Source organism: Panthera tigris, chromosome C1 (assembly GCF_018350195.1).
Source record: "Panthera tigris isolate Pti1 chromosome C1, P.tigris_Pti1_mat1.1, whole genome shotgun sequence".
NCBI lineage: Eukaryota > Metazoa > Chordata > Mammalia > Carnivora > Felidae > Panthera > Panthera tigris.
In genome coordinates, this window is record NC_056667.1 from 17,471,899 (window position 1) to 17,594,127 (window position 122,229).

The 122,229-nt window shown below is 48.5% G+C and overlaps 7 protein-coding genes, 2 long non-coding RNA genes and 1 other non-coding gene across 19 annotated transcripts; 6 read left to right on the top strand and 4 right to left on the bottom strand.

Annotated features, from left to right (window-relative positions):
- Nucleotides 1-3,807: 3,807 nt before the first annotated feature.
- LOC102966460 (elongation factor 1-alpha, somatic form-like) lies at nucleotides 3,808-18,002 on the top strand. The gene is made up of 9 exons (XM_007083696.3): nucleotides 3,808-3,916; nucleotides 4,690-4,769; nucleotides 6,467-6,618; nucleotides 9,623-9,802; nucleotides 9,898-10,194; nucleotides 13,621-13,771; nucleotides 13,858-14,114; nucleotides 15,631-15,865; nucleotides 17,412-18,002. Exons 3-9 carry the CDS (start codon nucleotides 6,475-6,477, stop codon nucleotides 17,531-17,533), a joined length of 1,386 nt encoding a protein of 461 aa, XP_007083758.1. The 5' UTR covers nucleotides 3,808-3,916; nucleotides 4,690-4,769; nucleotides 6,467-6,474; the 3' UTR covers nucleotides 17,534-18,002.
- Nucleotides 8,414-20,003, bottom strand: LOC102966743. 2 transcript variants are annotated; one of them, XR_006221098.1, is made up of 5 exons: nucleotides 19,914-20,003; nucleotides 17,336-17,465; nucleotides 15,677-15,759; nucleotides 15,384-15,440; nucleotides 8,414-8,627 (listed from the first exon to the last, which is right to left on the bottom strand). It is a non-coding gene; the product is annotated as an uncharacterized LOC102966743 (long non-coding RNA). The 2 variants fall into 2 exon arrangements; XR_006221099.1 differs by lacking the exon at nucleotides 8,414-8,627 and adding an exon at nucleotides 13,023-13,274.
- Nucleotides 20,004-20,143: 140 nt separating this feature from the next.
- RPL11 (ribosomal protein L11) lies at nucleotides 20,144-24,757 on the top strand. The gene is made up of 6 exons (XM_042996192.1): nucleotides 20,144-20,267; nucleotides 21,043-21,193; nucleotides 22,612-22,718; nucleotides 22,951-23,082; nucleotides 24,138-24,248; nucleotides 24,679-24,757. The coding sequence occupies exons 1-6, from the start codon at nucleotides 20,262-20,264 to the stop codon at nucleotides 24,706-24,708; spliced, it is 537 nt and encodes a 178-aa protein (XP_042852126.1). The 5' UTR covers nucleotides 20,144-20,261; the 3' UTR covers nucleotides 24,709-24,757.
- Nucleotides 24,758-54,745: 29,988 nt separating this feature from the next.
- Nucleotides 54,746-71,476, top strand: ELOA (elongin A). Its single transcript, XM_042996123.1, has 11 exons — nucleotides 54,746-54,923; nucleotides 59,712-59,768; nucleotides 60,609-60,715; nucleotides 62,143-63,328; nucleotides 63,712-63,826; nucleotides 64,576-64,731; nucleotides 64,825-64,922; nucleotides 66,085-66,265; nucleotides 66,601-66,712; nucleotides 67,425-67,600; nucleotides 68,864-71,476. Exons 1-11 carry the CDS (start codon nucleotides 54,771-54,773, stop codon nucleotides 68,923-68,925), a joined length of 2,403 nt encoding a protein of 800 aa, XP_042852057.1. The 5' UTR covers nucleotides 54,746-54,770; the 3' UTR covers nucleotides 68,926-71,476.
- Nucleotides 60,083-60,229, top strand: LOC122241601. The gene has a single exon (XR_006221843.1). It is a non-coding gene; the product is annotated as a U4 spliceosomal RNA (small nuclear RNA).
- A 9,593-nt stretch (nucleotides 71,477-81,069) lies between the features above and the next one.
- Nucleotides 81,070-87,629, top strand: PITHD1 (PITH domain containing 1). The gene is made up of 6 exons (XM_042994593.1): nucleotides 81,070-81,319; nucleotides 82,017-82,060; nucleotides 82,419-82,496; nucleotides 85,022-85,126; nucleotides 85,825-85,933; nucleotides 86,694-87,629. The coding sequence occupies exons 1-6, from the start codon at nucleotides 81,122-81,124 to the stop codon at nucleotides 86,793-86,795; spliced, it is 636 nt and encodes a 211-aa protein (XP_042850527.1). The 5' UTR covers nucleotides 81,070-81,121; the 3' UTR covers nucleotides 86,796-87,629.
- A 2,051-nt stretch (nucleotides 87,630-89,680) lies between these two features.
- On the top strand, nucleotides 89,681-94,290 carry LYPLA2 (lysophospholipase 2). Its single transcript, XM_042994592.1, has 10 exons — nucleotides 89,681-89,903; nucleotides 91,372-91,475; nucleotides 91,747-91,778; nucleotides 91,906-91,971; nucleotides 92,432-92,479; nucleotides 92,570-92,640; nucleotides 92,777-92,850; nucleotides 92,926-93,027; nucleotides 93,130-93,303; nucleotides 93,395-94,290. The coding sequence occupies exons 1-10, from the start codon at nucleotides 89,780-89,782 to the stop codon at nucleotides 93,443-93,445; spliced, it is 846 nt and encodes a 281-aa protein (XP_042850526.1). The 5' UTR covers nucleotides 89,681-89,779; the 3' UTR covers nucleotides 93,446-94,290.
- LOC122240940 lies at nucleotides 89,765-92,425 on the bottom strand. Its single transcript, XR_006220752.1, has 3 exons — nucleotides 92,198-92,425; nucleotides 90,645-90,861; nucleotides 89,765-89,845 (listed from the first exon to the last, which is right to left on the bottom strand). It is a non-coding gene; the product is annotated as an uncharacterized LOC122240940 (long non-coding RNA).
- Nucleotides 94,291-94,336: 46 nt separating the features above from the next.
- GALE (UDP-galactose-4-epimerase) lies at nucleotides 94,337-99,391 on the bottom strand. 4 transcript variants are annotated; one of them, XM_042994584.1, is made up of 11 exons: nucleotides 99,296-99,391; nucleotides 97,168-97,293; nucleotides 96,834-96,949; nucleotides 96,636-96,749; nucleotides 96,194-96,370; nucleotides 95,786-95,899; nucleotides 95,623-95,689; nucleotides 95,436-95,521; nucleotides 95,259-95,336; nucleotides 94,946-95,060; nucleotides 94,337-94,696 (listed from the first exon to the last, which is right to left on the bottom strand). In XM_042994584.1, the coding sequence occupies exons 2-11, from the start codon at nucleotides 97,286-97,288 to the stop codon at nucleotides 94,638-94,640; spliced, it is 1,047 nt and encodes a 348-aa protein (XP_042850518.1). In that variant the 5' UTR covers nucleotides 97,289-97,293; nucleotides 99,296-99,391; the 3' UTR covers nucleotides 94,337-94,637. The 4 variants fall into 4 exon arrangements, with proteins under 4 accessions (XP_042850518.1, XP_042850516.1, XP_007083754.1 ...); XM_042994582.1 differs by lacking the exon at nucleotides 99,296-99,391 and adding an exon at nucleotides 98,959-99,028; XM_007083692.3 differs by lacking the exon at nucleotides 99,296-99,391 and adding an exon at nucleotides 98,642-98,907.
- A 406-nt stretch (nucleotides 99,392-99,797) lies between these two features.
- HMGCL (3-hydroxy-3-methylglutaryl-CoA lyase) lies at nucleotides 99,798-114,645 on the bottom strand. Of its 6 annotated transcripts, none has more exons than XM_042994589.1 (10): nucleotides 114,546-114,634; nucleotides 112,602-112,805; nucleotides 110,913-110,996; nucleotides 108,431-108,538; nucleotides 107,667-107,762; nucleotides 106,028-106,176; nucleotides 105,005-105,068; nucleotides 103,372-103,560; nucleotides 101,909-102,034; nucleotides 99,798-100,643 (listed from the first exon to the last, which is right to left on the bottom strand). In XM_042994589.1, exons 4-10 carry the CDS (start codon nucleotides 108,497-108,499, stop codon nucleotides 100,542-100,544), a joined length of 795 nt encoding a protein of 264 aa, XP_042850523.1. In that variant the 5' UTR covers nucleotides 108,500-108,538; nucleotides 110,913-110,996; nucleotides 112,602-112,805; nucleotides 114,546-114,634; the 3' UTR covers nucleotides 99,798-100,541. The 6 variants fall into 6 exon arrangements, with proteins under 6 accessions (XP_042850523.1, XP_042850522.1, XP_042850524.1 ...); XM_042994588.1 differs by having other exon boundaries at nucleotides 112,602-112,883; nucleotides 114,546-114,629; XM_042994590.1 differs by having other exon boundaries at nucleotides 112,602-112,730; nucleotides 114,546-114,563.
- Between the last annotated feature and the right edge of the window lie 7,584 nt (nucleotides 114,646-122,229).

Genomic DNA, 122,229 nt, shown 5'->3' on the forward strand with positions numbered 1-122,229 from the left:
CTGCTGGAGGGGTTGTGGGAGGGGAGATGGGCTAAGTGGGTAAGGGGCTTAAGGAATCTACTCCTGAAATCATTGTTGCAGTATATGCTAACTAACTTGGATGGAAATTATAAAAAAATAATAAATTATTAGATTAAGAAAAACCACACAATATTTTAGGGGCACCCTGCTGGCTCAGTCTGTAGAACATGTGACTCTTGATCTTGGGGTCATGACCTCAAGCCTCATGGTGGGCACAGAGATTACTTGAATTTTTGTGCGTGTGTGTGCTTAAAACCAGCAGTACAGGGGTGCCTGGGTGGCTCAGTCGGTTAAGCGGCCGACTTCGGCTCAGGTCATGATCTCGCGGTCCGTGAGTTCAAGCCCCGCGTCGGGCTCTGTGCTGACCACTCAGAGCCTGGAGCCTGTTTCAGATTCTGTGTCTCCCTCTCTCTGACCCTCCCCTGTTCATGCTCTGTCTCTCTCTGTCTCAAAAAAATAAATAAATGTTAAAAAAAATTTTTTTTTTTAAAAACCCAGCAGTACAGATATGCAGAATGGTGATACCAGCTGCTAATCTGTGGAACTATTTCTCCTTCAGTTGAACAGCAGCAGCTGCCCTAAACCCTGTGAGGGTCCTCAGCACTGTGGCAGCCTCAGCCCACCCCAGAGGCCCTCACTGTCATAAATAATTCTAGAAAGAATGCTCCCAAAATTGTACCTCCTTTTGATAAATCCCCAGAATCAAATTGAGCGAAAAGGATACACATTTCAACGCTTTAGATTCAGATTTCCAAAATGCCCTGGAGAAAGTTTATATTGACTGAAATGCCCACCAACAAAGTATGAAAAGTGCCCATTTTGGGGCACCTGGCTGGCTTAGCTGGGGGAACACGTGACTCTTGATCTCAGGGCCATGAGTTCATGCCCCATGTTGGGGGTAGAGATTTTAAAAATTATTAAAATTAAAACATTTTTTTAAATTTAAAATTTATTAAAATTATTTAAAATATAAAACTTAAAAAAAAAAAAGAAAGTGCCCATGTTCCCACATCTCCCCAACGTTTTTTATAGTTTTTTCATGCTTGAAAACCTCGAAGGTAAAAAACAGTACGTTACTTCAATTTGATTTTCTTTGATTCCTCAAAATGTTTAATATTCTTTCTTGGTTTATTGGCAATTTGCCTATATGCGTGTTGGTAGGGCCTCTTCTTATGGATCTGTAACAAATCTTTGTATATGAATGTGATGGAATTCCAAAGTAAACTCTTAATTCCGGAACGGATTTGGGGATTGATTCTCCCTCTCCTACCCCCTCTAACGTTTTCCACAGAATCAAGAATAATTTTTACCCAATCTGGGAAGGCTTTTTATAAAAGAAATCTTAACAAGATGGAAAATAAGAGATACTGAGACTACAAGTGCTTTTTGTTTGGGAGGATTTTGCTCTCCGATCTACCCTTCCCTACTTCCAACTGTGGAAAGGTTGCTGTGTTCTTTGTAGCCAGAAAAACTGAGTCATACCTCGTGTGATCTTTCTGGCTTGCTTTACTCTCTGGGCCAAGTGGGTCCCCACCCAGGAAACGTCCTCACTCATAAGCTGTGCTTATGCAGGTAAGACACGACCTATTGTCATTTCGCCAAACCCTGATGCACCGTGTCTCTGCCATTGACCGGCTGTGTGTCCTTGCATGAGTCCCTTAACCTCGCTGTGTCTCAACTCCCTTTGAAATGGGGAAAGCGTTACCTCTCAAGGATTTTTGTGAAGATTAGATAAAGTATTTAAGGCGCTGGACACAGCATAGGCGCTTAAGAAACACCTGTCAAACTAACAACTGATGAGTGTTTTCCTTTCAGTTTGTTCTTGGCCTGTGTGGGGGTGTATTTTTGTTTAGCTTTCCCTTTTTTTCAGCTGAAAACTCTTTCAACTTTTCGGAACAATAATATACCAAACCCCTTTGCCTTCACCTCCAGGGGATAGGAACCTTTGGCGACAAGCAATAGAAATTAACTGGAGCTTAATTAGCAAAGAAGGAAGTGGGGGAAATTTATGACAAAGACTCAGGAGTGTCTCAAAGATTCTAAGAGCTTGAGGGCGCCTGGGTGGCTCAGTCGGTTGGACGTCCGGCTTCAGCTCAGGTCATGATCTCGCGGTCTGTGGGTTCGAGCCCCGTGTCAGGCTCTGTGCTGACAGCTAGGAGCCTGGAGCCTGTTTCCAATCCTGTGTCTCCCCCTCTCTCTGCCCCACCCCCACTCATGCTCTGTCTCTCTCTGTCTCAAAAATTAAAATAAACATTAAAAAAAAAAAGATTCTAAGAGCTTGAAATGGGGATTCTTCTCCCTGTTTCTCCCTGAAGGTGTGCTGTGTTTCTGTCTCTCTCTCATTCTGTCTCCCTGATTCCCTCTCTCTCTCTCTCTCTCTCTCTCTCTCTCTCTCTCTCTCTCTAGACTGGCTTTCTCCACCATTGTAGCCACCACCAACTGCCTCTCCCAGTTACAGTCTTTACCATGTGCAGAGACTCACTAACTGACCCTAAATCCCTAAGCCAGGATCCGGATAGAGAGATTTTGATTGGCCCAGATTTGGCCACATCCAAGCAGATGCTGTCCCTTCAGAAATACTCAGTAGGTAACTGCCAGAGGGCCAATGAGTTCATCAAAGTTCTTCTGTTGCAGGGAAAGACTGGGCCAACTGAGAAGTTTGAGTTCTCAAAGGGATTAGTGTAGAAATGACCAGAAATTGAATCCAGAGCTCCCAGAATTGAGCCCAGAAGGTCAGAGCTTAAAAGACATTCATGCAGGGATACCTGGGGGGCTCAGTCAGTTGAGCATCCAGCTCTTGATTTCGACTCAGGTCATGATCCCAGGGTCATGGGATTGAGTCCCAGGTCAGGCTCCATGCTGAGTGTGGAGCCTGCTTAGGATTCTCTCTCCTTCTCTCTCTTTCTCTCTCTCTCTCTCTCTCTCCCCCCCCCCGCCCCTATCCCCCACTAGTGTTTTCTCTCTCTCTCTCTCTCAAAAAAAAAAAAAAAAAGACATTCATATATTACTTAGTCTAACCTCTTCCCACATTTTATAGGGAAGGAATGGGGTCCAGAGGTATGTGTTTTTCTGAGAGGCACTCCAGCCAATCAGTGACTGCCCTGGAACCAGAGCTCCTGGCTTCATGGTTCAATCTCAAGGTTTCAGAAGGCCAGACTTGATTTCTCTGAGAGCAGTGCTCTCCGATAGAACTTTTTGTGATGATGGAAATGTTTCACATCCATGCTGTTCAATATGGAGGCTCTTAAGCACTTCACATATGGCCATTATAGTTGAGAAACTGAATTTTAAATTTTACTTAATTTTAATTAATCTAAATTTAAGTCACCACATATGGATAGTGACTACCATATTGAACAGGACAGTCCTACAGCTTGAAGCCTTCTGATCACTCAGGAAAGGAGTAGACAACAAATCCCCAGTAGATGAAGAATCAGAAGATAAAAATAGATAATCCATGCAAGCAAATATATAGAGAAAACCATTACTTTGTAAAAGTATTTGGTAATTATGGAAATGTAAAACAAAATTGCTTTAAGCTCTCTCCTTTTTGCCTATAAAATTGGTGAAAATAATTAACAAATGTAAATTATACCATTTAATCTCCCAATAACCTTGTGAAATAATAATTTCAAGTGTTCTCAGAATGCCTGTCTCCACCCTTTGTGACTTCATCCCCTGATCCGTTATTAATATTACTCCCTACCTCAGAGGGTGTTTTCTAGGGGCAAGTGGAAAAATGCATGTAAAGGGCTCAGCACAGACCTGGATGTGATAGGTGCTCAATATATGTGAGCTGGGATTATTATCTGCATTTCACACGAGGCTCAGAGAGGCAACCAACTTGGTCCACATTGCCCACCGAGTAAGGGCTGGAGCCAGGATTCCCACTCAGGTCTCTCTGGCTCCAAAGCCTTCTTCTGAGTTGTCTCTTTATATGGCTCAGGGTCCCTTAGAACCCTCCCTTCTCCCCCGACTCATCCCTTCCTTATACCTTTACCACTAGAACCCTGGTGACTCTGTGGGGTGTCTAGACCGGATGGTCCCTCAGACCTGGCTCCTGAGCGCCCCTCCACACATTGAGAGCTGCCCGGGCTATGCACTGGTGGGGGTGCTGAGGGACCTGCTGGTCTCCTGGCAAGTCCTGCTGCCGCCCATGGGGAGGAAGCTCCCCTCCATCCTGCAAGAAGAGAGGGAGAGTAAGGTCGCCCCGGTGAAAATGAAGAGGAGGTGGAGGAGGGGTGAGCAAACCACCAAGTGGCAGAGCTGAGACTTGCCTGGTCTTTGGATTCCAAAGCCAGTTTCCTTCCCAATGCTCCACAGATCCTCAGAAGCAGGAACTGAGAGTCCCGGAAGGGGTGATGCACAGAACCATCCCACGGGCTTCACTTTGCCTTTTACGAACTCATGGGACTTACGGCTAAGAAACTGCTAACACACCAAGATGCCACATAACTAGTGAAAAGCCAGGCTTAGATGGAGGCGAAATTAGCTACACGATCCAACCACTCGCAAATCATTTCTCTACCACCACCTGTATCCAAAGATGAGGGGCCAGTAAGAATACCCTCCAGCTGTCCCCAGGCTCCCAGCTGCCCTGGTTGTAAGACCAGGTTAATCTGTGGCGTGTGGTTAGAGCGTCCCCATGTGTTTTTACTTTGTCATAAGTTTTTTTAAAGGACCAGTCATCAGCATCATCAGGATTTATGAGTGTGGGAGCTGATCTTGAAAGACCACAACACTCAGAGGTAAGTGGACACCCAGGCTCAGAGGGACTAAGGGACCACTGGGGGAGAGGGGCAGAGCCAAGACTCTAATCCTATTAGGTTGGCCTTCTCGGGAGCCTGTTCTTTCTGCCACCTTTCCCTGCATCTAACTGGTCTCCAGGCACAGAGCCTACCCCTCAGGAACTGATGTACGGTACGGGTGGCTCCAGAAGTTCTGGAGGATGCCAGCACTGTCCCGGCCTCAGACTACAGTCTGGTAGCTTGATCTTCAATGCTGGGGCCAGCCCTTCTGTGTGGGAGACTGGCCCCTCTCGCTCATCTTCTTCCCATGTCCTACCCTAAATATTCATTCAACGACCCAGTGCTGGGACCACAGAAATGAGCAGGGAGTGATTCAGGCACGAGTTCACTGAGCGGCAGTGCTGGACTCTGGCTGAGATTCTGGGGTCAATTTGAGTTCTGCTACTTTCTCCCAAGGGATCCGGCTCCTGAGCCTCATTTTCCTCATGTCCCAGGTAGAAATAGCAGTAGCATAAGAGTGATGGTGCGTACAGGACTCAGGGCCTAAAGGTAGTGGCCATTCTGCGTTCGTTCACCACACTCAGGGTTTGCCACAAGTCAGGCTGTGTGCAGGCTGCCGGAGGCAGGGATAAATCCATGTGGTTTGTCCTAAGAGGGGCACCTGGCTGGCTCAGTTCGTCGGACATGTGACTCTTTTTAAAAGTGTTTTTAAGTTTACTTATTTGAGAGAGAGAGAGAGAGAGAGAATGTGAGAGTGGGGGGAACGGCAGAGAGAGACAGAGAGAGAGGGAGATGGGGAATCCCAAGCAGGCTCCACACCATCAGCGCAGAGCCTGACACGGGGCTCAAACTCACGAACCTCGAGATCATGACCTGAGCCAAAGTCGGATGCTTAACCCACTGAGCCACCCAGGTGCCCTGAACATATGACTCTTAATCTCAGGGTCATGAGTTCAAGCCCCACATTGGGTGCGGAGCCTACTTAAAATTAAAAAAAAAAAAATTTTTTTTTTTAATCCATGTGGTTCTTGAGGCCCAAGAAGATCCAGGAGGCAGATAGGTAAAACATTAGAGCTCCAGCCACTTGATCCTTCTCTTCCCCACCCTTTCCTATGCACGCTCCCCGCCCCCCAAACACACAGGCCTGATTACCCACGGACCACCTCCCACCCCAGGCCTGCCTTTGACCCTTGGCCCACTTTTAGGGTCCTAGAGGTGGTGGGAAGGGGGTATCAATCAGCATCTCAAAGCCCAGAGGAGCTTCCTTTGGGTGCGCAGCAGGCTCATCCTCCTCCCAACCTGGAGAGGGAGAGCCCACCCCCTGTGAGATGGGTGTGTGTTTTTCCCACACATCCCAGCCAGCCAATAGGGACACGGGATTTCAGGGGCGGGCCTGAGAAGTCCTCCCTAAAAGGAGGTGGGGACCAGTGCCCGTTGGTCTGTTCTAGGTGTGAGGAGGTACCAGGGGCTCCTCCGGGCTCTGGAGGTAGGCATGTCCTCCTTGGGGCTGGGGGAGAGACCAGAGCATCCTCAGGTGTGAGGTGTGGGGAAAGCCCCTTCTCTGCCCCCTCGGCGAACTGATTTCCTCTTCTACCTCACCCTTGGCCGGCTGAGCTGACCCGGTCCCAAGGAAGATGAGTTTGGGGCAGGAGGCAGTCAGTTCATGCACTGAGCACACCTCTCCTCTCTCTGAGCAGCTCCCAGCATGGGCAAAGAGAAGACCCACATCAACATTGTGGTCATCGGCCACGTGGATTCGGGCAAGTCCACCACAACGGGGCATCTCATCTACAAATGTGGGGGCATCGACAAGAGGACCATCGACAGGTTTGAGAAGGAGGCCGCGGAGGTGAGGCTGCTCTATCTGAGCCTCCCTGCCCTCCTTTCCAGCCTTGGTTTCCCTGGGAGGGATGCCTCTTGTGGGCTGGTAGGCGCTTTCCTGCTCAATCATGCCAGGCAGGTGGTGTGGCTGCCATTTTCCAGGTGACACAAATGAGGCTCCAAAGGGGGACAGCGCTTGCCTGAGGATGGCACCAAGGTTTAAATGTCAGTGTGACACAGACGCCATGCTGTCTCTCCGAAGGTAAAGCTGCCATTTAAGAGGGGAAAGGATTTATTTGCCATGCTTCTGCCATGGACCTTAGGGCCCTGGATACAATGCTGAACTTGGCAAGCACTGCCCCCTAGAAACTCCTGGTCACACACCCTCCCGTTACACGATAAGCTCAGCAACAGCGTGGGTGCTGTAGGAAGCCCAGTCAGGAACAATGAATGCGTCCTGAGAGGCCCTGAAGGCTTCCCCGAGGAAGAAACCTCCTCTGAGCCTTGAGGAAATGGGGCAGGTGTCCGTGAGCCACCAGGAGATTGGAACAGCAGGTGTAGTAGGCCTTGAGTGCCCTGTTAAAGAGCCTGGCCACTTTCCCTGCAGCCACTAAAGGGTTTCCAGCATGCGAGTGACAAGAATCAGACAGTATCTTTTCAGAAAAAGCACACTGGCTGCAACACGGGGACAACAGGCCCAAGGGCCCAACGGTGGGGGCTGGGAAGCCAGTTGGGAGGTTGTTGCTCCTGACCCACAGGAGCAAAGATGGTGGCCTGGGCTCAGGCGGCAGCAGTGGCCATGGCATGGAGAGTAATGGATGGAGTCCAGGGACTTGGAGTTGGGGAGTCCACAGAACTTAGGAGTTAGCTGTAGGGAAGGGGGTAAGGGAGGAAGAAGAGCTGAGGGTGAGCCCCAAGTTTCTCATTTTGGAAACTGGAAGATCGGTGAATATCAGGAGCAGAGCTGGTCTGGAGTCTGCTCTAGATGTGTGAAATTTGAGGTGTCCACAGGGCTTTCTGTGCTGATGTCCAGGAGGGCATCTGAGTATTGGAGTCCAGAGCTCAAGACAGAAACCAAGATTGGAGACCAAACCACGGGAGTGAGCTGGGTACACGCCGTGGGAAAGGATGTGGGACAGAGTCCCGGGATGGGTGGAGAAAGAGCCCATGCAGGGGAATGAGAAGGGAGACCCAGGGAGGTGGGTGGAAAACCTTAGAGTTGAAAAAGCATCAAACAAGATGGGAATAATCTGTAGAACCAGCTGCTGTAAAGGTATAAACAGATGGAAAAGAGAAAGCAATAGGTCATAAATCAGTGCCATCAGCTATTTTCCTAATCTTGGCTTCCTTGGGTACAGTTGGAATTGTGGGAGCGCTTATGTGCCAGGGGCTGCTAAGGAAAGTTTTAGAACTTTGAGAAAGAGACTGGTCCACAGTCAATATGACAGAAGCATAACCAAAGTTATAGAAAAAACCAAATGGTCTGATGCAGTGTTTCTCAAACTTTCTGGTCTCAAGAACTCTTTACATTCTTAAAGCCACCCAAAGGAGTTTATGTGAATTATATATTTATGATATTCAAATTTGAAAGTGAGGTTTTAAAAATGCTTAATTCATTGGGGTGCCCGGGGTGGCTCAGTCGGTTGAGTGTCTGACTCTTAATTTCCACTCAGGTCACGATCCCAGGGTTGTGGGATCGAGTCCTGTGTAGGGCTCCAAGCTGAGTGTGGAGCCTGCTTGGGATTCTCTCTCCCTCTGCTCCTCTCCCCCATTTGCGTGCATGTGCGCGCTCTCTCTCAAAAAATGCTTAATTCACTTAAAAATAATAGTAATAAACTCTTTATATGTTAACATATTTTTCATACAGAGAAAGTGTGATACTTAACTATTTTCCAAGACAAAAAATGTTGGGAGGGTGGCACTGTTTTACATTTTTGCTGATAGCTTTAACGCCTGGCTTAATAGAAGACAGCTGGATTCTCACCTTCTGCAATCAGTCTGTTGTGATTTCACATGTCATGTAACCCCTAGGAAAGACTACACAATGGTGAGAGAGTGAGGGCGGGGAGGCAAATAATGTCTTCATATTATAAATAACAGTTTTGACCTTGCAAACTCTAAAAGGTATCAGGGTCTCCGGACCGCTCTTTGATAGCTGCTTATCTGATAAATATTCTAAACTACGATGGATTTTATAGACGTTCCTACAGCGACAAAAGTTAGGACACCTGGGTTCTAATTCTATCTTTTAATAACCTAATTAGTTTGCTTGGGGGGTGCCACCTGGTCTCTGGTCTTTCTTGTTCTCCACTCTGCCCTCTAATTAGAGCTAAAATGAACAGATGCCCAGGTCCCGTGAGCCGGCAAGTGGCAGAGTGTTCCCTGAACAAGCATGCTAACTTGAATATGCTACCACCTTTAGGTAGTGTCATTTTTACCAGTGCTGAGAGAAGCTCAACTTTTCCAGGGTGTCACGAGTAATTATCAGCCATAGATACTGGTTTAACATTTAACATAAGGTAGTGGTTGAGAGTTTGAACTGGAGTCTGATGCTTTGGGTTCAAATCCTGACTCTGCTGTTTATTAATTATATGATCTTGAGCCAGTCAGTTAATTTCTCTGTTACTTTATCTGCAAGATGAAGATAATAAAACTTCACCGGGTTGTTGGGAGATTAAATGAGATAACCCATGTTAAATGCTTAAAACAGCACTGAGCCCATGGTCAGAATTACTTATGTGTTTGCTACTACTGGTTGAGGGCTTGCTGACCATGTGCCAGTGGTCCACATGCCTGCCTAGGTGCTCTGTCATTTGGCCCTGCGTCACTCTGACTTTAAAACATGCTCTGAAAGAAAAAATTATATAAGTAATAAATTCTATTGTTTGAAAGATTCAAAGGCATCTCCATACACTGACTGCCCTGTTACCATCCCTCTCACTCTCAACTCATTTGGGAACTTCTTTCTTGGTTCATGGGCAGCTTTGGATACCAAGGTGACCCTGGGGTCTTCCCTCCTAATCCTGGACCAGGTGGGCAAAGGTTCCTTCAAGTACGCCTGGGTACTGGACAAGCTGAAGGCAGAGCGGGAACGTGGCATCACCATTGACATCTCCCTGTGGAAGTTTGAGACCAAAAAATACTACATCACCATCATCGATGCCCCAGGTCACCGTGACTTCATCAAGAACATGATCACGGGCACCTCACAGGTACTAGAGTTGTCTTGGCTCTGCTTTGGGGGTGGGCAGTGGGTGTCCCAGGCCAAATTTGAGCTGGGCCTTCTTGCCCCTGTCACTTGGGCCAGGCAGACTGCGCTGTGCTGATTGTGGCAAGTGGTGTAGGTGAGTTTGAGTCTGGCATCTCTAAGAATGGGCAGACCCGTGAGCATGTACTGCTGGCCTATACGCTGGGTGTGAAGCAGCTCATCGTGGCAGTCAATAAGATGGACATCACGGAGCCTCCTTACAGTAGTGCACGCTTTGAGGAGATCAGCAAGGAGGTGAAGGCCTATATCAAGAAGATCGGTTACAACTCTGAGGCTGTTGCCTTTGTGCCCATCTCCGGCTGGCATGGAGACAACATGATAGAACCCAGCAACAAGGTGAGAGCTGACTGGGACAGGGCCAATTCAATGCAACATTCCCACTCAAACCTTTGAGCTTCTCCTGGAATTACCAGCATTTTTAGCACGCTTATGGGCCAATCACTGTGCAGGGTCTCCTTCCCCAAGGGTTACATAATTTGATCCCCATTTTACAGATAAACAGAGATTACTCAAGACTATGCAACTAGTAAGCACAGAGTTGCATTGTACAATGTAGTAGTTACATGTGGCTATTAAATTATTAAAGTTAAGCCAAATGAAATCATTTCAGTTCCTTAGTTGTATTGGCTACATTTCAAGTGCCCAACAAACATATGGGGCTACCATATTGGACAGGGAAGTTACAGAATATTTCCACCTTTGCAGAAAGTTCTGCTAAGCAGTGCCAGCAGAGTCTAGAATTCTAGTCCATGCCTATAGCATCTAAGCTACCTCTCAAGGCAGATTAGGAAGTGTGGGGGCAATATAAATGTGTCTAAGATATGGTCACTGTGTTCATGGATCCTGGAACCTAACAGAGTTTAAAATTCTTAAATGAGTGTCTCCCTACAAAGGAAGTCTAGCTCTGGCATCAGACCTGGGTTCAAGCCCCAGCTTTCTCCCTCACCCAGAGTAAAGGGGTAAGAGAGGAATTAATACTCTCTGCCTAAGGACCCCTTTGATGGGACTGTGAGAATTAAGTGAGAGACTCCACATGGGTTCATGCATACAGTTGGTGCTCAAATGCTAACTCAAATGCTAACTGCTATCTATCACTAACTACTGCCTAAAGCCTACCTTTTCTATAACTGACTTGAGGATTCTTAGCCGTTTCTTCCACATGTACATATCAGAACCTTTTTCTGATTATAAAAGTAATGTCTAACATTTTTACAATGAGCCTTTCATGTAGATATGAAGCATAAACTGCAATCCCATAGCTTATAGATAACCTGGTTTTCATGCAATTCTTTTTAGATATTCACAGCTGGACTTAAACTGTGTGTGATTTTTTAGAAACTCTTTGTTTAGAATCTTCTTTGCCATTTAAACCTGTTTAATACTTAATGGGTGTTTTATATTGCAGATCACAGAGGTACAGTGTAGCCATATCCTTATTAAATGAAAATGGTATTTGAGAAATTACCATGTGCCAGACACCAGACTAAACACTTTACATGGACACAACCCCATGAAGAACGCATTTTATTCCCATGTAAAATAAGAAAACTGGGACACAGTGTAGTTAAATAATAGCCCAAGGTCACCAGCTTCCAAGAATATGGTTTCTTGTTTTGTTAAAAACCACCATAATCATCTTGGTAAATAAATCTTTGCATGTGTCCTCGATAATTTAATTAGAATAAATTGCTACTGAAACAAAGGGTGGGCATTATTTTAGAGTCTTCTGACACATATTGCCCAACTGTCCTTAGGAAAGATTAGAACTACCATTGGCAGTGTGTTCACTTGGATGGTACTTCAACATTTGCATGCTGGGCACTGTCCTTGGTGCTGAGGGTGTGGTGGGGAATGAGACCCAGCCCCGCTCGTGGCACTGCGGTCTTGGGTCTCGGGTGGGAGAGACAGGGGGGTGGTAATATAGTGGATGATGACAAATGCTAAGAAAAACTTAAGGATGAGGGGGGCATGGTAATGAGAGAGTTCTTCTATATTGGGTGGTGAAGTCGGGCTCTTCTAAAATGACCATAGAACAGAAACCTAAAGCTTTGATGCCCATTCCCCAAGTATTAGCACATAGTTCAGCTAGTGAAATAAGGGGATTTTATCTTCTTGTCCCTTCGGGCATTTATTGGGCATCTAGTATGTTCTAGATGCTAAAAGAACAAAACATGCAGTCAGTGGACTAGACAGTAGATTTAGGATTTAGCCTCCACTCTCAAGAAATACCTGTGACATTGGAGACCTCGGTTTCCCCATTTTTAAGATGGGGGTGATGCTGACCTCCTAGGCTTATTATGCAGGCCTCTGAGTTGCCATAGAGCCAAGTTAGTGTCCAAGTTCATCAAACTAATAGAAGAGATTATCCTCACAATGAGGTTCTGTTTGAGTGGGGCGTTGGCCTCCTTATCAACTTCTTGTTTGGGCATTGGGCAACCTACTTTTGATCCTCAATTATTCCTCTGTAAAAACAGGAAATGTTCTTTTTTTTTTTTTACGTTTGAATTATTTATATAAAAATGCTTATTACAGTTCTTCAAAGCCTCCTGCTTCCCTTCCACCCCACGCCCCCTGCTTACTAGAGTTGAGTATTAACAGAAATTATAGCTTTATTCCTTGAGTCACCCATTTTTTAGTCCATTAGGCAAGACGTGTTCTGTGTGGCTTCTGTGCTGCATAGCTCTGCTTCTCCCTCACAGAAGAGGGCTTACTTGACTGGAGCCTTCTTCCCTACCCACCAAAGCCATCCCTGATCCCCCTTACCGACCCTTTCACCCATGGCAGTCCCTGCTCCTCTCTCTTCTGAGAGTCTCACTAAGGACTGAGAGATTGTTGTGTGTGATTCCAAGGCCAGGGCACCTCTCCCATGTCCTGCCTTTAATCAATAGGTAAGGGCTGCTATTGCTTTGACACTGATGGTAGACTAAGATTTCAAAGCCTAGGGATTTTCTCAAGGGTCTATGACTGGAAAGGAGAAATGTGACTGGGATTCCACCAGTTTGCCTTAGGCCTGAGCTAAGACCACATGCTGATCAGCTCTGCCGCTTGATGGCTGGCTGCTCACTTGGCCTTTCACATCAACCTCCTTGGCTCTTTCTGTACCTCCTCTGTCCTGGATTTCCAGTTAACTGATACATCTCTGAAGGCAAAGATGACGTTTCTGATGAGCTTTGGCGAGGGTTTTTAGAGAAGTAAATAAAGTGTCTGCTTAAAAGGCATGCATACGATGTACTGTCATACTTAGTTATCCTTTTAGAAGGCCTCACACTCAATAACGCTCTCCTGGCCTAAGATGCTGGGGAACATCTAGTGTTCAGAAGGTGTAAGTGTTAGAGTATTTGAGTCGTATCTTCATTCTCGCTCCTGATGCTTACTTAATTCTGCTGTATGTTTTTTCTGCTCCTTTGTTTCCCCATCTGCGGAATGACAAGATGGAATGAGACCCAAGAGCTAATCAGACTCTAGGAATCTCTGCTTCCTAAAAATATTGGCTCAAGTTGGGCAACAACTACAAGATTTAGAGGAATGGCCACCACTTAGTGGGTGTTTAGTGCATGTCAAACATTGTGCTTGGTGGATTGCATGTGGCCTTTTGTGTTTTACTTGAGCCTGCAAGGTAGGTGGGGATATGTTTCATAGATGAGGAAGCTGAGGCTCAAAATGCATTAAAAAATTGCTTGAAGTCTCATGTTAAAACCAGTTTGGCACCTGGGACAGGCTCCCTCAAGCCTAAGTGAGATGCACATTTGGTGGCTTTTCCAGATGTCCTGGTTCAGAGGCTGGAAGATCACCAGGAAGGAAGGAAACATGGTGGGCATGACCCTGCTAGAAGCGCTAGACTCCATCATGCCCCCTGCCCGCCCTGTGAACAAGCCCCTGCGGCTGCCTCTGCAGGACGTATATAAGATTGGGGGTGAGTGCATGCTGTGTTGGGGGTGCTTGGGGTTGGTGGCTCGTGGAGGTCCGGCTGCTGACAGCTGTGGTTGCTCTGTCCCCCAGGCATCGGCACTGTGCCCGTGGGCCGGGTAGAAACAGGCTTCCTCAGGCCCGGCATGGTGGTGACCTTTGCCCCCTGCAATATCACCACAGAGGTCAAGTCTGTAGAGATGCACCACGAGGCCCTGGCTGAGGCCCTGCCCGGCGACAATGTGGGCTTCAATGTGAAGAACGTGTCGGTGAAGGACATCAGGCGGGGCTATGTGGCAGGAGACAGCAAGAATGACCCGCCCTCAGAGGTGGGGAGCTTCGTCTCCCAGGTGAGGAGGACCATTTAAGGGGTGTCCTCCTGAGACAGCCACACTGTCCTAGGAGAAGAATGGCCCACTGGGTCATTCAGGAAGTGGGCTCTGAGCATATGCTCCATGCTAGGCTCTTGGCCTGCAGTGTAGGTACAGTCCAACTGTCCAGGTTAGGATCCTGATTGCAGCTTATTTGCTACTTTGCCCTTTAACTAAACAATGTACTCTGCTGATCTTAGCTTCCACAGTATGGTCTTGATGTCTTAAAGCAGTTTTCAAATCAGGTGGATTAGAATCACCTGGGGAGTGTTACAAAAATGCTGACTCCTGGGGCGCTTGGGTGGCTGGGACTTAGCGCCTGGTGCTTAGGACTTGAGCTCAAGTCATGATCTCCATCGGCTCGCTATCAGTGCCCGCTTCAGATCCTCTGTCCTCTCTCTCTGCTCTTCTCCTGCTTGCGTTTGCACGCGCGCTTGGCGCACACTCTCTCTCAAAAATAAACATTAAAAATGCAGATTCCAGGGGTGCCTGGGTGGCTCAGTCAGTTGAGGGTCCAACTTTGTTTCAGGTCATGATCTCATGGTTCATGAGTTTGAGCCCCGCCTCCGGCTCTGTGCTGACAGCTCAGAGCCTGGAGCCTGCCTCAGATTCTGTGTCTCCCTCTCTCTGCCCCTCCCCAACTCACTCTCGGTCTGTCTCTCAAAAATAAACATTAAAATTTTTTTTTTATTATTTATTTTTGAGAGACAGAGCACAAGTGAGGGAGGGGCAAACAGAATCTGAAGCAGGCTACAGGCCCCAAGCTACTAGCACCGAGCCCGACGCAGGGCTCAAACTCACGAACCCACGAACCGTGAGATCATGACCTGAGCCAAAGTCAGAAGCTTAACTAACTGAACCATCAGGCACCTCCCCCCACCCTCATAATTTTTTAATGCAGATTCCTAACACTCTTCTCAGTGGTTCTGGGAAGTGATGCAGTAGACATGGGTGGAACCTGGGAATCTGTACGTTAGAGCTCTCAGGTGTTTCCTTGGCCCACTTAGAATGTGAAGGCTGTTCTAGATGCAAAGTCTGGCACATTCTTACTTGTGCATGTGGAGGCTGGTGCTACCTTGTAGTGAGCTTGGGAACATTAAATGAGGCGGTGATATGTAAAACAGCTGACCTGGGGCCAACAGGTCACCTAACAAGTTAGCTAGCTGCTATTATAATCCATCTTCTGAATGGTGGGGGAAAAGTAGTACGTAAATAATGTACAAGTGTGTTGGTTTTAGTGTCACTCACCCCCAGCTCTGCCACTTGCCTGCTGTTCCATCATGGGTAAGTTACTCAGGCTCTCTGCTGTGAAAATTAAATCGGAATGCATGAGATCTACTTAGCACAGAACTTGGTACACTCAATAAACGTTCAAATGCTCACTATGACTTAAAATGTGTCCAAGGGGCCTGACCCCTTGGCTGGTCAGGGCTGCCTCCTTTGGAGGATGCTTGGCTAATCCCCTCCCCGGCTCCCATCCCACCCTGGGTTCCAGGTGATCATTCTCAACCACCCTGGCAGTATTGCAGCTGGCTACTCACCAGTTCTGGACTGCCACACGGCCCACATCGCCTGTAAGTTTGCAGAGCTCAGGGAGAAGATTGACCGGCGCTCAGGCAAGAAGCTGGAAGATAATCCCAAAGCCCTAAAGTCTGGGGACTCGGCCATTGTTCAGATGATCCCACGAAAGCCCATGTGTGTGGAAAGCTTCTCAGAGTACCCACCCCTTGGTAAGTCCTGACAGCACCTGGCTAGTGGGACTGCCCCATCCTCCTCCTGGCTCCAGGGAGCCAGTTAGCCAATGTGTCACATCCAAGCCAGGTTGCAGAACCTGGTTAGAAGGACCCGAGTTCCAGGTTAGGGGGTGCTCAACAACAAAAAAAAGGAAAATGGTTTTTGTCTAGTGTCATACAGCAAGGCAGGGGCCACTTTAGAGCCTTAGTTACTCAAAGTAGGGTCCGTGGACTAGCAGCATGGGCATCCCCTGGGAGGTGGTTAGACATGCAGAGCCTCAGGCCCCACCCAGACCTGCTGAACTCAAGTCTGCGGTTTAACAATATCCCCAGGTAATCGGGATGCATATCGATTTAAGACACTCTGATCCAGAGGAGGTGAATAAAGCAGAGATTATTAGGGATCTTCTTTTTCCATCTTCTTCTCTAGTGCAGTGGTTTTCAAACCTGGCGGATAATCAGAACCACTGATGGACCCTATTAAACTCAGCGGCTCAGACCCTGATAGATTCACCTGGTCAGGGCTGCAGCCTAGGAGTCTGTTTCTTAGATTCCCCAAGTATATTATACATGGCTAGGTTTGAACAATTAACCTAGAATGTTCTGAACTCTAATGTATAGGGGGTAGGCACTTTTGTACAGTGCCTATTCTGCGCTAGATGACAGAGATTTTTTAAAAAAATTTTTAACGTTTATTTTTGAGAGAGGGAGAGTGTAAGCAGGGGGTGGGGCAGAGAGAGAGAGGGAGACACAGAATCAGAAGCAGGCTCCAGGCTCTGAGCTGTCAGCACAGAGTCCGATGCGGGGCTCGAACTCACGAGCTGTGAGATCATGATCTGAGCCGAAGTCAGACGCTCAACTGTTCAACCGACTGAGCCACCCAGGCACCCCACAGATGATAGAGATTTATAAACAAACAAGTCCCAGCCTTCAGGGTCTCCCAGGGTGTGAATTTCAAAAGGCTAATTTTAGAGGTGGGCCACAGAGGCTGCCACATGAATCTTACAAAGCTGGTTTAGTACTTCCTATCCCTGCCAAAAATACTATGAGGTTGAAGCCAGATGCCATGAGCCTTTCCCTCTACCACTTGAAGTCAGAGAGCATTCAAGAACTCCCCTCCCCTAGGAGAAGCATCTGCCAGATTCACAGCTGAATGTAAATGAGATCCGTCCTGTGGGTTGTTGTGGTGGGCACAGAGAAAGAGCTAGTTGGTTGGCAGCTGGAGCATTGGTAGGGTAGGTTGGTGAGTTGCACCAAAAGCAAAGTTTTTCCCTGTGACCTTTACTTATGGAAATGGGATGACAGTCCAGGGGCTAAGAATGTAAGTGTTGGTTTGAGACTTTCTGGGTTTTCAACCATCACAGAGTGACCTTCTTTCCCCAGCTTTCCCAACTATAAAGTAGATAGGAGATCTATGAGACACGAAAATTAAATGCACTCATATGTATAATTTAGGGTATTACTTACTTGGCCTCCCGTACAAGTGTCCTAGCTCGTGCCTTGGTAGCATTCCCCATTTGTTTCTTCATGTCCTGTGTCCTAGGTCGCTTCGCTGTCCGTGACATGAGGCAGACGGTGGCGGTTGGGGTCATCAAGGCTGTGGAGAAAAAAGCAGCAACTGGTGGCAAAGTCACCAAATCTGCCATGAAAGCAGCCAGGAAGTGAGTGGTGACAGCTACTTCAGGCCTTTCCAGGCCAGGAGCAGCCCGGGAGGAGCCACAGCTGGAAAAGAATGGGCTCAAGGAGAAGCCTTGGACTTAACTCTTCTCTTGCCTTAACTGTCTTAAACCTGCCCCCTGCTAATGCAGTTTTCTTTTCCTGAGGAGCTTGAGGCATGGGAATAAAGCACACCAAGACTTTTTGCCCCTGCCTCTATTGGCCTTGATGTTGCAAGCAAGGAGGAAGCAGGTGGGGTGCTCAGTCTAATTCTACCCCTTGCTTTCCTTCTGGTGCCTGACTGGTGCAAGAACCAGAGAGCTGGGGTCACAGGGAGGAAAAGGTGTAAAGAGAAAAGTCCAGGGCAGCTTTTGGCCCCGGCCAAATTCATCAGTTCCTAGAACAGGACTCTAGTGTTAAACAGCCTGACTTTAGTGTCTATAAAAGTTACTAAACTTCTGTGTGCCTTGCTCATCTGTAAAATGGGAAAACAATGTCTGCCTCCACAGGGATGTTGAAGTTTGAGCAAGCTGGTACTTGCTGGGCATGGTAATTAGCTACTCTCATTAACATGGTACGGGCACTGGAGGCAAGTGAGCACTATCCTGGGATAGCACTATCCAGAACTGGAGAAGTTCTGTTGGAAAAAAGTTGGCAGGGGGAGAGTGAGCCCTGAGATTTGTAGGGCAAGCTCTGTTTTAGATCTGCAGGGTACATGTCTCCCTCAGGTTATTTTAACTTCAGCTTGACAATTTTAGAGTTACGAAGCTGCAAGAAACCCCAGGTTTCTTTCACCCAGAATCCCCAAATCCTATTTACCACATTTTTTCCCTGAATTATTCGAGAGTGATCTGCAGACATGATGGCCATTTACAGCAAATGCTGCAGGCGTATTTCTTAAATCCAAAAGAATATTCTGATATAACCAAGGTAAAGTGATCAGAATGAGGGTGTTTTATTTTTTTTATTTTTAATGTTTTATTTTTTGAGACAGAGAGAGACACAGCATGAATGGGGGAGGGGCAGAGAGAGAGGGAGACACAGAATCGGAAGCAGGCTCCAGGCTCTGAGCCATCAGCCCAGAGCCTGATGTGGGGCTCGAACTCACAAACCGTGAGATCGTGACCCGAGCTGAAGTCGGACGCTCAACCGACTGAGCCACCCAGGCGCCCCGAGGGTGTTTTAAACTAACATGGGTCCACTTCTGAAATCTGCAGGTCTAATTCAGATTTCACCAGTTACTCCAAAAACATGCTTCACGGCAAAAGAAAATCCAGGATCATGTGTTGCATTAAGCATCTTGTCTCTTTACTCCAAGTTTTGGAGCAGCCCCTCCCTTGGTTTGGTTTCTGCGAGAGGTTTGACTGAGGCCTCAGCTCTGAGCTAGCTAGTGGGTGCTTGGAGGAAGCTCAAGGGTGCAGGGGTGACTGATGGGGGGGGGAGGGGGATGAGGGGTCTTTTTTACTCTCCTCCCTCAACCCAGCTTCCCAGAAGTCCCCTTTGTCCCTACTGGATGAAACAAGGAGAGCCTGGGGGATTTTACCTCCCCTGTAGCGGTGGGAGAAGGGAATTATGGCAGCAGAAATAGGCTTGTCTCTTTTGCCACCAAAGCCTTCTGTCCATTTATTCCTGTTAAAGAAACTGACCGATTCGAGATTCTACCTCCGTTGTGGATCCTGGCAGCCCCTTGAGTCCCGATGTTGAGGGTTTAGTGTAAACCAGGAAGCTCTATTACTGTTTGCGATTGGAGCCTTCGTCAGAGACCGATCTTGCAAGCCCTTTTTGTGACTGCAGGTTGACTCTTGACTATACACCGTGTCTAACACATTTTGGGGTGGGGGGGCGGGGTGTGTAAGTTTGCTTGGCTACAGTGGGTTTATATTAAGAGCAACCTCCTATTGCAAGCTTACTGCGTGCCCTACGCAATTACCTTTGATTTTCACAACAACCGCATATGATCTAGGTACCCATTTTATCTTTTAATTTTTTTTAACGTTTGTTTTTGAAGGAGAAAGAGAGAGAGAGGAAGGGGGGTTGGAGTAGAGCAAGGGAGACACAGAACCGGAAGCAGGCTCCAGGCTCTGAGCTGTCAGCCCAGAGCCCGACGCGGGGCTCGAACCCACGAACCTCGAGATCATGACCTGAGCTGAAGTCGGACGCTCAACCGACTGAGCCACCCAGGCGCCCCTAGGTACCCATTTTAAAGCCGAGGGAAACTGAGGCTGAAAGAGGTCTAATTGGTAACCTGCCCTCGGTCGCAGAGCGATGAGCTAGCCGAGATAGGAGCACAGCTGCCTGTCTCCACAGCTCAGGACTCTTAAGCCACCACTGTTCTAATTGTATACATGCCATTTGTTTACATTTTTACCGAACAAAATAAATTTTTTACGTCACAGTTGGCATAATTGCTTTCATGTAGTTCTGGAAGTCTCAGCACGCAAGAACCACCAGGTCCGGAGACTGGGGGGAGGGAAGAGCGTCAACGGAGACCGGAAGCTCAATGAAAAGTCCGTTCGGGAGTTTTAAAGACCGCTTTTGGAAAACCCAGGTCCCGGGGGTCTGCCGGCGTCGCCCGCGGCTGCCGGCAGCGCCCACCAGGCCTCGCCGGACGCTGCGTCGCGTCGCTCGGGCCCCTCCCGCTCCTCCTCAGCTCTCCCTTTAGCCTGGGAAAAGAGCCCGCCTCCTGACCCATAAGGCCCTGGGCCGGAAGCTCCACTTTCTCTTCCTGTCCTCCACCATGGCGGTGAGTAGCTGAGCCCTCGGTTTGCTTCCCTTCATCCGCCTCCATCCACGGCCGGCCGAGCCCGCGGGAGCTGCCTCGTCCGCGGCCGGAGGAGAAGGGAGCCCGCAGTGCTGGCCGTGCCGAAACTGGCAGAGCCATGCGGGCGCAGGGCGCGGAGCTGAACCCTGTCGCCTCCCCTCCGCTCTCTCAGGAGCGGGCTCGGAGCAGGCGCCGGGAGGGCTCAGAAGCATAGCCCGTAGGCTGCAGGGAGGGCGAGCGGAGCGAACGGAGGGGCTGGCACGCGGTGTCAGGACCTGTTGCCCGTTCTGAGGACTTGAGACCTCCCCGGCGCTGGGGAACCTCAGCCTGTTTGTCCGCTTGGGGAAGGCGCTCGCCTTCTGCCGCAGCCGCTGGGCTGCTTCGGAAGGGAACGGGGACGTCGCACAACCACGTGTTTCCCGTTTCCCCAGCTTTTCGATTCAATTTTCTCCCGCATTAGCTTTATAATGGGGACGCGCTCCGACACCTTATGCGTTGAGTCCCTTGGGCTTCATCCACTGCCTGTAATTTTAACTCCCGATACCCGTCCTCTTAAGTTTCCATTCACCCGTTCCGTGCGTCGAGGAAGAGACCAGATCCCGCGCTGCCTGCCTTGGTGCCTCCCAGACTTTTTTGAACCCTTAGGGCCTTCGTTAGGAATGGGGATGAGCAGAGATCGGAAATGCTGCGTATCCAAATGCTGGACTCGCAGCTGTGGCGGGGTTGTGCGTTGACTGCTGCGCTTCCCGTGTTGCAGCAGGATCAAGGTGAAAAGGAGAACCCCATGCGGGAACTTCGCATCCGCAAGCTCTGCCTCAACATCTGTGTGGGTGAGAGTGGAGACAGACTGACCAGGGCAGCCAAGGTGCTGGAGCAGCTCACAGGCCAGACCCCTGTGTTCTCCAAAGGTGAGCAGTGGCAGTCAGGGGAGAGGGCCGGTGGCCGAGTAATGCCTGGGTGTTTCCTAATTTACCTGGTTTCCAGCCTGTTGAGGGCCCGTTTTGCAAGTGACAGTTGGTATCCCTCAAAAGCATTGGCTTCCTACAGTACCCCAGACATATCCTCGTTTCAAAATTGGTTTGGGTGTTGGGATACCAGGTTTTTAAGTTAGGAGGGATGAAGCTAGGACTGGTCCAGGGAGAGATTTTACAGACAGAGTGGAAATGTTGGGAATACGGTAAATGGTATTTGGCTTGATTCACATTTAGAATTTAGGGGCTGCATTAAGAACAGAGTTGTGTGGGGCACCTGGGTGGCTCAGTGAGTTAAGGGGTAGACTCTTGATTTCTGCCCAGGTCATGATCTCGTGAAATCGAGCCCTGCGTCGCGCTCCATGTGCTGCTTGGGATTCTCTCCCTCTCTCTGCCCCTCCCCTGCTATGCGCGTGCTCACTTGCACTGTCTCTCAAAATAATAAGCTTTGTTTGTTTTTAATGTTTATTTTTGAGAGAGAGAGAGTGCAAGCGGGATTGGGGCAGAGAGAGAGGGAGACACAGAATCCGAAGCAGGCTCCAGGCTCTGAGCTGTCGGCACAGCCCGACACTGGTCTAGAACCAACAGACCGTGAGATGACCTGAGCTGAAGTCAGACGCTTAACCGACTGAGCCACCCAGGCGCCCCTCAAAATAAATAAACTTTTAAAAAAATAATGTAAAACACAGGGTTGTGTACGTAGACTAATGGGGTTCAGCTCATAGCTCCATCACTTGCTGGTCTGACTTTGGCCTTTTTGGGTCTCAGTTTCCTCATTGGCCTGAAGGGGATGTTAATACGCTTGTGATGGATAGAGTGAATGAATTGTGTGAAATGCCTGCTGCCTGCCAAGCCCAGTGTAGATACTACCACTGTTGATTTTTTTGTTTTTGAAGTTTCATTGCCTTAGGATACTGGAATATGGCAAGTTCATGGGTTCAGAGCCTGCCCCTTATTTGGGGCACATTAACCTCCCAGAACTTCATCTATGATAGGAGGATATTACAATAAGACTTTAGAGAATGTTAGCTACTATCAATAATGTTTTGTTTAGAACACAATGGTCATACTCCTTTCTAGTGGCCTATTCTGGCCGTGTACTTGGCCCCTCCTGAGACTTCGACATTATGACTTGGAAGCTCTTAGTTGCTGAAGTTACGACTGAGTGACTTGGAATTGGAAGATCTATTTTCTGTGTTAAGGATGAAACAGATGTGGGTGACACCGGTTAGAATGCCACCACTTAGGATGTGGATGGATGCTTCATGTCTCTTAGACCTGGAGATGATGTTCTGGGGAAGAGGTGAGTGGGGTGGACGTGTGATACCTGACTCCCTGTTTCTCCCTACCTGCAGCTAGATACACCGTTAGATCCTTTGGTATCAGGAGAAATGAAAAGATTGCTGTCCACTGCACGGTCCGTGGGGCCAAGGCAGAAGAAATCCTGGAGAAAGGTCTAAAGGTGAGGCTGATGTCTGTGAATGATTTCTCTGGGTTTTCCTGTGCCCTTTACATGTTGGGAAAGTTCTACGAAATCTACAGTTGTGACGTGATTTGTGTTGTGGGAAAATAAGATTTTATCCATGGTCAAGTTAATCGAATCGTATCTCTGGGGTGCTGAGTGTTGTGGACTAAGCTAGTAATTTTGGGAGAATTTGAGTTGACACGGGGTGTAATTGCATTTTTCTCCTTAGGTGCGAGAGTATGAGTTAAGAAAAAATAACTTCTCCGATACTGGAAACTTTGGTTTTGGGATCCAGGAGCACATCGATCTGGGGATCAAATATGACCCAAGCATTGGTATCTATGGCCTGGACTTCTATGTGGTATGGATATTTAATCTTTTCCACTCCTGGTCTGTGAGGAGAGTAGACTCTGCCTACTCCTTTATTTCGTATGTGCTATCTTGATGTTACGATGTTGGATTGAAGCTTTGAGTGTTGTCTGCTTTGTGTTGTCCCCCTCGGGGAGATGTGCCTCATCTGTGGCAGGTGTAGGAATACAACACTGAACTAGATAGACAGGATGCTGCTATTGTGAAGATTATAGTCTAGGATCTAACAAGCACCATTACGACTTAAGAGGCTGGTGAAGGAACTGTTCCACCCACTGAATTGAAAATTTGAGTGAGTTCTGGTGCTGTATTTGGCGTGTGGGTTGGCTGTACTAACTAAGGCCGCTCTTTCCCAGCTCCTTCCCTTAGGGAAGGTAGGGTGGCTTCCATCCAGAGGATGTAGATACATGTTTGGTGGTGTGGCTGTTTGCTCAGTCAGGATAGGGATTTCAATGTACAAATGACCATTTGTGTGTTTGTCCAACCATGAAACTAAATAGCAAAAACCAGAAGTCCTGACTAGTGTGGAACCTGAGTAATGGCAGCACCCGCATTAGATTTGAATATCCAAATGCTAAGGAGAATCAGGTGATCACAGGAAGTTTGGGAGAAGCAAGACTTTAAGAAGCACTTTTGAACTGAAGCAGAAAAAACGAATAACTATTTCTTTGTGCTTCTCAGAATCTGAAATTTTCTATAATGTATATATTATAGTAAGATTTTTTTTTTTTTTAATTTAATGTTCTTTTAAAAATGTGCTTTGGAGACTAGGGAGCGATGGTGGAGAATCCTTAGCTACCATTGGAAGTCAGGCAGGGAGGGTGGGAGGTGCTTGCAAGTTCCAGCCTCCAAAGCAGATTTAAAGTGTGGTATGTTGTCCTGGATGCTGCTAACAGTTTTATCAGACCCTGAGATCGTGGGTCTCTTGCTCCAGAATTCGCTGGGGCCACCAAATGACTCTTGATGATCAGTCTCAAATGTGTGAGTCTTGTCCGTGTACTCTTGACTCTGAGCTGGCTAGGTGACTGTTGGTTATTCCTGGGACAGGTGCTGGGTAGGCCAGGTTTCAGCATCGCAGACAAGAAGCGCAGGACAGGCTGCATTGGGGCCAAACACAGAATCAGCAAAGAGGAGGCCATGCGCTGGTTCCAACAGAAGGTAAAGCTGATTTATCTCAGGTGAAGTGGTGGAATGTGGTGTTGGAGTTGGGATTTGGGGGTGCAAAATCTAGCACCATTTGGTGGGTAGTTTCTTTAAAGGTAGTATATTTGGGCAACTTGGCAAACGTGGGCTTCCAGGGTTGGTGGTTTGAACACCCAGAATCAGGCTTTCTCCCCACCCCCGTAAATGCAGGTCGTTGGAAGGGGAGGAATATGGCTTTAATAGGAGCCCCCTTTTCTCAGGGTCAAGCACGGTTTGAGCACAATGTAGTAGTTGTTAAAACTGGCCAGCTTCCTGTTCAGTCTAGAAGGGATGTGGGATTCAGAGCTGAATTCATGTGTCAGATTTGGAGTCTCAAACGTTAGCCATTGCTGCAATCTTTGCTGTTGCCTCCTGTTGTGAAAAAATAAAATCTCTTCTCTTTCAGTATGATGGGATCATCCTTCCTGGCAAATAAATTCCCGTTTCTATCCAAAAGGCCAATAAAAACTTTTCAGTGAAATGTATATATTACTGTTGTGTGTTCTGTGAAAGGAGCCTGGCCATATTCAAGTCCCTGGACCTCAAGCCACTTAAAGCTTCAATGGGAATAGCTGGTAACAACCCTGTCGTCCTCTGGATGCCAGTGTTTCCTGGCAGATCGAAGCCTGAGTTCCGCAGCATTGCCTGTGCTCACCATACCCTTGTTATTAGGCTGTGGTGGTGGTACGGTAGTCACGTGGAAACTGATGTTAGAGGGGAGGGTATGATTGGGGCTGGGGTTTGAACATAGAGCCTTGGTTAAAGGTGGGATGCAGGGCTCCCATGTTTCAGGAAGCTCCCTCTATTCAGTAATTCTGCTCTTCACTAGAGATTATACCAGCACTTGCATCTGTTGAAGGAAATCACAGGTTTTGGCGTGTGATGCTTGGGATTAAATTTTGGTTTAACTGTTCAGATTCAGTTTTCCTTTAAAATGAGGATGTATAGGGTTGCTAAGGCAATAAAAGCAGAGAAGAGAATGGTCTTTGAGCCAAATTGGATGTGATTCCCTGTCCTCCTTTTTATCCACTATGTTACCTTAAACTAGTTAATCTCTGCCTCAGTTTCTCAATTGTATCATGGTGGCAAGTGATAGCCCTCAGAGGTTAAAGATTAAAGTTTAATACGTCTAGAATACTTAGACTTGTACCAGGCACACAGTGCTCAAAAAGGGTTAATTTTGTGTTTTGGTATATGAGAAATGTTACCTTTTATCAAAGTTTGCTCTTCCTTTGGTGTGAAAATAGAATTTCCTTATCTTTTCCATGTCACTGAAGCAGTGGCATTCAAAAGCCACCATTTCTCTGACCATTAGACACAGTACTTGGTTGATGGTTCATAATTTTCAATTTAGGGTTTACATTTTGAGCATGTTAATTTAGTTCAATAACTTACTTGTGACTATTGAGTTCAGTTGTTCTCAGGCCACTTTTTCACTACCATTAAATGGTTCTAATTTGTTAGCTGTGTTTGTAGTTATTTTAAAACCCAGAGATTATTTGGTGTTTTTAAATTGTTATGAAAACATTATTTTTGTATTCCTGATAATAAAATCTTAGTGAGATCAGATACAGTTGCTTAAAGTGGAGAATCATGAAACGTGTTACCATATACTTTTTGTTTCACTTAAAATTTATCAGTATGCTTTCACTTTTCAGTCTGACTCTAGGGCTAGGGTCATCACCTTGTAAACAGTGAAACTTGTGTAGGAGTGATTCTTGTGGTTCAGCTTCATTTTTATAGGGGAGGACTTGATTTGTCCTAACTTCTATAGTTAGAATAACAACTACAACTGGAATACACATGTGAGAACAAACTGTTGGTGAATATGTAGCTAACTAGTGCTCGTGGGTGCTAGCTGCCATGGCAAGTCAGTAATATGGTACAGAGATGGAGAGCATAATGCTTGTTTCATTTAAATAAAACAATTCAGAGGGGCACCTGGCTGGCTCAGTCATAGAGCGACCACGCCTTGATCTCAGGGTCGTGAGTTCAAGCCCCATGTCGGGCATGGAGCCTACTTTAAAAAGATAGATGGTTCCAGAAATACAGAATGTAGAAAATGAAAGGCCCTCTAATGCCACCACCGTCCTTGTGCACTTTACTGTTAGCCGTTTGCCGTGTATCTGTATGTTTTTATGTTTATGTTCCTGTTTAGCAGTAAAACCTGCCTATCCTTGATTTGGTCCTGCCATGTTGTGTATTCAGTTGAGTTGAGTCCCCATTTTATTTTGTTGTTGTTATTATTATTATTATTATTTTTTTTTTTTTTTTACTTTTTGAAAGAGAGAATCCTGCGAGGGGCGGTCAGAGAGTGCAGAGCCTGAGCTCAAGAACTGTGAGATCATGACCTGAGCCAAAGTTAGATGCTTAACCAACTGAGCAACCCACGTGCCCCATGACTTCCCGTTTTAAAATGAAACTGCCTGGGCTCCTGGCCTAGTAGAAAAAGGACTCTTGGGAGTTTAGTGATCTGACCGGATTTTAGTCCCAGCTCTCAGTGGTATTCTGGGTGAGTCCTGGAACATGTGCCCTGGAGCAAGTAGGGAGATTTTTCTAACCAGTTTAGAGCTTCGGTGTTCAGAAAGCTTGCCCCCTGTCCTGGTTAGAAGCTTGGCTTCCAAACGGATGTCAGACTGTTGTCAGATTCACAACAGTTTGAGTTGGCATCTATTCACTTGTTGTTAAGTGGTACTGTTCCCTTGGGGTTTGTTAAAACTCTTGGGCCTCACCTCAGACCTACTGAATTAGAATCTGCTTTTTAACAAGATCTGTAGGTGATTTGTATGTGCACACTAAAGCCTAGGAACTACCCACATGCTAATGCCAAAACAGGGAGGGAGGACATAATACCTAAGGAAATTTCTTTAATAAATTTAGTTTTGTGAAGTTCTTGCTGTGTGGTTGTTTTTCTGATTTCTTCAGCTGCTGCTGTCCATGAAAACATGGACTGACATTAGGTTGCCCTCTGCCCCATGTTACATTGTGGTTGTCTTCAGAATAAGGTTGTGTTCTAGCAGGCATCTGTTTGTATCCCAGTACCAGGCCAAGAAATACTGGATGCTACTTTGCTGAGTGAATGTTCTCTTCCTGCAACTATTGTTTACGACAGAGTTCTCAATCCAGGACAGTAATCTGTCCCCATTCTGGGGTATTTGAAAATTTATGAGGGAGGCCTTTCAATTATCCCTGTAAATATGGCTGCTCTTGGTATTAGTGCCTATAGGTCAGGGGTGTCCAACATTCTACCATTCAAGATAATTGTACAGGTAGCTATGTGGATGGATACAGGGTGGTCACTGATACTTGAGCAGGTGATGGGGCCAGCCAGCTGTGCAAAGGCTTGAAGGTACGAGTGTGGTTGAGAAGCAACAAGGAGACTAATTAGAGAGCAAAAGTGGCAGTGAGTAGTAAGTAGATGAGATCAGGCTGGTGAAGGGCCAGATCGCAGCCTACCATTGAAGATTATAATTGCTGCAGCAAGACAGATTTTTAAAAGGAATCGGGGCAGAAACGGGGAAACTGCTTAAGTTGTACCAGAGTGCTTGGCATTTTCTTCCACATAGGATGACCAAAGGGGAGAGATCAAAATCCAGATAAGAGTAGTCTAGGGTTCTTTTTAAAGATGTGATCAACATTTTTCAGAATGGTGTATGTATATGGATATGTTACGGTTTTTGAGCTGGTTGGTAGAAAATACCAATCCCCACAGGACTGTGTTTATGCCAGATAACTTAAAAACACGTGATGATCAGAGGACTAAGGGCAGTAGGTTTTCTTCCCCCATCGGAAACTAGCAAACATAGCTAATGTTAACTTCCAACACAATTGAGAGGAAATGACGTACAATTTTAATTTGTGCTTTTTTTTCTCAAGTGTATTCTCATATGATTATGCTGGCTTTGTAATATGCTGTCTTTATTTTTTTATCAAAAAAAGTTTTCATGTTTATTTTTGAGTGTCCGATGGGCAGAGAGAGAGGGAGACCATCCGAAGCAGGCCTCAGTCTCCAGGCTGTCAGCACAGAGCCTGATGTGGGGCTCAAACCCACAAACCGCAAGATCAAGACCTGAGCCAAACACGAATGTTTAACCTACTGAGCTACCCAGGTGCCCCCCCTTTTAAATTTTATTTTAATGTAATATGCCATCTTTTAGAGGTCTAGGATATGTTGCCTTATCTGTACAGCCAATGCTAAATAATTGGAATGTTAGTTCCATAAGACTGCTCCATGCCCCAGTACAGGCTCTCTCTTGTTTTGGCTGACTGTGTGGTATCTGTAAGGTCCTTGCATATTATCTGATGCAAGTTATCTGATGGTGTGGTATAGTTGAGAAATGTGATCTGTTTTCTGCTCTGCTTCCCCTGCTAGCATCATGACCATAGGCAGGTGACACAAGGCAAATTGCAAGCTCTCTGGCCCTCTAGAACAGAATGGCCTGCTAGATTTTGTGTATGACCCCTTATCTTCTCATTTTGTGCTTTTGCCTTTTTGTGCAGTTTAACCACCTGCTAGTCCCAGTCTGTTCAACTTCACATGTAGGTTGTGCTCTGGACAACTGGTAGGTAAAGACCACAGTGAGTAGGCTGCTAGTGGCTGAGTCCGGGCTTTCTAGGGGAGTGGCAAGTTCAGGGCCTTGGAACCACCACAGGTAGTTTAAGCTGCCAGTCACCAGGGACCTCACTGGTGCCTGGGGGTACAGAACCACTTGCAGAGCAGCTTGTTATGGAAACGGCAGTGTGTGGTTGTCAGAGGGGAATCCAGCTTAAGGCACCCGGGGGGCACCAGGACAGAGCTTCACTCTGCTCAAGGTGCAGGAAGGCTAATGTTTTCACAAACCTGAACAAAAGTGATCAGTTGTGATTGTATCAGTTGAGGACCTTATATAACATGAGTTTCAGGTGTTATGTAATTACATTTATCATTACTGATTTAATTTGCTTTTGGATTAATATGTCAGTAGTTACTTAGAGTTTGAAGTAGCTTGGAAGGCAAAGGCATTCAACAACTTAAAGAAGAAATGCTGTTCTAGACTCCCCTCAGTTACCCTGCTGAATGTACTGCTCTGATAACAAGAATTCTAACCCTTTTTAATGCCATGGTAACTGCCCCTGAAAGTGTTTTCCTACAACAGATTTCTATTTTTTGCTTTTAAAGATTGGTTCTGTTCAAACATTACATGGTATATCATAGTGGATAAGAGCACAGAATTTGGGGGCGTGGGGAGATGCCTGAGTGGCTCAGTCAGTTAAGCATCTGACTTGATTTTGGCTCAGGTCATGATCTCACTGTTCATGAGGTCGACACATCAGGCTCTGTGCTCACAGCAAGGAGCCTACTTGGGATTCGTTCTCTCTTTCTCTCTGTCCTTCCTCCTGCTCTTTCTCAAACATTAAACACACACACACACAATTTAGAATTTAAGCATCTCCAGTATGTTGCAGGTCCCTGGCAGATAGCATAGGCTCAATTCCATGGAGAGTCCCACTCACTGCCAAAGCAGATAGTCATACGATGGTGGTTGCTCTGGGAGCGGTCATCCAAGCAAACTCCAGGGGAGAGGCATGCTTTCATGGAAGTTGGTCAGGCTTCTCTGACAAGCACCTATTAGTGCATTTCATTTTCATAATTCTGTGAGTTGTTACAATGATTAAGACAGAGAAGCACAGGGAAGTGAATCACAGTAGTGGTGATGGAGCCAGTCTTCAGACAAGAGGGTCCAGATTCTAGCTCCTCCAGACATACCTTTTTGTACAGTTTAGCTCTTAAGTAATAAGGCTAAACCACACATCTGCCCCTTGAAATATACTTCCATCAGTTTTTCCCTGAAATTCAGGTGACCGACTACAAAATGCTGTTCATCATTCTAGCTTGTGTCCCCCAAGTCCCCCAAGTCAGCACTCAGAATTGGAGTTGGTCTTTACTTGTCAGCAGTTGAGTCTGTAGGGACAAACACCCAGGTGCCCCCAAGTTACAATTAAAGGAAGGCAGTTCCTCAAAATGGGGAGTGTGGACATGTTGTGACTGATGTTCTGTAATCTCTCAGGAGACTGTGTCTCACTGTTTGTGGTGTCTAACCTTCCAGACCAGCTGGTTGCTCAGATTGGGCACAGATAGCAACACGGCCACTTACTACCTGGGTGAGACCTTAGGCCAGTCAGCCAGCCTTTCTGGGCCTTGGGTCTTGTGTAAAATAAGTCAATACCTGCCTCGTAGGGTTATTTTCAAGAGTTAAGGTAGTATGTATAAATCAGTTGGCATATAGCAGGAGCTGTTGTGAGTGTAAATGTCCTGCATAGAACCATTTGTGTGCTATGGTAGGCTTAAATGTAAGTTTTACTCTGGGGTTTGAGTGCTACTCTTTCCTGGTACAAAAAAAAAAAAAAAAAGAAGAGGATGGGGGTATTTCCTCCAAAGTTACTGAGTAAGCTTGGGTTCAGGGGATTGTTTGCTGGACTCCCCTTCTTTCAAGAAGTCCCTAAAATCTGAAGAACCGGGCTTTGAGGGGATGCCTGGCTGGCCCAGTCAGTGGAGCGGGCGACTCTTGATCTCAGTTTGAACCCCACGTTGGGTGCAGAGATTACTTTAAAAAGTAAAATCTTGAAAAAAAAAAAAAAAAAAAAAAAGAACTGGGCTTTGGAAGTGACAGCAACTTGGAGAGGGACCACTTACAGCTTCCTGTCTGTTCAGTTCAGGATTTTTCTCTCTCATCATTCATTCAACGTGCCTGAGTGCTTACCTAGGTAAAGCACAACCTTGAACCAAACAGATACTGTCTTTGCTGCTAAGTGAGCAAAAGGTACGTGTTCCTTCTCCTTCCCCCACTTTTCAGGTAGAAAAAAATCCAGTGCCCTCTCTAATGTTATAAATAGGAAAATAGATTTCTGTCCAATATGACAGTAGAGTGATATTAACTGTGCTTTTCCAAATCATCCCTTATGGCCACTACAAAAATGAGAGGCCGAGATTTGTTCCCCCTGACGGAATTCTACCCCCTGACCCCACTCCCCAGTACTGAAGAGCACTGGATAAGTTCACAGAGCACAGTGCTCTATGTGTGGGCTAGGGCCGTCTGCATTAGTTACCTGTTAAAAATGCAGATTCCTAAGCTCCACTCAGACTTGAACTTAGAGGAGCTCAGAAATTTGCATTCTTACACAGGGAAGGTTAAGGTTCATTGTTCTCAACAGCAGTGGCTTTCAAAGTTTTTTTAAACCACAGTCCACATAAAAACTAAATATGTTACCATTATGCATATACTCGCTATTGAAAAATGGTTCATGAAACAATATCCTTACCATAGGCCATGCATTTGCGTTTTATAGTCTTTTGTGTGTATATATATTTTTTCCTAATGCTGGTTCTAACCCGTTAAATATGCAGTTTAAAAAATGTTGCTCTACAGTGTAGTCAAACATGTCTCAATAATAAAAGCAGAACTTCTTAGCTAGAAGAGCCCTCAGTGATCATCTGAGTCAGCAGTCCCTGAGACCTAATCCTTGCCGAGTGCTGGACTGTTAACAGGAAAATCACGTGAAATATTTATTTAAAATACAGAGTCCGGGCCCCAACCCCAGAAACCTTAGAAAAGAACACAGGAATATATTTTCAGTCAGCTTCCTAGATGATTTGTACACACAGCCAGATTTTAAGATTGTAGGATACAACCCCTGCTCTGTGAAGTCCCTTTAGAGTGGCAAAGGATTTGAATTTGTGCTGTATAGAGGGCAGAGTTTCTCAATTTGTATATCACCTTCAGATTACTTATGAAATACTATTCACCAGATGTTTTCCTTAAAAGTCCTAAAAGAACCTGTCACTACTGAACTTACAGACTTGACATGTTTATTATATTAACATTTTTTAATGTGCTAAAATAAACCTGTGAACTGTCTAAAAACATGTGTCCTGCTAAAATCATTTATTCAGTAACTTTTTTGAGTGCCCACTAGATGCTTAGCATGTTAAGGTACTTAAGGTAGATCAGTGAACAAAGACCAAGACCGCTGCCCTCATGGAGCTTCCCTTCTAGTGGAGGGAGATGGACAATGAACAATCACGAGTCAATCATATGCCATAAGATGATGTGTGCTGTGGGAGAAAAGAAGGAGTAGGGTAAGGGGTAGGGAGGGCTTGTCGTGATAGGCCTCACTGAAAAAGTAAGGTTTGAGAAGACTTGAAGGAGCTAAGAGTTGGCCAAAGGGATCCTTGAGGAAGAGCTTCCCAGAGACGGATCAGCCGGAGGAGGTGGCAGCACAGCAACCAGTATGGCTATGGCAGAGCGAGAGAGGATGAGGTCAGAGAGCTAGGGGGGCCATGGCGGGCAGTTTGTGTAAGGCTTTGTAGGCCATTAGAAAGACCCTGGCCTTTACTGGGAATGAAAGGAATCACTCTTTCCCAGAGTTGTGAACAGAGGCATCACATGATCTGACTTCCACTTAAAACTAACTGTTGGGGGGCACCTGGGTGGCTCGTCAGTTAAGCATCGATTTCCGGCCCAGGTTGTGATCTCGCAGTTCATGAGTTTGAGCTCCACATCAGGCTCTGTGCCTGGAGCCTGCTTCAAATTCTGTCTCCTCCTCTCTGCCCCTCCCCTGCTCATCCTCTCCCCTCTCCCCTCTCCCCTCTCCCCTCTGCCCTCTCCCCTCTCCCCCCTCCCCCCCCCCCAAAATAAGCATTAACAGCAACAACAAAAAACAACTAACTGCTACATTGAGACTGGAATTTGGGGGGCCTGGGCAGAAGCAGGAAAATTTAGTAACTTAATCCAGGCAGTCAGGTTGGCTCTGACAGGGTGGGAGCATTAGAAGTGGTGAGAAATGGTCGGGTAATGGATACTTTTTAAAGGTAAACCATTAGGACTTCTTTGTTTTGTTTTTACATTAAGATTTCTTTGAATGTTTGAGGGATATGAGAGAAAGAAAAGAATGACTAAAATTTCTGGCCTAAGCATTAGGTAATACGAAGCCGCTGTTAATTCAGATGAGACAGTATGTAAAGTAGATTTGACAGAAAACTAGGAGTTCCATTTTGAACGTGTTTAATCAAGGTGGCTATTAATCATCTAAGGGAGATGTTGAGTAGGCAGCCTGGAGGCTGGAGTTCGGGCTGCAGATACGTGGGGTGTTCAGTGTAGAGATACCCGAATTTACAGTCTCAAGACCGGGTGAAATCATAAGAGAGTGAGTGTGAAGAGGCCCGGGACCCAACCTCAGGGTATTTCAGCATGAGGACGGCTGGGAAAAGAATTGATTGGCCAAGGAGACCAAAGAGGAGGGACCGGGCAAGTTGGAGAAAAGGCAAGTGTTTGGTATCCTGGGAGTCAGGTGAGAGTGTGGTGGAGGAGGGCCGGATGTGCTGCTGACGCATCAGGTAAAACAAGAAACTTGGGTTTCCCTAGTGACCGGGATTGGAGCGGTGCTGGAGGGGGATAGGAGAGTGGGCTGAGAGAGAGCAGGAGGACAGTGACTGGAGACAGCTTATAGAAACAACCCTGACGAGTTTTGCTGCCCAAGGGGACAAAGTTCGGAGAAACAATTTTTTTTCCAGTGATTGAGAAAATCCAGTAGAGAGAAAAATTGCTGTGGGTGAGGGGGACACTTGCTGTAGCAACAGCCTTGACTAAGTGAGAGAGTTTAGATTTGGACGGCAGTGTGGCTGGGGCACGGTAGTAAGTTGGGAGGCTGCATATGTGGGTGCAGATGTGTATGTGGGCGATGGAGATGTATGGAAGTTCTCTTCCGTGTGAAGGGGGGGAAAAAGAACAGGGGAAGAGGAGTGGGAGGGTTTCCGCACCAGGTATGGGGGGCACCGCTGAAGGACAGGAGCCCTCCAACAGCGCCCACAGGCAAAGAAGCAGGTTTGAGAGGTAAAGAGCTGTGTTTGAGATCACACAGCTGGTTAATGGCAGAGCCAAGCCTAACCCAAATTGCCTAGTCTCCTGGCCTGGTACTTGATAGATCCACGTGGAACTGATCTTTTCCAAGATAGGATTCTCTTGGCTCTCCTGGTAGCATGTCAACCTGCAGGACTATTCCGAAAATAGAGAGCTACCCTGTGAGCAGCTCGCTCGCTCTCTCTCTCTCTCTCTCTCTCTCTCATCTCTGCTCTTGGTGTCTCCATTCTGTCTTGGCGGTCTTCTAGCCCTGCTCTGTATTTTTGTCCTCTGGATCAGTGATCAAACTGAAGAGTGCATCAGAGTCTCCTATAAGATTTGTAAAACCTAGATTTCTGAGACCTCACCCTCAGAGTCTCTGATTCAGTAGATCTGGCCTAAGAATTTGCATTAAAAAAAATGTTTTTTTCATGTTTATTTCTGAGACAGAGACAGAGCATGAGTGGGGGTGGGGCAGAGAGAGAGAGGGAGACACAGAATCGGAAGCAGGCTCCAGTCTCTGAGCTGTCAGCACAGAGCCCGATGTGGGGCTCAAACTCACAAACAGATCATGACCTGAGCCAAAGTTGGTCGCTCAACCAACTGAGCCACCCAGGTGCCCCTAGAATTTGCTTTTTTAACACATTCCCTGGTGATGTTGAAGCTACTGATTGAAGAACTATGCTTTGAGAACCACAGAGCTAGACTACACATTTCTCCATTGAGTTGAAGTTTGTGAGCTTGGAAAGCATCTGTCCTCTGTTTGTGTCTTAGGAAAACCTCCCACTGACTGTGTTCTAAGAATGTTTGCTGAACTCGTTCATTCATCAAATTTATATTGAATACCCGGTGGCTATATGTTGGGATCTGGGAGATAACAGCAATGGAAGACTGTCTCTGTCCCCAAGGAACTAGTGTTTTAGTGAGGGAGACAAATGAATAAGTCCAACAATATGCTTCAATTATTCCCCCCAGCTTTCCTGATGTATAATTGACAAATAACTGTCTATAATTAAAGTATGCAGGGTGATGATCTGATCTGTGTACATATTCTGCAATGATTCTTACGGTCAAGTTAACAGCCGTTACATTAATCCAGTGAATTAACAGCCATTACCTCACATAGATATGTATTTATTTATTTTTGGTGAGAACACTTGAGTGTACTTCTCTCCTTTTATTCATTCCAGTACTGCTTTTAGTGTTTGTATTTTTGCCATATCTGGGTATGACCTGTATTATTACCTAATGTTTACTTTACATGGACCTTGTTAACTTTACATCTCTACATTCTACTGTAAATGGAACATGAGCATCACTAGCTGCTTGCTGAAGGCTCTGGGCCTGAGGCTTGCTCTGCTCAAGGGTAAGTGGCAGTGGCTAGAGAGCTGCTAAAGAGAACTGTGATGGCTTCCTGCCCCTGAGCATTTACACGCGCAGGCAAGCTGTTCGCAGCTCCCGTGATCCTTCGCATGACCCCATTTATACTATTTCTCTGTATAGTACAGGTGGAGAAGCTGAGGCACAGAGAAGTCAGTCGGCCACTATGTGGCAGAGCAGGGGTTGAACCTAGGCAGTGTAGCTCCAAAGGCCATGCTCTTAAGCACCACCTACCTAATCACCACCCCTCGCCTCCCCCCCCCCCATCTGAAACTTACTCCTTGCAGTCGGAGATTGAAAGAGAACTAGAATGACGCCCTTGCCTTGTGATTCAGTAGTAATTAGGATTGTGTCTGTGTGCCATCAGAGATCCTGTGTGCCACCGTAGTACCCACCCAACACTTTCAGATCCAGTGGGTTAGAAGACTGGTGTGTGGCGGGCCAGAGGTTTGCTTAGCCTGTTCTGTGAACACTGCATGTAGGACGGTGGGCGGGGAGGGGTGATGACAAAAAGCTCAGTGGAAGTAACTCTCAGTATCGTGAGTGAACCAGGCAAAGAAGAGGGTTGAGGAAGGTCTTTTCAGGCAAGACAATAGTGATCTCTAAGAATGCAAGACAAAGCTGAGAGAGGTGCTGGGGGCTTGACAGGAAAGCTTTGGGAAGACCGTTGGTTGGAATGGGGAGGACGAGGTCTCTGGGGCCACAGAGATCTGGGATGAAATCCCAGTCTTGGCTATTAATAATCTCATAATCTTGGTGAGTTTCTTCATTTCTCTGAATTCCGTATCATCTTTGTCTGGTAAACAGGGATAACTATTTCTATCTGATCTGGTTACTGTGAGGAACAGAAATAATGTAAGTATTATGACATGAGTGGTCATTATTATTCGTTACCTCTGTGTTTAGAGAGCTCATGCTCTCAGCGGTGTACAGGGGGCATCGAGACGGGGCAAAAGCAGAATATCTTGTCATACTCCTTCCTGATGGAAGATGAGGAAGCCTGAATTGAGGCAGTTGGAGAGGGGAAGACAGGTAGGGATAGCCGAGCGATATCTGATGTTGGCAAATTTTAGCCAAAATTACTGCTGTTTGCAAGTGACCCTGAAAGTCCGTAACAGATTTTACTTTATAATTTTGCTGAGACACCCTAAGAGGTATTTTTCATGAAAGTCGCTTGCTGGTGAGGGTGATGGAAGTGAAGAGAAAATAATGCAGCCTAAGGAAAATGGTTTCTGAGACAGAAACCCACCGAGGATGAAGAGAGAGGGTCAGACTGAGCAGACTTGGATCCGTGGTGTGGCCTCCGTGTAAGCAGAATGCGGTGCAGGGTCCCTGCAGCAAAGAGGAAAAGCCATTTGTTTTCATCCAATGTAAAAAATCCACACCTGAGGCGATGGGACAGGTCAGGTAAAAGTTAGAAAGAGTTTAATAGCTTTACAAAGCGCTGTAGTCCTGGGGATGCCTGCTTGGCTCAGTGGGTTGAGCGTGAGACTCTGGATTTCAGCTCAGGTCATGATCTTGTGTTTCATGAGTTCAGTGCTGACCGTGCAGAGCCTGCTTGGGATTCTTTCTCTCCCTCTCTCTGCTCCTACCCTGCTTTCTTTCTCTCTTTCTCTCTCTCTCTCTCTCAAAAATAAATAAACATTAAAAAAAAAAAGACACTATAGCCCTGGGTTTATATGACCAGGGTTATCTGAGGGTCCTTTTTCCCAGTTACACTTTATTTCATATTTTGGGGGCAATTATTTGGAAGTATAAATTTAGAGAATTCTCAGAAGTCACCTATATCTCCAGAATATCAAGTGTTCTATATAGAATTGATAGGCTTTGTCTATAATTTTTAAGGCTGTCCTTTTCTCATGTTTTCAAAGATACCAACAAGTGAAATCGAGCGTAGATCTGAAAAGCAATTACAGGCCAAGGAGCTTAGCCTGAGACACATCAATCTAGTGCCCTGGCCCAGTCTTTCAAAATATTTGCCACTGATTAGAGAATATCTAGAGGACTGGTCAGTTGGAAAGTGTTTGTTTGTTTATTTATTTATGAAAGAGAGCACACGAGCTGGAGAGGGAGGGAGGGAGAGAGAGAGAGAGAGAGAGAGAGAGAGAGAGAGAGAGAGAGAGAATCTTAAGCAGGATCCATGCCCCAGCACGGAGCCCAACATGGGCTGTATCTCAAAACTGTGAGATTATGACCTGAGCTGAAATCAAGAGTCAGACGCTTAACTGAGTGAGACACCCAGACGCCCTGAAGATTTATATTTTAAGAGAGAACTTGACATATTAAAGTAAGGTCAAAGGAAGGCCTCCAGGTATACAGTATAAAAGATGTCTGGACTGTCTGAAATATATTTTTTTTTAATATTTTATATTTATTTTTGAGACAGAGACAGAGCATGAGCAGAGGAGGGGCACAGAGAGAGGGAAACACAGAATCGGAAGCAGGCTCCAGGCTCTGAGCTGTCAGCACAGACCTCGACGCGTGGCTTGAACTCACGAACTGTGAGATCATGACCTGAGCCAAAGTCGGACGCTCAACTGACTGAGCCACTCAGGTGCCCCAGGACTGTGAAATCTTAAATACACCTCATCCATCTAAACTAGAAGCATATGATTATACAGACTGGTGGGTTCACCCTAGATTTCCCATTGAGAAAGGCTGCAAAAGAAGCAGGTGAAAGAAACCAAAAGTTTGATAGTCTGATTTTAGACACATTATATTTGAGATATCTAAATGATCTGGTCTTTCAAACATATTTTGAGTATCACTTCATGGCCTTTTGGCTAAGATCAAGCTCAAACATACTTTGAGTAGAACTTGATGCTGGCCTTTTCTCCCCTGTGTATTCAGTTTTTCCTTCCTGTCTCTCAAAAAAAAAAAAAAAAAAGTAAAGTACCATACTTTGGAGGACAAATGACTGAAAGTCCTATGTCTCAGTAATAATTACTTCTGACCTGAGTCTCGTTTACTTCATCTTGCCTGAAATCACAACATGAATCAATGGCAGAGTCAGAATTTGAACCCAGGTCTCTTGAATGCTTTGCGTTATACCCGACTGCCATATGCAGGCTGTGTATCCTTAGACAAATCCTCAAGCTCTCCATCTGTTTCCTGCCAGGCCCCAAAGAGATAGCATATGTGAAAGTGCTGTGTGAACCTCAGCGCCGTGTATCCTTGAGAGGTGTTCTCATCCTCGTCATTTAGATGTTTTCCGTGTTAATGTGCTTAAGGTTTCTGATCTGGGAATAGTAAGGTTTCTTTCCGTTCTAATTGTGGACTGAGCCTCCTTGGAGAGAAAGCGTGCTGTACAATGAATTCCTCTGTACTCCAGAACATGTTCCTTTGGTCTCTGTTTTAGAAATTGCCCCGTGGTGATCAAAACTATAAAGGCTTTCCAAGACGGCTTATCACGCCCATCAGGTGACCACACATGGTGTGTGTGGCAGCACTTAGAGACGGAGTTAAGGGAGAACCAACATTTCATTGACATCACCTCCTTTGTTCCAGGCCCTTTACATATTTGAGATAATCTTTACGGTTGCCCTAGGGATTATATAATATTCCCATTTTATAAATGAGGAAAGACAGGCTGAGTCACCACCAGGAAGTGAGGGAGCTTGAATCCTAACCCTGTTCCTTCCGACTCAGAGCAGCTTTCACATCGTGCCCTGTTGCCTCAAGAAGAAAAGAGAAGGAAGGATACTTGGGCTCCCTTTTATAGGATTCCTCCTAATAGCTTCAAGTATAAGACCAGAGGAAGGGTGAGCCCTACAAAAAGGCATGAAAACGTTAAAAAACTGGGGCAAACAAGATGCCCTTGTGGGCACCCTCCTTGGGCCTTCTGGGATGGAAAACCTGTCGGGGACTGCTGCCACTTTTTTTCTGTTTCCACCTGCTTCGGGCTTCCCCTTCACCCAAATCGTTGCCGTTTGTTCATTCACTTAACAAACATTGACTGAAGCACCAGCTCTTACTGAATGAAGACAGAATTGAGACAGACATGGTTCCTCCCCTGATGGGGCTAAAGGCTGTAGTGGAGGAAGGGCGCAGGGAGAGTGTAAAAGGATGGATAAAAAGCAATATATATTAATCATAGAATTGCCATTTGACTCAGCAGTTCCACTTCCAGGCATATACACAAAAGAAATGAAATGGGACAACAGATACTTGTACACACGCGTTCCCAGCAGCGCCATCCACAATAGGCAGAGGGTAGAAACTGACCCAAGTGTCCGTGGATGGATGCGTCTATACACAAAACGTCGTGCGTCCCTAATGATACGATGTTATTCAGCCTTAAAAAGGAGTGAAGTTCTGACACATGTTACAAGTTGGAGGAACCTTGAGGACATTACTCTAAGTGAAATAAACAGTCGCGAAAGGGCCAATTTTGTCCGCTTCCACTCACGCGAGGTTCCTAAAGTGGTCAGATTCATAGAGACAGAAAGTAGAACAGTGGTTCCCAGGAACTGAGGGGAGGGGAGGATGGGGAGTTACTCTTTAAGGGGTGCTGTCAGTTTGGGATGATGAAAAAGTTCTGGAGACTAGTGGTGCTGGTTGCATGACAATGAGTACACTTAATGCCACTGAAGGGGGCACTTGACGGTTACAATGAGGCCACCTGGGTGGCTCAGTCAGTTAATCATCTGACTCTTGGTTTTGGCTCAGGTCACAATTTCACAGTTGGGGAGTCTGAGCCCCACACCGGGCTCTGCTGTGCAGGCAGCACGGAGCCTACTTGGGATTCTCTCTCTCTCCCTCTCTCTCTACCCCTTCCCTGCTCACTCTCTGTTTCTCAAAATAAATAAACGTTTTTTTTTTTTTAAATGGTTGAAATGGTAAATTTTATGTTGTGTCTATTTTGCCACAATAAAAAAAGTAATATATTTGGGGCTCCGTCTTGGAAAAAGTGAAATGAAAAGTTAACAACATATTCATCTTATGGTTAACCAAAAAAAGGAACCTGTGTCGTCATATGATAGCCGTCATGGTAAGGGCCACAGAGAGTGCCCCCTGGAGCGGGAAGAGAAAATAGCTCTGGTTAGTGGTGGGAGGCGGGGGTGGGGAGACCGGAGGACTTCCTCAAGAGAATGGCATTTAAACTAAGTCCTGAAAGGGGTGCCTGGATGGTTCAGTTGGTTGAGTGTCCCAACTTCCGGCTCAGGTCCGTTCAAGCCCTGAGTCGGGCTTTGTGCTGACAGCTCTGAGCCTGGATCCTGTTTCAGATTCTGTGTCTCCCTCTCCCTCTCTCTGTCTCTTCCCCTCCCCTGCTTGCACTCCATCCCCCTCTCTCTCTCTCTCTCTCTCTCTCTCTCTCTCTCTCTCTCTCTCTGTCTCTCTCTCTCTCAAAAAATAAACATTAAAAAAAAAAAAAAGAAAATAACATCAGCCCTGAAAAGAGTTAGCTTGGTGAAAGTGGGGTGGGTAAGTGTGGAGGACACAACACTGCAGAAGGCCAGGAGCAGGAAAAGCCCTTGGGGCAGTTGAGGATCCACAGGGCCTGTGCAGAAGAGCACAGGAGGAGACAGAGTGGGGGCGGCTGGCAGGTTGGGTTTGCAGGGCCTTGCAAAGGATTTTAGGTTCCTCCCAGGAGCAAATGGAGTCCACCAAAAAGTCTGAGCAAGGGATTTTTATTTCTAATTGGCAAGCCCATCGACTCCATTGAGATTAAGTAGGAAGGAAGGAAATTAATGTTACTGAGGGATTACTCTGTATCAGCTAGCTGCTTTACCTACCGTTCAGCTTTCACTACGAGTAACACTTGGCCCAGTGGAGATGATCCAAGCGGTTGACTTTACAGATGAGGCTTGGGGAAGTAAAGTCATTTGACCCATGACAGTCAGTGCTGCGTGTGGGATCCTGGGCTCTGTGCATTAAAGGGTCCTTCCCTGGACCTCCTCTAGGAGCTGTGCACCTCCTCACAGGGTGAGAAGGCCATGGGGTCCAGAAATTGTGCCAACCCAGAGCCTGTACCTCTTCCAGACCATACAGTAAGTGCCCAAACGCCACATTTCCTTGCTCAGATAGCCCCTGCTCTCTTCCAGAGCCTCTTCCATGGGTCCCTCCTCCTAAGAACACTGGTATGTGTACCCTCAGGCCCAAGGGGTGGCAAAGGGACAGTTGTTTGTGGGAGCGTGACTTTGGATTTGTGGCTGATCTGGCCCCACAGGTGAACCAGAGGCCCTTGTGGTGCAGGGCAGAGCCTAGGGCAGTGCACTTGTTTCCTAATGCTATTATAAAAAATTATCACAAACGTATTCTCTTACATTTCTGGAGGTCAGAAGTCTGAAATGGGTCTCAGTGGGCTATAATCCAGGTGTTGGCCAGGCTGAGCTCCTTTCTGGAGGCTTTACAGGAGAATCCATTTACTTGCCTTTTCCAGGGTCTAGAGGCCACCTGTGTTTCTTGGCTTGTGGCCCCTTTCCTCAAAGCAGTAATCATATGACTCAAACCTCTGCCTGTGTGTCACATCTTTGATTCTTCTGCCTCCCTCTTTCACTTGTTAGGATCTTTGAGATTGTATTGGACCCACCCGGATAATCCAGGATAATCTCCCTATTTCAAGGTCAGGTGATTAGCAATCTTAATTCCCCTTTGCTGTGTGAAATAATATATTCACAGGCTGCAGGGATTTGGCTGTGGATGTCTTGGGCGAAGGGGGCATTATCCTGCCTACCACGGGTGGGAAGAGAAGTGGGTAGTTCAGGGGCTGATTTTCCTTGTGCTGCCATAATCCCAACAACTCCAGAATTCCAAATTCACACCTAGCCTTCCAGGTCATTATGAAGGTGTGTTTATTAAAGTAGGAGAATGGAATAGAAACTATAGGTAATGGTTTGTTAGTTTATAACTTTCAGCCCTTCAGACGTACCACGTATGGGCCTCCGTTTGCACTCCTGCCACCAGCCCATAGATTAGGGGGAGACCTGACCCAAAATCACGTCGCGAGTGTTCGAGTTAGAACACAGATCCTCAGTTATTTCCATCGCACAAAGAGTAGGAAGACAGCGGCTCCCCACCACCATTTCACTCAGTTTTGGTACTGTGTTTATCTCTCTGCCCACAGGGCTGCCTGGTTTTAATCTCCCATCCAGAATTTGGCTTCATGAAGCTTCCAAAGTTGCGGTTCTCCTCTAACGGGTGTCGTCTGCTCATACCTTGCTCATACCATTTATCACCCTATGTGAATATCTCTTATACAGACTCTCCTCTGGGTCATTCACATTCATTCATTTATGGATTCACCAAACAACTGGCACCTTCACTGGGGATACGGAGATGGTTTAGGCACCAACCCTGCCCTCCAGGGGCTCCCGGTCCAGTGAGGGCGCCAGACAATGAAATGGACAGTGACAATAGCTGCAGTGGCAGTTGTGATGACCATCAGGGCAGATCCAGGGCTGGGGTTAGGTCGAGCCTTTTCAGAGAAAGTGGTTCGCAAGCTGAGTCTTAACTAGGCCAGAAGGCTGAGGGCTGGAATTTGGGTTGAGAGAGTGGCATGTCCGTAAGCCACAGAGGGGCAAGTTTCGGGTGGTGCTAATAGAGTGGGAGGAGGAGGAGGAGGCAGAAATAAGGCTTAAAATACTAAGAGCTGGATTGACCCTGATAGGCCATAGGCTTCATGAAGGGCTTAAGCGCTATTCTTCGCTTAACCTCCGTGCCAGCAGGGTGTCTGGTATATAGCAGGTAGTTAATAAAGATTTACCCAAAGATCGAGTGACCTGGAGTTCCCCAACGCCATACAGAGGAACCTGCACCCTATATCCTGGAGCCCAGTGGTTCTCCACCCTGGCTGCATGTTAGAATCACCTGGGGGAGGTTTTGAAAACTAATCATCTGGGCCCACCCCAAACCAGGTTAGTCTGAATCTCAGCGTAATGGGGACTTGGTTTCTTGGGATCATCTTAAAAACTCCCTAGGTGATTCTAAAGTGCAGCCAGGGCTGAGAATCGGGGCTGCAGGCCACAGGAAGCCATGGAAGGGTTTTACCCAAAATCAGATTTGCATGTTAGAAATGCTCTGAAGTGACAGCGCTACAGGAAATGAATGGGGCTGGGTGCCGACGTGCTGTTGTTTAGAGGTTATTTTGATGACCCGGGTGTGAGAGGATGAGAGCCTCGACTCAAGGAAATGGAAAAGCAAGTGGATTTGGAGAGAGTTGAGGAAGATAGAGTCAGGAGGTTCTGGTGGCTGGGGGGTGGATGGATAAGAATCTAGGATGGGCCCCCTCACCTCAGGCTTGGGCAATTTAGTGAATGTTAAGTGTGACTTAACTTTAGTTGAGTGGCTGTTAAGCCCCGGGCTCTCCCTAATCTCCTTCACCTTGCCTCAGGCCCTGAGTATAGCTCCAGCTAAATTCTTTTCTTCTTCACCGGTCTTCACTACCCATTCTGTCCCATTGGGGCAGGGTGGGGGCGGGGCGGGGTGGGGAATGACACTTCTTCCACAGAATCTGACTCACTGGTAGCGGTCTGTAGCTCCACTCCTCCATGCTGTCCCCAAAACACACTCCGAGCCTGTTTTCTTTAAAAAAAAAAAAAAAAAAAAGTAATAAAAGGGGTACAGGAGTAAGGGGCGTCAAGGAGAAGTTTTCCCCTACCGTTATCTAAGCAACACTCACGTAAGAACATTTGGAAAATGCTGAAAAAGTTTAATCGATTCGTGCCCACATGCACCCAGTCGCCACCATCATTCTGGTGTGTTTCCTGCCCTCCTTCCCCATTTCACTAGAGATAGGTGATTCTGTTTTGTTCCTTTTATAGCTGTAATCATATTCGTGAAACTGCACTGATTATAAAAATGAGAAGGCGCCTTCGGGGAGGCAGCTTTGGAGGGTGGTGCGGAGAAAGCAGCAGGAAGCTGTACCCGGTGCAGACCAGGGTGTGCAGCGTGGGCTCTCATACAGCGTTGGTGGGAATGAACATACGTTGGTACATTCTGGGTACACTCTGAGCCTTTCTGGGGGGCAACGTGACAACATCTACCAAAAACTTATGTATACATGACCTTTACCCCATAATTCTACTTAGAATTATCCTACAGAAATAGGGGCGCCTGGGTGGCTCAGTCGGTTGAGCATCCGACTTTGGCTCAGGTCATGATCTCAGGGTTCGTGAGTTCCAGCCCCACGTCAGGCTCTGCGCTGGCCGCTCAGAGCCTGGAGCCTGCTTCGGATTCTGTCTTCCTCTGTCTCTCTGCCTCTCCCCCGCTTGTGCACGCTCTCTCTCTCTCTCTCTCTCTCTCTCAAAAATAAATAAATGTTAAAAAATTTGTTTAATAAAAGAATTATCCTACAGAAATAAATATTCAAGTGCACACATTTAGGTGAACAAGGTGCTTAGTACGTCCATTTTTAATAAAACAAGGAGAAACTGGAGACAACCAAAATGTTTGTAAGGAGCTAAGTTAAATAAATTATAGTTAAGTCCACAGAAGTGGACCACCACACTGATAAGGAAAGTGCTCCATGGTGAGTTGTTAGAAGGCAGACAGCGCTTTGCAGGATGGCACGTGTGTTCCCTTTTCGTATTAAAGGCAAACACAAAGTGTTTGTGTTTTGAGAGGGAGCCGCTAACCTGTGAACAGTGGTGGCCACAAAGAGTAAACTGGTGAGATTCGGGAGGTAGGGACTTGACCCCCGGAAGCTCCACAGGCCTGCCAGCATCGCCCCGAGGTTCAGGCTCTACCGCGAGGCCATGGGGTTCAGTCCCAGTGCTGCTTCTGTAACCAGCAGGGTGACCTTTGACCAGTCGTTGCCTTTCTGTGCCTTCCTTTTGTCACAAGTAAAGGGGGGCTCATGACTGTTCCTGTCTCACGGGGCTGAAGTGAAAATGATTGAATTCACGCACAGCGCTTCACAGGGCTTCAGACTGTGAATGTGCTTGCCCGACATGAGCTACATCAGATCCTGAGTTCGCGTTCCAGCTTTGCCATTCATTGAGCAGATTTCTTCACTCCTCTGAGCCTGGGTTCCCTGCAAGGGTGTCAGGATTTGGGATCATAATATGTCAATATCTCGCCGAAGACATTGTCCCTGGCTCTAGTTCCTGGCCCCATGGCAGAGTTGGTAAACCAGTCTCCGGAGTCTGTCCCTGAGAGTGGGTCCCATTAAATCTCCAACCGAGGGGGAGCATACCTCAGTGCTTTCAGAGCCAGAGGTAATTGAAGCGGGTAGAGCAGCCCCAGTGCCAGAGGGCGGGAGAGCGGATGTGGCCAGAGGCAGGGTTCCGCCGCTACTCAGCCCCAGCACCTGGTATCCAGTGGAGACCCGGCCAAGAGCTGCCGGATCCTACCATTTTTCAAGAGAAGTTGTGAAATCTCCTGATTTTTACTCTTGGCAAAGTTCAATTTTGTAAACACCGTGATTGCAATCAAAACATGGAAGCCAGTTATATGTAGCCCACCGGCTGCCAGTTTGCTATCTCCACTCTAGCTTTTCTGTGTTCGGCTTAGCAAATATTTACCGAGTGCCTGCTGTACCCGTGCTCCTTCAGTGCCTGGTCATGTTTACTGTCCCGTCACCTCGGGTCTGCTGGCCCGGTATTGCCAGCAGGTACTAATTCAGTCAGCTGGGCCTAAACTGGTATTTCATCGCGGCTGCAATTTGCATTTCCCGGATTACTACCAAGATTGATCATCTTTTTGTGTATCTGTAGACGTTTCCTCTTCCTCAACAGAGCTTTTGTTTCGAGCCTTTGGATCATCCTCTGGTTGTTGATAGATTTAAGGCTTCCCTAATGGAATTTTTCTTTTGAATAACCTCACACCCACTAGACTGACCTTCTTGTTCGGGCTTGGGAGTGTCTGCACATCTCAGGAGGCCCAGCACCAAACACGGTGCTGCAAAGCAGGGGCTCGGTGAGGAGTTGAATGAATCAAGTGTTACTGCAAAGGCATGATATTCCTTGATTTATTTTGCAGTTCTTGGCACAAGTACTATTGATTTAGTTATCCACTTATCCAACAAGCAGAGCTCCCCCACTTTGCTGAGAAAACAGACCGAGGGAGACTTTCTGTGCCTCGCCTGCTAAAACCAGAGAGTAGAAAGAGGAACTAGCTGGCCTTCAGGGACCTGTGATTCTTTTAGGTGATTAGGGAAGTGTCTTTTGAATGGAGCACTGAAGCTTGAGAGAGGGCAAGATTGGAACACTGATAATCATCGGCATAGAAATTATCCTAACATGAGGCTGAGGATAAAAAGCCTCGAGAGGTGCGTGCTCCCTTGGTAGTTGGTGCATCCCATTAATCCCTGTAATTAATTGAATGTGCCTTTTTCCCCATGACATAGAGGGTCCTCCCTCCTTCACTGCTGGATCCCAAAGTGCAGCCTCTTCCTTGGTGAAGTAGAGAGAACATTGTTTTCACAGCCAGAGACCTGGGTTCCACTGCCAGTGGTTTCTGTTAATCCACCAAGCCTCAGTTTCTTTTTCTGTAAAATGGGGACAGTAGTAACCCGACTCATAAGGCTGTTCTTTGAATGAGAAAACATGGAAAGCACCCACTTCTGTTAATAATACCAAGTCTCCTGTTCAAACTTTGCTCTTACTATTTCCGTAACTAGCATTCCTTCATGCCAGGTCAGAGGGGCGGGCCTCTTCTCTGGTGGGGAGGATGTGACACGCTATTTGACTTCGAATCGATCTGCCTGTCTCAGGCCACTCTGCTCCCATCAGTGGTCTTCAGTGGATTTGCTGACCAAGCCTGGTCTTGGTCTTTGTCTGTGGCGGCAGTTTCTCGGATTCTTGGTTTCACAGCAACTTCTCTAGAGAGTAAGTTCCTTGAGGGCTACAGGGAGGTCACAGTGGTTTGAACACGGTGGTTCTGTATGGCTGACTTTGCACCTGTGCTCAGATGACCAGCTTTTTGTTTTCAAGGTAGAGTAGGCCAGTCTCACGACCCTCGTGATCAGTACCCACTGGAAGCATTTGTGGATATGTTTATCAGTTTCAGGGTCTCTTGACCAAGATTGGGGGGAAGGGGGAACACACCGTGAGCACTGCCTTTTCCCTCGGCTCTCTTTCATTTACCCTCCGCTCAAGGCACGCTTCCGTTTCCTCCAATCCTGCAGATTGTCAGACCTCTAGTCCCTTTACACCTGCTGTTGTCTCACCCTGGAGTGTTCTGCCGCTCACTTACTTCATCCTGGGCAAATTCCTTCCTTCTCATCCTTCAAGAGCTGGATCAAATGATCCCTCTCTGAAGCCTCCTCGGGCCCTCCAGGAAGTTAGGCCTCTCTTCTTGGTACATATTCATTCACTCACTCACTTGGTCAGCTACAGCTTAATTCAAGGCCTGTTGTGTACCAGGCAGAGGCTATTGGGGTCGTGAAAAAAAAGAAAAAGGCCTAGGGGCTCCTGGGTGGCTCAGCCGGTTAGGCACCCGACTTTGGCTTTGTGACTTCAAGCCCCGCATGGGGCTCTGTGCTGACAGCTCAGAGCCTGGAGCCTGCTTCCGATTCTCCTTCAGTCTCTGCCCCTCCCCCACTTGCGCTCACTCTCTCTCTCTCTCTCTCTCTCTCTCTCGCTCTCTCTCTCTCTCTCTCTCAAAAATAAATAAACATTAAAAAAATTCTTTAATAAAAAAAATTTTTTTAAAGAAGTCCTTGCCGCAATGAAGTTCACAGGCAAACATGCAGACAGACAAGCTGACTGTGTTAGGGAAGCACTGAAGGGGGGAGCACCATACTAGCCTTGGGGGACAGATGATGGGGAAGTTTCCCGAAGGTGGTGACCCGAGTCTCAAGAGTGTGTGCATGTCCAAGTGGAGGGACAGGCTCAGGCAAAGGCACAGAGGAAAGAAATAATGTGGTGTGTGCAGGACAAAGGCAAGCAGTTGGTTTTGCTGGAACATAGTCAGGGGCCAGAAAATGTAGGACTTTCTAGAACCATGTGAAATTGTCATTTCTGTAGGTCAAAACAAAAATAGTCAGATATCATCAATTTCATATGGTTCAAATAAATATGTTACCCTAAGGGTCTTGAATCTTAGTGTTTCTCACTCTTCTTCTTCTTCTTCTTCTTCTTCTTCTTCTTCTTCTTCTTCTCCTTCTTCTTCTTCTTCTTCCTCCTCCTCCTCCTCCTCCTCCTCCTCCTCCTCTTCTTTTGAGAGAGAGAGGGCACAAGTGAATGAGGGGTAGAGAGAAGGAGAGAGAATCCCACAAGGGGCAGAGAGGGAAAGAGAGAGAGAAGTGGGGCTCACCCGGGGCCCGTGTTTTACCTGAAGTGGGGCTTTAGCTCACCTGAACCAGTACTCGAGCTCTCCCAAGGCGGGGCTTGTGCTCACCCGATGTGGAAGTCGAAGTCATGAACTGTGAGATCCTGACCTCAATCAAAGTCAGATGCTTAACAGTCTGAGCCACCCAGACACCCTCAAACTTCTGTCACTCTTGAACCATCTTCATGATTTTAACCTTCCAGGAGTTCCTACCTAAGTATCCTATTAATTTTTTTCTTTCTCTTTCTTTCTTTCTTTCTTTCTTTCTTTCTTTCTTTCTTTCTCTTCTTTCTTTCTCTTCTTTCTTTTTCTCTCTCTTCTTTCTCTCTCTCCCTACTCTTTATTCCTTCCTCTTTCTTTCTTTCTTTCTTTCTTTCTTTCTTTCTTTCTTTCTTTTCTTTCTTTCTTTCAAAAGAGCATGTATGCTTGCCACATGAGCAGGAAAGGGGCAGAAAGAGGGAAAGAGAGAATCCCAAGCAGGCTCTGAGCTATCAGCACAGAGCCCTACACGGGGCTCGATCTCACAAACCGTGAGATCATGACCTGAGCCAAAACCAAGAGTTGGATGCTTAGCCGACTGAGCCACCCAGACATCCTTCCTATTGATTTTTTTATGAAGAGAATCACTTTTTTACTTAAATTTATTTATGTGAAAATGGGGGGAAAATCATTTGACATAAAAAGAAGTTCTGAAAACGAAACTAGATCTTGTTGCCCATCATGTTCTGCCTAAAAACTGTCCACAAATAAAAGGGGTCTCATCAACTGTAAGAGAAGTTTGCAGCTGGAAAGTTTGACAGAGGGGACATCATTTAAGAGCCCAAGAATGTCCGTGGCAGTAGGGATTTCGAGAAGAAGGAATCAACAAATCTTGAGCTTTGGGGCCAGACAAACATGGCTTTGACTGTGCTGCTCACACATTCTGTTAGGTCCAAATCCTTAGTTTCCTCATCTGTGAAATGGAGATTACATGAGATCTATATTGCAGGATTAAGGATAAAGTTGATAGTTAATGCAAATTGCTTAGCATACTGCCTGGCATATTGGAAGTGCCCAGAATTGGGATTGTTATTATCACTATTATTTTGATCAGCCCTCCTCAGTTAACAGATGGGGAAACCGGGCTGGACAGAGTCAGGTAGTAAGTCAGGGATGGAGGAGAGGTGACCAGCGCTAGGCATTTAGACATGTGCGCAGGCCAGTGTGGGCTTTGGAGCTGAGCAGAGAGCACCTTTTGGGTTTGTCACATAACCCCATTCGGGCTAGTTGCCCAACCTCTTTGAGCCCTGGGTTCTCCGTCCTTACAAAGCCTCATGAGATTGTTGAGGGTGGAGAGGTGGGTCACCCACCTAGAAGGCAAGGAGCCTTTCTTCCAGCCCTGTGGGGTGCTGCCTTCTTAATCTCTACTTAACCCAGTGGGTTTTATTTATTTATAATTTAATCAATCTGGACTTAATCCAATCAGTGTGTCTCTTATCCTCCCTCCTTCCTCTTCTCTCTCGTTACTGTCTAGCACTGTCAGTTCCAGGCTCACTGCCCTTGGCTCACATGTTTTCAAACAACTTCCTTTGAAGGGCGTTTTCAGCGAAGACCACAACCACATTCTAAGTTTTGGGGGCATAGGGTATCAATGTCCCCATCTGGTGAAATATATAGCGAGGATTAATTAAGATGACATTACTGGTCGATAGCACTCTGCCAGGTGTGTCCACACAACGGTGTTGCCAGGCAGATCTTTCATTCAATTCTGTCGATATTTATTAAGTGCCTGCTACGTTCTAGATACTGTTTTATCCACAGTGGTGCCTCATGGAGCTTACATAATGGGAAGAGATTATAAAAACATGAACCACTAAGTAAGGTCATTTCAGATTGTGATAAAAGCTACAGCAAAAATAAAATAAAGGGCTAAGAGAAGGCATTTAGGTCACTACCTACATACAATGTATATAAATTCATATAATGTAAACATACCAAAGCATAAACTTGTTACTTAGAAATTTTTATGGTAGCTTCTTTTCCTGGTAAATACAGATTCTCAGTGGGCTGCTGTCCATGGGCATTAGAGAATGCTGCAGTCAGCTCTCGTTAGACAAAGGGCCTCCGATTTTCTAGGCCCGGTATTCTTAAATTGTTAGTGGAGAGTTTAATCCACCTTCACGGCAGTCTATGAGAGGTGTGGATTTCGAATCTCAGACCATTCCCTGGATCTAGGAGTCTCTGCTTTCATTGCTGTATTTGAGGAGGGTGAACCCAGCCTGCGAAACCAAGAAGATGCCATCCCTAAGTAAATAACCAACTGAGCATGTTTGAAGGATGTCAAACAAAGACGAATGTAGTCAATTCAGAAAAAATGAGCCCGTTGGGGAAGAGAACAGTGGCTACAGCTGTGCAGAACGAAACTGCCCAGATGGAGGGTTTTATATTCTCCTTTACAGCAGGACACGATATTCTCTTTACCAAGGCAATGAATTTTTCCTAATAATTGCTGCTAAAAAAAAAAAAAAAGAAAAGAAAAGAAAAAAGCCCTACCTTATGTCAGTTGCGTAACATAACATATTAATAAGCTTCGCAAGAAATCTGTAAAGTAGGAGCAAACAGTCTCAGCCAGTGTAAGTAACTGGGTCAGGAGCCTCCATTAGCTTTGGGACAGCTGGGGTGGGACTCAGGTGGTCACTGAGTCTCAACCCTGCGTCCTTTACACCCGCCATCCAACCAACCTCAGATGCCACCTACTTAGTGAGATAGAGAAGTGACAGAGCGCAGGCCAGGAGACGTCCAAGACGGAGGCCCTCCTTCCACCAGTATTCCTTCTCAGCACACTGTTCAGCCCGCGGAACCTCACCTGATCATTCCACGGAAGGCAAGGACTCCTTTCTGCTACTGAGGACAACATGGTTGGTCGTTTTTTATTCTTTGGCTTGTTTTCCAGTGTGTTAAGTGACTGGAGTGCCAATCAGCCTGAGATTGCCCTTTTCCAAAATTAAAATATCTTTAAGCTATTTTCGCGAGCGGGGCACCAGCCCGGCTCAGCCAGTAGAGTGTGCGACTCTTGATCGCGGGGTTGTAAGTTCAAGCCCCACGTTGGGTGTAGAGGTTACTTAAAAACAATAAAATCTTTAAAATCAGAAGTTATTTTCATTATAAAAATAGACCATACTTGTTGTAAAAACTCAAAAGTGTGCCTAGCAGAAGACTCCCATCTTTCTTTCCCAGCAGAGCCTTAAAATTACCTTCTGACCAGAAGAAGATGGATCTTTTAATTCCTCTCACAGGGGGCGCAGATAAGAGATAAGAAAGCTAGGGACTCCCCCTCAAGTTTTCAGATGATAATCTGGGCTGGCCTGAAGTTTATTAATAAGTGGTCCAGTTTTCAACAGACCCTTTATGGGATGTCACCTGTGTGCTAGGTGTCGCTGATCCAAGATGGACAAAATAGCCTCTGACCTTAGGGAACTCCTTCTGGTGTTAATTTTTTTTTTTTTTTAACGTTTATTTTTGAGACAGAGAGAGACACAGCATGAACGGGGGAGGGGCAGAGAGAGAGGGAGACACAGAATCGGAAGCAGGCTCCAGGCTCCGAGCCATCAGCCCAGAGCCCGATGCGGGGCTCGAACTCACGGACCGCGAGATCGTGACCTAAGCTGAAGTCGGACGCTTAACCGACTGCGCCACCCAGGCGCCCCTCCTTCTGGTGTTAAACACCCTGTTGTAAACCAAGGATTACAATGGTAATCCCTAGTGAACATACAGAGAATCCCATTTTTAGAGCCGGTTAAAAATTTTCTTTTAGATCCGAAGAACACAGAATTGACTGATCAGAGAAGTGTTCATTTAGCCAGGCGTGAGAGTTCTTTACTGTGCAGGTAAGCCTGACTCGGGCTGACATAGACACAGAGGGGGCAGAGAGTGGGATGCACCCTCTCCAGCAATCCTTAGCGGCGTGTCTTGTTTCTTTTCTGTCTGGTTGTTGAGATCTCCCTAGGTAACATGCGCAGTATGTTCCATGTACCCCGAGTATATGCCAGGTCGGTTAGTCAGCAATTCTGCTTCAAGAATCGGCCTGTTTTCCATTACACCATTACATTCAAAATGGAAGGAATTTAAAATGTAAAAGCATTTGCTGTGGTGAGGAGGGAGACTCTAGGGCCAGGACCAGAATCCAAGTCTCCTCACCAGTTTAATGCCTTCTCTGTTACACTCCACAGTTGAGTCTTAGGGCACCAAGTGGGTGGTCATTAATCTTGTATGGACTTTTTTTTTTTCTTTTTATGTTTATTTATTTTTGAGAGAGACAGAGACAGAGCCTGAGTGGGGGAGGGGCAGAGAGAGAGGGAGACACAGAGTACAAAGCAGGCTCCAGGCTCCAAGCTTGTCAGCACAGAGCCCCACGCGGGGCCCAAACTCACGAACTGTGAGATCATGACCTGAGCCGAAGTCAGACGCTCAACCGACTGAGCCGCCCAGGAGCCCCTTGTATGGGCTTTTTATACAGTGCTGATTATATCACCTGTATTGTGCTGGGCAGCAGAGATTTAAAGTTGGACAGGTCGGTTACTGTGCTTGATAAATATCCCAGTGGCAAGACAGAAGAATAAATTGACAATCTATCTACACCCTGAAATGGATCAGTTGTAGAGGGAGGGACACCAAGCTAAGTGGTGAGAACACAGTAGGGAGGGCTTCTCAGCATAGTGAGTGAATGAAAGCTCATTTTCAGAATTTAGAATGAAAAAAAAAATACACATATATATTTTTATATACATATTTTTATATCGTATTTTTATATGTATTTTATATGTATTTTTTATATACGTGTATATAATTTTACCCCTTTGTCCAGAGCTGAGAGATCTGGAAGAATCTCCAGGCTTTCCCACACTGGGTGAGAGGTCAGACTAAGTACATTGCCAAGTTACTATTGGAGATTGGATTAGCGACTAATCTGATCTAATTAAACAAGATGTAATCAATGCTGATATTTTTAGTTTTCAGCTGTTTCCTTGTTCTTTTTTAAAAAATTTTTTAATGTTTATTTTTGAGAGAGAGACAGAGCACGAGTGGGGGAAGGGGAGAGAGAGAGAGAGAGGGAGACAGAATCCGAGGCAGGCTCCAGGCTCTGAGCTGTCAGCACAGAGCCCAACGGGGGGCTCCAGCCCACAAGCCACGAGATCATGATCTAAGCTGAAGTCCGAAGCTTAACCGACGGAGCCACCCAGGCGCCCGTCTTTGTTCTTTTGTTAGTGATTATAATTTAGTGCTTATAGGATGGTGTCTTGGGCGGGTCTGATTCAGGCCCTACTGCTTCAGAGGAAACAGCCTTTCATCCATTCATTCAGGATAGGACCTCAAGTAGCTGAGTTGTTTGACTTCACACATCCCTTTCTCCCTGTGGCCCTCAGTTCCTCCATCTCCTCAGAGACGTGCCCTCACGGTTGACCCAGACCATTCAGGTTACATTCCAGCTTCATCTCTTTCCTGTTGTGTGACCACATGCGGGTTAATTTGGTTTCCCTGAGCCTGTTCCCTCATCTGTAAAATGGGGTTGCGCTGAGGGTGAAATTAAGGCAGCCCTCCGGAGCACGGGCGCCCAGCGCGCTCCACCCGGAGTGGCGGCCCTTCGGCTCCGCGCACTCCCTGTGGGCCGGCCCGGAACCGCTGACAGGTGTGAATCAGGGCGTGGCTCACGGCCCGGGGGCGTGGCGAGGGTGGCACTTAAAGGCAGGGTCGGCGCGGGGGCTGCGTTCCGCGGTGCCCGGACGGCGGAGAGGTGGGTCGGCCGTGGGCTCCGCGCGCCGAGGACCCGAGCGGCGTTACCGGGCCCACGCGGCCCAGCTGCCCGCACGCGGCCGCCGCGCCGGAGCTGGGGACCCGGCCCCCGGCCCTGGAGGCGGGGCCTGCAGCCGGCCGGCCCCCCGCGCCCCGCGGCACCCCCCTCCCACCCTCCCCCCCCCCCCCCGCCTCGCCACCGCCGCCGCCGCCGCCGCCGCCGAGGCCCGGAAGGGGCCAGTCGCTTCCGTCTCCGCCGGGGATGCACGGAGGGCGGAGCTGCGGCCCGAGGACGCGACGCGAGCCCAGTTCCGGCGAGGAGGCCGCGCCAGTGACAGCGATGGCGGCGGAGTCGGCGCTCCAAGTTGTGGAGAAGCTGCAGGCGCGCCTGGCCGCGAACCCGGACCCGAAGAAGGTGAGCGAGCGGGCAGCGCCGAGCGGGGCGGGCGCTGGGCGCGGCGCGGCCCGGTAACGGTCGCGGGCCCGGGCGCGGCCCCTTCCCGATCGGCCGGGGCCGCGGGGGCTCGGACCGGGGCCAGGCCCCGCCGGGGGCTGCGGCCTGGGTCGGGAAGTTCGCGGCCATTGGCCGCTGCCCACACGGAGGGCGGGGGGCGCACGGAGGGCGCGGGGCCTCGGCCGGCCCGGGCTCCCTCCCCACCCCACCCCCGCTCCCCCCCCCCCTCCCCCCCCCCCCCAGCTCCCGGCGTCCCCGCCTCCCGGGCCCGGGACGGGGGCGCCCGCGGGCTCCGGGCGGCAGGGGCGCGCTCCTTGCGGACGCGGCGAGCCAGCCGGGGCCCCCGGAGCCGCTCCGGAGGCGGCCCGGGCCGGCTTTCCCCGCGGGGCGGGCTCGCTGGAGCTGACCCTCTCGCTGCGAAATGTGTGCGATGGCTCAGTGTCTTCGGACGTTTGTCCGGAGGGAGAAGGAGCCGGTTCTGCCTGGGCTCCCGTGGAGTCTGGGCTCGGTGTGGGGTCCTGCGTCTCTCAGAGACGTTCGTACGGCTCTCCGGCTTGATGCGAGAACGCGGACCTTTTCGCTTTCTCAGTAAATCCTTTCAGAACAAAACAAAATAAACCTCGCGTCCCCTAGCTGCAGGTACCCCTAAGAACTTGGTTGCAATTGGAACAAACCAAAAAAAAAAAAAAAAAAAAAAAAAAGGTTAGGAGTTTGCAGCTCGTTTCCTTCTGGCCTTGATGGAAAGGTAAGAGCCACCTTTCCTCGTTGCTGTGCACGATGGGCAACCATTTTTAATTGCACTCAGCGAGTTTTGAGGGGTTGGTTTTGTTTTTTAGACGGTTTTCTTAAGTTAAATGCATTCCTCCCACTCTCTCGACTTTATCCCGCTTCTCAGTGTCTGGGACAGTGTCTGGATGTTAGAATTTTTTGAAAACTGAACTACACTGATGAAAACACTTAGGTGTCAGACGTTCCCCCTGAGCACTCTGGCTGGAGTGTGCAGGTCCTGAGTTGGATCTCTGAGCCCCAGAGTGCCTTTTGAAGACCGAGTAATGGAGGAAAGGAGTGGAGATGAAGTGGCCGAAACGTTTGGGTTCTAATCCATTTCCCAGCCATGGACACTGGGGACTTCTTTGCTGAGTCTGTTTGCTCACCTGCTTCCTAGGACTCCACTCGGGGGGAAGGCCAGTCTTATAGGAAGTGCTCGGTAGATCTTAATCACCACTCTACAGATTGATTGTTTTTGAAGGACTCCTTTCTCTTCGCCTTGTTTCGAGCCTGGCGCCTGGCCGAGGTGGCTTTTTTTTCTCCACTTCTGAAAGCTATACACTGTAGCTCACCATCAGGCCACTCTTTAACTTCTTATGCATGCCGGGCTCAAAGAGGTATGGCTCAGGAAGCCATCTTAGTTTTGAATCTGTGAAACGTAAATGCTTTCAGTTTATGTTATATATTCTGTAGCAGCTTCAGTTCCTAGTGGCCAGACGTTTCTTTTTACAATAACCCTTTGTGGACGTCTAATAAGTGGTCGTTATTTCCGAGCACTAGCTGGTTTTCCTGAACACTGTAGGTTTGTGACTGATTTTTAAAACCTTAAAGCAGTATTATGTTCTACCCCCTCCCTGCCAGTTTGGTCTTTATTACTCTAAGGTTTTTTAAAAAAAAAAAAAAAAAAAAAAAGGTGCCAGGTAGTATCCATAGTCCTTTTCCACTGGAATTTAAATTTTGAAGTAGCTCTTCTAGTAGTCGATGTGCGTGAAATTTCAAATTAGGAAAGGGTTTGTTGGTGTCTCATCCTACTCGAATTATTAGTGATTATTGTGAGTATTTGGGCTTTCACTTCCCAGATCGCAGATCATCCAGAACTCCTGGGTTTGCATTATGAAGATGAGAAAATGTTGGGAGATCCTTTTTGCAAAGGACACAATAGTTGGCATTCAGAAATGAGCTAACTGCAGAGGGGAAAACTGCAAGCTGGCACACTGGCCTTCTCAGCCTTCTGTTAACCCAACAAGCTCCCACAGGTTGTTCTTGAAATTGCAAGATGATTATATAGCAGTATTGACTTTGCAGCTAACTCGCATTTTCAAACCATTATTAGCCAAAGGGTTGATTCCAGACCTATGTTCATGGATTTACTCCTATTAAACATAGGTGTTTAACTGTAACTTTGTTTTCTGCTTTAAGTCTATCAGTGATGTGGGCTTACTTGAGGAAAAGGTATCAGGTCAGGGTCACTTGGCTCCTACCATTTAATTGGAAACAAGTTTTCAGGGGTGGTAAAGTTACCTGTCCTGTGTTACATTTTGAATGTGAAAACTACGGAGAACACAGATAGCAAGTGGAGAACAAGGGGTCAACATCACGAACATCTTTTTGCTCTTTGGGTTGAAGGGGTGTGCAAAGGACAGCTGAGATTCCTAAGCGTGTACTGTGCAAATGTTTGGCGTTTCTCAATGAGCTATTATCAGTTCTTGCACACTCTGCAGTTGGTCCCTTGGTTTGATAACAGCAAGTTTCCACCTACCTGAGGATGCCCAAAGTGCTTTTACCTTGGTACTGCTTTGTTCTTTCTTGAACCTCATTGAAAATAGAAGGGCTCTGGAGCCCTTTTTCTCTTATGGTGCACGCAGTCACTTTGAAAATCTCCAGGGTTTTAGTTTTGTCTGCTTTCAAGTCACCCCTGCTAACCCAAAGCAAAGCAGAAAGGCAGCATTTGCACTTCACAATTAGCGTTAGGCTTTGAGATGAACACTCCCTCAGTGACTTCTGGCTCCATCTGTGTATGTTGGCTTTGTAGAGGTCCTGGGACTCCCTGTGGTGACCTCCTTTACTCTGAACTTTAAACCGTCCGACAAGGTAATACTGAGGACGAGCTCTTCAGCTTTGTTTCCAGGCACATAAGCTCCTGTTCTATTTTCTTATTTTCTAAGGACAGTGTCATTGTGTTGGATGTTTCTCCTGTCTTTGTAGTTCGTGCTTTTGTAGACACACTTGACTTACTAGCTCATTAGGCAAGTGACCTAACCTTACTGGACTGTTTCAGTATCTAAAATGGGGAGAAAAGTATCCCCTTCATAGAGTTGGTTAATGAAGATGAAACGCAGTAACACATGTAAGAACTTACTAGCATAGTAGCGGGCACACAATAGATGATATATAAATATGTTCCAGGGAATGGCATTAGGGGACACAACCCATTTTTAACCTCTACGATGACCCTGAATTTCCCTTTAACAAATGGAATTAGCATTAATCTTTGCACCCATAGCTTGGGTGACCAGAAACACACATAGACTTTATCCTGAGTCGGATGGATGATGGTCGTAATCAAATTTGAAGTGGAGAATAATTTTCATTCAGCTATGAAGGTGAAACTCCCTAGATACATCCCTTGGCTTCCCATTTATTCCCAAACAAGATTATCACTTGTGATCCAGTTGCTCTGCCTAGAGACTGAGTTGAGTAATTATTGAAGTAGAATGACCGGAAGAACATACTTTGTCCTACACCTAATAGCAACATGGCATACCAATTACAGACTGGTTTACACATGGAAAAGGGGCAGATCTTACCTGATGCTGACATGTGAAGGTAGTCACAGTTACTATTTTTTGTACATTGTAGCACCCCTTGAAGGCTAAGTGTGTTTTATATCCATATACACGTGTCCTAGAAAGAGGTATAGCCGGTCATAACTTAGGGTACAAATGGAGTAAGTAGGAATTAGCTGGGGACTCTGGTTGACGATCAAGGGGAGACATTGAAAGAGCTGTCAGTGGATGAATGAAGTGATTAATGATAAGCATTAAAAAAAAAAAAAAAAACATTTATGGAGCTCTTTTGGTGGAAAGGGGGCAGATCTTGTTATCTGATGCTGAAATGTAAGGGTAGTCACTGTTACTACTCCAGGCACTGTGGCCCAGGACTGCACATGGTTTGTCTCTGAGAATCCTCACAGCTTGTAACGTTGTAAAGAGACAGGATCAGTTCCTTTTTTGCAGATGAAGTAACTGAGGTTCAAGAAGGTTAATGACTTGCACAAGATCGCCCAGCAGGGCGATGACAGGGCCAAACTGAAGCGTGTCCCCAACTCCGGAACTCTGTCTCAACAGCTCTGCTATCCTGATTTTGACCTACTTTTAGGACTACAGAAAGGAAATGTGGCCAAACCCAGATCACTTTTCTCATCTACCCAGACATTTTGTGTTCACCATTTGCACCAGCAAAGCTCTGATTCTGGCAACTTGACGCAGGTCTTGAAATTCCCACTTGTATCAAAAAAACAATTCTGTTGAACTGCGACTCTTCCTGGAAACATGATACCCTTTTCCTGGAGAAACCTCTTCTCCTCCTTACTTTCCTTTGTGCTGGGTTCATGGGTAATGTCCCCAAATTGGTACCTTTCTCAGAAATTCTCTCTCAAAACTGGGGCAGTGATAGTTGTTGATTTTTGTTAGAGTTGGCAGGTCTGGGTCTCTTTAAGTCTTCTCTCACCTTGGTGTTGCACAGTAATTGAAAGCAGGCAATCCAAAGCCACAGACCTGCGTGTATCTGGCCCCTGTTGCATCCTGGGGCAAGTAACTTCACTTTCCTGAGCCTGTTTTCACACTTGTAAAATAGAGATAATAACCATACTTATTACTGTACAACACTTAGAACTCAATAAGCACTTAACTGTCAGATATTATCTTCCAGTGAGTGATTCTGATTTTATAGAAATTAATGTTTATTTTATTCTCTCTACAGCTCTTGAAATATTTGAAGAAACTCTCCACTTTGCCTATTACAGTAGACATTCTTGCGGTAAGAACTGTTAGATATTATATAACTATATTCCATCCCCTTCCCACTGGGAGGGATTGTACAGTAAGGTTAAAAGCATGGGCTTTGAAAGTGAAAGAAGCCAGACACAAGGCCACATAATGTATGGTTCTATTTATGTGACATGTCCAGAACAGGCAGATCCATAGGCCGAAAGTAGGGAGGTGGAGGAAGTTGGGAGGAATGGGGTTTCTCTGTAGGTTTACAGAAATGTTCTGGAATCAGTGGTGATGGTCGTGCAGTATTGTGAGTGTTCTGGAAACCAACAGACCGTACACTTTAAAATGGTTAAAATGAGCTTTGCGCAGTGTGGCGTTATCATGGCCAATGAGGTTTACCCAAGGTACGATTATTGCTAATTGAAAAAAATAATAATAAAGTGGTGAATTTTCTCTTAGAATTAAAAAAAAAAATTAAAAGAACTTTGACTTTGGCATCAGTTAGTCTTGGATTCAGATCCACGTTCTAGGACTTCTGGCTAATAACTGGACAGATTCCTGCCTCACAGAGTTGTTCTAAGGACTCATTGAGACATTGTATGCGAAGCTCTTAGCTCAATGCCTGCCACCTGCCATAATCACTCTTGTTATTTATTGTTAAAGTTCTGGAAGTATTTTAATATATTGTTTTTTCTCTTTGGAGTCGTGTGCTTTGCTACTGTGTGTCATTAGAGGTTTGAGGCATAGACACAAAGTAATTTTGTGTTGAGACTTGCAACATATGTTTAAGGAAGGAGTTTCTCAAAGCAAGAGGCCTTATTTCTTCAGAAAGTTGTGAGCCTAGTTCCACAACCCTCTAACAATTCTTCTGTCAAATTTGTAGGAGACCGGGGTTGGGAAAACAGTAAATAGCTTACGAAAACACGAGCATGTTGGAAGCTTTGCCAGGGACCTAGTGGCCCAGTGGAAGAAGCTGGTTCCTGTGGAGCGGTAAGAACGTTGATTACTCTGTAGGTTTGCTCAACCTCATGCTTCAATATGGTACCTAGAATGTTTTACAGACAGGATACGTTTTATTATTCCTTCTCTGCCTTCTTATTTAAAACATTTATTTGGCCTTGATTATAAAAATAATTCATGATCATTATAGGATTTTAGAAAATATTAACAAATGGAAATAAGAATGAAAATTTTTTGTAATTCTACCGTCCGAACATAAGCATTATTAGTATTTTGATATGTTTCTTCCTACTCTTTTTTATTTTTAGAGAGAGAGTGTGTGATGCACACAGGGGAGAGGGGCAGAGTGAGAGGGAGGGAGAGAATCTCAAGCAGGCTTCACTTCACACTCATTGAAGAGCCCAACACAGGGCTTGATCTCACGACTGTGAGATCATGACCTGAGTTGAAGTTAAGAGCCAGACATTCCCCTCCCCTCTTTTTAAAATTTTTTTTTTCAACGTTTTTTATTTATTTTTGGGACAGAGAGAGACAGAGCATGAATGGGGGAGGGGCAGAGAGAGAGGGAGACACAGAATCGGAAACAGGCTCCAGGCTCCGAGCCATCAGCCCAGAGCCTGACGCGGGGCTCGAACTCACAGACCGCGAGATCGTGACCTGGCTGAAGTCGGACGCTTAACCGACTGCGCCACCCAGGCGCCCCCCCCCCCCTCTTTTTAAAAAATGTTTGTACACAGTTGGGAACAAACTATATAAATAATGGCCCGCTCCCCTCCATTTTTTTTAAGATTTCATTTTTAAGTAATCTCTACACCCGTCATGGGGCCTGAACTCACAAACCCTGAGATCAAGAGTGGCATCCTCCAACCAGTCAGGTGTCCCAATAGCACCTACCCCCATCTTTTTTTTTTTTTTTAAAGGTTGGTTTATTTATTTTGTGTACTTCTGCACAGGTGAGCAGGGGAGGGGCAGAGAGAGAGAGAGTCCCAAGCAGGCTCTGTACTGTCAGCCCAGAGCCCGATGCGGGGCTCAATTCCATGAACCACAAGATCATGATCTGAGCCAAAATCAAGAGTCAGACCCTTAACCTGTGGACCTACCCAGGCGCCCCAGCCCCCTTTTTAACATAACAAGTTAAATTGTCCCTGTTTTGAAAAACTTCAAAATTTCAAAAAGCTTCAAAATGAAAAGCATTTTTCATGTCCTCAAGATATTTGATCTTTGTATCCTGTACTTAGACGTATCGTTTTCCATCTGTTGAATATTTGAGTTTTCCCAGTCTCACAACAGTGGAGTATCATAGAGCAGAATCCATTCACCCTCTTCCCAAGGCCTTGTTTCTAACTCTGCATCTGTTTCCATCTATTTTTGTGGGTTCAGGTTCTATGACTTTGTCCTCTGAACAAGGATTACACTGAGATTTATATCTGCTTTATCTGCTTTTTCTTTTATTTTAGAAACTCCGAGGCTGATGAACAGGACTTTGACAAGAGCAATTCCCGGAAGCGCCCCAGGGATGCTGTTCAGAAGGAGGAGATAGAGGGGGACTACCAGGAAAACTGGAAAGCCTCCAGTAGCCAATCCTATAGTCCTGATCACAGGCAGAAAAAACACAGGAAACTCTCGGAACCTGAGAGAACTCACAAAGTGTCTCACGTTCAAGAGAGGAGAGACGAGAGAAAGAGGTGCCATAGAGTTTCCCCCGTTTACTCTTCAGACCACGAATCTTCTGATTACGGCCATGTTCAGTCCCCTCCGTCATCTGCCAGTCCCCATCAAATGTCCACAGACCATTACAGATCCCCGGAGGAAGATCATGAGCCCTTTGTCCCACATCAGAAGCCTGGGAAAGGCCACAGTAATGCCTTTCAGGACAGACTGGGGGTCAGTCAGGACCGACACCTGGGGGATCCCCAGGGGAAAGGGGTTGTGAGTCAGAACAAGGAGCACAGATCTTCCTACAAGGAAAAACGTCCAGTGGATGCCAGGGGAGACGGGAAGGCGTCTTTGAGCAGAGAGAAATCACACAAGTCTGTCTCCAAAGAGGAAAACCGAAGGCCGCTCTCAGGGGATAGCACGAAGGAGAAACCACCCTCTAGTGTCAAGAAAGAGAAGGAGAAAGAGGGCAGCACCAAGAAGAAGTTTTTACCCCCCTTGGAAGTTGCTTCAGACAACCACCTTAAAAACAAGCCAAAGCACAGAGACCCAGAGAAAACCAAATCGGACAAAAATAAGCAGAGTCTAGACAGCTTAGATGTAGGAAAGGGGGCGGGAGACCCGCTGCCCAAGGTGAAAGAGAGGGGTTCCAACAACCTAAAAACTTCAGAAGGGAAGGTAAAAACTTCTCATTCGGATAGAAAGTCAGTGGGCTCCCTCCCTAAGGTTGAGGAGGCAGATATGGATGATGAATTTGAGCAGCCCACTATGTCTTTTGAGTCCTACCTCAGCTACGACCAGCCCCGGAAGAAAAAGAAAAAGATTGTGAAAGCCTCAGCCACGACTCTCGGAGAAAAAGGACTTAAAAAAACTGATTCGAAAAGCACTAATAAAAACTTGGACTCCGTTCAGAAATTACCTAAGGTAAATGAAAACAAGTCCGAGAAGCTTCAGCCAGCTGGAGCCGATTCAGCCAAGCTGAAAAAGGTAAGCCCTTCAGCCCCTTGGTGGCTTCCCAGTCAGAGCATCTGGCCCCGCACAGCTCCCAGGACTTGTCTTGCCGCTGTCGTGCTTGGCTGGCTTTTTTGTGGCCTGCCGTTTCAGTTTGAAGTAATCGCCTTCAGGCCTTTGGAGGTGCTGCCAGGGTGTAGCTAGTACCCAAGACGAGTGTTTTCGGAGGTGTCCCGCTGTGCCGGGCCCATCCCGGTGTATCTCCTGCCCCCGGTGGTGTCAGACCTGACCGACGGCCCTCCTCCAGCCTGGGTCTGCTCGTGAAGTCGCCTGCCTGGTCACCGCGGCTGGCAGTCGGCCGAGGGCGGGGAGCTGTGCTTGCCCGGCGGGCTGTCCAGTTACTGGTGTTCTCGCCGCAGGTCCCCGCTGATGCATTGCCCGTGTTGCCAGACCTCCCGTTACCCGTGATCCAGGCCAATTACCGGCCGCTTCCTACCCTGGAATTGATGTCCTCCTTCCCACCAAAGCGAAAAGGTAATTTTCTGCATTCTTTTCTGAATGGAGCAAAGATTTGAAAAATTTGTTCGCGATGTCATAAGATTTGGGTGAGCTTTCTAGTGTCCTGGGCTCTGGAGTTTGACGGCTCGGGTGTGAATCCCAGCTCTGGCTTCAAGTTCTATGAACTTGGGTAATCATTTCCTTGGACTTCAGTCTCATGCTCCATAAGTGGACCTGATAATGGTGTCTGACTTACTAAGTGGATTAAAAATGGTAATGCTGGTAAAGCTCTTAACTCTGGGTTTTTCCACATGGTGAGTGTTCAGTAAATCTTTGCTGCGGTTACTAGCTACCCTTCATATGTTGTACGTGAGCTTTTTATCTTTAAAAAAAAAAAAAGGTCTAGTTTTAATAGAAGAATTAGAAGCCACATAAGGGTCCCTCAGCAAGAGACAAATCACATGAACCATGGACACGCACACAGTGGCCTCCTGTACAGCTGTAAAAAATGTGGGAAGGTCTGTGTCTGACATAGGATGATTTCTAAAATGTGGCAAATGAAAAAAGTTGATAGTAGGGGTTTTCTAATTGGTGAAAAAGGAATGAAATACATATTTACTTATTTTTGCATAGTCTCGCTAGAAGAATACACACAAAAAACCAATAGCCCTGGTGGCCTTTGGGAAAGGGCAGTGGGAGGCTGAGGAGGGGGGAGAGAAGGAGAGCTTTCCCTGCACAGCTTAGTGCCCTGTGTGACGCGCGGTCCTGTTGTCCTTGCCCTGCAGCACTGTCTTCACCCCAGGAAGAGGAAGAAGCTGGATTCACCGGACGGAGAATGAATTCCAAGATGCAGGTGTACTCTGGCTCCAAGTGTGCCTATCTCCCCAAAATGATGACCTTGCACCAGCAGTGCATCCGGGTACTTAAAAACAACATCGATTGTAAGTCCCACGCTTTTCTCTTGCTCTTAACCCCGTTGTGGCCTTGCAGGGGGCCGGCCAGTATTCGACACTTCCACCTTTGATTCTCTGCAGCGATCTTTGAAGTGGGAGGCGTCCCGTATTCTGTTCTCGAACCCGTTTTGGAGAGGTGTACGCCTGATCAACTGTACCGCATAGAGGAATGCAATCACGTGAGTGTCCTGTTTGGGTGCAGAGAGGGCCCTCGTCGGGCTCGCGTCTGCAGAAGTAGCTTTGTCTCTGAATCCGTAGTGGGTGAAGGGCAGTGGCACGGGTTGGTTCACTGTTGTGGGCCTGTAAACGTGCGTGTTTTTATAGCACCTGCTCTGGCTTCAAAGTGAGCTTCAAAAGGACCGGGAAAACGTTACCCACCCTTCTCCTTAGCTCGCCTGGTCACAGGTCAAGGGAGAATTCTGGCAGCTCGGCCTCTGGGATCCAGGGCAGGGACAGAGCTTTGTTTTCGACACTCGGGTGTCTGGTGAACATAGAAGAGCACAGGTCGGCTGGGTGTGTCCCAGAGGCGTCCAGGTCTGTCCAGATATCTTTCCTGTAACGCCGGGACATACGGGTCATTTGATCACATTAGCTGGCTGTCTCTAATTCTGAACCCTTGCGGGTGACAGTTGCAGGGAGTGCCGGGGAAGTGCCTGGATGTGACTTCATCCCAGGTCTACCTGTCACTGGTTTCCTTAAAGGAAAAGACTAATCTTTTTTTTCCTTTTTAAAGTTCATTTAGTTATTTTGAGAGAGAGAGAGAGCATGAGCATGAGCTTGAGCACGAGCTGGGGAGGGGCAGAGGGGGAAGGAGCGTTCCAGGCTGGCTCCACACTGTCAGCGCAGAGCCCAACATGGGGCTCAAACCCACAAACCATGAGCTTCTGACCTGAGCCAAAACCAAGAGTCAGATGCTTAAGCGACTGAGCCACCCAGGAGCCCCAGAGAAAGACTGACCTTAAGCTAGTTTCTGTGTTGTCTTCTCTCCTAGTCCCACAACCCCCCAAAAGCAGCTAGTACAGTGCCTTGCACTTAACATTTTTAAGTTTATTTGAGGTGGGGGGGGGGGGTTGGGCAGAGAGAAGGGGGGAGAGAATCCTAGGCAGGCTCTGTGCTGTCAGCACAGACGCTTAACCAACCTGGGTTAACCCAGATGCCCCTTAACGTGTTTTTAATATAGTGATTTTTTTTTTTTCTAGAATTGTGGTATTTTAATATACTACTACTACGAGGACCAAAAAAAATCATTAGGAGGAAAGTGGTCAGCCTGAGGTGATGAAGGATGGAAAAGAAATCTGTCAGAGTGCTTACATATAAACGATGCCCTGGTTCTGATTTTAGGTATTAATTGAGGAAACAGATCAATTATGGAAAGTTCATTGTCACCGAGACTTTAAGGAAGAAAGGCCGGAAGAGTATGAGACGTGGCGGGAGATGTACCTACGGCTTCAGGATGCCCGGGAGCAGCGGCTACGAGTACTGACAAAGAATATCCGATCTGCACATGCCAATAAGCCCAAAGGTAAAGGGGGGCGAGGGGGTGGCAGTGGGGAGCCGAGCAGGATGAGGTGATCTGGCGCAACAGTGAGCCCTGTGCTCTGATCGACAGCAGGGCCTTGGTGGGCTGGGCTCATGTAGCCTCTGGCTCCTGTATCTGGCCTGCTTTTGCAGAAGGGGCGCAGGGATGGAGCGTGTCTTCCGTCAGTACACTTACTGCCTACAGGGGTTTTCAGCGTTGATAATTCCTAGCTTTGGGAGCACCTGGGAAGGTTTTGTCTCTTAACAGTGTAGATTATTAAAAGAACAGCAGCGTCTCTGCTCAAAAAGGCAGGTATCGATCTCCGTATTTCTCTACAGGCCGGCAGGCAAAGATGGCCTTTGTCAACTCTGTGGCCAAGCCCCCTCGTGATGTTCGGCGGAGACAGGAGAAGTTTGGAACCGGAGGAGCAGCTGTGCCTGAGAAAATTAGGTGAGCTCTGCACCTCCAGGGTCTCCTTGCGCCCGCGGAAAAGAACCCCGGGAGCTTGTTACCCAACCCTCGAGGCAGCCCAGGGGCAGGAAGCAGTTCACTTTTGGGGTGAGAGCATGGCAGTGCAGGTCAAGGGTTCTGGAGGCCGACCTTGACCAGCTCCGCACGTGCCCTCCCCGAGCCACCACTTCCGTGACTGCAGCGTAGGTGGACAATTATTCCTGCCTCTCAGGAGGTCAAGAGTCAATGGAGAACAGGACCTGGCTGCTGGGAGATACTCCCTCGTGCTTTCCCCTTTCCCCATTTAAACCAACGGCGGCTGGGACGCCTCGCTGGGTCAGTCAGTGGGGCATGCAACTCTTGACCTTGGGGTTGTTTGAGCCCCACGTTGAGGGTAGAGATTACTTTTTTAAAAACTCAAAAAAAAATTAAATAAATAAACCATGCTGCTGTGATGACTATATAATCTAAGTCACATTAGCATTTGAAAAATACGGATTCACACCTGAAGGGTGAAAATTGAGTTGAGATGATCATTCATTCTGAAGGGCTAAACTCTGTCGTCTCTGTGTCATCACCAGGATCTCGGGTGCCCGCGTCCACTGGTCAGAGCCACAAAACTGGGTCTTCCTCAGAGAGGCCGGCTTCAGGCTGTCGGTGCTGAGGGCAGATCCGTCACACTCGGGACTAACTGGCTTGCTCTGTGTTGCAGGATTAAGCCGGCCCCATACCCCACAGGAAACAGCCACACTCCCTCCGGCAGTGGCAGCAACAGCTTCAGCGCCAGCCCCGAGGAGCCCGCCTATGATGGTCCGAGCACCAGCGGTGCCCACTTGGCTCCCGTGCTCAGCACTGTTTCCTATGATCCTAGGAAACCGACTGTGAAGAGTAAGTGACTTGGGGTTCACGCCCGGATATTTCAAAACAGTGTCTGAGCTCTGTAGCGTCTTTATCGCCGTATTATGCCGTGCGTGCCAGACGAGGCATACGTGCTCTGCGCATGGCTGGGCTCGATGTGGGTGCCTCCTTCCCCTGCTTTGGTTGCAGTGCACGAGTTCTCTTGCAAATAACGATTGCGGTGAATACTCATTTTGGCACGCCGCTCCGTTTACCTACGTGTAAACCTGTTTCTCCAGGGGTTCGTGACGGTTATTAACTGCTTGTAGTCCATCTTATTGAGGGTTTACGACCTATCATTCCAGCTTCTGAGTTTTGTGTTTTCATATCTAGTTGTGCGTATTTTATATTTTATTAAGTTTTACCGTAGACTGTCCCCAGTATTCTAAGGGGGTGTCTGCCTGTTAAAAGCATGCTTCTGTCAGGGGCACCTGGGTGGCTCAGTTGGTTGAGCATCTGACTTCAGCTCGGGTCACGATCTCATGGTTCGTGAGTTCAAGCCCCACATTGGGCTCGTCGCTGTCAGCTCGGAGCCCGCTTCAGATCCTCTGTCCCCCCCTCTCTCTACAACTGTCCTGCTCATGCTTTCTCTCTCTCAAAAATAAATTAAAAAAATAAACATTTAAAATGCACAGCCCACTTCACATCTTCTGTCTCCCTCTCTCTGTCCCTCTCCTATTCTCTTTCTCTGTCTCTCTCAAAAATAAACATTTAAAAAAGCATGCTTCTGGATTCGCTTCAAGACCCACGGGCAGGTAGAAGTGTTGGCAGAAGCTTCTGTGCTCAGGTTAAGCATCCAAGAGGGCAGGCCAGCCGTCCACAAGTGACGTCTGCACTGAGCACATCTTAGACCTGTTGCCGCACTGGACAGATGGGAGTGAGAGGGGCTGCTTTTTGCTAGTTTGGATACTGGCGGCGGGGGGTGGTGGAACAGAGTAAAATTATGGCCCAGGCTGGCCTTTAGGTATTAAATTCCAGTCCTTTCGCTTCCTGCACAACCAGGGGCAGGTCGGCCGGTCTCTTGGGAGGTTGGGGACGTGGTTGGAATTAGAGCCGGGGATCGGCAGGGGCCCGGCAGGTGCTCAGGAAGTGGAGCTGTTGGGGTGCTAGAAATCAGAAAGGGCTGCCGCTGTACCCATTCCGCTGGTAGTGCAGAGCCAAGAGCAGCGAGGCTTGGCCTTGATTGTGAACCACTCACAGTGTGTGTCTAAACTGCCACAATCTGAAACAACCGCCTTATTTCTCTTCCCACAGAAATTGCCCCAATGATGGCCAAGACGATTAAAGCTTTCAAGAACAGGTTTTCCCGACGATAAACTGAGGACTCGCCTTGGAGATGAAATCTGGGGGAGGAGTACAAGGACAATGGGGGTTGGGGAATGGAACTTCCAGAGGAGACCAGAATCCTCTGCTCCGAGGAACCTTTTGGTCTCCGAATCCTGCACGGTCTGCAGGTGTGGGCACCTGTGAACCTGTGTGCCGCAGCCACTGCCTCCCTGCCTGGAGAACACTTCAGAATTCTGGAGAAGATGTGAAGCCTCAGTCTTACTGAGGATTTTAAGGTCAATTATACTTTTGTTGTTAATTAGCTTCTTTGTAAACCATAAGACATAGTTTTAATTAATAAATATTGCCCCCAGATTGTATTTATATTACCCCCAGTATTTTTTTTTCTTTTTTTCTTTCCTTTTTTTTTTTTTTTTTTTTTTAGGTCCTCTACCAAACACTTAGCCTTTTATTTTCAGGGTTCTTTATTACAGTTAGATAAAAACCTAGTGAAAGCCATTCCCCTGTCCCAGTTCAGCTCTCCTGAGTGGACCCTGGTCCAGAGGGAGGGCTGGGCATCCTCAGAGCCTGTGTGCTGCCTGCTGCACGGAGGGTGAGGAACGGGTCCTGGGCTGCCCGCCCTAGAGGGCCGCCTCGACGTGGAGTGTTTGAGCTCCACCTCGGAGGCCCTTCTCAGTGTTGCTTGAGTTCCTATGCAGGTGCATCTCTTTCTTCCTCATTAAATAGTATTTATTAAAGGAGGTTATTTGTAAAGGTCTCGAGTCTTTTCCCCAGCCTTTTTGCCAGCTCCCACTTTTTTGAGGCTCACTAGAGGACACAGAAACTTGGGGGATCAATTTGCACAGAACCCCAACATTTTTACAATTTCTGATGCAAAACTTTAGGGCTTTTTTCCCTCCCCTATCTTCCCTCCTCCCCGCTTGCAGGGGGGAGACATGAACACACGGCAGGGCTTTTTGTGCCCCCCCCCCCCCCACCCGCCACAACTTCAGAGGTTGAAAAGCCAGCACTTTAATCTCGTGTTCCCTGTGAACTGCTAACAGAAGTGAGTGGTTTTAAAGGTTGTAATGCTGTGTTGGAAATGGGTTTTGTTTTTGCCTTTCTTTTAAAAGGTAAGATCATGTGATTGGGAGAGCACAGGAATTTGCTGTTTTGCAGAGAACTCTGCAGCTGAAGCACTCTCTACTTCTAGGGTGTTTAAGCCAGAATTTGGAGGGAACGGCCCACTTAGGCAAAGTGTCTGAGCTGTTAGTGTCAGGATGGGGGAGAACGCGGGGGACACCCATCAGGTCTGAGAAGGGAGGATCTCACTTGCGAGCTGACAGAGGAACAACATCACTCAGGAGGCCAGTGTCAGCGCTCTTCCTGGCTGCTGGAGAGCGCTGGTCTAGTAGGAACCCGCTTGGTTGTGACCCAGGGGAAGCAGATGCTGTAAGTTTGAGGTGCCTGCCCTCAAGACACCCAAAGGGTAGACTGAGGGCGTGGTTAGTAGGACAGCGTCGGGAGCTTGGCAGGCTCCCTCTTGACAAGCCCCCTCAGAGCCCAGAATATGGGGTCCGTTGCTTTTAACCATCCCGGAGACCTCAGGCTAACTTTGAAGATTCTGGAGCCGGCAGAGAATCTGTGCAGCAGAAGCTGCATTGTTCAGTGTGCGTTGCTGTGCAGGGTGTCTGTTGCAACAGGACACAAGGGTTGCCCTGTTTTAATTTGCTGTGTTTTTGAATTGGGGAAAACATGATTTCTCTTGATCGTTTGTATTGCATTCCACCCCCAGCCCGGGCCTGCTCCCCAAATCTGGTATTAGGAGGCCTCTTACCGAATGCCAAGTGAACATCTGGGTCAGGTGCCAGACATCTGTTGGCCTGGAGTAGCTTCCCGTAGGTGTCCACCAGCTTGAATTTGTCTCTTAGCCGCGTGTTCAAGTCTTTGTCATTGAAACCGGTATTTCACACTGCAGATTCGGTTGTGTGTGATTTAATTTCCTCTGTTAGGAGTCTTTAGGCAGGGAGGAAGGAAAGGACATCTGTTTGTTCACGCCGACATCACTACCCATTTTTAGCACATAAAGACTTTTGATCGGCCCTGTTTGCGTAGAGCCAGATCTTTCCCTCCTCCTCCTCCAAGAGTGTCTGCATCAGGGATGTGACTTGGTGAGAAGAGTAAGGAGGGAAGAGAAAAAGCCGAATTTCTGAACCACCTTCTCACCTGGGTTATTGAAATGGCTGCAGAGCAGACACAAAACAGGATGATGTCGAACGTTTGGTCTCATTTGTGAAAACGTGTGCAATTTTGTTTCTCCTGTGCTACACTACATACGAATCGAATCACCAAATTACAGATGAGCCCTTTGTGATCCTTGGTGTAATGAGCAGTTTCTTCGGGCTTTCTCTTTCCGGGAAGTGGGAGGGAACAGAGCAAGGTATCTGCCTGCTCTTCCTTTGTATTTTGGTCCCAAAATGTAAATACAATTTTCTATGTTACTTTTTTGTGGTAACTACCAAGATGAATATTTTAATTAGATAAGTTATATGAAAAGGAAGGACAATTCCATGTCTAAATAAAAAACAAAACAAAACTCCACGCGCTGTGGTCTTTTTTCCTTTCTCCCTTACCGTGTCCCGGAATGGCAGCTGGTCACAGAGTGTCTGGTTCCCAGGCTGTGAGGCAGAGAGCTTAATCCCTGGCCTGGGCTTCGTCAAGGATGTTGGGTTTTAGGTCTGTAGCAAAGCAGGACTGGGGGATGGGAATGCAGGGTAAAGAAGCCCTGAGCAGAGGGAGGAAACTCAGATGAAAACAAGCACCTTGCAGGTACCAGACACTGTCCCTTGTCATCCTGGGACTGAGACATTAACTGAGGCTCAAGGATGAAATAACACAGCCAACCTGCAGCAAAGGAAAGGATTTGAAACCCAGATTCTCTGACTGTAAGGTGTGTGCCACCCTACCTGTCGGTCGGTCACTGCGGGGTGGGAAGGACCGGGTGCGTCTCCTCCGTCTTCCGCTGACTTCCTAACAGGAGCATGATGACAACTTGTGCAGAAAGGTCATGTCAGCAAAGACCTGATAAGCACCCGCGCGTTGGCCCTGGCTGAGCTGCAGGAGCCTCAGCGTCCGGACATCACTACCCAGCACTACCCAGCACTACCCAGCGTCAGGAGCCAGGGCTCGGGTGCTTGCAGCTTGCGGCCCCTGCAGAGACCGGGCTGGATCTTGCATCAAACCTACAGTCCCCCAGCGGCACACTGTTGTTACCCTTTTCTCCTGAAGAGGGCGTTGTTGGTGTGTGGGCTTACCTCTTCCCAGCCTTTACTGGATCGAATTCTCACTGTAAGAAGTTCTGTACATTAAATGATGGAACATGGGATCTGATGGATGACGACCCGGAGTTTGTAAATTAGCCCCGTGTCCCTTACTCATTAATTCAGCATTTGCGGAGCCAGCACCCGGATTGGACCCTGGGACACACAGTGGCACACAAGTCTGGCACGCGCAGTCTGGTAAGAGTCACCGGGCCCACTGGGGATGCACCTGCCACGGGGGGCAGGCCCTGCTCTGACTCCTATACGCTCGCTCGGTTACCACAGTGATCTTTCATGGTAGGTGGTCAGGGCCCCATTTTTAAAATGAGAAGACTGAAGCACAGAGAAGGTGTGCAAGCTGACACAAGCATGAGCGGTAGTGAGCAGCACTGTGTGTCAGCCTTTGTCCCAAGCACGCGTTGTCAGTGACATTTACCCATCTCCTATATAATCACACGTCCCCAGGTTGGGCCCTTGGAGCAAGGCTGACCTCCGATGCAAAAAGATCCCCTAACTGTCGCTAAGAATGATTTCTTCTCTTGGCTGCATGCAATTAATGCCCAAAAGAACCCTCTCGCTGGCTTATCACCTTGACAGATGTCCCCTTCACAGCCTATCTCCACTAGGGTTCTACATCCACTGGAGTCTCTCTCAGATTATTTGGCTAAATGGTGAAACAGGCAGTTTGTCCTCACAGGCTCCTGGACTTCCCTTTCTGTGATGCCTACTATTTTTACCCCTTTCAAAAACTTGGGTGGAAAGTTCAGACATCAGAATTTAATATAGCTACACCTCTGTTTCTCAACTCTCAAATCTCTGGGGTTGGGGCCCCAGAGTGTGCATTAAAAGAAAAAAAAGTAATTCTTAAATTTTTAAAAAATGTTTATTTATTTATTTTTTTTTATTTTTTTTTATTTATTTTTTTTTTTAATTTTTTTTTTTCAATGTTTATTTATTTTTGGGACAGAGAGAGACAGAGCATGAACGGGGGAGGCTCAGAGAGAGAGGGAGACACAGAATCGGAAACAGGCTCCAGGCTCCGAGCCATCAGTCCAGAGCCTGACGCGGGGCTCGAACTCACGGACCGTGAGATCGTGACCTGGCTGAAGTCGGACGCTTAACCGACTGCGCCACCCAGGCGCCCCTGTTTATTTATTTTTGAGAGAGAGAGACAGAGCGTGAGCGGGGGAGGGACAGAGAGAGAGGGAGACAGAATCCAAAGCAGGCTCCAGGCTCCAAGCTGTCACCACAGAGCCTGACGCAGAGCTGAAACCCACGAACCATGGGATCATGACCTGAGCTGAAGTCGGATGCTTAACCGACTGAGCCACCCAGGCGCCCCGAACAATAAGAAATTCTTAACATGTACATTATTAAAAAGTTTGAGAACTGCCCTGGCTAATTTGCCACAAGCTCTTTGCAGCTGGCCCACCGGTCAGAGCTGGGAAGCTTACACATCTGGTCACACAGTACACTTTGCCCCCGCTCCATGTCCTTGAGTCAGACAGACACAGCCCTTACCTTCCTGGAGCTTCCATCTAGTAGAGGAAAACAGTAACCAGACAACTGTACAAATTGTCTGGTTTTGTACATTGTTTAAAATTTTGTACATTGTTTAAAATACAGATTTCTCAGGGCGCTGGGTGGCTCAGTCGGACTTCGGCTCAGGTCACCATCTCATGGCTGGTGGGTTCGAGCCCCGCATCAGGCTCTGTGCTGACAGCTCAGAGCCTGGAGCCTGCTTCAGACTCTGTGTCTCCCTCTCTCTCTCTGCCCCTTCCCCACTCACACTCTGTCTCTCCATCTCTTAAAAATAAATAAACTTAAAAAAAATTTTTTTTAAATACAGATTTCTGGGCCCCATGGCAGAAATCTGTTCAAATAGGTCAGAGGTAGGATCTGGAGATAAGTACTTTTCATAGGCCTTCCCCAGTGAGTTTGATGAACAGCCTGGTTTGGGAATGCGTAGCGTAATGGAAAAACAATGCATGAGCTTTAAAGGGAGTTAGGTCCAGGTTCAAATCCTGGCTCCACTATCCTTTAGCTTTGTGACCCCTCTTTGACACAGTTTCCTCACCTGTAAAATGGGAATGATCACACCCCATAGGAATTCTTGTAAACATCCAATGAGAGAAAGGGAGCTCAATACGTTTTAATGTCCTTCCTTCATTCCCTCTAAATTTAGAATGAAAGGAAAAGCTTTATTTCCTATTGATGGGAACTGAAGCTTTAGGGTCACGAGCTGAGAACCACTTAGAGGTCAGCAAGTCCTTCCTCATAACCCAAATCCTAGTCGATGCTGCCTCAGACAGGGTTTTTCAACTTTTCTGTTTTTGGACTCCCGTCTATTCTTTCAGGCCCTTATGCTATATAGCCCCTAACAGCCACGAAAAAGGCAGACTCTACCTAATTCCTTCTTGTCTCAGGAATCACAACTCACATGCCAGGAATTTGGCATAAGATGGTAGGAGGGGGGTGGGGAAACAGGAAATGAAAGCTATTTATAGCTCCACCTGCAGCTATATCTTTGGAAGTTTAAAGACAAGACAGAAATCTAGACTTCTTTGTAAAATTTCCCCGTTTTTAAAACCCTGAGCCACAACTGTATGAAACAGATCAGGAAACCTGTATGGGGTGGATAACTTCCCAGACAAAAGCAACTTACCAAGGCTGACTCCTCTAGAGTCTAAACAGCCTCCTTACCACAGAAGAAATAGACAAACCTAGAGTCTAAACAGCCTCCTTACCACAGAAGAAATAGACAAACCGGTTGTAGAGCCTCTTCTCTAGATGGTTTCATAGGGAAATTCTTTCAACCTTAAAGTCAGGTAATACCAACGCCACTTAAACTATTCCGAAGCAAAGAAAAGGAAGGAAAGTGCTATTGAAATTAGGATAACGCAGACATGGAAAATAGATAAAGACTGAACCAAAAAAAAGAAAAATTACAGACCAATCTTATTTATGAATATTGGCGTGATTACCCTAAATATTAGCAGAATCTAACAGCATATCGAAACAATGAAACAGGGGCTCTTGGGTGGCTCAGTCAGTCGGTTGAGCGTCTGACTCTTGATTTCGACTCAGGTTATGATGTCACTGTCACGGGATCAAGCCCCGTGTTGGGCTCTGTGCTGGGCGGGGAGCCTGCTCTCTCTCCCTCTCCCTCTGTCTCCCTCTCTCTTTCTCTTTCAAAGAGAAATAAATATAATTTAAAAATAAAACGGAAATCATACCTAAATGGGGTTTACTTAGGACTGGCAGGATATTCAGACTATTAGGATAGGCTGGGCAGTCATTCTTAACCGGAGGTGATTCTACCCCTACCAAGACACGTGGCAAAAATGTTACACATTCCACAACATGCAGGACAGCCCCCCCACCCCAAGCAAAATATTATCTGGCCCCAAATGTCAATAGTGCTGAGGATACAGAACCCTGGACTTGGGCATGCTGTAGTGACAATTCCTAAGTCTTGGTGGCTCAAAACAGCAAAGGTCTGTTTTTCATTGAAACTATATGTCCAATTTGGGTCTGTTGGGGCTTCGCTTTACATCATCCAAACTCAGGGACCCAGGCTAAGGGAGGCACCCACCCGTGCTGCTCAGGTTTCCAAGACGAATGAAGAATACTGCACTGGCCACTAAGCTAAGTCCAGAAGTGACAGCCATCATTTCCATCATGTTTCACTGACTGCACCTAAATTCAAGGGGGATAAGTGAAAGGGCGGGCCTCCGCCAGCCGACTCCATCTTGTTCTGTGTCCTTCACCTTGACCACACCTCCTTCCCTTGAGTAACCACCCCCTCACCTGCCTAACAGGACTCGGACCCTTCCCCAGGACCCTTCCCCAGCCAATCGGCTGAGGCCATAGCCATTACCTCACCAACTGCCCCTAGGCCCCAATAAAACCTTTGTCCTTTTGAAACTCGCTCTCTCTCCCCGGTATCTCACCGCTGAGTCGGTGCAGGTAGGGGATTGAGCTCGAGCTAGCTCGAATAAAGGCTCTTTTGCTTTTACATCGGACTCGGCTCCCTGGCGGTATCTGGGGATCACGAATTCTGGGCATAACATAAGGAAGTACAATCCCTCCGTGTGCGTGGACACAGAGAACTGGAAATATTTGCTAACGGCACCAAAGACTCCAAAAGCAATTACAACAGCCTGGATCCTCAGATAATCCACAAGGCCACCCAACTTCAAATCCCATACTTCCTAGCTGTGTGCCCTTGAGCAAGTCGCTTAATTTCTCTGTATCTCTGCTTCTTCCTCCAAAAAGGAGGAAAATATATCAACCTTGCAGAGCTATTAAGAAATGGTTTCATGAGTTAAAATGTGTAACGTGCTTAAAACAGTGCCTGAGACATGGAGTTCAGGACATGTTATGAGGAATACGGTGAAGTACCCCACACGGAAGGGGCATTTGGTAAAGGGTTGTTGTTATGACTGAAGCTCCGAGGAAAATGACTGTCCAAGGTAACCTAGCTGGTAAGTACAGCATGGTGGTTAAGGGCCTGAGCTCTGGGGTCTCCCCTTGGCAGTTAGTAAGTACTCAGTAATGTTAATTAATATTTGGAGAAGGTTCAATGTGGTTAAGAGCATAAACACTGCCTGGGTTTAAGTCCTAGTTACAATACTAAGCAGCTGTGTGACCTTGGGCAAGTTACTTAGCCTCTCTGTGCTCTAGTTTCATCATCCATAAAATGAGGATAATAATAGGACACTTGCAGTTATGAAGACTAGAAAATAATATAAGCAAGGCCCTCGGGACAGTGTTTGGCGCATTATTAGCACCGTGTGGTTGCTGGCTATATTTTTACCACACTCTTAGCCACACAGAGGCATCCAGAAATAAAGCAGTTCGTTTCTCCCAGCCTAATGAAGACAGCCGGTGCAAATTTAGCAGTTCTTGAACCGCAGAAAAGTTTACAAGGGACCTGGGAATGAGAGAAGGAAACAAATTGGAAACTTTTCCTACCTGCCCCAGGCAGTCCTAGAAGTCAGTGAGGATGTCCATTTGTTCTCAGACGTCCCTGCAAGGTAGGAGGGCAGGAGAAGGGACAGGCCGAGTAAGGCCAGTTAGCAGAGGCATTATTTCCAACTCAGAGCCAAGATACTCTGTAACTGCTGGTTCCCTCCAAATTCAGCCCGCTGAAGCAATTGCAGTTTCCCATCCAAGCAGACGGGGGCGCTGAGTCAAAAACCTTGCTCTTAGTAGAGACTAACAGTCACTGTCTAACCTTTTCCAATCTACTGACCAGGTGTTGTTCCAAACATTTTCCATGCATGATCTCTTATGACCCGCGTAATAGAACCCTACAAAGTAGGCATTCTTATTAGCCCCATTTTAGATATGACAAATCTGAGAAGAGAAACTAAGCAACTTGCCCAGCAGGCCATACCTAATATTTGTAGGATGGGGACAAAAGTACAACTCCAGTTGTACCAGGCATATTTATGTACCAGCCATATTTAATATGTACCAGGCATATTTAAAAAATTATAAATGGAGTTCATGCACTGTCATACAAAATACAGTCTGTTTTGCTACCTACAAAAATAAACCTTCACAATGACCTGGGAGGCCACGTTCAAATTTCTGGGCTTCTCAGAGCTCTGCACTAGAAGTTGGGGGAAGGGAGAGAAGCAGGACCCTCACCAACCCCCTCCTCTTCTCCTTATACCTCTAAGTATGTTTCCCTGCAAGGGGCCTTGGGCACATGTGTGCAGATGTCCTAACCTGTGTGCTCAGGTTCTGTTTTAAGGTTTCTTTCTTCCTTTCTTCTTTTTTTTTTTTTTTAATGTTTATTTATTTTGAGAGAGAGAGAGAGAGAGAGCAAGGGAAGGGCAGAGAGAGGGAGAGAGAGAATCCCAAGCAGGCTCCGTGCTTTCTATGCATTGTTCGACACGGGGTTGGATCCCACAACCATGAGATCATGACCTGAGCCAAAATCAAGAGTCAGACGCTTAACCGACTGAGCCGCCCAGGCGCCCTGTTCTAAGGTTTCTAAATTGAAAGGGTCCATCTGATATCCAGCACAGTGGATCACAAAAAGCCACAACAAAGCACAACATCATCACATTTTCTAATACTAGGGACTGAGAGAAGATCTTAAAGGCTTCCAGAAAGGGAGCGGTGGGGGGGGGGGGGGGGTCCATATAAAAAATCAGGAATCAGAATGGCACTGTACTTCTCAAAGCTAGAAGAAAACAGCAAAATCTTCAAAATTCTAAACGAATTTTATCTTCAAATTACCAATTAAGTGTAAGAGAAAAGTAAAGATATTGTCAACAGTCACTTAATATGTATGGTGGTGTAGTAGCCAGCCTTTAATGAGTTCTATCTCCTGGCATTCATAACCTTACATAATTCCCTCACACTTTGAATTTGGCTGACCGAATCTGTGGAACCCTGGAATATTCCAGAATGACAGTATGGGATTCCTAAGGCTAGCTTGTAAAATACGTTGTGGTTTCTACCTTGCTCTCTCTGCTTTGGTGACAGCTAGCTCTCCTGTCTTAAGGACACGCAAGCAGTCCCATGGAGAGGTGTGTATGACAAGGAACTGAGGCCTCCAGTCAACAGCCTGCAGCAACCTGACAGCCATGTAAGTGGCCATCTTGGAAGTGGATCCTCTAGCCGCAGTCAAGCCTTGAAAGACCCTAAGCTCGTGAGAGAGCTGAGCCAGAACCACCCAGCTAGGCCACTCCCAAATTCCTGGCTCAGAGAAACTTTGAGATACATGTTAACTGTTTTTCACGCAACAAAATATAATTAATACAGATATACTGGGGAGGAGGGGGAAAGGAGCCACAGCATTTTACAGTTCTTCCCACCAAAAGGTGACGTCAGTATCTCCACCCTTGACTTTGGATTTGGCCACGAAACTTGTTTTGGCCGATGGCACATTAGCAAAAATAACGGAAGCAAGGGTTAAAAAGTGCCTGTGCAATTGGGTCTTCCCTCTCTTGCTTCTATAGCTCCTACCTTGTGACTAAGCTCAGGTAGCCTACTGGAGGCATATGAGTATAGTTCTCGGCACATTAGTGCTCAATAAATCAGTAATGGAGGGGCGCCCGGGTGGCTCAGTCGGTTAGGCGTCCGACTTTGGCTCAGGTCATAATCTCGGGGTCTGGGAGTTCGAGCCCTGCGTTGGGCTCTGTGCTGACAGCTTAGAGCCTGGAGCCTGCTTCGGATTCTGTGTCTCCCCTCTGTTTATCCCTCCCATGCTCATGCTGTGTCTCTCTGTCTCTCTGTAATAAATAAAGGTTAAAAAAAATTAAAAAAAAATCAAATCAGTAAAGGATGACAAAGATGAAAATGACAGGATAGAAACCAGAAGTGAGTAGATATCCTGAGTAAGTAAGGCCTGTATCAGTCCCACGGTCTTTGCAAAGAAAGGCTACTGAGAGTATCATTCAATTAAACAAATATTTACTAAAGTGTTTACCATGTGCCAGGCCCCTGGCCTGAAACTGTGATAGGAAAGCAGGAATAATTCATGACATTGTGCGGTTCTGAACCAGAACCCAGCTCACCTATTTCACACAAAATTGAACTAGGACATCAAAATATGTTTGAATGGAACTTAAACAGATGGATCTTTTGATTTGTATTTCACCTGCCCCCATTCTTGTCTGGACACCCCAGAGCCAGACATGAAGGGCAAGGGATATCCAGAGTATCCCATAACTCTCTCTACATCCTCCCTCTTTCCCTCTCCCCACCAGCAGTCAGAATGCATTTGACCCTGAATCCAAAAATCATTTCAACTCTAAACAGTGGCTGACAATTCTTTTGACTTCAACCCACGACGTGAAAAACACTTCACATTGCACCTGGGTACTCAAACCCAAACTGAAATGAAAGTTCTATAAATTGAGACTTAAAATGTGTGATATATTCTGAATTTTTAATTATATTCTATTTTTATGCTGGTCACAATCCTCTAAACGGATTTTAACACCTATTAATGGGTCACAACCAGCCGTTTGACAAAAAAACCCCTGCTCTGATATGTCACACGGCAAGGGGACTTAAAGGTCATTTAGTCCGATTATTGCACCTTACAAGTAGTAAATGGAGACTCAGAGAAGTTAAGTCACTTGCCCAAGGCCACGTAGCTAGCAAGTTGGCAGTGCCTGGATTTGAACCAAGATCTGACTCAGCTGTTACCATGTGTCAGCCACTGTGCTGGGTTCTTTCACTTCCTTATTTCATGTAATACTCACTGTGATTCTATGAAACATATCATCATTCCCACTTTACAGATGACAAAACGAAGTCTCGGGATGGGGAAAGTGAATTATTCAGAGTGTCCCACTGTCAGTAGCAGACCCAGGACCGGTCTTCAGATCCGGTGGTTTCGACCGCTAAGCCCCCTATGGAGTGGTTATGGAAGTGAGTGTGTGCGCTCTCAGTGCCTACACGTGCACGTGGGAAGCAGCTATAACGTTGTGCTCCCAGCCCTTCAGGACCTTATCGCTGCACACGCTTTCTGCGACCAGCTCCCTCAAAACGTTGGTGGTAAAAGAGCACAGCCTTTAGCCTAATGGGGAAGAGGATTCGAATTCCAGCCCCATCATTTACTGGAACACGAGCCTCATCTCTCTGCGCCTCAGTTTCCACACCTGGGAAGCGGGGAGAGCAACAGGACCGCGGACTCCGGACCTGAGTCAACAGAAACTCCCTTGCACCTGGAAGCGCTTATCGAAAGTCAAGCCCTCGCCGAGCCACGCCCCCTCCCCCTCCCCCCCCCCCCCCGCCCGGGCCCCGGGCGCATGCGCCGCACAGGGGCGCCTTTTACGACGCGGCGGCCGCGGTGCGCTTAGCGGCGGAGCCGAGCAGAGCGAGCGCGGCGCGGCGCGGCGCGGCGCGGGCGGCGGCGGCGGCAGGGCCGAGGGGACGCGCGGACGGCGGCGTCGCCATGTCGCACGGCCACAGCCACGGCGGGGGCGGCTGTCGCTGCGCCGCCGAGCGGGAGGAGCCGCCCGAACAGCGCGGCCTGGCCTACGGCCTGTACCTGCGCATCGACCTGGAGCGGCTGCAGTGCCTCAACGAGAGTCGCGAGGGCAGCGGCCGCGGCGTCTTCAAGCCGTGGGAGGAGCGGACCGACCGCTCCAAGGTGGGCCTTTCGGGGCCTGGGGCGGGCGGGCGAGGCGGGGACCCGCGCGGGGCCTCAGGCCTCCCGACTGCTCTGTCGGCCTCAGTCCTGCTGTTAAAAATAACGACAGCCCGCTTGCCAAGCGCTTTCCCGTGCCTGTCACCTGCCCGCCCCTGGGGAGGGAAACAGCGTCGAGTCTCCCTGTTTTGCAGGTAGAGGAACTGAGGCCCGGAGAGGGAGAGGGGCGCTTTGGCTTTACGAAGCCGACGTTCTCTTCCAGGGCTTTCGGGAGGATGGCTGTAGGGCGTTTTCTCTACTGTTTGACTACCAGTCCCAGTGGCTGCCTGATCATATCACCTGATGAAGACCAGAGACAGCGTAGGCAGATGAAGCGTGTTATCCTATCTAGAGCCTTTACCGTTGCGGGGTCACAGAGCCATTTAAAAGCTGTGGACCCCATAGGCACATACTTTTGCACACAGTTTCAGGCTCGCCGAGCCTGGAGGTTCATTCATGGGCTCCCCATTTAAGAACCCTCTGAGAGGATGGCCTGTAGACTTTTGTTAGCGTCAAGGCAGTAAGTGCTGAAAAACCGAGGGAGGTCGACTATTTATTTGCATTGCACTCCCAGTTGTAGAACAGGGTGGAAGACGCCTAAAATTGTAGGCTCTCAGCAAATATTTGTTGCTTTCTCCTCCCCATTCCCCATCCCCTCCAGTTTGTTGAAAGTGATGCAGATGAAGAGCTTCTGTTTAATATTCCGTAAGTACCTCCTTGGTGTTTGCCTCAGGCTAGATAGGCTGTACCCAGAATCCTTATCACGATTCACTCACTGGTTGTGTCAAGAGCACACATCTGTTTCTAGAAATGGGGGAGATTACAGTGTGGTGGGTTTGAGGAGGAACGCGTAAAGATGTTTCGGTTGAAAGATAACTGAGAAGCCGTGGTAACTTTCTTAGAATTGCAGGATGCCAGAGGCAGACAGGATCTTAGAAATTTTCTGGTACAAGTCTGACACATGAGTCACCTGCAACCCAGGAAGGGGAAGGGTCTTGCCTGGGGTCACGCAGCTAAGCAGAAGTTCAAACCCAGGTTGACAACTTCTTTTGCATCCTGGCAGATTTACAGGCAATGTCAAGCTCAAAGGCATCATTATAATGGGAGAGGACGATGACTCACACCCCTCTGAGATGAGACTGTAAGTGGCAAGGCCTTCAAGAAGCCTCGGAGTTCTCTTTTCTCTGGTAGCACTTTATTCCAGAATGATCCCCCCCTTTTTTTTTGTTTTCTACTGGGTTAAATATCCCCTCCTCCCCCTCTTAAAAATCTTGATCTTGTTCTGCATCAGAATACACTTATCTCTTCCTGAATTAACGACTTTTTTAGATTAAGTGTCTTTAAGGCCAACAGCTTGTGTCTTTTCAAAATGCTTTTGCTGTGCCAACCATTCATCCAGAGAGCATCCTATAAATGCCAATTGTTGATGACTTTGCAGTTTCCTTAGTAACCCAGCTGCAGATCTCAAATGGTCTTTATGGTTTCTACTCCTGGGGTTAGTTTCCAAATTTACCCTTGTTATTTCACACAGTTAAAAATCTTTGCGTGTGTTTTGTTTACATGGAATTACTCCATTGGAGTGTGCATGCCCTTTAGCGAGCAAAGTTCCGTAGGCCTCTTGCGGTACAGGAATCTGTTGCCACCAGGGCTGGTGCCCCTTATTTGACAGCTTGCCTTATTCCAGCACAGCCTTCCTAAAAGAAGGGGCAAACTTTTGAGTGCTGGAGAAACAAATACCAGAAGAACTTTACATTTTAAAGAATTTCTTCTGAAAACGTTTAAATGAGAAATTTAAGAAATTCACACTTTTTGAATGTTAGAAACATAAATTTGAAAGCAAACCCACATATGTAATCATTTTAAGGGAACAGTACATTTGAGTTGATGGTTTTGGAGACTTGTTTACTGGGGAGATGGACTGGCTTGAGAAAACTAGAAATCCATGTTGCATTGTGGTTAAGAGGGGGCTCTGGAATAAACTGCTTGGGTTCCAGTTCTGTCTGTACCACTTGCTGGCTCCATGACTGTGGGGCATTACTTACCTTCTCTTTATCTCTGTGCTCTCATATGTAAAATGACAACAGTAATAGTAGGAACTTCGTAAGACTGTAGAGAGAATTAAATGATCTATAACATGTAAAGAGCTTAGAAGAAGTCTGGAACTTAATAAATGCCCAGTTTTGGGAGGGCAGGTACAAATACTTAACATAAGACCTCACATCTAAACACTTTACCTGTATTACACTTTATCGAATCTAAGATATCATTGATGTAATTATCTTATACACCATTAATAAAGAAAAAATATTGCCTATTCAACTATGACATGCCACTGACACATCTGGAAAAGTTAAATTGGTACTTAATGAAATTTGAACACAGACTAGGTGTTAGATGTTGTTAAGGAATTGTTAATTTTTGTAAAGTGATCTCACTTTTTAACAGTGGTATTTTAAGAAGTCTTTGCTTTTTAGAAATATGTACTAACATGTGAGTGAAGTGAAATGTTTCAGATTGCTTTAAAATATCAAGCACAAACAAAATGGGGGTGATAGGAAATAGGCATAATGTTCATTATTGAAGCTGAGTGATAAATGGAGATAGAGTAATTGTATTTTTCTCTCTGTGTATAATTTGACATTTCCCATAGTAAAAATTTTTAAGTATATGTATCTTAAAAGTGATTCAGTTTAATCTCATCACTGTATCAGATATGTACTGTTGCCATCCTCAGTTTATACATGAGGAAACAGATACAGAGAGGTTAAATCACTTGTCCAAAATTATACAGCGGGTAAGTGACAGAGCCAGGCTTTAAGCCTAGGAAGTCTGGCTCCAGAGACACTGCTTTTAACTACAGTGCTACTCTGCCTCTCATAATGCTGCTCATAAATGTTCACTATTATTATTCTGTGCATCATTCTTAGAAACACTTTGAAGCAAACACTTGCTTTCTTAAATTACGTGCGTTTTCCTGCCGCCAATATCTAGGCCCCTTCTGTGTGGGTGTGGAGATGGTGGGGGTGTGGCGCAGGTCTTTAGAATCTGTGAGTTATAGAGGAGACAGCTGTTTCTAAGATATTTCTTTGAAAAATTTATTTCTTCATTAGCAGTTTTACTTGACTTTCCAAAGCCCATTGTGAGTTGGCAGCCTTTTGTGCTCTTTTCAAAATGGAAACCCGCAGATACTATGTGTTTAAAGAACTGTAAGACGACTCTATGTATAGGGTAATTTTGAACACAAAAGTTGCTTGAGTGTTAAGTTACCTGCTCTTCTCTCTTAGCTGTGTTTAATGTGTTTCTGCCAAACTATTTTTCTCCCATGAGTAAGCTGTTTTGTTTAACCTCCTCAGCTTGGTGTGAATGTGCTGAGTTGCTGATTTTCTCCATGCATTTGCTGCGTGTGACCTGGTTTGAGCCTTCTCTTTGTATATTGCTTCTCATGTGATCTTAACCCACTCAAAGATGCCACTGGCTTATGTTGCAGTTCTCAGCTCTTTTCCTGCTGGTTTAAAGATATTTGTGTATAAATGCCAGTAAAATGCCATTCCTAAAATTTGATCTTCTTTTGATAGAACTGAAGGCAGTTGAGTCAATAGGCAGTTTTGAAAAACTGAAAAATATGATAATGCACATTCTTGATTTTTCTTCCCTTTCCTTTCTCAGGTACAAAAACATTCCACAGATGTCCTTTGATGATACAGACAGGGAGCCAGATCAGACCTTTAGTCTGAATCGGGATCTTACGGGAGAATTAGAGTATGCTACAAAGTAAGCACTGAACCTGTTTCCATTCTCTGGCTTCTGAGGAACAGCAGGTGTTCATTTGCAGTGAACATATATATGCATTAGCACTTACTGAGCTTGCAGTTTAATTTTGGCCCATCTCCTACTTTCTTAACATCAGAAACTAGTTAAAACAGTGGAGGGAAGCTTGGTCCTCAGCTTGGTCAATTTTTGGCAGAGATGCAGTGCAAGCCATAGGCCTGTTGCACTTGTAAGCAGTTGACAGATCTGAGTGAGCTCCTAGGGTGGTCTTAGGAAAGATGTTTTCAGAATTCCTCTTTGCACAGTGGGCTTACAACAGGCCGAGTTACACATGACCACTTTAGCTCTTCACTGGCTCTCTTTTTCCTAATGGTAAGGTCGGTGAGATCGGCACTGAACTTGCATTAGAATCGCTGCTTGATCATACAGCATTTCTCATTCCTGCTCCTTGAGGGCAGGGCAGCATTGACTCATTTTTCTATTCTTACTGCCTTGGGCAGGATCTGGCAGATGCTCAGGCAGTGTGTACTGAATCGATTGCTTATCCAAAAGGGAAGAGTGAGACCTAAGAGCCCAGAGTGTTCTCTGACATTTGCCCGGGTGTTACCACAAGTTAGAGTTAGAATTGTTTCTGAGCCGGTGGTGAGATATTCATTGAACTCTAACCTGTGTCTTCTCTCCCCATCCCTTTCATTCTCTAGAATTTCTCGTTTTTCAAATGTCTATCATCTTTCGATTCATATTTCAAAAAACTTTGGAGCTGATACCACAAAGGTCTTGTATATTGGCTTAAGAGGAGAGTGGACTGAGGTAAGAAGGGGCAGGAATTCCTGGCCCCCCAGTATATATGCATATGTGTGTGTATATCTGTGTGTTGCCATATGGGCGCTTTAGGGAAAGGAAAGAGAGCAGGTGAGACGCTGCTTGCTCCCAGTCTGTTTATAATTTTTCTTGGTTTCGTTACTGTACACTGTCCATCTCCTTTGGCAGGTTGTCCGTATTTTTTTTTTTTTTTTAACGTTTATTTATTTTTGAGACAGAGAGAGACAGAGTATGAACGGGGGAGGGTCAGAGAGAGGGAGACACAGAATCTGAAACAGGCTCCAGGCTCTGAGCTGTCAGCACAGAGCCCGACGCGGGGCTCGAACTCACGGACCGCGAGATCATGACCTGAGCTGAAGTCGGATGCTTAACCGACTGAGCCACCCAGGCGCCCCAGGCTGTCCGTATTTTTAACGGAGTTGAAGTAGCCCAATTGACACCAATTCATTTTTTTCACTTTAAGGTGCTTTTCTTTATCCACCATTTTTGATGACCTTTCTTGTGTCAGGAACCAGAGAGAAGATGATAAGATAGACAAGGTCCTCTTCTCATGGTGGCACCATTATAGTGGGGGAATGAATCTTCTAAGTTATGGGGTGAATCATTGATAATGGTCTTTGCAGTCTTCCTAGGATGATTGTATCAGCAGGGGGAAGAGATGGCTTCCAGAAATGAACCTGAGTAAGGACGACTCCACTGTATGGTCTGGGAAATGGCCAGCTGACCCAGCCTCTCACTTTTCTTGCAGCTTCGACGACACGAGGTGACCATCTGCAATTATGAAGCCTCAGCCAACCCAGCAGACCACAGGGTCCATCAGGTTACCCCACAGACACACTTCATTTCCTAAGGCTGGCCAGGGCTCCCACAGAGGCGCTGTGTCAGTGAAGACGTGCAGCATCCTGTTGGGGAGGACAAAGAGATGGGGTTCCGGAGAGAGCTGGCGCCACAGCCTCTGCCAGGCTGTGTCTTTGGGGCTTTTGCTGCAGAAACCTGGCCTATGGAAGATACCACACCACCGGGGAGGGTTGTGTGGGTGCTGAGGGACAGTCGTGGTTCTCTAGGGCCTAGGAATTGAGTCTTGGACTGGTCAGCATCTGGCAGTCATTGGATGATGCCTGCCTTTCCAGTCAGTGTGGCCATGGGATCCCAAGCGTCTTGTTGCTTTGTGGCAGGATTTTTGTGTGACTTGTTTTTTTTAAACATGGAAACTGTTTCCTGGGCTGCAGTAAACTTTCTGAAGCCTCAGCATTGCGTTTCTATTAGCCATCAGGAGGGTCTCCAACTAGAAATACTTGTCCCTGCTTGCTCCTTCTTCCTGTCAGCGTTCAGCATTCTTGTCAAGTTGCCCGGCTTGGAGTTGTCTGTCATGTACTAGTGTCCCATGGTAGCTAGGAGAGCAGGAATGTCCTGATGATGCTTAATAGCTTGAGGAGAAGGTCTTTCTACTGCCTAGGTAAGCAGTCTGGGGAGAGCATGGGCATCATTTCTGTGTTTGTGAGTTATCCTGGTTGGATAAGGTTGGGACTTAGGTAAGATTCCCCTTGGGACATCTTTAATGTTTATTAGCCTCTAACTAGTGTCATAAGCGCAGTGCCAGAAATTGGAGATCTCAGTTTTTCTGTTCATGGCTTTTTATTCACCGTAACTAATAAGCTTCCTAATAAATCTTTGCCGGACTTCATGTTTGTATATTCTTTTGATTTCTTGGCAGTACTGATGAAACTTTTACTTCACAGGAACTGTGTGGAACTTTGAAATTTGTTGTTGTTTTGTACTAGGTAGATCATAAGTGCCACAGTGATATATATTCAAGACTAGATCATTTCTCCGGGAAAGATACAGTGGACTAAAAACACTCCTACACCCACCCACCCACACTTTGTAAAGAGGAAGGTGAAGTTACAAACTGATGTCCCATTTCTCATGAGAGGAAGTAACTTGAGTGACATTTACAAAGACAAGGGAGAACAGATTCTGGAACTCACCAGAAGAAACGAGAGTAAGGAGAGTAAGTGAACAGCACACGGCAGACTCAAGACTTTGGACTTCAATTTTGTTAAGACAGCAGTTGGAGAGAATTTAAATATCTAAAATAAGATCGGAGATGGTCAGTATTCTCTCCTTTGTAGAAAATAGAAACAGTGGATAATGGGAATCAGTGTTGAACCTGATCCTCTTGAGAGAATTCTCCTGAAAGTGTTGGCCCACACTGTTTCTCCAGCCTGTCCAACGGAAAGCCTGCCACCACCGTTTTGTCAAGCCTCAAGATTTCTAAAATGAATCCTGAAATCACCCAGAGTGCAAACACGATTATTGATGCACTAAGGGACCTACTCGTCAGCCACAGCCTCTTTATTTCAGTTGGATCATTTTGGAGATAAAAATATAGGCTATGTCTTTAAATTTGGAGTAGGGGGAAGAGTAAAGTTAGAAATCTTAGAGCAGACTATCTCTTCATTAATTCCACTAATTAAAATCTAATCACAGGTAGCCACTGGGACTGGGTTTCTGAATATGAAGCTTCACTCTGAAGAATCTGTTCCAGGATGTGAAGAAGGGCCCCAGGATCTCAGGCGATTGGGGGTGTAGTATAGGAGGAATTGTTTACTCTTGCATAAGCAGACCTAGCAGGGATCCTATGTGGGGGGCAGTTACGTGGTCTCCGTGCACTTCTTCCTTTCTGACATCTAGTCTGGGTCTTCGGCTTGTTGCACTTCTCAGGACTCAAAGATTTCCTGCTCAGAATCCTGGTGTTTTAGGCTCTTTGTGACCCTTTGAACACTAAAACCAAACTGCCTCTCAGCCTGGGAAAAGTGCTTTGAGTTCCCAGGTTTACAGTGTTCTTTCAGTTCAAAGAAAAACTGTAGGTTATGCTGGGAGAATGAGTCCTAAGCTGCTTAGGTACCAGTGTCACTCATCTCCTGTTTGCAGGTAACTATGTGTTCTCTTAGGGATGTGGCCTTCGACTCAGTTTGCCTCCCTTTCCAGCTTTTCTGTGGACCCTGAACCCATTTCCACTTTGTCAGTGCAGCAAGGAGCAAATGGGAACAACATGAAGCCTTTTTTGTTCTTAACAACTGGAGCTCATTGATGGTATTTTGTGCACCGTCTGCATGGCATTGCTTGTGGGGGGCAGAGCTAAGACAACGCTGCCAATGCCTGTCCAGCTGTCCTGATGTAACCTGTGTTTTCCCAGGGTCCTTTTTGGTCATTACATCCTCACACTGTAATTTTACAGTGTATAAAGCATTTCCACACGACCTCGTTTGAGCCTAACAACAAAGCTGTGAAGGAGGCAGGGTAGTGGTTATCACCGTGTTTTATAGCTCCGGAAGCAGGTGCAGAGAGGCAGCGTTAGTGTTGTCCTGAGATCGCTGTTTCCTTCCCCGCTCTGAGCGGGAGTTTCCTCATCTTTAGAGTAAGACTGGAGGACTAGACGGTCTCTAAGGTTGTCTTAAGTGTATGATTCCATCCCTCCAGTGTATGATACGTCCTGGATCATTCTGAGGATGATTCCATCCAGAAACAGGGCGTTGAGGTCAGTGGTGGATATCCAAGACCACGGTGAAGTGCCACCCGTGAAGGCCGGGAGGTGGGAAACTGTGCTAGGAGAGGTATGCCTCTCCTTCCGGATAGCTTTCCTCCAGGAGGCGCACGGGCGGCGGTAGCAAGCGGGGACTACCGACGCGCTGTCTAGATTCCGCAGGTAACTCCGTGGCTTCATTACGGGGAGTGGCCCCACCGTATCCAACATGGCAGCTTCTATCTGGCGGATCGCCGACGCCCACTTCCGGGTTCCGTACTGCTGGCCAGGCTACTTCCGGCAGCGCGATGGCTGGGTTCCCGGGACTCGAACGGAAGTTCCGGCGGGGGCGGCCGAGGGGGAAGAGAGTGTGTCTGTGCAGGAGAAAGAGGAGAATCGCCCGAGAGGTCTCGAAACCCCCAGGGAGTGGAGGTACCCTCGTCCGGGGCCAGCCGGCGGAGGGAGGGCACGGGGGTGGGGGGGAGAGGGGGAGATCGGAGCACCGCGGGGGTCCCGGAGAGTGGGGAGGGGACCGCAGTTGTGAGGGATGGGGGTGGGGAGTGAGGTGCGAAGAGGCGCTGGCCAGTCCTGGGGACTTTGGGGGGAGAGAGGGGAGAGAAGGCGGCCGGGCTATGACGGGAGGGACTTAGGGCTGAAGTGGAAGATCTCATTGTGGGGTGGGGGCTCCACAGGGTCAAAAGTAGAACAATCCTTTGTGGACAAGAGAGGGTCCTGGGTCAAGGTAGAAAATGTCACTGTGAGAAGGGGGCGACCCTTGGTCAGAACAGACATTCCCAGTGTAGGGAGTGGGAGAGCCGGGATTAGAGTGGAACTTGTTACCGTGGGGAGCTCCCTTCCCTGGTCAGCGGGGAAGGCATTACTTTGAGAGAGGGGACCCTGGGGTGAGAGGTGGAAGTCTCCCAGTGAGGAGGGAAGGGAATCCCAGCTTAGGACGAAACGTGCATCTCCCATGTGGGAAGAGGGACCCCAGGGTCAGAGGTGAGGGATCCCACGTGGAGAGGTGCACTCAGGGTCAGAGATGGAAGGTTGAAGCCAGTGGGAAGGTGGGAGGGGTGGGCGCCGCTGGGAAGGGCAGGCGTTTAGGGACAGGTTGCACAAGCTGCTGGGGACTTTGGAGGATGCTAAGGACGGGGAGGAGCCCGCCAGCCTTACATTCTTTCGTGTGTTTGGGAGCCCCAGAGCATGGTCAAACCGGGGGACCCGGTTGGATTCAGGGGCAGTAGCAGCAGGGAGCACCGTTCAGCGGGGCGTGGGGCGCCAGTTGCGGCTGGTGGACGGGAGTTCGTGCGCCTTCTGGAGACCTGGGCAGCCCCCCCGGGGGCTCTGCGAACGGCTGAGCCGGAAACTGCTTGTGAAGGCTGGGTGGGGGCTGGATGGGAGAGAGGTGGGAGAAAATGTGTGGGACGGTTGGGGGTAGGGGCTGCAAGCATATTTTTCTGGCATTTGCCCCCCCCCCCCCCTTCGTTTCCCAGTAGGGCTGAGAGTTGGGGAGGAGGGGACCAGGGGCTCTATTAGAGGCATGATGATTGGAAAGCAGGGAGGAGGCAGTTAGTGGGGGGACGACAGCAGGGGATGCCCTGCCCCTCCCCTCCCGCAGGGTCCCTAAGCCCTACTTCTGCCCCTCTCCAGCAAGCTCAGGCTAAGGGGTGGACCAGAACCGGGGACGCTAGGGTAGCGCCTCTGCTTTTCAGCCTGGAGTAGAGGCAAACTTCCTACCCCCTGTGGCCCGAGACTTCTTTCCTGCCTTTTCTTTGTGGCCAGGACAGAACCCGGGGTGCTTTGGGGGGGTTGACGGCCTGAGTGGGCCCTGGGTTTGAGGCTCTTCTCCTGTGTCAGGAGTCTCTCCCTTGCTCTTGACCGCTCCCTCGAATTTGCACAGGCCCCAGCCGTGGAGCCCTGCAGTGTATGTGTGGTAACACCATGTCTGTGCCCCTGCTCACCGATGCTGCCACTGTGTCTGGAGCTGAGCGGGAAACGGCTGCGGTAAGGGTCCTCTCCCACCCTGGGCAGCCCCCAGGCCGGCCGCTGCCGGTAACTGGCTGGAGGGGGCGTGTGGGAAAGATGGAGGTGCAGTGCGGAGAAGGGAGCAGCCTGAAGCCAGGCGGCAGCGAGGTAATCATCTGTTTGGCTGCTCCTGGACTTCCCCCTAGGCCCTCGGGGGTGAGAGGGCGGCCAGAAGTTGGAGGACAGAGGGGGAATGAGAGCAGGGGGTGACTGCCCTCTTTCCACCTCCCCATGTCTCACCCTCTTCCAGGTTATTTTTTTGCATGGACTTGGAGACACAGGGTAAGTGAGCTGGAGAGGGGGTGTCCTTTGGGAGGGTGGGGAAGGGCCCGGTGGGCAGGATCAGAGAGGCCCGTGCCCTCCTTTCTCCCTCCCCACATCGGTGCCTTTTTTCCCTTCCTTCCTACAGGCACAGCTGGGCTGACGCCCTCTCCACCATCCGGCTCCCTCACGTCAAGTACATCTGTCCCCATGCGTGAGTGTCACCCCAGCAAGGGAGGGGCTGAGGATGGGGATAAGCTGGGGGGTGGTCCTGTGGTCCCAGGCCTGTTGTCTCCTGCCAGCTGCGCCCTGGGCCCGGGCCCAGGGCAGTCGGAAGTGCCGTTTTCAGCCTTCACTCCCGTGGAGCCCGCGGCCCCAGCCCCCAGCCCTAAGGCCTCCTAGACCCAGGGGCCTCCTGTGCCCCTTCCCCAAGTACTCACCGACCGAGGTGGAACCCCGTCACGCCGTGTGTCGGGCTCTGCTTGTCTGCTGATGCCCCAGCCCCAGCCTCCGGCCCCACGTGGCAGGTTGCCTGGCAACACCTTAAACACAGGCCTTGCCTGCTGGGAGGGCCCCCCCCCCCCCCCCGGGGGCTACTCTGCCCCCTCCCGGCTCTCTGCTGTGGCTCCCTCACCCTTCTGAGCGCGATGGCCCTTCTCGCCGCCCCTCCCCAGACCCCGGATCCCTGTGACGCTCAACATGAAGATGGTGATGCCCTCCTGGTGAGTTGCAGGGGCAGGGATGGCTGCTGAGACAGCTGCAGGGGGCTGGCCAGGGTCTTCCAGTAGCTGCCAACGCCTCTCCTCCCTCAGGTTTGACCTAATGGGGCTGAGTCCTGATGCCCCAGAGGACGAGGCCGGCATCAAGAAGGCAGCAGAGAACAGTAAGGCCCCGGTCCCTCCTCAGCAGCCCCCTCCTCCCCCACCGGCCCCCCAGGAGAGCGCTGGGCAGCATCTGGCTCCCTTCCCTGGGCCCCTCCAGCAGCTTTCCCCCCACCCAGTCATGCCCCCTCCCCCCAGTCAAGGCCTTGATTGAACACGAGATGAAGAATGGGATCCCTGCCAATCGAATCGTCCTGGGAGGCTTTTCACAGGTGAGGGGAGAGCGAGGGGTGGGGGGTGGTAGGAGAGCTGTGCCCTCATGACCTGTCATTCTCTCCTCCCTCCAGGGTGGGGCCCTGTCCCTCTACACGGCCCTTACCTGTCCCCACCCCCTGGCTGGCATCGTGGCATTGAGCTGCTGGCTGCCTCTGCATCGGGCCTTCCCCCAGGTGAGTGTCTCCACGAGTCCCCTCCTGCCCTTTGGGTCTCCTCGCGGCTCGGGGACCGTGCCGAACACTGGCTTTGCCCTCAGAGCCCCGTCTGGCCCACAGGCAGCCAATGGCAGTGCCAAGGACCTGGCCATCTTGCAGTGCCACGGGGAGCTGGACCCCATGGTTCCAGTACGGTTTGGGGCCCTGACGGCCGAGAAGCTTCGGTCCGTCGTCACACCCGCCAGGGTCCAGTTCAAGACGTACCCAGGTGTCATGCACAGCTCCTGCCCTCAGGTCGGTGATGGGGGACCACTTCCCACCCCACCCCTCCCTCCTCCCTCCTCCCTCCGGCTGGGAGCCCCTCACGATCCCTCCTCACCCCCAGGAGATGGCAGCCGTGAAGGAGTTTCTTGAGAAGCTGCTGCCTCCTGTCTAACCAGAGTCGCTGGCCCCCAGCGCAGGACCCCAGCTCCTGGGGGACGCAGCACGCGCGGCGCCATCTCGGATCTGAGCCGGTCGAGCCCCCGTCCCCACCATCCCTGACCCGTCCTCTTCCCATAGGCCTCTGGGGCAGGCGGGCCCAGGCCTGGCCAGGCCTGCCTCCCTGGCCTCAGCCACCTGGCTGTCTGCAGCAGGGGTGGGCCACCCTCTTCTCCCATTTCCCCGGAGGTGGGCCCCCCCCCCGGCAGCAGTATTGGAGGGGCTGTAGGCAGCGGGAGAAAGGGGCCCGGCCGCTGACCCACTCACTCAGGACCTCACTCACTAGCCCCGCTTTGGGCCCCCTCCTGTGACCTCAGGGTTTGGCCCATGGGGCCCTCCCGGGCCCCACCTACCACTCCACCCTCCCCCCCCCCCCCCCCAGTGACTCTGCCCAGATAATCGTGTCTCTCCTCCTTCTCTCCAGCTGCTTCTCAATCATGAATGTGTCCATGGCCCGGCCCCCGTGCTGCTGTGGGCTGCCTGCCCCTGGGCAGGGGTGTTGGTGAGGGGGCAGAGTCCTTCGAGGGGGGCCTTCCCTTAGGCCCCTGAAACGTGGGGGCTGGGCCCTGCCCCTCCCCGCCCCCCCCCCCCCATTGCCCTGTTCCCCCCCGTAGGCCTGGAGCCTGCAGGGCTGGACTGAGGCTCAAAGTCTCCCCCCGCTGTCCCACTCCCACGTTGTCCCCACTCTAGGGCCAGGGGGGAGGTGGGGGAGTTGTGTCTCGTCTTCTGTCTCCATGTGGTTTTGGGTGTTTTTCTTGTTGTATCCTGGATTCCGATAAAATTAAATTGCTTCAACTCTCAGGCTGGATGATTCTGTCCGAGGGGTAGAGAGTGATCATGTGCAAGAATCTGCCCCAGTGTTAGAAAACTTTTATTTTAAATACTTTAGAAATCTCTTTCAGAGCAGTATAAATTAGTTCCTGTGTCAGGGCCCTCGTTCCCACATTTGCTTCTGGTGGTCCTGATGGGTTCGTGGAAAAGAGAGACCCCCAACTCCTGGTCAGTGGAACCCTTGGCCCCCCGCCTGGTGGGCTGAGCAGGCCCGTCTGGGGTTTGAGGTAGGGGAGGCTGAGGCCCCGGGTTCCCACCGGAGGCTGGAGAACAAGCAGGTGTTTCTTTCCTTCACTGGTGCGTGGCAGGAGAAGGTCTCAGGCCTGTGCCCCAAAGCCGGAAGGATTCTGCTTCTGCCAGCGCCACAGATCTTCACCTGTGATGGGGGGAGGTGTGGGGTCAGGGTCCACGTCGGAATGCGGGGCTCCCGCCACCTCGGGCGGCCCAGGGTGGGCATGCCCAGACCCAGTCAGCCCCTTCCCAGCCCCTGAGCCGGTCGGGCCCCTGTCCCCACCATCCCTGACCTGTCCTCTTCCCATAGGCCTCCGGGGCCTGGCCAGGCCTGCCTTCCTGGCCTCGGGGGTCAGGCCAGCACCCAGGGTCAGGGGTTAGGGCTAAAACTCACACATCCGGTCCAGCCCTAAGGCCGCTGTCCAGCCCAGCTCCTTGAGGGCCAGGCTGGGGTTGGCATAACAGGCAGCCACGTCGCCTTCCCGCCGTGCCACCACCTTGTATGGGATCTGCAAGAGAAGGGGCAGCGGGAGCTTGGCTGAGCCGGCCCTGGCGCCTCCTGCCCCGCTGCCGACCAGGCTGAGAAATGCAGGTGCAGGCACCCTGCGCTAACAGCACTAAGGCAGGTGGTGGAACCAGGCGGCGCCGGGATCCCCGTCAGGGAGGCTAGTGGGAAGGGCCCAGCTCACTGTGACGTTCCGGCCTACCTTCTGCCCGGAAGCCTTTTCCATGGCCTGGACCATCTGTAGCACCGAATAGCCCGTGCCCGTGCCCAGGTTATAGATCTGCCCAGGAGAGGAAAACGGGTTATGGAGGGGGGTGGACCAACTACCCCTCTGGACCCCATCTCCCTCACCAAATTCGCTTCTCCCTTTTCTCCCTACCCGACAGCCACACTGCTCCTTCAGCTTCCTCAAGGCCGCGATGTGGCCCTTGGCCAGATCCACGACATGGATGTAATCCCGGACACCTGCAGAGGAGGTGGTTGGGTGTGGGGGTTAAGTGTAGTCTCTGTCGGACCTCCCTCTCCCCCTGGCTCCCCCTCCTGGATCCTCCTGGTCCTGGGCTCACCTGTGCCATCCTCTGTGTCATAGTCATTGCCAAAGACATTCAGTGCCTCCCGTCGCCCAATTGCCACCTGGGGTGGAGGTCAGGTCAGCCCTTTCCAGGCCTCTGGCACCAGTTGTACCCTTCAATCCTATGGCCACCCCCTGACCTTCCCCTTCTCCCTTACCTGGGAGACATAGGGCATGAGGTTGTTGGGGATGCCCTGGGGATCTTCACCGATGCAGCCCGAGGCATGGGCGCCTATGGGGTTGAAATACCGCAGCAGCACTGCGTTCCACGTCTGTGGGACACAGGTCAGAAGATGGGGAAGGAGGCGCATGCTGTGCCCAAGCCGAATCCAGAGCTCTTTAGCTGCTTCCCCCGCCCCCAGGCCTAGTCTCTATCCCCGGAAAGCAGCAGGGGGTCAGGCCCACCCACTCCGTGCTGTGACTTTGGGCAAATCGCTGCAGCTTCCAGAGTCCTAGCTGGGGGTGTTCACGGGAGACCCTGAGTCCATGAGTGGAGCCAGGGCTGGGTCAAGCGTGCGTGTGTGTGTGTGTGTGTGTGTGTTGGGGCGGGGAGGGGGTACCCTCACCTTGTCTGCCCGGCACAGGTCCCGGATCATTTCCTCGATGAAGAACTTGGACTTGCCATAGGGGTTGGTACAGCCACCTGTGGGGTGGGCCTCATCCAGGGGCAGGTACTGGGGATTCCCGTACACGGTAGCCGAGCTGCTGAACACCAGGTTCTTCACCCCGTGGGCCCTCATGATCTGCTCACGGAGGAGAGGCGTCAGCGGCCTCTGCCCCGCACTTAGTCCCACCCCCTTACTCCTTTACAGGTGAGAGGGGCTGAGGTTCGGGCGCTCCCATTTATAGATGGGGAGACTGAGGCGGAGAAGTCAAAAGGGACACGTGTCCAAGGTGGTACAGCTCGGGCCCTGCCTGACTCTGCCCCCCAGGCCCTCATCTACCGTGTCTGGCGTGGCCTGCCCGGCCGGGGCCTCCCGGTGTCCGTGTCCTTGCCACACGTCTCACCTCCAGAAGCTGAATGGTTCCTGTCAGGTTAACTCTGTAATAATCCAGAGGCTTCTGCACGGACTCTCCCACGGCCTTGAGACCCGCAAAGTGGATGACTGCCATAAAGTGATGCTGCAGGTGCAAAGCCAGGGTCAGAGGTTGCTTCACAGGCCCTGGCCCTTGGCAGGGCCCCCTGCCTGCCTGCCAAGCACTGACCTTCTTGAAGAGACGCTGTAGGGCTGCCTGGTCCAAGATGTCCATCTCCTCAAACTCCACAGAGCGGCCTGTCAGCTCCTGAACCCGCTGTAGGCTCTCAGGCATGGAGCCCCTTCCTGGTTGGACACATGGAGACCGTCAAAGGAGAAGACGGGTCCTGGGTTCCCAAGGGACTAGCCTGATATATATATATATATATATATATATATATATATATGTGTGTGTGTGTGTGTGTGTGTGTCTGTCTGTCTGTCACCCCTAGTAGGTGGAGGTAGAACAAAAGGTTTTCCTTCCGTCCCCGCCCAAAGCCCTAGCCCCCCACCCCTGTGCTCACCACGGATGGCATTATGGAAATTGTCAATGACCACAGGCAAATAGCCGGCCTCCAGCAGTTCCAGCACCGTGTGGCTGCCGATGTAGCCGGCGCCGCCTGTCACCAGCACCTTCTCTGCCATCGCACCTGGCACAGAACACAGTGTCAGAGGTGGTCGAGATGGCCCACTCAGGGACCCGCCTAACGTCCGAGGGAGGCAGTAGTGTGTCCCAGCTAATAGGGTGGATCTGGAATCAGCCCTGGTCCGGGTCTGGACATCATCTCTTTCTGGCCTTAGGCCTTGGAAATCACTTATCCTCTCTGCCTCAGTTTCCATCTTTAGAAAATGGAGTTGATAACTACAAACATGATGCAATCGTGTGAGGCTTACGTGAGTGATTTGAAACGCCCACAGTGTGGCACAGGTGGGGAGACTGATGCACGGGCACCACAATCCTGGTCCCAATTTACCTGTGATTGAGAAGATGAAACCTAAGGCCCCCAAGGTGTCTGGGGACTAGACAGTCCTGGCCCGAAGGACACACGGCCAGCAGCACTGGGACTCCCAAGAGCCCAGGAAGAGGTTCTGTCTGCTCAAATTCAGGCCTTCCCAGTCTCTCTGCCATCACTAGGTGTAAAGTGGCCCAGTGATTAATACCTCCCGCTCCAGGCAGCTCCCCTGACTCCCACAAGAGTCAGCTGGGAGGAAGCAGGAAATGTACCAACTGGCCACAGGGTGGGGTCCTTTGCCAGGCCCACTGGAGCCCGACTCGGGCTGCAGCACCACAGTCCCGGAGTGGGCCCCACCGGCCCCAGGTCATTCAGGCTGGCTCAGCCTCTACCAATGCATGCCAGGGCCAGCTGGGTCACCGCCCGCTTGGAGCTAAGGATGCCACCCAACTTTAGGCGGCACCGAGCCGGGCGCTGTAGACGTGGCCCTGGTCCCGACTCCACTGCCAGGTGTGCACCTCCGCCCTGAACAAACTCTGTGGGCGGAGAGGGGGAGTGGGTAGGGAACCCCAGACACTGAGGCCTTTCATTCGGTGTGGCCTGGCCCGCAGCCGCCTTCCTCCTGGCTGCCTCAGTCCCCTTCTGGGCTTATTCACTCCCACCCACTTGACTGCGCTCCTGCTGAGTGGCGGGCTCCTACCGGGCACTTCTGCATTCTTCTCCCTGTGTTCCCCCAACATCCTAATGAGGCAAGTGTTAGTGCCGGCACTTTACCGAGAAGGATACTAAGGTCAGAGAGGTCAAGTAATTTGCCCGAGGACACACAGCTACTATAGCCGCCCTAGAATCCGGATCTCCAGGTTCACAGCCAGCCAACCTCGCACTTCACCCTTCCCCCCATGGCTTCCCGCTGGACTCTGCTCCCGACGCCAAGACCGCCCCCGCCCCCACTCCGCCTCGCGGAAGCCCGAAAAGTGGTCGCGGAGGGGCCCCGGGAGGCAGGAAGGGTGGTGAGGTCGAACTCGCCCCGGACCGACGGAGTGACCTCGGTCGGATGTCGCCTCCTCGGTTTTCCCAGTCTGCAAAATGGAGGGGAGGAGGCGATGGGCGTCGGGCTGGGATGTGGGCCGTGGCTCCGAGGGGGCCGAGCTCGGAGCTCCCGGGTCGGGAATGAATGAAGTCGGGCCGCCCCGGCCAAGGCGGCGGGAGCTGGGAGCGGCACAGGCACGGGCGAGCCCGCCCTAGCGGGGCTCTGCCCGGAACGCGGCCCGGACCCCTGAAACCAACCCTCGCTCCCCGCAGGCCACCCGGCCCCTCGCGAGCCCTCTAGCCCTCCCCCCCCACGGCATTCGCCTTGCGAACCTGTTCGGAGCCTCGCGCCCCGCGCTGCTTCCAGCGGCGCCGCCTCCCGCGCTCGGCGCCCGGGTCCCTTTAAGAGCACACGGCCCACCTGGTCCCGCCCCCTCCACGCCCCCAAGGAAACGTGTCACCGGGGAGTGCGCGCTACGGGGCGCCGGGAGGACCAGGGGCGCCGCGACATCTAGGCGCCTGCGCGGCGCGGTCCGGTGTCGGAAGGCGGAGGGGAGGCGCGGCCTGGCCCGGGGAGCTCGGCTCCGGGTGCCCGGCGGCTGTCCCGCGGCGGGAGCCACAGGCCGAAGGCGGGACATCCCCCCTTCCCACCACCCCCCACCCCGCTCACCGCCCGTTCGCCAGCCTCTCTGCACGTGCCCCGCCTGTTCTTCCGAGCCAGCCTAGCGGGAAATCAGCGACGGCGTGCAGCCCAGGCCCTAAGGGGCGGCCGCCCAGAGGCCGCGGGCTCTGCGAAGTCTGGTTCGAGAACCACCCAGAGAGCTGGAGGGCAATCGGAAGCTCGGGCGGACGCCGCAGTGCTCGCTGCGCTCGGCACCCGCACGGACCACTGGGGACGGTCCGTCCGCACCGTGCCTGCCACAGTGGACTAGAAGACGGTGTCGTGCTTCTGCTGAAAGTAGGGGCAGGGCTGGGGCACTGTGCGTAGGAAGTCCTGACGACCCGAGCAAACAAGCCGTGCCCAGCCCGGAATGCCCTGGGCCTGCAGTCCAGCAAGGACGACTGACGACGGTAGCGCGGGAGCTGGAGCACAAGGCGCCCGGACCCGCCCCTCCCGGCTCTCAGGGCCAAGAGCCTCAGAAACCACCTCTCCGCGGGTTTCTGGCCAGACCTGAACGAGCCCAAAGCCACTGATTTCCAGTCATTATGAATTTGGGGCCCAGGTGGGGAAACGGAGGAAACCCAGCGGCCAGTAAACCAGCTCAAAGTCTCCATTTTCCTCTCAGGATGCCATGTTGTAAAGGTGGTTTATTCCCCACCAGTCTCCCCCATTCGTACACACATCTGCACAACGGAATACCTGAATGCTTCGTGTCATTAAACCTTTAATTACATAAGCGCTTTTCGAAAATCATGCTCAGAGTGGAGATTTTCCAGAGATGCCAGAGTTGGCAGTGGCCACCAGAGCAGCTCGGCCCTCGCCCCCTCTGCCGGCTTGGGGAAAAACTCCACGCCCCTTTGCTCTACGGAGTCAGCGATGGCCCCAGGGCCATGGCAGGGTCGAGCTGTGTAGTGTAGCTGGCTGACAGATTTCACCCAGAGATGAGGCCGGAGCACCAGGGAATGGGTTCCAGGGGACCCCCAGGCATTCAGCTCCTGGGGGGGGGGAGGGTTCATGGGGCAGGGAGACCTACAGCCCCCAAGGCTTCTCACTCACACCTGGGTCTGGCAAGGAGGCCTGAGGCCAAGCAGCTCCTGCCCTCCTGCCTCCCTTCTGCAGGAGCCCTATGTGCAGACCCCCCGGGAGGTGCCTGCTCCTGTGAATTTCATTCCCATTTCCATGTGCCCTGTCCGGAATCATTCACGTGTGCCCCTCTTGCCCACATTGTCCCCAGCGCTTGAGGCAGCAAAATGGCTCAGAGTTTACAGGTAGCCTGAGCCACTTTGGAGCAGGTTTTTCTGTTCAAGGCTTGGCAGATAAAGGCCCCAGCTTCCAGGAGCTTCTGGAGGTTCACACCCTTGGAGAAACAAGTGAGAGGATGCACTAAGTCATGACCTGCCTTCCACACCCAGGGAAACAGACTGGACAGAAAGCTGAAACTGAGAAAGTAAAGGTGAAGACAGACCGGGTCTTGTTCCTCTTATGGTGGGACCCCGACTGCCCACAAGCCTGTATCCTTGTGCCATCGGGGGTCATCCCTGTGCCTCTCCTTGTATGTGGAAATGGTTTCTAGTGCTGCCACCAGGGCAGGAATCTGGTCAGTCCTGTGTGGTACCCCATCTCCAGCGCCCAGCACCCGGCCTGGCCTGCAGTGGTCAAAAACTCCATATTGAAGTAATAAAGACCACAGGCGGAGAGCTAGGACAAAAACACCAGCTCAAAGGGCCACCCTGGAAACCTCTGTTCATCACGGTAGCTCTCATTCACTGATGCATTCTATGCTCTCAGCCCTGGGCTGCACATTCTCCCATTTTCCCATCGAATCCTAACAGCCCTAGGAGATAGGTGCTGTTATCATCACCATTTCTTAGGCCCAGGGAGGTGAAACAACTGTCAGGTCACACAGCCCGTGAGTGACAGGAGTAGGTTTTAAACCGAGTTCTGTCTGGTCCCAAAGCTCAGACGTGGTACTGCTTCCAACCCACCACTGAGGGTCCTTAACTGACTCTGATGGAGCCCCGGGAAGGGCTGGCTACCTCTGCCCTCATTCTACACGGAGTGAAACAAAGGTGTGGGGGGAAATGACTCAGGTAATGGATGTGACTCCTTTCAGGGCCCTTTCCCTACACCTTGGTGCCTCCTCCAACTGACCTGTCCAACTGAGAGCCTGGCCTTGTGGCCTCCATCAACCACACTCTGCTACCTCAAAAACATACAATAGGTGTTCCTGGGTGGCTCAGTCGGTTAAGTTTCTGACTCTTGGCTTTGGCTCAGGTAGCGATCTCACGGTTCGTGCGTTCAAGTCCCACACTGGCCTCCACGCTGACAACACAGAGCCTGCTTGGGATTCTGTCTGTCCCTCTCTCTCTGCCCCTCCCCTGCTCATGCGCATTCTCTCTCAAAATAAATAAAACTTATATTGGAAAAAAAAAGTACAATAAAACATCCCTAACCCCCTGAAAGCCTTGCCCTCTTAAGTGCCCTCCCTACCCCCCCCCCCCAAAAAAAAACCCAAAAAGAAAAACAAAAAAAACCCTAAAAACTATCAGCTTCTGTCCTCTGGCTTCAGGGAGAGCTCTAGTCAGTTCAGGGTTGTCGCCACCAGGGGGCAGGCGTGCTTACCGTGTGAATGCCCAAGCCAGACAGCATGTAGACAAGGTCCTCAGTGGCCAAGTTTCCTGATGCCCCCTGTGCATAAGGACAGCCTCCAAGTCCTGCCACAGAGGCGTCCACAACACTCACTCCCATCTGGAAACACAAGGGGTTGAAATATGGCTGTCATTGTGGGGACCAGGGCCCTACAAAGCCAGTCTTTGCAAACCTCCCAATCAACTGCTGGCTGAAATTCCACTGAGAGTTATTCTTTCCTTTGGCTAAAAATTCTGTTACTGTTCCTCCTCCTAGTTCATGGAACAGTGTGAATCTTTTTTGTGGACACTGTTTCCTCTACCAGGGGTATCATCCCTGGTTCCTTTCATGCTGGACTCCTCACCCTGAAAGGTCTCCTCATGCTCTTCCTGGACACAGACCTAAAGGAAGTACCTCCCACTGCTGAGATTTCAGACCCCTGTTGTTTACTGTGATTCATTTATCCACCCCTCCTCCCCTGCCCAAGGCTGTTCTCACTTCAAGTTGGACCTCTAATCCCAGAAGGCCTTATCCCACAGCCCTGAGTTAGTACTGCCCACTTGCCCCTTTCCCTCTCCTCAAACCTCCCAGACCTTAACCTGGATACCCACAGTGGAGAAAACAGACCCAGAAAGTTACAGAGTCATGTGGCTTAGAGACGTGAGCTTCTAGGAGATAAGAGGGGGAAAAAAAAGAAGAAAAAGAAAGGAGAAACAAAAGAGAAAAAAAAAAACAACAACAACAAAGATGGCCCAGGATTGCTTTAGCTAACATAAAGAAATAGGTCAGACCTTGACCAATGTGAAGGCAAGGTGGCTTGCAGTCAGGCACTCAGAACTCTCCTTCTAGGGCTGGCCAGTCCAGGGAATCCTTCTGGGCCAGCCCACAAGAAGCAAACCTCAAGGGAAACCCAGCCTGAGGCCTCGGTTCAATCTTCGGGGAACAGCATGCAAGGCTGCAGCGGAGCGACCTTTGCCTACCCCTACTTCCGGTCTCCTCGTGTGCTCCCCGACAGCCCTGTGCACACTCCCCGGGCCAGCGCACGCGTCCTCCCTGAACCCCGTCTCAGCCTTCCAATGGAGGGCTGCCTAGTCAGCTTTTCACTCCCCTTTTCAACTGCTCACCTCTTCACAGCCTCCGAGCCTCATTCAAGCCTCCTCTGGCAAATCCTCTCTGGCCTTCTTGGCTGGGATGGAGGCCTTCCTCAGCCTTGTGCTTCCTCTCTTCCTGTGATCTGTCATAATGCACGAAGGCTACCACAAAACTCCCTTGGCTGTCTCCCCTAAGGCCCTTCTAGGCGAGGGTCACATGTCTGTGTCCACGGTGGCCAGGCAAGGGCCCGGCACACAGGTAATCGGTGAGAGCTTATTGAAAGAATACATGAACCTAGCTGGCCTGCCACTATGCCCTTTAGGAGAATGGACACAGGTCTTTCTCCCAGGACATGCCCTGATTACCTGCAGGGCCATCAAGGTGTTGGCCAGGGCCTGGCCATAGGTGTCGTGGCAGTGGACGGCCAGGGCAGCCACGGGCACGTCATACATGACAGCGGACAGCATGTCCTTCATGATCCCAGGGGTGCCCACGCCGATGGTGTCCCCCAGGGAGATCTCGTAGCAGCCCATGGAGTACATCTTCTTGGTGATCTGGGGAAGCAAGCAAGCAGTACTTGGAGGGCACTGGATTCTCCAGGTCCGGGGCCCAAGACTTCAGACGCAGGGATTCTTGGCCTACGCGGAACATCTCCCCGTCCGAAACACTAAATTCCTGTCGCGTCATAGGCCCCTTACGACTTTCTGAATGGCAGTGACAATAACCTTTCTCCTCACTAGGTTGCTGAGACGTGAGGGAGCAGGGCCAGCCGCTGGAGCAACCCCGGGGCTGTGACCCTGTGCCCTCCTCCCCGGCGCGCCTCAGACTTCGGTCCTTCACTTCCTCCCTGTGCCACAGCCAAACGCTGGACCCAGGACCATGGGTTCCTGTCACCTACTTTATCCTCAGCAAGATCTGTCACCTCGTGGGTCTGAGGTGCTAGTTATATACTGTCAATAGAAGTACACAACTGTTTAAACTTTTAGAAGCCCATTTGCAAATCCCTAAAACCACTGAAAATCCAGGGCAGCGTGTGTCCCGCTTGAGGAGACGCTGCCCCACCCTGCACTGCAGAGAAGGCGGAGGGGATGACAGGGCCGGGGACGCAGCGGACGCTCGGCCGAGGTGCGCCAGGGGGATGCAAGGGCGAGCCCCGCCGCCCGGGCAGCAGGCCGAGGACGACCCGTGGGGACGGAGGCCGCAGCGAAGGAGCAGGCTCCGGCGTGACGGACACTGGTGGCCGTCCCAGTTTGCCCGCTCCCTGGCTGGGGGCGCCGGTGAAGGGCTGACCCTCTCGGAGCTTCCATTTCTGCTTCTGAGAAACGGCGACGAGCCTTTGTGGGCTGCGGTGAGGACTGGCGGGACCGGCGGCCGAGACGCAGTGTGCGGCCGCCGCCCTCAGCAGGCACCTGCTCCGACGCTCCCCACGCGAGTGGGTGCACAGCAGGTGGGGCTGAGACCCAGCTGCACCATCTACAACCTGTGCGGCAAGTCGTTTAGTCTTTGTTTCCTCGCCTGAAAAATGGAGTAACACTAACACGACCAAATTTTCGGGGTGCCTTTGAGGGCTAAGGGGCGTGAGCTCTTGGGTGGCTCCGACTCCGTTCCCACACCGTGCTCTTCTCGGTGCTGACTTGGTTACTGCTCAGAGGGCGCCAAGGACGCGGCCTCCCCAACCGCTGCAAGGAACCGCAGGCACCCCGGGGGAGGAGCCTCTCCTTAGATCACCTCAATTATCACCAGTCCACTGACCAGACTGGAAGCCGCATCAGAGGTTTTCAGGCTGGGGCGGAAGGTGGGGGCTTGAGAGAATCCAAGCTGCACTGGGAGGCGGGCCTCCAGGAGCAAGTGCTGGGCTGTGCTCCCAGGGGGAATGAAGGAAGGAGCTGGGTGAACGAACGACATCAGTGACCCACCAGGAAAGGGTGGTGAGGAGGACCTCAGGGGCAGGCAAGGGAGACGACCCTCAGAAAACCCCGCCCCGATACACACACACACCTCAGCTACTTTAGCCGGGGAGATCTTCCCTTCATAGGGGCATCCAAGCACACAGGAGACATACCTGTGGGAGGACAGGGGAGGTATGGTGTCAGTTCCCCCGAGCTCCTTGGCCAGCAGAGCTGACGCAGGGTCGAGGGTTGCTGTTTCACATACACCCCTGGAGTGGGGCAGGTCAAACGTCTGGGTGAAAGGCGAATTCGAGGATGTGGAGTCAGAATGGTCATGCCGTGTCACGCCAGGAGGGGGCAGTGGAGAGCCAGGGCAGGGAGGGGACTAAAAGGCGCTGTTCAGGAAGCTGGGGCTGCTTAGGCCTGAGGAGAGAAGCCAGAGAACAGCCGGGAGAAGCCGGGAGAGGGCAGTATGACAGGCTCCGGAGCCACAGGGTATGCGGCCCCTACTCACAGGAGGGGGCCAAGCACAGATGAAACCCAAGTAGGAACAGAAGGGCTGGGCTGGCCTGAAGGCCAAGGATCAGCTGCTCCGGTGAGCTGCTCGAGGATTCATACGTACACTCATTTACTCAACTGCTCTCTACTGAGTTGCCCACTAAGTGCCAGGCACTGGGTCATGTGGTGAGCAAGACGCCAAGGTCCCTACCCTCACGGAGTGTTTCCAGTTAGGGAGAGAGCCAAGAAAAGGGCAACCCAAGGGGTGGATGCGATCATCTCTGAGTGACTGCAGTGAGGGGAAGAGCGGGGAAAGTGACAGGAGCGGCTACAGGCGGTCCACGGCAGCCTGGGTGGCCCGGGGGAACGGGGGCGGACCTCTGGGGCTGCGATGTGGGAGCTGGGGGCGGGGCAGGAGAGCTGCTGGCAGAGCATTCCAGACAGAGAGAAGAGCGGTGTGGAGGCCCCAAGATGGACGAATGGGGGTGTTCAAGCCACAGAACAAAGGACAGGTGTGGAGTGTGGGCTGCCTGCACCCAGGATAAGGAGTCTGTGGGGAGGAGGGTGTTGAGTCAGAGGCTGGCCCCACTCCAGAATGGTGCCGAGGGAAAGGCACTGATGTGGTCTCACTCACCCGCGCACAGGGATACCAGCGGCCCGAGCCGCCCTCAAGATTTCATCAGCGCGCTGTAAACTCTCATCAATGGAGCAGTTGGTGTTCTTCTTAGTGAACTGCTCCGAGGCAGCTCCAAAGATGCTCACTTCCTTGGCTCCAGCAGCAACCTGCCAAGAGCCGGGTGAGCCCCTTTCAGCCTTTTTCCCTTCGAGGAACACCAGCTTGGCAAACACTCTGGTCTTATGGCAAATTTTATAATATATGAATATTATGGGTTGAATTGTGTCCCCCCACAAAAGATTTATAGAAGTCCTAATCCCTAGTACCCTAGAACGTGGTTTTATTTGGGAAAAGGGTGGGTGTGTAAGTAATCAGTTAAGGGGCGCCTGGGTGGCTCAGTCGGTTGAGCGCCCGACTTCAGGTCATGATCTCGCGGTTTGGGGGTTCAAGCCCCGTGTCCTGCTCTGTGCTGACAGCTCAGAGCCTGGAGCCTGCTTCGGATTCTGTGTCTCCCTCTCTCTCTGTCTCCCCCCGCCCCCCACTCACACTCTGTCTCTCTCTCCTTCAAAAATAAACATTAAAAAAAAATTAAAAAAAAAAAGTTATCAGTTAAAATGAAGTCATACTGGTCTCTACTTCAATAGGACTGGTGTCCTTCTAAGACGGAGGCCATGTGAAGACACACACAGAGGAAATGGCCGGTGAAGACGGAGGCAGAGAGAACAGAGTTGTCCTCCCAGTCCTCAGAAGGAACCAACCCTATTAACACCTTGATTTCACACTTTTGGCCTCCAGAGCTGTGGAGAATACATTTCTGCTGTTTTAAGCTGCCTAGCTTTTGGTATTCTCTTATGGTAGCCCTAGGAAATTGACACTGTGAATTAGATCTTCATTTAAAAAGACACCACCACCTGGGGTGCCTGGGTGGCTCAGTCGGTTAAGCTTCTGCCTCTTGATTTCGGCTCATGTCATGATCTCGCAGTTTTGTGAGTTCGAGCCCCGTATCAGGCTCCGCGCTGGCAACACGGAGCCTACTTGAGATTCTGTCCTTCTCTCTGCCCCTCCCCTGCTTGCACTCTCTTTCTCAAAAATAGAGAATTAAAAGCTTAAAAAAAAACCCCACCACCACCCGTGGCCTTCCCCCAAAGGCCAACACTACCACTGCCATCACCACCCTGCAAATCACCCTGAAGGACAGTTTTCTGCCTAAATTCAGAATCAACATCCCCAATGATGCTTTTGTCCTAACTTGTAAGAAAGTTAGCAGATACGAGCAACCACTGTGGGGAGCACGATTCCCTTTCTCTAAAGAGGAAACGTGTATTAACAAGAGCTAACATTTATTAAGCACTTACCTTCTACCAGGCTTTTGCTAAGCAATATAGGTGCATTCTATCCTCTGAAATCCTCCCAGCATCAGGTAACCATGATTAGCCCTATTTTACAGGCCGAACCTGAGGCTCAGAGAGAGTAAGTAGCCGGTCAAGATCAGAGAGCTGGGGGTGGCAGGGCCCGGTCTGTCTGACAGTGCTCATCGTTACTGGAGAAAGCCCTTCAGACAGACATCCCACAACAGGAACTGGGGCTCAGGGACAAGACAGGGACCGATGCTGTCTATCTCATTTCAGAGGCCCCCGCCATCAAGCTAGTCTCTTACCGCTGCCTGGAAGCCTTTGATATTCGGGGTCAGGACTGGGTAGTTGATGCCAGGAAATTTCTGGATGCCCTTCAAGACTTCAGCATTGTCAGCCATCTGGGAGCCAAAGGAGACAATGCCAGGTCACTGCCAAAGGCAGGCAGAGAGCTCAGGTACAGAAAGCGTTTTTATCACAAGATCTTTGTTGTCCAGAACCCCTGGAAAAGAAGTCCTTTTGCAGAGCCGCGTCTTCCCAATGCTTTACTATTTGTTTTGCACTGATGGGCCAGAAGGCTCCTCGGTGCAGGTAATTCCCCCAATTTCTCCATATGGCTAATACTGTCAGCTTTACATAAGCAGGAAAAGCAGCAATGACGCTACCAGCCATTTAATGAGAACATACTCTGTGTTATTTACTACTCAGGTAAACAGGATCTTTCTTCCCACTTGATTGTTTCTGTGAAGCAGCAGTTGTCTTTCCCTTTTACAAACACAGACACCACATCTCTAGACAGGTCTAGAGATTCTAGACTTCCAGAGCCAGAAGAGACCTGAGAGGTCACCCTCAACCTGGAGAGGGGAAGACCTCACCAAGACCCCCAAGCAAGGAAGGGGCAAGCCTCCTCCCTATGTTCCTGTGCTGCACCATGCTACTAGAAGTCACCTGAGACCAAGCCAGAGATCAGGAGACCTCTGCTCCCAACTTCTACCTACTTTCAGGGCAAATGCAAAACTTTACACCTCTTTCATCTGAGAAACGCCTGTTACTGAGGGCTGGGGCTCACCTGGGGAACCCACTTGGGGGACACAAAGCTGGTGGCTTCTATAACAGGGAGTCCTGCTTCAGAAAGCATGTCTATCAGCTTGATTTTTGTAGGAGTAGGCACAATATTCTGTAGAGGAGACAGAAACACCAGAAAAGACAGGTTAGCAAAGCTGGGAATACAGTGGTCTCAAAATGCAGTGCCCGTTAGTTCAAAGCTCTGCTTAAAGCATGCACTTCACATTGGGGCGCCTGGGTGACTCAGTCGGTTAAGCGTCCGACTTCAGCTCAGGTCACAATCTCGCGGTCCGCGGGTTCGAGCCCCGCGTCGGGCTCTGGGCTGATGGCTCGGAGCCTGGCGCCTGCTTCCGATTCTGTTTCCCTCTCTCTCTGCCCCTCCCCCGTTCATGCTGTGTCTTTCTCTGTCTGAAAAATAAATAAACGTTAAAAAAAAAAAAAAGCATGCACTTCACTATCTCAACTTCTAAGCATGAATGAGTTCACACGTAATCCTTGCCAGTAGGTGGGGCACATCTTCAAGTTCTACAGATAGCATTTTGCAGTGGAGGCAACTTCTCGCCTGAAAAGGTGTAAATATTTACATGGAAATGATAATTTTTCTGCCTTAAAGGCTTTTTCTTAACTGTTAATTTATGAACCCACCATAAACAAATTGAGATCAATGTGCGATGGCTCGAAAGGGCAGAGATGACTAACTCTCTGGGTCCCAGGAGATGGGGCCCCTAAAGTATCACACTGCCCCCTTTTCCACCTCCCAACTGGCTCAGGGCCTCATCCTCACATGGTCAGCCTACTGCTTCTTTCTTTCCCTCCCCCACCTGGCCTAGTTGCTCCACTAGGTTCTATGGATCCCCCTTTCCAAATCCACTATCATTCTCCCATGTATATTACGGCATGGTCTCACTCTACCAATTCATCCCACATGGAATCCTTCTAAAACAGTCTCTATTGTTTCACTCTCCTGCTCAAAAGCCTTCTATGGCTCCTTAGTACTTACAGGTTTAGGTAAAAAATCCAAGAACTCAGTCCTTCTCACCAGGCCCGTCCACCCCAACCCCCTAATTTCTCTCCCATTGCTTTACCTTAATTCATTCCGTAATTTTTAAGAGCCCTCCATGTTCCGGGGATTGTGCTAGGTGCTAGGGATACAGCAGTGAGCAGAACAGAAACGATTCTGCCCTCACAGAGCTTACAGTTTATTGTCAGAAATAAGCTCTCACTATTAAAACTTGGCTTTTCAAAAAGAAGAAAGAAAGAGAAAGAAAGAAAGGAAAGGAAGAAAGAAGGAAAAAAAGACATTTCTGATTGAAAAAATAATACATGATTATTTCAAAAAACATGCCAAAACCAGAAGAAAACCATCCTTAAAATCTCCCAGAGATAACAACGGTAACACCCTGATAATGTAGCTTTCTAGATCCATGTAATCCAATACATTAAACACTAGCTATATGTGATTATTTAAATTGACATTAATTTAAGTTACATAAAAACAAACTTTCAGTTCTCCAGTCACACTAGTCACTTTTGTTTTTTCTTTCTTTTCTTTCTTTCTTTCTTTCTTTCTTTCTTTCTTTCTTTCTTTCTTTCTTTCTTCTCTCTTTTCAATGTTTACTTATTTTTAAGAGAGAGAGAGTGGGGGCACATGTGTGAGCAAGGGAGGGGCCAAGAGAGAGGGGGACAGAGGATCTGAAGCAAGCTCTGTGCTGACAGCAGACGGCCCGATGCGGGTCGTGAACTCACGAACCACGAGATGATGACCTGAGCCAAACTCGGACGCGTAACTGACTGAGCCACCACAGCACCCCACGTTAGCCACATTTCAAGTGCTCGATCGCCACATGTCCAGCACAGCTCACATCTACGACGTTTCCATCTTCACGGAAAGTTGTACTGGACAGGACAGTTCTAGACTCTTTTCTAGGTAGATGTTCCCACACACATATAAACTTTTTTGTTTCTTACGTAAAAGTGTAAGATTAAAGAATATACATATTATCTTATCATCAGCTTGAGTCACTTAATATACACCTATATTAGTAACAACTTCATAATCCATTTTATGAAGTCATTTAAGTACTTGATCTAACATTCCCCACACTGAGCATTTAGGTGGTTTCCAACTGTTCTGTTGTTACAAGGGGGTTGGAAGGAACATGTCTAAGGCTAAATCTTCGCATGTGGCCTTCATTACTTCCTTTGAATAAGTCCCCTTGCGTGGAATTGCTGGATAAAAGGCATGCTCTCACCTTCACTCTACTCTCCTGCGGTCTGCCCCACTGGGCCTTGAGATGTTCCCCCTGGGGACACCACACCTGTCGCTCCACCAATTTAGATTGCTTTACCGTCACAGGTGCCTGCCCGGCCTCCTGGACTTTGGCTGGGACAATCGTGTCTTGCACAGCTCTGTCCATCCCGGCTGTGCCCACCACAGGGAGCTCTTACTGCCTGAAAAACCTCTTTTGGATGATTTCCATCTTTACCTTTTCATTTTGTAGTCCGTCTCGGGCACCAACTTCCACAATTTTCACTTGCTTTGGGAAAGTATCCGCAGAAGAGGTGCTGACCTTTGGTTTAAAAGAGGAAACGAAAAGTAACCAGAAGAGATTGTCCCAAGTCCCCAGGGGGACAGATCTAAAAGAATGGATCCACCTTCACTGAGACAAGAAGCAGTATTTCTCACTGAACAGTAAATATTTCTCACATTTGGTTCATTTTAGAATTGAGAACAAAAAGAACAAAAATGTTTCACTGAGGAATGGGCAAGAGATTCATGCTCCTAGTAAAAGTCCATTTCCAACTGTCTGTCAGCGGAGCATTTAGGTTGTTTCTTACACAAACCTATTTGCCCCTCCTAAACTTAGAAGTCCCCAAACAGAACTGTTTAAATTCTCCTGAAGCCCCATCTGACTTCATGCTTTCTCAGTAAAAATCATCACATACATTCTACTGCTTAAGCCAGAAACTTGACTCATCCCCTGACCCCACTCACCATGGGCTAGAAGGTTATCATTTGGCTCCTGCTAATCCCAGTGAACTCATTACTTGTTTCTACTGTCCCACACCCCCCCCACCTCCCAGTGAACCCATTACTTGTTCCCACTGCCCCACCTTCCCCAGTGGGGTAACTACACTGCAGTCCCAATGGCCTTCCTCCCACAGCAGGGTCTCGAGGGTTACTGTTCCCTCTGCCCAGAATGCTCGTCCACATCTGGCTCCTTCTCACCTTTCAGCCAGATGAGCCTCTTCTGACCACTCTTTGTAAAGCTGCCAATCCCCTCACCCTCATCATTTTCCGTATCAAAACAGTAATTCCTTCAGAGCACTGCAAATAATGCCTACTCAATGTTTCCCCCAATAGAATATAAGCTCTATGAGGCTCAGTCTCGACCTCCACTCCATCCCTTGTGTTTGGCACTGTGCTTGGCACACAAAGCAGGCACTCATTAAAAAGTTACTGAAACAACAAGTAAATGCATGAAGGGGCATAGCTGCCCCAGAGGAGGGCAATTACTAGGTATGGGGAGTAGTTCGTCTTAGACTTCGTGGGGTTGGGGGATAGAGGAGGACTTGTTCTGTTAGTCATAGGCTGGGTGATGACAAGGAAGGGGCTTGAGGGGAGAGGACACCAACAGCTGAACACATTAAAAAAAGTCCTTGAGTCTCCTCCATTTAAATTCTGCCCCAAATCTTCCTCTCCTTACCACCAAGTAATAAACAAGGCTTTTCTCCCCTCTCTCCTCTGTTCTTCTTCTTTTTTTTTTTTTAATTTTTTTTAATGTTTATTTATTTTTGAGACAGAGAGAGACAGAGCATGAATGGGGGAGGGGCAGAGAGAGGGAGACACAGAATCGGAAGCAGGCTCCAGGCTCCGAGCCATCAGCCCAGAGTCCGACGCGGGGCTCGAACTCACAGACCGCGAGATCGTGACCTGAGCTGAAGTCGGACGCTCAACCGACTGAGCCACCCAGGCGCCCCTCTCCTCTGTTCTTCTTAATACTACAACTCTTCAAATTAACTTCGTGTTACCATAATTAATCTGGATAAACATACTGCAATGAGGCCGCGGGAGAGAAGTGCATTGGGTAATCTGCTGAGGATCGCCAACTCCTGAAACCCTTAAGGAAGGAAACGTTCCCTGCTATGAATCAGCTAGAACTTGAACAACTCACCTGAACTGGCCTTGCTTTTAGTCAGAGACTAAGGCGATGAGCCAATGAATTTCATGAAGTCAATAGGAAGGTCTCTGCAAGTTGAATGTCACTACAACAGGGATGTTCAGCCTATGCTAGTCCATTGCCCTAAATGGATCCCATTGGAATGTAAGCTGCATGAGGCAGGGACTTTGCTTTATCCATTGCCGTATTTCCAAGGCCCTGGGACATATACGGGTTTGACAAATAACGGCTGGATGTTGTTGAAAGCACGCAAGACCCGCTTCCAGTGTCCTTTTACTAGAAAAGCACAGACTCAATTCCACTTCCTTCCCCGTAACAACTCTTCACATAATAAAATAATAATCCACATTTATTAAGCATTTAATATTTGCCAGGCACTCATCAGCGCCTTTTACACATTAACCCATACCATCCTCTCAACCTCATTAGGTCGGCCTATTACAATCTCCTGTGAAGCCCAGAGATTAAATAACTCTCCCAAGGTCAGATGGTTAGCTGACCCACTGATCGATATCTGAACCTGGCAGTGTAGACGTACAACGCTTGCTCTTAACCCCTAGGCCACATTGCCTCTTTGCCACTTTTCTGTCTCCCCCCCCCCCCAATATTCTACCTGTCTTGGTTAATCACCCAGTTCATTCCCTCTGTACAGCTCTGCCCAGAGATGATCTCCTCTAACCACAGAAGTCCTGGGCCAAGCCTCCCGAGCTACGGCATACCGGTACCAACAGTTAATAGCAACTGAAGTCCAGCGCTAACTTCAGGGTCAGTACCGCACTGAGTACCTCCATGGCAGGGACTATCATCATCTCAAGTCCGTTCAGGAAGAAGCAGCCTCAGAAAGATTAGCCAAAATCACACAGCTAGCAAGTGAAGAAGTCTGACCTTGAACCATCTGCTTCTGCTCTCAACCCTATGCTAGTAACCCCACGAAGGGCCTATTACCACCACGTCATCACACATTTTTTTTCACAGCACGTTGATGCCCACCATCTCATTTAATTTTATTTTTCAAGTTGGAAGCACCATCTCTACTTTACACATTAATAATCGGTAGGGGTGGGTGGCCTAGCAGACATTAGAGTGGTCTTCCGAGGGGCCCACTGCCAAGACAGTGTCATTTTCCCCACCTTACTCTTCTAACTCTTCCTAAACAATCTAAGGCAAAAATAACACAACTGACTTATCCCTTACTATGACCTAAAACAATGTCAAATGCTTTACCTACATTTTCCTTCCACTCCAAAGAACCCGGAGGTAATGTTTACCCAAGTTATAGACGAGAAAACGGAGGTTTAGAGAGTAAATGATTGTCACTCAATTTAGAAAGGGGCAGAACCACTGGGCACCAGAGCTCTAGCTCTAACTCTAACCAAAACAATTTATTCAACCCCTTATTCAACTAGGTCTCCTACACTTTCCCTCCGCTCACTGAGCAGGAACATCAGGCTCGAATATGCCCAAAGTACGATTCCAAGGGAATCACAAATAGTCTTACGCGATCCCAGTCCTACTTGGCACGCTAGGATGGCTCTCCAAGCGTCCCCAAATGCAACCAGAGCTGGCAATGCCGGCGGAGGGAGGGCGAGAGCCTTGCTTTCTCCGCTCGGAACTGGAAGGGTATTCGTGACATTCGCTACTGAGAAGCCTGGCAAGGTCGGAAGCTCGGAGGGACGAGGTGCTAGGGTCGCCGGGAAGAGGCCCAGATCTCCATGACCCGGGCAAATCGTTCCCTATCTCCGGGCCTCAGTTTCCCTGTGCCCCTCAAGGGATTTGGGCGGGACAAAGAGGATCCATGACTCCAAGGCCCTCCTCCCGACGGTGGCCTGAGGAGCTGTCCGGCTTCGGCTCTCAAAGAGCAGCCGCCACGGGCCAGGGCCCCGAACCCGACCGTCACGGTGCCTGCAGGGCCACCCCTCGGCGGGCCGGGGCACTTACAGCCCGGAGAGACGCCAAAACCATCAGTCTCCGCGGCAGGACCTTCCTCATTGTCGCCATCTTGGCCCAGCTTCCCCCGCGGACCTCGGCTGAGCCTCACGTGACCGCCAGCCGCCAGGTGGGCGTGCCCCTGCCTTTGGGGCGGGGCTTCGGGTGCGGCGGAATGACACCCTCAGCTGACCCTGTTTCCAGTTTGTTTTTCTTTCTTCTGGCCTGCTGTTCCTTATCCATTACGTTTTCTGAGTGCCTTCTACTTGCCATGGCGAAGTGAGGCTAGGACTATAAAGATGAACAAAAATTAATCAAGGGGTTTGGAGTCTGGGAGCTGTAGGAAGACATTAATAATCACATAAATAGTTGCATAATTACTACCTTTAGCAGTAATCACGAATACCCTTCCAGTTCCGAGTGCAAAGTAATAAGATGAAGCATTAGTATTTGCCATGCCCAGGTCTGAGTTCTTTGCACGTATTAACTCTTTCATCACGACCTCCAGGATTCAAATGCAGGCAGTCAATGAGAGAGACAGAGTGCGCGCGAGCATGAAACATCCTTTGATTTCATACCTTGAGAATGAGTAAGATTTATCCAGGTAAAGAGGACACAAGAAAAGCTTTCCAGAGAGCAAACCATATGCAAAGGCCCCGGGGCAAAGAAATTGAATGCTTAGAGCAGTGTTTTTCAAAATGCATGTTGTACCCCATTAATGGGTCATAACGTTAATCTAGCAGGTGCCAACTTTTTTAAAAAATAGAAAAAATTGGAGAAAATAGTAGTAAAGCTAAGTACTGCTTTGCAAATCTTTTGTTTGTTGTTACATATGTCAACTAGGTTACAATGTAAATTAAATTTCTTACTGTAGGTTGTAATTTAGAAATGTTTGAAAAACACTGTTTTAGAGAGATAAGAAGGCCAGAATGACCGCAGAGCAAGGATGGGACTTTCTACTAAGATGGGAGAGATTGACAGGGACCATACCACTGGCTCTGGAGAACACATTAACAGCTATCTTAATAACAATGCATTTGATGGGTTTTAAGCAGAGAGAGATGATCAAATTCCCATTTAGTGGAAAGTCACTGTGGCTACTGGGTGGGTGGTATCCAGCTGGTAAATGCACTAACTGGCATTCCTACGGGAGTCAGAGAAGACACTGTCCCTGCCATCAGGGGGCTCAGATTTTAGCTAGGGAAGAACATGACCTGATAAGTGTTCTGTTATGCTTCCATAGTACCAAAAATTTCCTCAGCACCAAAAACTACTCCCAGAGTTCTCAAACCTGCAGCTAACGGACAGAATCAGACCTCAAAATACTAGCACGGCATTTAATTTATTTTAAAATATTTATTTATGATTTTCATGACTGTTATGACATATTTATTTTTGACTTTCAGGAATTGTGCACTGAAAACTATAAACAAACTGTAAACAATTCCTGAAATTAAAGAAGACAGAAATAGATGGAAAGGTATCTCATGTACATGAATTGGAAGACAATATTGTTAAGATGTCAGTATCATCCAAAGTGATCTGCAGATTCCGTGCAATCCCTATTAAAACCTCAATGATGTTTTTTGAAGAAATAGAAACATTCATCCTAAAATTCATGTGGAACCTCCAGGGGCCCTGAATAGCCAAAACAATCTTGGAAAAAAAAAAAAGCAAAGTTGGAGGACTGACACTTTTTGATTTCAAAACTTACTATATTAATAAAAACAGTGTGGTACTGGCATAAAGGAAGACATATAGATCAGTAGAATAGAATAGAGAACCAAGAAAGAAACCCTTGTATGTATGGTCATATAATTTTCAACAAGGATGCCAAGATCGTTCAGCGGGGAAAAGGACAGTCTTTTCAATAAACGATGCTGGGAAAATTGGATATCCACATCGGAAAGAATGAAATTGGATGCTTACTTCACACCATATACAAAAATTAACTCAAAATGGATAAAAAATCTACACGTAAGAGCTAAAACTACAAAACTCTTTGAAGAAAACATAGAGGAAAAGCTTCGTGACATTTGAGTTGGCAATGATTTCTTGAGTATGGCACCAAAATCATAGGCAGCAAAAGGAAAAACAGAGAAATTGGACTTCATCACTTTTGTGCATCAAAGAATACCATCAAGAATGAAATAATAACCCACAAAATGGGAGAAAATATTTGAAAATCATATATCTGATAAGTGCTTAATATCCAGAATATTCAAAGAACTCCTAAAATTCAAGAACAAATAAACATCTCAAAAATGGCAAGAATGTGAATAGACATTCCTCCTAGGAAGATGGTGTTTGCCAAAGTAGAGTGGTTACCAGAAGCTGAGGGGAGAAGGATATGAGGCATTATTGTTTAATGGGTACAGAGTCCCAGTTTGAGAAGATGAAAACATTCTGAAGATGAATAGTGGAGATGATTGCACAACAATGTGCCTTAATGCCTCTGAACTGTATACTCAAAAGGGTTAAAATAGTAAATTTTATGTTGTGTACGTTTTACCTTAATAAAAAAGTGCACACACGCTCACCATACGATGACTGTTCTTAGGCAAAGCATGCCATTGCCAGTTCCTGTCCCCACCCCTCCTAATTATTATCACAGATGGTCTGATTCACTCATTCCCTGTCTGTCTCCTGAAAGCACTTGTTAGTAAATTCTGCAGATGTAAGTTACTTACAAGCCCAGCTCTTAGGTGAATGCCTAAAGGGCAGAGACTTTAATTGATTGTTCACTGCGGTGTCCACAATACTAGGTACATGGCTGGCACTAAATACTTACTGAATGAGTAATACTAGCAAATGTACTTGAGTCTGCTCAGGGTCACTCTCAGTTGGAATCTTATTTTAACTCAAATATGAGAGAGGAAAAAAAAAAAACAGAAAAAGACACCAAGTAAGTAGAGTGAAGAATAGAATAAAAGGTACAAATTTGAATGAAAGAGGGAAGAAGTTACAACTGAGAGAGGATCATCCAATTAAAAAAAAAGAAAAGAAACTGGCTCTTTGAGACTAAAAACAGTGCCAACGCCATATGACCACACTGATTAAAAAAAAAAAAAAAAAAGAAGCACGAATAAAACAAGAGGACAGAATTAAAGACACTGCACTGTTGAGTTTACCAATTTATGGACAATAAATCTGAAAACTTGGTTGAAATGGATTTCCTAGAAAATTATAACTTTCAAAAGTGGCTCAAAAATAAAATCATCTTCACATCCATAGAATGGCTATAATCGGGACCCCTGGGTGGCTCAGTCGGTTGAGTGTCTGACTTCGGCTCAGGTCATGATCTCACAGTTCATGGGTTCGAGCCCCGCATCAGGCTCTGTGCTGACCGCTTGCTCAGAGCCTGGAGCCTGCTTCAGATTCTGTGTCTCCTTCTCTCTCTGCCCCTCCCCCGCTCACGCTTTGTCTCACTCTGTTTCTCAAAAATAAAGAAATGTAAAAAAAAATTTTTTTTCAAATAGAATGGCTATAATCAAAAATACAGAAAAAAAAAAAAAAGACATAATAGCAAGTGTTGATGAAGACAGGAAGAAGCTGGAACTTTCGTAGATGGCCCGTGGGAATGCAGAATGGTACAAAGCACCCTGGAAAAGTTTGTCTGTTCCTCTAAAAGCTAAACACAGAATTACTATATGATCCAGCAATTCCACTGCTAGTTACGCATCCAAAATAAATGAGACACAGGAAGTCAAAGAGATAACTTACATGTCAATGTTCATAGCAGCATATTCACTGTAGTCAAAAGGTCTAAGCAATCCAAATATCCATCAATTGGTGAATGGATAAAAAGAATGTGGTATACACATACAGTGGAACGTTTTCCAACCTTAAAAAGGAATGAAGTTTTGATACAGGCTGTACTACGAATAAACCTTGAAATACTATGCCAAGTGAAATAAGCCAGTAACCGAAGACAAATATGATTCTACTTACATGAAATATCTAGGAAATTCACAGAGACTGAAAGTAGAATAGAGATAACCAGGGACCGGGGACACCTGAGTGGCTCAGTCAGTTGACTTTCAGACTCTATTTTGGCTCAGGTCATGATCTCACAGTTTGTAGCATCAGGCCCCACATTGGGCTCTGCGCTGACAGCGAGAAGCCTGCTTGGAATTCTCTCTCTCTCTCTCTCTCTCTCTCTCTCTCTCCCTCCCTCTCTCTCTGCCCCTCCCCTATTTATGCCCCTCCCCCTCTCTCAAATAAGTAAACATTAAAAAAAAAAAACAGGGGCTGGAGGAGTGGGGATGAGAGGGATGGGGACTTATTGCTTCAAGGTTTCAGAGTTTCTGTTTGGAATAATAAAAATCTTAGAAATGGTAGTTGCACAACACTGAGGAAGTACTAAAAGTCACTGAGAATTATATGCTAAAAAATGGTTGACGGAATACTATGTGGCAATGAGAAAGAATGAAATATGGCCTTTTGTAGCAACATGGATGGAACTGGAGAGTGTTGTGATCACTGAAATAAGTCATACAGAGAAAGACAGATACCATATGTTTTCACTCTTATGTGGATCCTGAGAAACTTAACAGAAGACCGTGGGGGAGGGGAAAACAAAAAAGGGTTAGAGAGGGAGGGAGCCAAAACATAGGAGACCCTTAAAAACTGAGAACAAACTGAGGGTTGATGGGGGGTGGGAGGGTGGGTGATGGGTATTGAGGAGGGCACCTGTTGGGATGAGCACTGGGTGTTGTATGGAAACCAATTTGACAATAAATTTCATATTAAAAAAATGGTTGAAATGATGAATTTTATGTTATATATATATATATATATATTCATAATAAAAAAAAGTTAAAAAAAGAGTTACCGTATGAACCAACAATTCCACTCTAGGTATATATGCAAGAGAAATAAAAACATGTGTCCAGGGTGCCTGGGTGGCTCAGTCGGTTAAGCGTCCAACTTCGGCTCAAGTCATGATCTCACAGGTTGTGAGTTCGAGCCCCGCGTCGGGCTCTGTGCTGACAGCTCAGAGCCTGGAGCCTGCTTCAGATTCTGTGTCTCCCTCTCTCTCCGCCCCTCTCCTCCTCACATTCTGTCTGTCTCTCTCTCTCAAAAATAAACATTAAAAAATTTTTCTTTAAAACCCATATGTCCATTAAAAAAAGTTGTGCATAACTGTATGAAGCAGCCTATTCATAATTAGCCAAAAAAGTGAAAGTAACCCAAATGCCCATTAAGTGATAAATAGATAAACAAATGTGGGGGAGGGGCATGCATAAACAGAGTATTATTCAGCCATAAAAAAAAAGAAAGTTCTGATATGTGTAAATCAACCCTGAAAAAACCAGGCTAAGTGAAAGAAGCCAGACACAAAAGACCACATATTGTATGATTTCATTTATACGAGGTACCCAGAATATGTCAATTCATAGAGAGAAAGTAGATTAGTGGTTACCTAGGGCTGGGAGATTACTGAAGGGAGATGGGAGTGCCAACTTTTAAAAGGTATGGAGGGGTGGTGTGCCTGGGTGGTTCAGTCGGTTGAGCGCCCGACTTCAGCTCAGGTCATGATCTCACTGTCCATGAGTTCCAGCCCTGCATCGGGCTCTGTGCCGACAGCTCAGAGCCTGGAGCCTGCTTCAGATTCTGTGTCTCCTTCTCTCTCTGCACCTCCCCTGCTCATACTCTGTCTCTCTCTCTCTCTCTCAAAAATAAATAAACATTAGGGGCGCCTGGGTGGCGCAGTCGGTTAAGCGTCCGACTTCAGCCAGGTCACGATCTCGCTGTCCGTGAGTTGGAGCCCCGCGTCAGGCTCTGGGCTGATGGCTCGGAGCCTGGAGCCTGTTTCCGATTCTGTGTCTCCCTCTCTCTCTGCCCCTCCCCCGTTCATGCTCTGTCTCTCTCTGTCCCAAAAATAAATAAAAAACGTTGAAAAAAAAAATTAAAATAAATAAATAAATAAATAAACAAACATTAAAAAAAAAAAAAAAAGGTATGGAGGAGTGCCTGAGTGTTAGGTCATGATCTCACAGTTTGTGAGTTTGAGCCCTGCTTGGGGCTCTGTGCTGACAGCTCAGAGCCTGGAGCCTGCTTTGGATTCTGTGTCTCCTCTCTCTGCCCCTCCCCCACTTGTGCTCTGTCTCTCTCTATCAACAATACATAAATGTAAAAAAAAATTTTTTTAAAGGTATGGAGTTTCTTTTGGGGGTGATAAAAATGTTCTAAAATGGATTGTAGTGATGTTTGGACAACTCTGTAAATACACTGAAGACCACTGAGTTGTCCATTTAAAAAAATTTTTTTTAATGTTTATTTATTTTTGAGACAGAGAGAGACAGAGCATGAATGGGGGAGGGGCAGAGAGAGAGGGAGACACAGAATCCGAAGCAGGCTCCAGGCTCTGAGCTGTCAGCACAGAGCCCGACGCGGGGCTCGAACTCACGGACTGCGAGATCATGACCTGAGCCGAAGTCGGACGCTTAACCGACTGAGCCACCCAGGCGCCCCTGAGTTGTCCATTTTAAATGGATGAGTTGTAGAATGTGAATTATAGCTCCATCAAGCAGTTTTTTAAATGTCAAAAACATAATAAAGGGAGGGAAAGTCCCTGAGATGACCGACAATGGAGTCTTTGCGCCCAGTCCCATCTTTCCACCCGCTCAAGGTTGGCCATCTAGATCTATGGCCCAAGGTAGCCCCCACAAGTATAATATCTTGGGCCTGGTCAAGGTCTTCTCATCTGCAACCCATGTCCCCAGGAGGGGGGGGCACTGTGGGAGGGTTGTCTACCTTTGGAAAATTCTCAGCCCATTAACAGACTATGAGAGTCACTTTTGTCAGTTTCCTAAGGTAACTACAGTGAAAATTTGTCAGCTTAGGATTTGCTGGCAGATGAGAGGAAGTGGTCTGCCAAGGTCCTCAGCTGAAGAGTCCAGAAACTTAGGCTTCAATTTGGTAAGAGATCCAATCAAGTCTTCCCTACAACCTATCCTGCCCTGGGCTGGTAATTCCAACATGCAATTACTTGAGACATTTGAGTTGATGGCAAACTTTGCAAGGTGTTTGATTTGCTTGTCTCCGTTGAGAAAGATCCTGGGACACACCTTGAGCCAACATTTTGTAAGGGGTTCCATCTATGTCCCAGCAGCATACCATCCTGGACCTGTGACCCTCCACATGAGCAGGGAGGCTGAAAGGATATGACAGACCTCTGACCTCCGTTTCGTAAGAAGTTGGATCTACTTATTTCCATCATAACCGTCATCTGGAATCAAATCCAAAACAGCATGGATTTACTCCAGACATTTGAAAAATTTTTAAATATTTATTAATTTTTGAGAGGGGGGAGGGTCAGAGAGAGAGGAAGAAACAGAATCCAAAGCAGGTTCCAGGCTCTGAGCTGTCGGCACAGAGCCTCATGCAGGGCTCGAACTCATGAACCGTGAGATCATGACCTAAGCCGAAATCAGATGCTTAACCAACTGAGCCACCCAGGTGCTCCATACTCCAGACATTTGATGCAATATTTAAGACTTAAGAGTTAGGGACAACTCAATTTTGTAAGAAGTTGGACCTGCCGGTTTTCATAGCAGCCATTCTCCAATAATGACCAACAGCGACGATTTACTCCAGACATTGGATGACATCTTAGAGTTGGGACCACACTTTGGGATTACATTTTTTTTTTAATTTTTTAAGTTTATTTATTTTTGAAACAGAGAGAGAC

Excerpts from the sequence above, each read along its gene's own strand:
- HMGCL (XM_042994585.1), bottom strand. The coding sequence starts at position 114,605 with ATGGCGACAATGAGGAAGGTCCTGCCGCGGAGACTGATGGTTTTGGCG. Across the intron at positions 108,539-110,912 it reads ACGGACTACAAAATGAAAAG|AATATTGTGCCTACTCCTAC; the intron begins GTAAAGATGGAA and ends TCTCCTCTACAG. Across the intron at positions 103,561-105,004 it reads CCCCGGCTAAAGTAGCTGAG|ATCACCAAGAAGATGTACTC; the intron begins GTGTGTGTGTGT and ends TTGCTTCCCCAG.
- LOC102966460 (XM_007083696.3), top strand. The coding sequence starts at position 6,475 with ATGGGCAAAGAGAAGACCCACATCAACATTGTGGTCATCGGCCACGTG. Across the intron at positions 6,619-9,622 it reads TTGAGAAGGAGGCCGCGGAG|GTGGGCAAAGGTTCCTTCAA; the intron begins GTGAGGCTGCTC and ends ATCCTGGACCAG. Across the intron at positions 14,115-15,630 it reads TGGGGAGCTTCGTCTCCCAG|GTGATCATTCTCAACCACCC; the intron begins GTGAGGAGGACC and ends CCTGGGTTCCAG.
- PITHD1 (XM_042994593.1), top strand. The coding sequence starts at position 81,122 with ATGTCGCACGGCCACAGCCACGGCGGGGGCGGCTGTCGCTGCGCCGCC. Across the intron at positions 82,061-82,418 it reads GAGCTTCTGTTTAATATTCC|ATTTACAGGCAATGTCAAGC; the intron begins GTAAGTACCTCC and ends GCATCCTGGCAG. Across the intron at positions 85,934-86,693 it reads TAAGAGGAGAGTGGACTGAG|CTTCGACGACACGAGGTGAC; the intron begins GTAAGAAGGGGC and ends CTTTTCTTGCAG.
- ELOA (XM_042996123.1), top strand. The coding sequence starts at position 54,771 with ATGCACGGAGGGCGGAGCTGCGGCCCGAGGACGCGACGCGAGCCCAGT. Across the intron at positions 66,713-67,424 it reads GCTGTGCCTGAGAAAATTAG|GATTAAGCCGGCCCCATACC; the intron begins GTGAGCTCTGCA and ends TCTGTGTTGCAG. Across the intron at positions 67,601-68,863 it reads TAGGAAACCGACTGTGAAGA|AAATTGCCCCAATGATGGCC; the intron begins GTAAGTGACTTG and ends CTCTTCCCACAG.
- RPL11 (XM_042996192.1), top strand. Across the intron at positions 23,083-24,137 it reads ATGGCCTGGACTTCTATGTG|GTGCTGGGTAGGCCAGGTTT; the intron begins GTATGGATATTT and ends TTCCTGGGACAG. Across the intron at positions 24,249-24,678 it reads TGCGCTGGTTCCAACAGAAG|TATGATGGGATCATCCTTCC; the intron begins GTAAAGCTGATT and ends CTTCTCTTTCAG.
- GALE (XM_042994584.1), bottom strand. The coding sequence starts at position 97,288 with ATGGCAGAGAAGGTGCTGGTGACAGGCGGCGCCGGCTACATCGGCAGC. Across the intron at positions 95,690-95,785 it reads TCATGCCCTATGTCTCCCAG|GTGGCAATTGGGCGACGGGA; the intron begins GTAAGGGAGAAG and ends CCTCCACCCCAG. Across the intron at positions 94,697-94,945 it reads CTTAGGGCTGGACCGGATGT|GTGAAGATCTGTGGCGCTGG; the intron begins GTGAGTTTTAGC and ends CCCCCATCACAG.
- LYPLA2 (XM_042994592.1), top strand. The coding sequence starts at position 89,780 with ATGGCTGGGTTCCCGGGACTCGAACGGAAGTTCCGGCGGGGGCGGCCG. Across the intron at positions 93,028-93,129 it reads TGCATCGGGCCTTCCCCCAG|GCAGCCAATGGCAGTGCCAA; the intron begins GTGAGTGTCTCC and ends TCTGGCCCACAG. Across the intron at positions 93,304-93,394 it reads TGCACAGCTCCTGCCCTCAG|GAGATGGCAGCCGTGAAGGA; the intron begins GTCGGTGATGGG and ends CCTCACCCCCAG.